This window comes from Delphinapterus leucas, chromosome 3 (assembly GCF_059928025.1).
Source record: "Delphinapterus leucas isolate spDelLeu-1000000601 "Yukka" chromosome 3, BTC_Dleu_Yukka2, whole genome shotgun sequence".
Lineage (NCBI taxonomy): Eukaryota > Metazoa > Chordata > Mammalia > Artiodactyla > Monodontidae > Delphinapterus > Delphinapterus leucas.
The window spans coordinates 84,950,477-85,078,920 of NC_143131.1; the positions used below are offsets into that span (position 1 = coordinate 84,950,477).

Genomic DNA, 128,444 nt, shown 5'->3' on the forward strand with positions numbered 1-128,444 from the left:
CTTTTCTTATGGAACTTAGCACATAACTTGTAACTACTGTTGTACATGGCTTATATGATCTATATTCCCTACTGGACTGTATGTCTCTGTTGGGGACAAGGCACACACAGCATTTATTTTTCCCACAGTATTCTTCAAAGTGCTTTATAACAAATATTTGTTGAGCAAAGTTATAACTATCATAGAAATTATAGTTTAAAATCTTTGATATCAGTTATTTTATAATTATTATTTACTTCTTTAAGGCTGCAGAAAAAAATCTTATTAATGGATGCTTCTGACTTTAATATATACTATGGAAATGCACAAATGTTTTCAAACCAATATATAGTTTCAGACCCTAATCCTGAGCCTGTCTAACAAGGTGAACTTACCAATACACTGTAGGAGCCCATTAAACAACTCTAAATTTTTTCCTACAATATTGTTTTTAGAAGTTCCAATAACACAGAAATAGGATTCATTTATCACATTTAATAAATATTTATTAATGCAATTCTAGGTAGTTCAAACATTTTTTAAAAGGGGGGAATATTAAAAAAAAAATTAAAACTGAAAACATGGTACCAATATCAAACAAAGTTTTGAGAGTTTTGAGCTAGAATTTAGTTTACTTCCTAAGAAGCAAGCATGCTTTGCCTGTTCTCTTTTTAGAAGAAAAAATGACATATATGTAATATACCTCCTTTGCCTTTATATATATACATATATATGTGTGTATATATATATATATATATATGCACTGACATTCAAATGAGGCACAACTTTAGATAAATAAATAGTTATAAAATAAATCTTCAGGACTTAGTCATTAAGAGTTGTCAAGATACTTTTTCTAAGTAACCTTTTTGAGTGGAAAAGATAAGATTCAAGGAGATATACTTTCTAAACAAGCACTTTAAATGAATTTTGGTGTTCACTAACTTAAGTACTCAAGGACTTGGTTTGAAGAGTCCAAGAGACTAAAAGTCTGCTTTTCAAGAGTACTATGATCTTCTATCAAGGGAGACATTTTGGCATTTCTATATTCTAACAGTTCACGATCCTTGCTTGATGTCAGTAATTCATTGTCGACTACTCCAATAGTTGCATCTTCTACCAGAATATTTGCTTGGTATGCTCCAACTGAAATTTCAGGCATTCCAATGTAGTCATGATCTGCCACTACTGAACCTTGTAAGAGATAAAGACTGTCTGAAAGAAGAAACATGTTTGCCTTTTAGAATTATAATTAAATCACTTTAAAATTAAATAATGTTAAATGAGGAACAAAATTCCAAGTAATACAAATTAACTATCAAGATTAATTTCTGGTGGGTTCTCGTATCTCCTAAATAAATATGTCAAAGAATGAATAAAATGACATATGAATTTGACAGTGCATACATACAGAATTCAGGAAAGATCAAGGATTTTAAAAGAGCCAAACTTTTTTTTTCCAATTAAAAAAAAAAGGAATAATAAAGGGATTTTTTTTTACAGGATTTAAAAAAAATTTCATTGGGGTATAGTTGATTTACAATGTTGTGTTAGTTTCAGGTGTACAGCAAAGTGAATCTGTTATACATACACATATATCCACTCTTTTTTGGATTCTTTTCCCATTTGGCCATTACAGAGTATTCTCTTGACCTGTGTTTGGCAGGTGTGGGTGGAGGGGGTGGTAGGTGTGGGTGAGGGGCTGAGAATCATGGTATAGATTAAAAACAAAAGTTATAAAACTATATTTTTGATGTTGATGATATTCTTAATATACTTCTGCAAAGCATTTCTGGGTGAACTAACGGGGTCTCGAAAGATGTTTTAACAAATGGAACTGTTAAATCCTTACATTTACAAATTTAGATAATTCTCTGGTCTTTACAGAATCCATATTAGGGCAATAATATTAAATTGTCACAATATGAAATGATAAACTAAAATGAAGATTAAGTTCCTAGAATCAGGCTTATATAATAGGAATGTGAAAGTAGGCAGGCTACAACGAATTAGATTAAAAAGCTTAGCTTACTTAAGCCTAATTTAATATTAAAATGCTCATGACCTTTTAAGGTGTAGCTAAATCCATACTAAAATGTGACGAGGAATCTTCCCTGTCAGCATTTCATTCTATTTTGAGCAAATTTATCATCACTATCAGGAAAAAAATGCTTAAAATGAAAAACACATGGCAAAGTAGCATCATCTTTATAAATAAAGGTTAATTATATAAAAGAATTTCTCCCTACATAATATTTTAATTCATTACAACAAAGAACTATTCCACCGCCGCTGATTAACTTCCTGGACCCCTGCCTTCTCTTTCTGGATTTTCTCCCAAAACATTAACAGATTCTCTTAAAGATTTTAATACCTTAAAGAATCCTCAAATTTTAAGTTCAACAAATAGCAAAAGGAACATTAATTATCCATTTAGATTAGAGATCAATGAAAGTTTCTCAGAGCAGATAAATTTGCTAATATATCCCAGAACATGATTCCAGCCTACCCATCCTCATACTAATATGTGAAAAGCTAACTCAATCTATTCCAACCCTATAAGTTACACATTTATGAACTTTAAATTTACAAACATCAAAAGGTCAAACAGGACTTCCCTCGTGGCGCAGTGGTTAAGAATCCGCCTGCCAATGCAGGGGACATGGGTTCAAGCCCTGGTCCGGGAACATCCCACATGCCGCAGAGCAACTAAGCCCATGTGCCAAAACTACTGAGCCTGCACTCTAGAGCCTGTGAGCCACAACTACGCGCGCCTAGAGCCCATGCTCCACAACAAAAAAAGCCACCGCAATGAGAAGCCCGTGCACTGCAACAGCATAGCCCCCGCTCGCTGCAACTAAAAGAAAGCCCTCACACAGCAACAAAGGCCCAATGCAGCCAAAATAAATAAATAAACAAATAAATAAACTTAAAGAAAAGAATATTTAAAAAAAAAATCAAAGCTATGCTCTCTCCCAACAGATGGCATAAGTAGACTTGGGCTTGTATGGACATTTAGTTTTGTCCATTTACTTCTTCATTAGGCAAAGTGTAGTTGGTATTTTAGTTTTGAGAGGCTTTCTAAGTTTACCCCCACCAATTCTTATTAATGCAAAAGTAGTAATTAGATTGAAAATGCTGTTAAGAAGATATACATACTTATGATGGAAATAAAAGTATGGGTCATTGAAGGTGATAAGAAAATGATTTTTGTATGTTAGTAGGGGATGTATTGCTGAACAAGAGAACAAGTCTGAAAGATACAAAAATCATGCAACCCATGAGAAGTGCTATGCCCAAGAGTAGCAGGAAAGAAGAAAAAATGATCAGTGAAATTGAAACACTTTTAGAATGTGTTGCCAGAGCGTCAACATCAAAGTCTGCTATTAGCTTGTTAATACTAGAGAAAGATAGGTTGTAATTTAAAAGAGAACTTAAAAAGGTTAGATATGGTAAAAATGTTGCTGATGAAATTTTTCTAATAAGCCATGAAGAATTTCATAAGTTCAGGGTACACTGATGCAATGTATTAGTGACAGCAGCTACAATATAGCATTTAAAGTATTTCCAAATTGGATCTTTGCAGAGATCTTTGATGAAGGAAGTTTTCTGTCTCAAAAATTTTTTTGCATACAGAAAGCTGGTCTATTGTAGTAAAATATGTCCAGTAAACATGTATCAACAGGGAAACTATGGATAGATGTAAAGCTCTTAGAAGTTATCACTTTGATTTCCTGCAAATGCATTCAAAGACCTTGAGCGTAAGCACCTCCTAATTACAGTAGACTTAGAAACAAATGGACTTTACCAACCTCACCTGTTTGTAAGAGGACAGCTTCTATATGAAAGTAACCAATATATATCTGAATATAAATACACACACACACACACTTTCTTTTAAATAAACTTTAAAGTAACTTAGTGTGATAAAACTGTAGAGAATAAAGATTATACTCAGCAAATTCTACACAAATCACTCTATATGCAATTGAAAACTACTCTGGAGATTTCAAGCCTTTGTGTAGGAAAAAACAAAATTCTCATTCATTCATAAAGGTCAAATATGTTTCAATTCCTACTGTGTTCTAAATCTAGTGGACCCAAGAGAAATGCTCTTTAACTTTGAAAAAGATTACCAAAGACTTACCAGAAAGAGATTTTTGAGGCCTTACATACATGTTGAAATAATCTATCTTAGATAGATAATAAATAATGCTATCTTAGATATATTGGGTAACTATAAAATATATTATTAAAATTTTTTTCACCTACTTTTTAAACATGGCTACTAGAAAATTTTAAATTATATATTACATAGTTTTTGCATTACATATCCATTGGACAGTACTGATCTAGAACAGTCCTGAGTTAGGGATATAGAAAAGAACAAGATAAGTTTTTGCACCCAAGATAAAAAGACAGAGAAATAAACAAACAAAACCATATTAAAGGACTTTTCTACTCAGTCACATTACACGATAGAATTTAATTATTTTAATTTTCTCATTCTATTTATTTAGTTACTATTATGACATGTTTGATGAAAGCATTATTTCAGTTTTGACTGGACTGAATACTTAAGTCTTTAGTTTCTTAGAAGCAGAGGTATTTTCAAGACATTTCAGGAAGGTGTTATCAGCAGTTTTGACACACTTTTTCTTATTTAGTTTTAAGGAGAAAAAAAATGAGATTAAGAGTATTAAAATTTCCCTAGGGAGAAAAATAAGTTAAAACCAAAGCCTCAGAAAAGTCTGAGTGATTGGATTAATCTATTTTTTCAAATAGAAAGAAAAGTACAAGGTTTCAGAATAATTAATTTTCTTATTGTGAAGTGAGGTGTCTTGACTAATCCTATACATGGCCTGATATCCTAAAACTATTACAAATGTATTGCCATACTAGTACATCTTTTCTTATGATAAAATAACAAATAACTACAATTTGATACATACCACATAATTGTCATAACAGATAACCAATACTAACACAGAGAACTGAATGACTTTTAATTTTGAGATTACATAATTAGAGGCCAAAGGGAGGTGCTTTGCTAAAACTACAGTTGGCTCTCCATATCCCAGGGTTCGTATCCATGGATGTGCGGGTGGGGTAGGGGATAAAGGTTGGGGGTACTGTACTATGCCATTTTATGTAAGGGACCTGAGCATGAGTGGATTTTGGTATCCACAGGGCTCCTGGAACTGATCCCCTGTGGATACCAACTGATGACTGTGTATTAATAATAAAGTCAAGCTCATGGGCTTGATACTAATATAGGGACTAAGCTTTATTTTGTTTTGCGAATGTAGACCATAACTGTGGTAGGCAGAATAATGGACCCCTAAAGATAGCCATGTACTAATTCATGAAACTTGTGATTATGTTACCTTACATGGCAAAGGAGAATTAGGGTAGTGATAGAATTATGGTTGCTACCCAACCAACCTTGAAACAGGGAGATTACCCTGGATTATCAGAATGGGCCCAAGGATAAGAGTCCTTAAATGTGGAAGGGGAAGGAAGAATAGGAGGATGGAGTGATGTAATATGAGAAGAACTCTACCCCCACTGCTGGCTTTTAAGATAGAGGAAGAGGACCACAGCCAAGCAATGGCAACAGCCTCTAGAAGGTGGAAAATGCACAGAAACACCATCTTCTTGAGCCTCCAGAAAGGAACACAGCCCTGCCAATGCCTCAATTTTAGCCCAATGAGACCTACATTGGATTTCTAAGTATAGAACTGTAAGATAATAAACTTGTGTTGTTCTAAGCCACTAAATTTGTGGTAAATTGTCATGGCAGCAATAGGAAACTTATAAAAGAATAAAAACCATTTCACAAATTGTGAAGGGCAATCATACCAAAGCCTTTAGGGGAGGCAGACACAAACTGATCACAATAATTCCCACTCAAAACAAAACTACTCAAAATCTATGTCAGATAGAATAATGGGTCAATAACATTTTTCCTTTCAAAGGGAAACATTACAATTATGAAGAGACACTATGGTATGTCAAAAAATTTCTTGTTAAAATACTTAGTCTTGAAAAGGTGCCTGGCACTGAACTAGACAAAAAGGCAAATAGGCCTACTTAAAATAGCAATGTCAACCTAGTACTGAATGTGCTCCCTCAACATTATGTTCTAGATAAGAATGGATAAGTTCACAACGGAAGCATATCTGCTTTGTACAGTGAACTTAAATACAGCTATGAAATCTCAATGCTGGTAAGAGAAACAATGCAGACAAATTCATAGTTCTTTTGGCTCTACCTTGTTCAAATTTATGTCAAAAGAATGGGATGACTATTCAAAGACATTTTGTTTGGTTTAAATTCAGTTCAAAGACTCTTTAAAATCAGCTTTTGAGGTGAAGATTTTCAGGAAAATATGTGATAGAAATCACATTTATTTTGAATTTTCTACAAATAAGAGAAACAGACAAAAACGGACCAAAGAGTAAACAAGAACCAGACTCTAGGATAGCTGGATTAGTACTTCCTTTGATTAATAAGAAAAAACAACTTTACCCATTAATCTCAGGTTCCTTATATGTATACACTAGTTAATACTGCAATTTCCTTTGTATTACTGGAAGAATAATCTGCAGAGAATTCAAGCATGAGGCAATAATTGTACTGCCTCTGTTTAGAAATTGTTCTATTCAATTGGATTCTGAAATATTCAGCAGTAGCAAAATGTTAGGTCTCCTTAAGAAATTCTTCGGCAAGAGCAAACTGCAAAATGTTGAAACAGATCCTGATACAGCAACATGTTAAGCAGAAATTTTGTATTAATTAAGGAAGGTTAACACATTAGAAGGAAGCAAGTCCTGAACAACAAAGATTAAGGGGAAAATCAAAAGAAGAAGAAAGGACAACATGCACCTGTATAATCTTTTGTTCCTACTTAACTTGCGGAAGGGAGAAATCATAAAGGGCAGCTTAGAACTAAGAGGAGGCACAAGGAATAAAAGTGCTTATCTTCTAACAACGAGAATGAAGGTACTGTGAGCTTTCTGAATTGGAACAGTCCAAGCTAAGTTTACTACTAGAGCAACTGGTTCTGCCATAAGCAGAAAGGAAGGTACTCAGAGCTTTCAACATGAGAGTTGTGACCCAGATCAGAAACAGAGTTGAGCTATTACAAAGCAGCCCCAAGGGCTTCATATCCTAAGAAAGAGGGTTATCTATTATCATCATTTTTGTAATTATTATTTACTTAAGCCTGTTAAATACCTCAGTTGTTTATATTGTTTAAAATTGTACTAAATTGTATCTTCCTTAACTGCTACTCAGATTCAAATAATATTGATGCTTTATCTTTCTTTATAGAATAAACAAAATTAACTAGCTAAGGTACCAATTCACTCCCTCTAAGTTATCCACTCCAAAGAAACTCTAAGGAGCACATAAAATAGGACATAAAGTGGGACTTAATCTGAAAGCCATGTCATTTAGCTCCAGTCTATGAAAGAAAGGGTTAGAGAAGATCAGGATATCTTGACTATTCATAATCACATTTTGAGGCAAGTATTACCTTGTCCAGTGTGCTACTTACCTCTTCTTATAATGGCACTTTATAGCATTCTGAGTATCTCCCACTCTCACCCTCCCCTACATCCACCATGACTGTGACTAAGATGCAACATTAAAAATTAATCACATTTTTAAATGTCCCCTAATATATTTATCTCACAACAGAATTCTAGACAGTATGTTTGTTTTTGGCATTATTTACCTTAGTTACTATCATTTCATGCTAAAAGTGACAAAATATTCTGAAAGTGAAAATAATGAAGATATAATTCTTCCTTCTGTGAAACATGTTCAGTGTCTCCCACATGAACTGTGGGAAAGTGTGTGAAAAGTACACTAGAAATCAAGATAAAATCTCTTACAAACCTGACAGTTCCAGAAGACACATGCTTATAAAAAAGACTACCTGGGCTCCAATACTGTACAAAATTTTATAAAAATGAGAAGGGAAAAGAAAAACTAACCAAAGGAGGGTGTGGGGCGGGGGAGATTTCTTATATTTTTAACTTCTCTCTTCATTCAAAGAAAGTAAAAATGTAGAGAAGTGACAGATATTTACCTTGTTCACTGGATTCTCTTACATAGGGCTTAAGGTGGGACATTTTGATGGGTCTTTTAAGTCTTGTCCCAGTGTTGTCTCTCAGAACAGCACATCCATTTTCTGTAATATAGTCTATGACACAAGGACCAACCCATTCAGATTGGAAACGACCATCCTTCCACCAGTTTTTCCTTTGTCTTAAAACTTCATGACCCACTTTTAGTTGAAATGGATTTAATTGCTTTGGTTTCTTTTTAACAATGATTTTGCTTTTATTTAGTTCATCAAAACTGTTGTTCTCCATCTGCAAGTGTAAAAACAAAAAAAAGAACAAAGGGATGAAAGAGCTAGAGTTTCTTGAAGGTATATACAGATAATATTATAATAAAAAGATTACTTATTGAGATGCTACTGAAAGCTAGGCAAGAATCCCACTTAATTTTTTAAAACAATATTTCAAAGTCAGTATTATTACCTCAACTTTATAAAGAAAATAAAGTAATATGAGATAAAGTAATATGCCCAAGTTAAACAACTAGAAAGCAAAACCAGGGATTTGAATTCAGCTCTACCTTGATTCCAAAACACATAGTTTTCCTAGTAATGTCTCTCAGAATTTCATAGCTAATAAACATACTGTTTAATCAAAACATGCAGAATTCAATGGAAAAAATTTGGTTTTAGGGTATATCATAGGTATGTGAGTGTATGCTGAAATTAAAAAAAATCACTTTATAGATTTTTAGATTATAGAGTTTCTTCTATTAGATAGAATCACCTGGCCCGCTGAAGTTGTCTTATTCTCCATTATTTTATCAGCTTCTTTAATTGCACCTAGAATTCTGGCAAACATACTTGTATTATTACCATCCACTTCACGAAGAATATCTGAAGTCTCAGGCATGTAAAGATTTCTATTAAACATCTGAAAATACGGTGTATTTTTAGTAGGTTCCTATTAAGAAAAATAAATAATTTGTAATAAAACATTTATGTAGCCAAGAAATAGTCATAATTCACAAGTATAGATTATAAAAAGGTACCTACCGAGTGAGTAACATTGAAGGCAAACGAAACAGCTGCTAGGTGATCATCCCAGTTGTTTGGGTAGTCAGCACAGTGTTTGGAAAGAAATGTTTTGATTGTGTTAGGTGTTCTTACAGTTGGATTAATAGTTTGGGAGGCATGAGAAATTACAATTTGCTTTGTACCAAACAATTCACACAGTTCTACATTGATCTGAAAAACATATAAAAAACAAAGCTGATTTTAAAATCTGTATTTTATTTTTCCCTGGATTGAAAGGTTGCAAAAGAATTTGAATCTTGCCTTTTCCTTGACCATAGCCAGTCTTTATGAAAACATACATATTTTGTTTAAAAGAGTAACTACCATTTATTGAGTCCTTACTATGTGCTGATGCTTTACATTACAGTCATTATACGTGACAAAAACCTTATGAGATATTAACCCCATTTTAAAGATAAGAAGCTGAAGCTCTGGGAGGTTAAGTGCCTTGCCAGACACACACATACAGCAAGGAAATGGAAGAACAAAATTTAACACTAACTCTGAGTTCAGATAACATTTTAATTCAGTAGACAGTTTCTCAAACACAGTTAACATAATCCACTTGACAGCTACATGACCTTGGCCAAATCACCAAACCTCTGTGTACTCAGTTTCTTCATCTGTAAAATGAGGAAAATCCTACCCACGACTCTCCTGAGGATTAAACGAATAAATGTTTATAAGGCACTTAAAACAGTGCTTGGCAATTAGTAAGCACTTTATAACCCTTAATGTTACTATTATTTTTGTTGTTATATTTATTATAGGCAGGGCCTAATAAGTCAAAATGAGTTTAGAAAACTTCTAAGAATAAGCCTGTTAACTTATTTTTCCTACCTTATTTACACCTCAAACTATTTTTTCTTATTATTTTTAGTTGGGGTAGTCAGATAGTATTGATATAGTAGTGGGGTAGTGATATAGTTCTGGCCAAAAAGATTTAAGTGAAAGTTGTTGGGCAGACTCAGCTAGTTCTAGCTTTTTTTGCCCATTAACCTCCCCCTTCTTTCTGCCAGAAATGTAGGTTTGTGGCATGCCATATTGTAAGCATAAGATTGAGAGTCACATCTCAAAGATGGTGGAACAGAATGCTAGAAGCATGGGTTCCCAATGACATTCAGAGTTACCCTTCCAACACTGGAGAGCCTGGCTTTCTTTTCCCTAAGTATAAAATAAACTCCTATTGGAGTTTATATATTGGAGGGAAGAGAAGGGTTCTCTGTTACTTGCAGTGGAATACAATTCCTACCTAACATATATACTAATTCCTACCTAACATATATACTAATTAAGGCCGTCTTTTTTTTTTTAACATCTTTATTGGAGTATAATTGCTTTACAATGGTGTGTTAGTTTCTGCTTTATAACAAAGTGAATCAGCTATACATATACATATATCCCCATATCTCCTCCCTCTTGCGTCTCCCTCTCACCCTCCCTATCCCACCCCTCTAGGTGGTCACAAAGCCCCAAGATGTTCTCCCTGTGCTATGTGGCTGCTTCCCACTAGCTATCTATTTCACATTTGGTAGTATATATTAGTCTGTGCCACTCTCTCACTTCGTCCCAGCTTACCCTTCCCCCTCCCCGTGACCTCAAGTCCATTCTCTACATCTGTGTCATTATTCCTGTCCTTTCCCTAGGTTCTTCATAACCATTTTATTTTTTTTTAGATTCCATATATATGTGTTAGCATATGGTATGTTTTTCTTTCTGATTTCACTCTGTATGAGAGACTCTAGGTCCATCCACCTCACTACAAATAACTCAATTTTGTTTCTTTTTATGGCTGAGTAATATTCCATTGTATATATGTTAGGCCACCTCCTTTTAAATCAAAAGTAATCTAAAAGAAATCCCAGAAAATAGGTATTATTTGGGTCAGCCTCAAGCTGAGGTCATAATTAATGGTTTTAAAAATGACTGACTTTTGGAAAAGGCTTCAACTTGAAGAGGTTGCCTAGAACTGATCCAGTGAATCCATTTGTGAGATGCTACCTAGATATCCTTACCCCAAGAGCCTTTTTTTCTCCCCGTCAAACCAGACATTCCATTAGTGGTCACAATTTTAGTTTTCCATAAGACACATTTTTAAAATTAAAGAAATAATTTTTCCTTTACAAATGTTAATTCTCTTTTCTTCACAGGTTTATAAAAAGGTCTTTGTGTATTTTATTGAAACAATTTAGCAAATACTCAAATGCTCTAAGCTATGTTACAAACATCTGTACTTTCATCAACTTTATAATAAACCTCCCACATTGTGTATAATGTTCTAAATCTTATTTCAATACGTTAGCAGTGTTTCCTATGTCAGTATATGCTGACAAAAAAACCCATTTTATTTTGTCACGATTATGCCTGCTGTATAATATTTAAGCCATTTAAATCACAGCAAAAAGAACAAATTTTCTTAATCACATGGGATTTTTAGTTTTTTTGTTAAACCTCATAAAAGAGGCTTATAAACATTTATTGTTACTTTTGGTAAAATTTTCAAAGTCTTGGATTATCATATGACTATTTTTTAATTTTTAAAATTAATTTTTATTGGAGTATGGTTGCTTTACAATGTTGTGTTAGCCTCCACTGCACAACAAAATGAATCAGCCATACACATACAGATATCCCCTCTCTAGGACTTCCCTCCCATATAGGTTATCCCAGTGCATTAGGTAGAGTTCCCTGTGCTACACAGTATGTTCCCATCAGTTGTCTATTTTATACATAGTACCAATAATGTATATATCATATGACTTTAAACATGACTGGAAAGACTGCTGGTGATTCATAATGGTTTCATATTGTCATTACCTAGTATCTTGAAGTACTATGTGCATTTAGGATGAGGCTTTTCATTAATAAAGGTGAAAGTAAGACAATATTTCAAATAGATTTCTTGATAATTTTGAATTTTGGTGGCCAATTTCCTATCAGATCCGATTAGTCCACATTTATTTTTATATCATTAATGTATCTGTGAAAGAGCTAGTACTAGAAGTTACTTGTGTCAGCTCTATCATTTTCCTGTGGTTGAAAGGTGATTGCATTATTATTCGTATGATCTTGTTTCACTGCAAGAAAATTAAGCCAACTAGTTATTCTATGAAGGGTAGTTTGGCAAAAACTGGACAATATCCATAAATTTAATTACTGCTGCTAAAGCAAAAGAATGAGTGAGGGAACCACTATGGACTCCCACATGTTGCAGATTCTCACTTTTCTCCCAAGATACCTTCCTGAACCAGGTGCGACACACGATCATCTGCTTTGTTGATTCAGGATGCTATTATGAATCTCTATATATTATTAGTAAAAGCTTCATTTCTTTCTTATTTATTAGATAAAAATTATAAACAAAAGTTCTAATATTGTCATCCTACAAACTAGATTGTCTTGCACACCCCATTTTGCAGACCACTGCTATGTCAGTCAAGGTAGGCAATATTATACTGCAGTTACAAAACACATTCAAGGCTCAGTGGTTTAACTCAAAAATTTTACTACTTGCTCAGACAAGGTCAGCTGTAGGTCAGGGTGTCTCTCCGAAGCACCTAGGTGCCTCAGAAATCCTGGATGAGAGAAAATCCACTACCCTTTAGGGTAATATCTGAAATATGCAATTAATTCTCCAGAGACAGAATAAGACTGGGAGAAGGAAGAATTGAGGATGAAGTTTTCAATACCTCAGGCTGAAAGGGGCACACATTCATCCATTCAACTTCTTTGCCCAGATGTGTTACTTGGGTTTGCCCACCTGAAAGAGGCTAGGACAGTCGTCTATGTTTGGAAGGCTAGGAGAACTAGTTATTGCCAAGCACTAGTAATTTATATCACAAAACAACAGATGATTATGTATATTTTAATCACTAATAGTTATAAAAACAACATAATGATAACATAAACTGAAAAGTTAAGGGAAAAAACCTATAATCTCATTACTCTTAAAAACTCCATGGTTAACCATATAAATTTTTATTTTAGTTTCTTTACATCTATTTTTTACATAGTTATGTGTAAAATATGTATACATAATATATGTAATAAAATCTTTTACCCAGAGTTTTAACTGAACATGTTTTAATCAGTGTCCATGTTATTTCCTTTTCTTTGTAAACATTTTTAATGACTACAAAATATTTCATCATGTGGCTTGACGTTTTTCTGAAACTATTTATTTGGATGTTTAGGTCATTTCCTGTTTCTCGTTAATATACATAGCATTGTGGTAAATAATATCATAAAAGAGCTATTTTTCTATACTTTGGATAATCGCCTTAGAATTCTTAGAAATAGGATCGTTCACCAAGATATATATATATATATATATATATATATATATATATATATACACACACACACACACACACACATGGCTCTTACTGGACCTTTGGCAGACTGCTTTACAAGAGTTAGTTTCAAGTTGCTATACTACCTGTAATGTAAGGCTATATTATTTTATCTGTAGTCTATTTGGTATTTTTGGTATTACTACTATTTTTCTTGATTTAGATAAACAAAAAATGGTCTTAATTTACATTACTCATTACTATTGGGTTTGAACATTTTTCCATATTTATTATTTTTATTCCCTCTTGTGAATTACATTTCTGCCATTGACTAAATTTTTTAATTTGTTTGAATCTTTTATAATAAAGGCATTAGCCCTTTCCTGCATGAATGTGCTTTATTTTTGTTGGTCTATTTCTTGGCCTGTATGTTTTGGTGATTTTACCACATATAAATTTCTAATTTTTAAACAGCCAAAGTTGGTGATTTTTCCATTTAAATTTATGCCACTATTCCCTAAGCTTGGAAAGTTAACTCAGTCTCTAGAGATTGAAAAAAAAAAAGTCAACTGTATTTTTTTGTTTCAATTAAAAAAACCAAAATTTTTAATTTACCTGAAAACAATTTTGGTATGCAGTAATTCTAAAATCATATTATAGAAATAACTAGAAATAATTAGAAAATTGTTATCTATGCTGTTAAATTAAATTTATTAAATAATCCTTCCCTAACTCCACTCATTTATGATACCAGCTCTATCATTTTAAACATGGTTACTAAACTCTGTGCCAAAGGGCCTCCTTAACATCTGTTGGACACCTTGAAAACTACTAGCTTAATGTAGTTTATGGTTTCAACATTAGATCAGACTACATTCCTTTTGATGATGTTGTATCTTTACAGAACTGTTTTTTGACAGATGCTATGATAAAAAGCAATGACTGTTAAAAATCAATGCAAAACAGGAAATGAGGATGGCAGTGTCCAAACTGATTCCAAAGTTTGAAAAGCTTAGCAGTGGTAAACAGGTATACACATCCCATTAGTAACTAACTGTGGTTATTTAAGAATGAAATGAAAATGAAATGAAAATGAAATGAAATGAAATGAAAAGAATGAAATGAAAATATTATTTCTTTCAATTTATGACTACTATTTTTTTAAATGGCTAAGTGGTTAGGATATAAATACTAAGTTGTTTGGACCTGTGCAGAAAAAGTTAACATAGCAGAACTAAGGCTGCTATCCTGTGAAAGTCCTGCTTACAAAGTTGGCCCTTGGCTGGTGTCTAGGACCTTGGATTTTGTGTGGGTTTCCACCATTCCCTAACTGATTAAGGGTGGCTCACAGTGCCTAAACTGTTTATACATCAAGGTGGCTAATGCTGAACACCTTCTTTCTTTTGAGAATCTATAATTTTTGGTGCTTATGTGATCAGCTCCCAGTAAAAATCCTAGGCACTGAGTCTCTAGTGAGCCTCCCTGGTAGACAACAATTTACATGGGTTGCTATAACTCTGCAGGGAGAACTGAGCATGTCCTGTGTGATTACACTGGGAGAGGATGTCTTAGAAGCTTGTTCCTAGTTTCCCCTGGACTTATACCCATGAGCCTTTTGTCTGCTGATTTTGCTTTGCATCCTTTAGTTATAATAAATCTTAGCCGTAGTATGACCATCTGCTGAGTCCTCCTAGTGAATTATAAAACTTGGAGATAACCTTAGGGACCCCGTGGCACAAGCTCTAACTATTTGATAAGTATCATTTTAGGTATTTCTTTTGGACTGAGATATCAAAGGTGCCGTGAACCTAGACAGTCTGGTTATTTTCTTACACCAGTACCCTGTCAATTATAAAAATTTAATAATATGCCTTAAGTATAGTAGTTATATTCCGTTTTTAGAATTTTTGTATGTATTCCTGTCCGCTTATTCTTTCAGGTTAACTTTAATCCGGATAAAGGCCAGGGCAAGGGAAAATGCTCCCTCCTTTTTAATGCTGATTAGAAATACATTAACATATAAATTAATTTTGATTTGGGAAAAATTGGTATCTTTCAATATTGAATATTCTCATTCACGAGCATGACTGTATTTCTCCATTTAGTCAATTCTCCCTCTACGTATCAACCACAGAATTTTTAAGCTAGAAGCAAAAAAAGACTCTTTGGTCCAACCTCCTCATTTTAGTTTGAAGAAAACGAAAGACAGGTTTACAATTACTTAGTGGCACAGTAACTATTAAAATCCTTAATTTCCAGTCCAACTACCTTTGTACTATACAATATTAAACCTCTATATCTGTAGGAATTTATCTAAACTTATTAAGTACCATATAAGTTGCGCTGCTCACTGAAAGGTGAGTAAAATATGCTCCTAGATCTAAGTAGTTTGTCTTACCTGATGAATGAACTCATCTCTTTGGTCCATTATTATTTTCTGAGGAGGTCCATATAAGAAAAATATATTGATAATAGCTTTAGAAATTTCTGATGCTGAAACATCACAAAGAGGCAAAATCACAACCCATTTTGTGAACAAATCTGTCATGATTATAGCATATACATGACTTCTGCTGCTTGTATGAAAAGGGCCCATCAGATCAACAGTAACTATACTCCATGGATTCTCCACTTTGAGAAGGTGCTGTTTAGGTGCTAGAATAACCGTATTTTTTGCCACTTGGCAATGCTGACAAGCATATACCTATAAAACAGGCATACAATAAAGAAAAGGTATACAAATGTTAATATATTCAATATAATAAAAGCAGTCTTATAAATCTGAACTTTGAAATGGTTGACAGGTACTTTGTGTTTTGAAGGAGAAACTTTTGGACTATTCTCATAATAAAATAAAACCTATTCAGAATATAAGCAAATATTACTTGCTACTACTATTCAATGACTGCCTTAAGGGTTTTTATTCACATGGAACATAATTCTGGTTTACAATCAATAAATATTTATTAAATGAATAGATCTTAAAACATGTTTTGCTATAATTTTAAATCAATATGTGAGTATATAATTTCTATAAGCAAAAAAATTTTTTCTTTTAAAGTTATCACTCTACTAAGTTCATTCATTCATGTATGCAATAATATTCATTAAAATATAACTTTATTCAAACAATATTTATAGATGCCAGAAATTCCGCTAGGTCCTGGAAAAAGAGAATGAACAAAAACAAAGCCCATGCTGTCATGGAGCTTTCATTTGTGTGAGATGAGATCAATTGATCAACATATGGATGGTGCCGTTGTTCAACATATTTCTGGAATTACACTTTGGAAACTACTTTCAAACCAAGTCCTGAACAAAGTTTTTAAACCAATCTTTTTGCATTATAGTTACTTTTGATCAAAATTTTTATTTTCTAGCTTTTCTAACTTAAACTAATTCTCATCACAAATAACCTTATTTCCCAAAATCATTTTTCAAATGATAAAGATGTGACAAAGATTTCATTGAATGTCTGTAAAGGAATGTGTGGCAGGTTCTAAAGGCAAATACAAAAACTGAGGTCTTTGGAATACCTGCACAGACTCACAAATGATACTTAGTTAAATTAAATGTTGGGTTAATTCTTCATGCCTGAAATGAGTCTTTTTAATGCACTATTACGATTATTAAAGGGTTCTCACATACATACTAAGGAATTTCTATCATTTGCTATATGGAGCACCCTAGAAAGAGTAGGGATCAACTGACCTAGCAGCAAGAATCCCAGAACTCCTAGGTGAATTTTCTATTAGAAGAAGTTGAGGTCCTAATGGGTTATAAAGTTACAAAACTCAGACTAATTTCATTATCTTCACAACTTGATTTTGCAATTAGTTGGTTTGGTGTTTCTGCCATATTTGACACTTTCTATGTCAAGACAATATAGGGACAAAAGAGGAGACACACATGGGGCCTGACTTATAATGAACATATTCTCCTCTCAAGAAAAGATTGTATGACTGCCATCAAAGAGGTAATGATTAATTTTTGGTCAAAGAAATTTCAGCCCCATTTAAATTCTGCCTACACAAGATAGTTCAATGATGAAAATCTGGTTCTAGATAATCTATCTAAACAGAGTATTTTCAAATATTTAAATAATGCTTTGTTCTAGTTCAAATTATATTTTAGTGATTCTAAAGAAGATTTTTGAAGGGAAATAAAACTCCCTTTAAATGTTTTGCAGAAAAACTACCCAGACAAAAAGTACTTAATGAGAAGTGATATCTAGAGTTAATCTGGAGCAAACATGAATTTTGGATATATACTACAAAGACATTATTCAAAATATTCTAAATACATAAGCCATACCCACTGTTTGACATCATTGGTCACAGAAGTCCAATAGTAGCTGGATTCCACTAGAGTAAGGGTTCTGGATATGCCATGATGGGCTCCAGTGTCATTTTCATGGCATTCTCTTAGAACTTTCTTTTTTTCTTCTTCTGAAACAATTACCAAACGATTTTGTTTTCTGTCTTTTCCGACATAAAACAGCTTTTTTTCTGAAATAAAAAAATACCAAAAAGATATAATTGAAATTTTTAGATATCTATACAGTTTTAAGATAATCATAGCCTTATCTTCAAACCATGAGGTTGTTTTTGTTAAATCCTTTTCCCTCTAATATAGAATATTTGTGATGATGCTACCATACAATCTGAAAGGTCCTCAGCTGTTACACTTACTAATAGATATGTAGAACTAGCTGCTATAGTTTTGTAGCTATCAACACAAGTAGGGCTAGCTTGTTCACCAAAGCACATGATAAATATGGGAGTATAAAATTATCTTTCTATGGGAGTAATCAAACTAGAAAAATACTTGCAGCAGGCACCTCCTAAAAAAGGCAGGAATTAGCAAATAAATTATGTACAGATAAGCAACTTCTGGAATAGAATTTTCCAAAATAGCATTTCATCATAGCTGTATTTTTGTAAGCCACCACCTCTCTTAAGTTTTTCAGGATTTGGGTAGGAAATAGGGTTCATAAAGCCAAGAAAGTTGGCAAACCTTAATCCTCAGGGCAGTTGTTTTCCTTTGGAGACACCTGGAAAGAGTCTACGGCTGGGAAGTAATCAGGGCAGGAAGAGAATAGCCAATTCTCCAGTGTGGATGAGTAGCTATTCAAACTCCAAAATACACCAGTAAGCTATTAGTGTGCTTAATTAAGCACATGCTGAGTGGAACATTCCTTACTTGAATTAGAAAGTAAGCAACTTAAGGGCAGGAGTTATCTATCTTATTCATCAACATGTTCCCAAGGCCTAAAATGTGACTGGCACACAGTAGGAACTCAGTAAACATTTGTTGCATAAATGATTAAATAAATGAATGAATGAATCCTCTTTAGTCTAAGATGTAATAGGTATGCCTGTTCTTAAGCTTAAGGGAGTTACTGGAAGGGGTGTACACAGGGAAAAATAAGCAGGTATTTATTTATTATCTTAGAATTTTCTTGACCTGCTTTGAGAAAAGCCTGATTCTGTACCTACAGGCAAAATTCCCACTAATAGTACCAACATTCATTTAGTCATCTGGTGATTGTATGTCTTTGCTTATCTCATCCCAAACTTCTCTTCCCCTTTGGAGGAGGAGGAGAAAGAGGGGAAAATTATCATAATCTTTCAAGATAAATATTCTACTGTCTTTCAAATATTTAATTCATTCAGGGGGATTAGGAGTTCAAAAATAAATATGATCCTGAGACTATTTAATGGCACTGAGGGAGGAACCACAGAAATAAGTAGAGTAAATAAGTTAACTTTGTCAATATTTTCATATTAGGCATCAAATAAGTTCTTCATTGAGAGTGACACGAGTGCTTACAAGTGTACCACTAGAGTAGGAATCACCTGAGGACAAAAGCAGGTGACATTAATTTAGGTAAGTGTTTTGTTTTGTTCATGGTATCATTTTCTGTCTGTGATTTAAAATGCCCTTTTCACGCTTACTGGCCTTCAGTTAGCTTCAATGTGATTTTTATTTTGCTTTTGACTGAATGGCATTATCAATTTAAATGGTAATTGTTAAGCAACGACCAATTACTACAGAAATTCTCAGGATTCCACAAGGAATTACATATGGAGAAACATCTATATAAACTCTATACTAAAAATTGGGGGCATTAATTTTACCTTTGAAGGCAAATTTTTTTGCTGCTCTTCTTATGCCACTTCTCTCACTAGGCAGTGTAGTTGGATGATATTCACCAATTCGTTTATAATATGCAATCTGTTTCAGATGAAGGTCACCATTTTTTCCACTACGAACCATCATGAACCTAGGTAAAAGGTATTTAAAGATATAATTTAAATGATAAACTAATTCAGTTGCTATTTCAGCTTAGCCTTCTGTCATATTTCTGCTTACATGTGAACTGAACATTCCCGGAATATTATCTGTGTCAGAGATAATTGTAGTACAGAAAAGTGTGTGATGTAGATGAACTAAAATATTCAAATGCTATTTTTGAGACACAACATGACACATTATCTCGTCTCTTTCCATGTGAAAAGAAATACTGAAAAATTTCCACATACTGGGAAAAAAGGAAATGACAAGCACACTTCAAAAAGTTTTGCTTAAAGTCTCTATTACCATCAACTGAAATGTTACTTACATAGGATAGTTCTGTTATGTGACATTTAAACAAATGACAGCTTATAAGAGGGAAAATGTAATTTTATATTACTTCTAAATATATTCATGGTCATTGAAAAATGCAAAAAATTCTCAAATCATTTATGAGAAAGATACATTTTAGAAATGTTCAAATGATAAATGGCAAAGAAGATATTTAGCTATGCTAGATCTCATACATTCTTCTGAACTACATGTAAGCTAATTTTTCTTGAACAGAAATGACTTTTGTTCTGTGTGTACTTTCCCTATGTTATAAAGAAAAATCTGGCTGGATTGGCCAAAACAAAACTTCTCTATTTTAGACCTAAGCCATATGGAAAACCATTACTACATTCAAAAAAAAAAAACCTTTCCCTCATATTTTCAGTCAAAACGAACTATTCTGTGCTGGTTATTCTGTTTGCCACCATCCCCGCTGATCCAGATACATGTTTGGCCTTTCTCTCCCTGCTGCTGTACCCTGAAAGACTGACCCTTGCAGACTGCATTTATAGTTTTCTGCTTGGACTTGTCCAATGGGAGGTACGAGCAGGCAAATCAGATGGCAGAAGAAAGAGGTCAGGATATTTATTTCCCGGCTCCTTCCTTGGTTTAAGCTGCAACCCTCTAACAATCATAGCTCCTGTCAGGAAGCCCATCTTCTGTGTCTCTAGTTCTCACTGGAAATCTGTAACAACATTTCTTCTTGCTGCTTCAGCCCTAGAGGTGGTTGCTATTTTCTGCTGTTGCTAGTCTCCAGGTGCCATGTTGGTTTCTTTGACCCTTTCCATCATATGTTTATAAACAGGAACTTCATTAAATTTTCTTTAAAATCCTAGCAGAGTATATCTTCTGTTTCCTGCTAGAACGATAATTGATACAAATGCTTAAAATTCTGAATTTCCAAAAACAATATAGATGTTTACTGACCACTAGAAGATGCAGGGATAAGGCTACAAGAAAATATTACTGCAGAGAGAATGTTAGAACAAAGCAGAATAGACCATGCTTATAAACTATGGCTTAAAAAGCTTATTAAGTCTCTTTCCCAATGATACAGCACTTTGCACATTTAATAACCATCTTTCCGATCTTTTCATAACTTTGGGATATCAGTACATTTCTAACATCCCTTAACCTTAGGTTAACATAAAGTGTAAGCCATTTTAAAAGCAAAGGTTCTGCAAAGCTAATTCTCTCCTATCATAACCTAAAAAACAGGTCAATTATCTCTATAAAACAATTAGCTTATGCTAAGTTTAATTCACTTTCCATTAATACATAAATTTTTTTTCATTTTATAATAAATGGTTGTACCCCCAAATCAAACAAATGTACCTTATCACAGTTTCTAAAACATCTCAAAAATGAATGGATCAGATTTTAAGACCATCCATGAAACTACAGTAAATAAGACAGTGAAGTATTGGCATAAGCCAATACTTATGGATAGACAAACAGGTCACTGAAATTGAATAGGGAGTCCAGAATTAAATCCACATGTATGCAGTCAATTAACTTACAACAAAGGCATCAGTACAATGTGGGAAGAGATGGTCTTTTCGATAAATGATGCTGAAGCAATTGGATATCTGTATCAGAAAAAAAAATTAATATTGACCACCTACCTACATCATGAACAAAAGTAATTCCAGACAAATCATAAACCTAAAAGTGAAAAGTAAACTATAAAACTTCTGGAAGAAAACACAGAAGAAGATCTTCAAAACCTTGGGATAAGCAAAGATTTCTTAAACAGGACACAAAAAGCACTATTCATAAAAGAAAAATATTATAACACGTTGGATTTCATTAAAATCAAAACCTGTTCATCAAAAGACCATTAAGAAGGGAAAGGGGAATCCACAGATTGGGAGAAGATATCTTTAATGTATATCTATCTCACGAAAGACTCATACCCAGCATATATAATTAACTACTACAAAATCAAGAAGAAAAGGATAAAACTCAATACAAAAAAATGGGGAGGGGCTTCCCTGGTGGCGCAGTGGTTGAGAGTCCGCCTGCCGATGCAGGGGACACGGGTTCGTGTCCCATCTGGGAAGATCCCACGTGCCATGGGCTTGGCCCATGAGCCATGGCCGCTAAGCCTGTGCATCTGGAGCCTGTGCTCCGCAAGGGAGAGGCCACAACAGTGAGAGGCCCGCGTACCGGAAAAAAAAAAAAAAGGGGGGGGAATCTTACATGACATTTCAAAGAAGTGAATAGCCAAATGGTTAATAAGCAAGTGAAAATGTGCTAAACATCATTACCCCTAGGGCAATGCAAATTAAAGCCAAAATGATTTACAACTACACACTATTAAAAAGGCTAAATTTAAAAACAGAGACAACACCAGGGGTTGTGAGGACAGGTAACCGAAACTCTCATACACTGTTTGTGGAAGTGTAAAATGGTACAGCCACCTTGGAAAACGGACAGTTTCTTCTAAAGCTAAACATGTTTACCCTAAGGACTTGGCAATTCTATTTTTAAGTTTATATCCTAGTGAAATGAGTATATGAGTATCAGAAGACATGTATAAAAATTTTCATAGATGTTTTATAGTCATAATACCCCTAACCGGAAACAGTAAAGGCATCAAGAGGTTTTACCCTGTGTATACTCAGTCCTTGCCCTATAGACACTTCTGTTGTTTTCCAGTTCCGTGTTGCTCTAAATCTCAGTGCTTTTCAAACTAACTGTGAAATCTGTGACAAAAGACCCCTTGATGCCTTTATTTTCATGTCATCCTATCTACAGCCTTTCCTCTGCCAAAAGATTCTGTGGCAAACTTACACCCTTCATCAATTTTCAATTTAGGAAGACTTGTGTGGTTTTAAGTATGGAATATAGACTGTCAGTCTACCTATCCATTTGCCTGCCTGTCATTCTAGCTCTGTATTATTAATAATTCTCCTTAACTCTTAAAAAATCAACCAAAAACAGGCAAAAATCATTTTTCTCTGTCTTATTTTCATCTCTAGGATACACTGACGCAAGCTCTTCCAAGTCCAAGAGATAGAAAGACCCGTCCTTTCTTAGTTTACATTAAATCATTATGGTCTATATTCTGTAAAATTTATAATATATTATAAATGACCCCAAATTCTTGTTTTCCCTTAATGGCTTTTGGGACCACCAATGTTCTAAATCACCTAAAAGAAAACGTTAAGACATCCCAGCCTAGCCACTGGGAGCATGGTACCTGTAGGAGGATGAAATTTATTTTAAAAAGGTAAAATCCTTTGTTACCTCCATTTCAGAGACCAGTAAAGGCTGCAAAATTTCCTGAAGGACATTAAAAAGAAAAGGGGAGAAGCCTTTTCAGGCCTCTAAAAAGCCCACAGGAGCAAAAGACCACACTCTCACACCTCAAAGGAAGTACAGGTCCTAAAACACAGAGGTTTATCCCAGGGGATACAAGGATTCTTCAATGTATGCAAATCAATCAATGTGATACACCATACTAAAACACAGAGGGATGTGGGTAATTGCAACTGGTAGAAAAAAATTGGCCATTGGAAAACATGAATGTCTGCATAAAGCACAGTGATGTCTATATCTTGCCCTTATACTTAAAAACCTCTCTCTTCTAAGTTACCACCATACCCCTCCCATTTCCCTTCTCCTGGGTATCTTAGTCCATATGGGCTGCTATGGTAATTTATTATAGACTAGGTGGCTTAATAATAACAAACATTTGTTTCTGATAATTCTAGAGGCTGGGAAGTTCAAGAACAATCTGGTGGATTCGGTGTCTGGTAACAGCTTGCTTCCTGGTTCATAAATGGCATCTTTCCTATGTCCTCACATGGTAGAAGGGGTTCAGGAGCTCTCTGAGCTCTCTCTTATAAAGACACTTAACCCATTCTTGAGAGTTCTACCCTCAGGATCTAATCATCTACCAAAGATGCCACCTACTAATACCATCACATTAGGGGTTAGAATTTCAACACATGAATTTTGGGGGACACAAACATTGTCTATAGCATTGAGGTAACTATAGTTACTTACTAATGGCATGCCTGCACCTCTGGTCAGTGTACAATTTCTCAAACCTTGGGATTAGATTAGACACTGCCACCCTCATTTCTTCTTCCGTACTGATTTTCGTACAGTATCTGCATTATTACCACAGCAAACATCCAAAAACCAGTCTTGCAAAGATATAAAAAAAAGGAATGTAGTGTGACCTAATGTTGAAACTGTGAACTAGTGGTCCACAAGGGATATGATATATGTTGAATACGTCTGTGTTTCCTTTGAAAGTTTACAGTGTTTCATGGCACCCTGTGAATTCACGATGATGCCCTAGGAAGCCTTGGCACACAGCTTGACAATTCAGAGTTAAGGCATTTAACAAGTGAATACAAATTGGATTTATTAAGTTAAATTTTTGGATGTTAAAAGGTTGTAGACTGATAACACTGATATTTATAAATTATAGGTCGCTCAGAGGTACAGACTAAAAGTTTTCGACATTCCTTTAACTGGAATCAAAAAAACCTGGCAGATGACAATGCTAATACTAAGTCCTCTAAGTGTATAACAAAAAGCACCTATCAGGTCAATTCCATATATCTCTTTTCTAAGCACTTCCTAAATAAAGAAAAAAGGCAAGAGGTAATTTCACAGAATAAAAAGGTTTCTTATTTCATTTTCTCTTTGTAAAATTAATTTTTACACTTCTTAAAACATACACATCATTCTTGATGATGTGTACTTCTAACTTCCAAAAAGTTCAGGAAATAAGGCTTTCTAATTTGAAAGACCAATCATTATTAACAGGAGAGTTAATTTCATTATTTCTATTCTTTTGCATCTTTCACACAATTATAATATAGCAAAGGATATTAAAATACATTTAATCTTCAAGAAGTAGGGAAAGATGAACAGATTTTTGAAAACTTAAATATACCACATCACACACTGAAAAATTAGATCTTGACTAAAGAACACATTAATATAGCACCAAAAGGAAGCCCAGTGACTGTGATTCAATATCCCATTTTCCAGATAAGAAAAAAGACTTCAAGTGGTTAATTCAGATTGAAATTGACTGGTAAATTATAATACTCAACAATGGAAGTAAATTATTCTTTTCTGAAACAGCATTTAAAAATTCCCATATAGGCTTCTGCCTAGAATGCAGAAAGCTGGAAAAAAAAAGTCACTCCTACCCTAACAATGAGAGAAGAACTGGATAAGTTCACGATGTCAATTCTCCACAAACTGATCTATAGAATCAATGCAAAGCAATCAGAAACCCAACAAGCTCTTTTGTAGGAACTGACAAGCTGATTCTAAAATTGATATGGAAAACCAAAGGACTCAGAATAGCTAAAACAAGTTTGAAAAACAAGAATATAGTTGAAAAATTTTACACCTGGTTTCAAGACTTACTTTAATGTTATAGTAATCAAAACTGTGTGGTACTGGCAAAATGACAGCCATCGATCTACAGAACATAATAGAGTGTCCAGAAATATAGCCACACAGAAATGGTGTTTACTGATTTTTGACATAGGTGCCAAGGTAATTCAATAGAGAAAGAACAATATTTATAACAAATGATGCTGGAGCAACTAACTAAACATCCATATGAAAAAACATGAATCTCAACTCATACCTTGCACCATATGAAGAAATTAAAATTATTCACGATGGTCACAGACCTAAATGTAACACCTAAAGTTATAGAACTTCTAGAAGACAACAAAAAAGAAAATTTTTGTGAGCTTAGGTTAGGCAATGACTCTCAGATAACAAACAGAAAGAACCCCATAAAAGAAAAAATTAAAACTTGTGTTTTAAGAAAATAGAGAAATCACAGGCCGGAGAAAGTATTTGCAGTACACGTATATAATGAAAAACCTGGGTCCAGAATTTATAAAGAATTCTCAAAGCTCAATAATAAGAAAACAATCCAATTTTTAAAATGGGCAAAAGGTGTGAACAAACACTTCATCAAAGAAGATATGGTTAGCAAACAAAAACATGGAAAGATGTTCAACACCATTAGACAATAAAACGCAAATTAAAACCACAATGAGATACCACTACAAATCCACCAAAATGGCAAAAAACAACAAAAACAAACAAAACCTGGCAATACTAAGTACTACCAAGCGTGAAAAGCACTGCTGGTAAGAATAAAAAATGGTGTAAACATGTTGGAAAACAGTTTTAACCCAAGAGAAATGAATGTATATGTTCACACAAAAATCTGTATGTGAATGTTTCTAGAAGCTTTATTCATAACAGCCAAAACCTGAATACAATCCAGAAGTTCATCAACAGGTGAATGGATAAACAAACTGTGGTAGATCCACACAGTGGAATACCACTCAGCAAAAAGGAACTACAAATACATTTAACAACAGAGAGGAATCTCAAAATCATTGTGTTAAGTGAAAGCAGACACAAAAGGCTACATACATACTATACGCCAGTCTTTTTATGACATCTGGAAAAGCCAAAACTATAAAGAGAGGAAACAATTTTTTGAACTGATTTTTGAAAAATAACTACAAAAGCAGATTTTAAAAATAATAGCAAACATTTATACAGCACTTTACTGTGATGATCCTCACAACATGCTATGGAGCAGATACTAGTTTTACATCTGTTTTAGAGATAAGAAAATGGAGGTTCAGAGAGATCATCCACTTTACCCAAGGCAACACAGTTAGTGAATGCATCCATTGACTTAAATTTAAACCTTGGTCTCTGTTGCTTCAAATTTCGTGGTCCGTCCTCTGACACACACTAATTTAATTATTTGTCATCCTCAGCTTTCATAATACTTGGTTCAGGCCTCTGCTAGAAAAGTTATAAAGTGATTTTTGTAATAAATAATTTAGGTTATAAATGAGGAATGAGAAGGTCTTGTTAGTTTTTAATGTTTCACATAGTATTCAGGACACAGTTGACATTCAACTATTTGTAAATGAGTAAGAATTACTTGCATTTCCTGACAGGAGAGGTAGCATTGAATTTAAAAAGGGCACACGTTCCAAAGGTGACTATTATTTCACTTCAGAAAACATTACTTCACTTGCATGTATTGATATATGGTACTACAAGTAGGGCTTGTCTAAGAAGGTACGGCTTTTAGGAGTCAGAATTTCTAGCATGTGACAGTTACCTGTCTCGGTATCCATGTTTGACAAAAAGGAAATAATACTTACCTTTCCTTTTTCACAATTATGAAGATCAATGAGATAATTATGAATTTGAAAAGTCCTTTGCAAATGGTAAAGCAATATATAATTATTGTTAAAATGTTTTAAGTATTATTATCATCCATATAAAACTGTTCAAAGTAGCAGAGAACTTTCTTGTCTCAAAATCTTTATCTTCAAGGAAAAAAAGATTTTAAAATCTCGTTCCTTTCATTAATGGAACAAGATTAATGTTTCATAGCAATGTTTATTTATGTTTTACTGCTAAACACGAAACCCAGAAGAATCAAGAGTTGTATACTTTATAATGAGTTTATAGTCTAATTGGGTTCACAAGTTTGTGGTTCTGGCACTAAAGACAGATGACAAGGAGAAATAGAAAACGAATAAGAAAGAAAAATCAGTTCACAAAAAGTATAGTCCTCTAAGTGGAAGGTTAAACGTTTCCTGCTAATGTTTGCTATTTATATATAGGTATAACTTAAAGAACTAATAGTTTTTTCCTTTTCAAAAGAACTATTTGGTCCCTAGAAACCATCCAATGGAATAGTTAATGAGTAAATGGCTTTAGGCTATAATACTCAGAACAAAGATAAATATCTTCCTATTCCCAAATATTATTAAACAAAGGTATCATTTACAAGGGTGAATTAAGTGGTTTGAGTTATAAACACGAAGATTACATTACACCTTTTTTGGATATGCTCATATTTTCAAGAATTCTTAAAAAAATAATTACTCATGTATTAAAATATGTAGGGATGAGAAAAGGCAGTACAGGTGTCTTATTACAAATCCTAATTGAGGAACTGTCAGGATCAAATTTGGTTGAGCTTTTTACACTATGTCCCTGGTACAACATTAGATGAAATCAATGAATACTTATTGTAGGTGTAAATACTTATTACTTGATTCCTTTAATAATTTTATCTTGTGTGTGCAATAAAGGCAGTTGGGTACCACTTTAAATAAAATTAGGATTTAACTGTGTTTCACCAAGGGCAAAACCCAATTTAAGCTTCTAAAGGTTATAACACGCATATGTCCCAACTTTAAAACTTAAAATCTGTAATATTTCGATAAACAATTTACTTGGGATCATTAATTTTACTTCTGAATTATTCTATTATAATCTCTGAAAAATTGGAAGTGCACAATTTTATTTAACGAAAACGACTGGGAAATCTAATTACACAATACACTTCCCTATAATCTGCTTCACTTCAACGTGCAAATTCATTTAACAAAAACGCCTTCATCTCCATATGCATAAACATGAAGCCACGTGTGATAAATGAATTTAAATTTTAAAAATTATTTCTCTACTTTGGTTCAGAAACGCTCATTTAAAGAACATCCACAGAGATAGTAATTTTCCTTTAAAACAACAGGGCAAGATTCTCCCTTAAACTCGCATTTCTCCCCGCCACAGGAGATTTTAATCTGGGGCAAAAGATTAAATGACAACTATGATAGAGTAAGGAGGCGAATTCTTTACTGTCAGCCAAAGGCAACACTCAACTTCTGAATTTGCTACTCTGAGGGAGCATTTCCAGAGTCTGGGTTACTCGTTAACTAATTCTTAAGGGCAAGGTCCAGCTAAATTTAGCGTAGGCAAGAAAACGACCAATAAGTAAAACTCGGTCACACGCAGAAGGCACCTCCCTAGGCCCGACAACGGAACACGTCCCTTTTCTGCTCAGCTGTCGCAGGCATCGCAACGCCCAAGCAAGGCCCTCCCGCTCCAAGGGCGCCTGCGCAATCTCCACAAAGTCAATTAAACCCTTCTTTAAACTAGTTGACGCGAATGGCTTTGAAATTACTGTCAGCTCACGCCTCATTTTAAAAAATCATCAAGTGTGAACACACCAAAACGACCACTCACCGAAGTGGTCCTAAACGCAAGCGTCAAGATTTAAGCTTCCTCTCGCGATTTATGTGGTGCTGCCGGAAGCGGAACTACCCGTGTGGTTAAGAGAGGAGTGTTTACGGGGCCCTCGGAGCTTCGGCCAGAAAAGGTTAGGGCGGACCGTTTGGTTCTTGCCGGAAATCGTTCCGCCCGGTGAGGTTTCGGTGTGAGACCCGAGGCGGGAGGGGAAGAGGCGTGACCAGGGTTCGGCGAGGTGTAGTGTTGCCTACAGTATCTCTCTGTGGCCTTCCAGCTGCTATTGAAGAGAGAAGACCCAGGTTCAAGCTAACAGCTGGAGTCTCTTTGATGAACACCTCAGTTCTGTCCCGGGGATTAAAGGGGAAACCGAGGCCTGAATGGGCGTGGTCATTTCCTGCAGTTCGCGTGACGACCGCAGCCGTGGCAGGTGCGGGCCCAGTGACCGAAGGAATCAAGATGCGGAACCTGTCCCCCGAGGTTTGCGGCAGCTGCTGGGCAGTTGTTTCGTCTCCTGCTGCGCTCTGGGGGAGCCTAGACACGCGCTCCTCCTAGGGGCATGTGCCAGAGAGGCAGCGTGCGTGTGGAGGAGTGACAGTACAGCGTTGAGGGTCTTTCCGTGTCTTATTTTCTCTTTCTCCTCCATTACTTCCCTTTTCCATTTCTTGGGTTTGAGATACCGGAGGTTTCATCTTAGCTCGAAGGGAACTGCCGAGGTTCTGGCTGGTACGCCAGGCTGCGGTCTCGTTCCACCGAAGTAGGCAGTCTCGAGTTTGGGGACTGCTGTGGGTAGAGATGGCTGTTTTCATTTTCATTCCTCAGTCTTTGTCCTTCTGCTCCTCGGCTTCTCCACTCCGCTACAAGAGACCAAAAGCCCCTTCCGTTGCAGCTTTCCAGAGTAGGGAAGGAGGCTACAGGTCACTGCCGCCCCTAATCGGTTGGAGTGTTGCATCCTCGCGCGCTTCGAGGGGGAAGGGGCGAGGGTGGTGACCACTGGATCTCATCTACTAGGACTTTCTGGGAGTTTGCGACCTTTGGAGTCCCGTGGATGATACTTACCTTGGCTTTAGCGTATTGAAAAGCTTAGTTGTGGAAGTAGGAAGCCTCCTTGCTGACTTAGGCACCTAGCATCCTTGCTCTGCAGTGAGATAGGGTTTTGCTTTGCTACTGAAAATTCTTCATGAAAAATAAAGGTTTTGTTTCAAGCAAATAAAAAAAATAATGATAGCTGCCATTCACTGAGTTCTTATGTGTGCCAAGTGCTTTACATAGTTTCTCATATACTTCTGTCAACAATTCCATGAGGTGTATTGTATTAGATTATTATTCTCATTTTACAGAGGTAGGAACTGAGCCTTATCTCTAAGCCTCACTTAACTTGCTCTAGTAAATTTTTGCTACTGGTAAACGTTTGAACAAACCTGTACTAGAAAGCAGGTTTTTCATACTTCAAAATCTGTATACTTAACTATTACATTACCATTGTCCTACCGTTGTGCTTCATTGCTTCCAACTTCTTCACTAACATTTTCAGTAGCTGAAAGTATTCATTAGAAAAATATTTGGTATGCCTATTTAGGTGTCTGAAGGCAGACAGATGTGACGTCTGTCTTCATGGAGCTTCAGTATTGATGCAGAATTTAATAGTTCAGAAACCAAAATACTTAAACTTGCATGGGTTTGTTTAAAGCAGGTGATTAAACTGGTGGGCAGAAGGTGCAGGTTGTGCAATCAAAGCTTGCTGTTTAAGTTTTAAACTCACGACTTGCAGGGTAGTTGTGAGGGTATTAAACTTAATTGGTGGAACACTTATTCATCACCCAAATAAGTGCTATGCACCAATTAAGTACTGGGAATATATAGATGACATCCTCGTTCTCTAAAAGCTCCCATGCAACTACATATGAATAGTATTGTGGAACTATTAATGTTCTTATGTGGAAATGATACTGTGGTTTTGTAAGAGCATGTCCTTATTTTTAGGAGATGCATAGTAAAGTATTTAGAGATGACACATATTGATGTCTACAACTTACTTTCAAATGGTAGAGCAATTGTTGAGTCCAGTGGTGGGTATATGCGTGTTTACAGTGTACTGTTCTTTCAATTTCTGTGAATATTTGAAATTTTTCACAATAAAAAGTTGGGGAGGAAAACCGTAACTGTAGTGGAAACATATTTGTAAAGATAGATCCAAAATGCTGTGGAACATAGAGGATGGAAGAGGGTGCTGATGTGTATTTGGGGGTTAGCAAAGGCGTGACTTCCAGACATTTTAGTTTAGTAGTTTAACAAGCCCTCCAGGTGATTTGAGTGCATTCTAGAGTTTGAGAACCAGTGCTTTGAGTGTGGGTACTTTAGTAGCATGATACTAATTTCAAATTTAGAAATCAGCCTTAATAGGTATTTGTCTTTTGCACAAATTTAAACAGATTACCAAACCTGGCTACACTTTGATTTGTTAAAATATAGATTATCTGGTTAAGAAATGCTGCTGTAGAAAATTTGTGGGAGGTCTGTTAACTTGAGTTTTTACAGATGTCCCAGATAATTCTGATGTAGCCAGTTTATTATGGGACTACTGCTATACAAAGAATCTTAAAAATAAGAAAGGCTCAACTTTGATACTTGAATAATGTAATATCTTTAAGGCCAGTTATATGTTTTGGAATTCATGATGGAGGATGTAGGTTGGTCGAAATGCTAAATAATGTGGAAATGCATAAGGTATATTTGGTTTGTCAGGGGTTCAGGTGAAATAGCAATTCATTAGAATATCCTGGATTTCCTATCATGCCCATAAAATTTCATCTTGTACTACAGTATACATATCACTTGGGTAGGGGAAACAAAAAATACATTTATTTCATACTTTTAGTTTTATAAGTATTTATTTAATATGTGTAATACTGTGCTAAGGACTGTGGAGTCCTGATTTTGCCCTTAAGTGATCATGATGGCCTTTGGTTTAAACAGACCTGGATTTGATTTCTTTTTACAGGTCTTATTGGGTGTGTGGTTACAGTCAAATTTCTTGAACTTTCTGAGCTTCAAGTCCTCATTTATAATCAAATGATGGACATTTATCTATGTACTGGAAGCATTTGTAAAACGAGGAAAATATCTCTAATCCCAGGATTGCTAAGAATAATTGTTAAATCACAAAGTCATAACTGCTTCCCAACTTTTTTCATATTAGAGTATTCATAGAAAGTGATAGTATTTGTACGTGTTTCCAGGAGAAACTGAAGAGAGTGGTGTTGGAGGCAACTGGCCAGGGGATTCCAGCTGCCACACTTGGCATACTTAAAGTATTCATTCATGGTGAGGCAATGTGTTGGGAGGCTCTGGGTTAACAAATTAAGTACATACCAGGTAGCAATGGTGAATAAATGTTCATTCTCTTGAAGCTTATCGTGTTTTGAAGGGATGTACACAACCAAAACAGCTAAATAATGCCAAGGTTAGAGGTGACCAAAGGGCAAAATGAATGATTCAGAGAAGAAATCTTGGAAATTGTTAAGGAAAGGTTTGTGAGGGAATATTTTTTGGGTACTTGAGATGTGCCAAGCGTCAAAAAGACAAAGACTCTGCTTCATCAGCTTTGTCTCCTTTTTTATCAGGTCATCAGATCTCCTGTAATAATAGCATGCTCCCCTAACAATGGCAAACACAGGTTTTGCTTGCCATGTACTTCCATTGTTCTACACTCCCCCTCCTTTTTTTGAGTTGTACAGGGGTTCTCAAACTTGGGTGCACATTAGAATCTGAGAAGCCTTAAAAATACCTGGGCCTTTCTCCCAAATATTTTGATAAAATTGGTATGGAGTATTGCCTGAGCGGTGGGATATAAGAACTTTCTAAATATAATTTAATCTGTAAAACAACTTGAAAGATAGGTACCATTTACTGAGGCTCTTTGAGGTTAATTAACTTGCTCAATGTCACACAGCTACTGGAGTTAAGATTTAACACCAAGTGTTTTTGGCTCCAGAATCCATACTATTAACCACTAGCCTGTTCTATTTCTGGTATTTGTAAGTATCATTCATATATCAGAAGAGAAAACAAAAAATAAAGCCTTTGCCTACCCTTATAACAAAGCCCTTCAAAAGAATTGTCAATATAGCTTGTCTCTACTTCTTCTTCTCCCGTTCTCTTAAAAGCAATCCAATCACATTTAATAAAATTGAAAATTCTTACCGTGGCTTCTCAGTCCTCTGTATGTATCTTAGCTACTTCTCCGACTTTATTTTCTACCATTTTTCCTTTACTTGCTTGCCCTGCTCCAGCTGCAATGTTATCCTTACTTTTCCTTGATCATGTGAAATCTGCCAAATATTTATGTTTTAGGGCCTTTAGAGTTTGTTTCTTGTCTGGAATGCTCTTGTCATATAACCCCATGGCTGGTTTCCTCATTAATTCAGATTTCTACTCAAATGTCACCATATTAGGGAGGTCTTCCTAACATATATTTATTTGTTGATTTGTCTATCGTCTCTCTCCAAATGAGTGAATGAGACATGGTTTCAGACCTAAACCCATAATCAGATGGGGGACATACTTATATGTATTTGAAGACATATATGTATTTGAAGCAGCATTGAAGACTGAAACAGAATTTGACTAAGTGAAGAGAAGGGGACAGATCAGTCATTCATTTATACTCTTGGAAAAAAATGTGCAGGATACACATTTTTTCCCAAAAGCTGATTTCTACTTACACATAATACACAGATAAAGTAGCTCAAAAATTTGGGAAAATATAGAGTAAAGGGACTAGTAGGAAATACAACCCAATAATTCCACAACTAAGAACTACAACCAGTAGTTCTGCCACTGGGTCATGGTATTATTAACTGACTTATAAATTTTCATTTTTATGCATTCTAGACTTTTCACGATGAACACTCTAAAATTACAGTTTTTGAAAATTAATTTTCAGCTGTGTAGAACAGGATTATTATCACTCATTAAAGCACCTAAATTAGAAGAAAGTACAATTTTAAAATCATGCCATAAAGTGTACACATACACATACTTACATGCATATATATATATAAGTAAACATATATCTTTATATGCACTGAAATACATCTCCCACTGTTGCCGTTCTGAAAAGTGAGACATTATTGCATATTTCTATTGTAGTTTTGTTGGTGTGCTTATCACACTAAAACAGAAAATGTTAATTTACTTGGCTGTCTTCTTTCTAGACCTTAAGCTGCTTAAGGAAAAGGTTCATGTTTACTTTGACTTTATATTGCTAGCACCTAATACTGTGCCTTCTGTAATAGGTTAAAAGTTATTTGTGATTTAGGTCAACAAATAATGAGCAATATTCATTTTGTTAGATTTTATGTTATGTTAGTAGGGAGCTTGGTTTATAGAGTGCCTATAGAAACTAAGGTTTATTGAATGTTTAGTATATGCCAAACATTTACTTACTCTTCACAGAGTTACAGGGTACTATGATACCCCCTTTTTTATAGATGAAGAAATTTAGAGAAACTAGCATAAGTTGCTTGTTATGTAATGACAGATTTAAATAGGTATATCTGACTCTAAAACACATGCCCTTTCTGGTGCTAAATATTCAATATTAGGGCTGGTTTTAGGTGGATGGGAGGGGTTAAAAACTAAAAAGAAGCCAAAGAAGTTTGCTTTTTGATACAAAACAGAAGAACTGAGATCAGCTTATTCACTACCATCAAGTTTTACAACAATTGGAAACTTTCTTTTTTTTTTTTTCAGCAAACATCTTTTATGTATGAAACAGTGCAAGGGAAATAGGAATAAAAAGCACTGATACATAAAATGAATTATTTCTGCTTTTATTCTTTAATGACAAAGTTTTAAATTTCATAACAATGTAGTTGCCTGGCTAGGTAAACTAGTTTTTTTTTTTTTTAAATATAAATTTATTTATTTATTTACTTTTGGCTGTGTTGGGGCTTCGTTGCTGTGTACAAGCTTTGTTTAGTTGTGGTGAGTGGGGGCTACTCTTCGTTGTGGTGCGCGGGCTTCTCATTGTCGTGGCTTCTTGTTGTGGAGCACGGGCTCTAGGCGCGCAGGCTTCAGTAGTTGTGGCACGTGGGCTCAGTAGCTGTGGCTTGCGGGCTCTAGATCTCAGGCTCAGTAGTTGTAGCGCACAGGCTTAGTTGCTCCGCGGCATGTGGGATCTTCCCAGGCCAGGGCTCGAACCCATGTCCCTTGCATTGGCAGGCAGATTCTTAACCACTGCGCCACCAGGGAAGCCCAAGATAAACTAGTTTTAATGTTTCATAGGGAGCCACCAATTAAACTGGAATTAGATCTTTAGGGATAGGACTTTTGGCATTATGCTTTGCAGTTCTAGCTAGCTTATCATTCAGCTCCTAAGAATATTTAATCAAGTAATTTCTTGTATTACCAGTAATCTAATAAAGTATTTGATATGTAGTTTCATCTTGGTAGGTGATTAGTTTTAATATGACCAAGGAACCAAGTACATGTAAACAGCTTTGCTAAGGAATATTCTGAGGTTATATCACTGTTGTATGATAGTTCTTAAACTGATGTTCATGGGCATCTGTTTTTGTGGAAAAGTTTGGATGTCTGTCAATCACATAAAATTGCTTGCAGAATTTAGTGTACATGTGTATTTTTTCTGAGAAGATCCATAGATTTTAATAGATTTGCCACAGGTTTTTTTGTTTGTAGGCTTTATTTTTAATTTTTTTTAATTGAGGTATACTTGACATATAATATGTAAGTTACAGGTGCACAGTACAGTGATTCACAATTTTTAAAGGTTATACTCCATTTATGGTTATTATAAAATATTGCAAAAGCATTTGTGACTCTAAAACTTTGAGCTGCTGTTATAATGAAATCCTGTTTTCATTCTAATCTTGTTCTGTTGATTTATATGTGAGACCAAAATGAAGAATGGTTATGTACCCCAAAAAACCTGTTTGCAAATTGAACTTTTACAAATTGAAGCCTTTTTAAAAATTGATTTAATGTAATTTCAGATTGGTGTATAGTTGTTAATTATTTTTAAATCCACATTATATTTTATCCTTTTCCATTCTATTCAGATATTACTGAGCTATGTGCAGAGGGATTTAGCTTTTTTTTTTTTTTTTGCTTGTGGTACGCGGGCCTCTCACTGTTGTGGCCTCTCCCGTTGCAGAGCACAGGCTCCGGACGCGCAGGCTCAGCGGCCATGGCTCACGGGCCCAGCCGCTCCGCGGCATGTGGGATCTTCCCGGACCAGGGCACGAACCCGTGTCCCCTGCATCAGCAGGCGGACTCTCAACCACTGCGCCACCAGGGAAGCCCGAGGGATTTAGCTTTTAGTGTAATTTTGTTATAATTTGAATAATTTTCTCCTAATTCCTTATTTTTAGACTTGAATTTAGTGTACTCTTTTTTGTTATTTTGTATCAGTTTGTCAAATTGCCAAGATATGTATTATTGAAGATGAGAGTCTAAATTTCTTAAGTTTATGGAAAAATGTCTTTTCATTTGAAGGTATACATCAAGTTATTGATAATGATTTTACAAGTGTCATTTAAAGTTATTTTTACATGAGTGATTTTGAAGTACGGTCTCCAAAATTAATTTTTTAATTGCATTTTAGGTAAAAAGATTGCCATATCAACTCACTGAAGCAATAGGTCACTGTCTTGTCTTTTAAACTGCATCAACAATGAAGCAATAATATCTGAGAACAAATGAACATTTGCCAACTAACTGTCATCACAATTTCAAGTGATTGTATAAGCAGAAACAAGCTGCAACAGACCCATGTGTCAACTCTTACAGAGAGAATGCTTTTTTCAGATGCTGTTTATTTAGAAACAGTTTTAGTATATCACATTTAAGTTATATTTATATCAAATGAAATAAAAATGAGTGAAGGCCCCAGATTCTTTGTTGGACCTGAGGATACAGAAATAAACCCTGGAAATTATCGACACTTCTTCCACCATGCAGATGAAGATGATGAGGAGGAGGATGAATCTGTAAGTTGTTTGTTTAGTGAAGACCAATACAGTCTGGGCTTTTTACTGATCACTGTGAAGAGGAATTGATACCATTGTCTTAAATTATTAAGACATTTTTTTCATATAGAAATTTGTTGGAAAGTTTTAAACTGAAAAAGCATACTGTGTTTCATTAGTAACATTACTGAATCTATAGTGCTTCAAGAAAGACAATTAGAGGTCAGATTTCTAAGTTGTTTAATAATGACTAATTTAGTGTCTTTCATTGCTATGTCTAATATAACACAGGGTTAGGTAGAAAAAGTGACAAGGAGAAAGAGTAATCAGGGCCATAAATCAAAAGGGTTCCTTGTATGTAGAAGTGCTACAGCAAATACATCAAGATAAAGAATTTTAAAGGTATTAAAGAAGAACTGCTTAACCAGCTTCATTAAGTTTGTCATGTTGTCAACACAAGTAGTGGCTGACCTGAAGATACCCCTTTTATTAACTATTCAGAAGTCTAAACTGTGTGGCTAGGAGAAACTACCTCAAGTATCTACGGGTGTGTGTGTGTATGTGTGTAAACCATACTGGATCTTTAGGAGTAACACACATTTATTATGTTTATTTTGCTATGGTTATGTTAACTCAACATTTTTATTACTCATCATTTTTGTCCCTTTACAATTAGAGATTGCTTTACTTTGAGAACCTATTTAAAATACAAACTTAAAATATGTGTTTCTTATATTTCCAATTGAAAAAAGAATTTTGTTTTAAAACAAAAACCTGTTATACTTGATGTAAGTAGTAAAAATGAACCAAAAATAGCTATTAGATGACTCTTCAAATTCTTTTTCACTGTTATTTAACAACACCTTTCACAGTGCAGTTATACATCAGAAATGCAAAATCAGACTGTCACCCATTTAAAATCTATCCCACCCCCCCACCTCACCCCTAGAAAAAAATGATGGTTTTCAAACTTCTCATACCATCCAAAACTTTTCTTCATCTAAAGTCTTATGTAGAAGTCCAGTAACTAAAACATAAAAGCAGAGCTTCTCTAACTGACTTAGACTAGAAAGTACTTTTGATTCTGCCTCTGCTACGCTTACCCCTTTTCTTTAGAGTTCTTCTGAGCACATGAGAACACCGCTGATAAATCAAGTCCAGTCTTCTTCCATATAAGGATTTTTATCTCTCTCCTATGTCTAGAACTGTACTTGTCTCTCTTCTCTTTTACCTTTTATGTTTTAGCAATATCAGATTTTTATTTCCCACATATTCCATCTTGTACCATGCCTCTTTGCTGTTGTATGTACTTCTTTATCTCTGTGAAATACCCCTCCTTTTTGGATAATTTGTGAATCAGTTTTCATTCTTCAAAACCTCAGATTTCATGTTGTTCAGTCTTCCCCCTCTCCTTACTCTTTTCCCCATGAGAAACTTGAACATTTTTTCCTCAATACCATTTCTGTACCTTGACTATATACTTCTGTTCTGTGTATCACTATGTACTGTATGATTACTGTGTTTCCTGTTAGATTCAAAGTGCTTGATGACAGGTAGTTTCTGTATATGTAACTCTTCAGTGCTTAGCATAATTCTTGGAATATTGGTACTAATTAAATTGAGTTCACATTTTGAGGAGCTTGATTTGGTTCATTTGACCTGTAGATTGATAAAATGATTTGTTCCAGATTGTTCTGTTAAGGTATCAAAGACGTTAGGTTGAGTACTCTTGTTGTCTAGGGAAATCTACTTAAGGAACATCATAATGAGCTATGCCGAGGCTTTTGATCAGGAAAGAATTGAATAAGGGAACATAAAAGTAGATGATCAGAGGGTGAAAGACAGCAGATCCCAGGGAGGTTAGAATTTACAATCTTTGATGGTAACATCAAATCCAATACCAATTTGAACTCTAAATTTCATATGAGTGAGAGGAATAATGCTAAGCATAAAGAAGAAAAATTATTCAGATGTTCCCCTGTTTTATTTTTAGATTTATAATAAGAGAAGGTCTAGTAAAACACTTTTGGGCCCAGATTATAATGTCATATGAAATGAATAAATATAGAAGAGAGAAGAACTGAAATGGAAAACTGGACACAGCTTTATATTTGATAAAACTCTCAAAGTACCTGAAAGCAAAGACCTCAGAATGAATCTTGAGTAATTTTATAAACCCATGAGCTACTCATAAGTTTTCTATATTCTGCGTTTTAAATTTCAGGCTGAATCATGGCCTTTGAGCTGTAGCAAGGGTGCCAGAGATGAGCAACACTATAAACTAGGAATGTTGAGTACGAAGATTGGGGTGTCAAAGAGCATAGAAACCTCTGTTTAGCAGTGTGGCTTTCTCCATAATTTCCTTCTAAGTTGTCATTGGTGACCAACTCATATTTAAGCTCAATCTACAAAAATATTTTAACACTGCATAGCTTTGTAGTGAAAATATCTTATTTTAGGCAAGAGAATTCTTTATCTCACTCCTATTGGCCCTTTAGGCCTTATTTGCTCCTTTAGCAATTTAATAATTTGCTAAATTGTTATTTAGCAAATAAACGCTAGAGACAGTTAAGGAAGTATTTAAGTTTGAAATCTGAATGAAAATAGTAAAGTGTTCTGAAACTTTAAAAAAATTTTTCCAGACCTTTGTAGAAAACTATTATTATTAAGTATTTATTATAACAATATAATCTTGAAAAATGCCTGTTCGGGTAATGTGTCACTTTTATTGATTCATCACATACTTTATGTACTTCTGACAGAGATTTAAGATAGCTGTACTTTGGAGTTGTTATCAAGTCAACCTGATTTTTTGTTTTCTTTCTGTTTTAGCCACCAGAAAGGCAGATTGTGGTTGGAATATGTTCCATGGCAAAGAAATCCAAATCCAAACCAATGAAGGAAATTCTTGAACGGATCTCCTTATTTAAATATATCACAGTAGTAGTATTTGAAGAAGATGTTATTTTGAATGAACCAGTGGAAAACTGGCCTTTGTGTGATTGTCTTATTTCTTTTCATTCTAAAGGTAGTAAAACAGGGAGGGAAACCTCTTTATCCTTTCTAACTATAAAACTAATAGATAAAATAGAAAAATAAAATTAAACTCACCTAGTCTCACAGATAAGTGATATTAACATTTTGATATATTTCTTTCCAGTCTTTTTTTCTGTGTGTATTTTTTAAAAACACATTTAGTGTTATAGTGTATATGTAATTTTAAATTTAATTTTTAACCTAATTACATCAAGAGGTTTTTCCCCTTCTATATCATTAAGTACTATATCATACTTAACCAATATCCTAAAAGTGAGATGGTTTCCAATTTTTACTATTAAAAATAAGGTTGTGATGAACTTTTTGAATGTATGTCTTTGTTTACAACTGTAAGTTTCTTAGGACAAATTCTTGATTTTTTAAATATTATAAGCCCATATGTTTTGCCATATAGAAGATGATCTATCATTCCTCAATACATATTCATGCTTTATTTCTTAAGAACTTAATATTTGAATTTTATATTTTCCTTGCTGTCTTTTATAAATCAAACTGAAATATCAATTAAGCTTAAGTATTTCTTCAAAGTAAAGTCCACTAATCAAAAGTTATTAAGTGTATGTCTGAAAATTTATAACCTAAGAATCTGTGAACTGAGTTTTCATTAAGAGCTCTAATTTAAAAGATATGCACTCAGTTATAAATGTATTCATATTAAATCGTTTTTGTTACCAAACTAATGTAGCCTCCAGGTGTGTTAAAGTCTCACTTTAGTTAGGTGTTTAAAAAGCATCCCCTTCAGCAAGAAGGTGATGGAGCAGGTTAAGATTTTTTGTGCTCCCATACACTATATTGATTTTCATTATTTCATAGAGAAGTCAAGTCCCTGGTCTTCTTTATAGACTGAAGTCATTCATTTTAGAGGATCTTAAAACTTGCTTATCCTTGATGGTAAGGTGTTCTTCCCTTACTATCACGTGGTTCTTCCTATTTATTAAGTTAAAGCTAGTTATTTGCTTGTAAAAACTAGATACTACCTAAGGTCATATCCCACATGCTGCCTCTTTAACAGCAACAAAAGCAGGGTAATGACTGTATAGGCATTTCTTATTTCCTGAATTCTGTTACAAGGCTTCAAACCATAGACATTGAGACATCTTTACAGTAAGTGATGAATTCTTAAGAGTCTATAACACTAGATGGGTTTGTGATTTGTGGCCCATTGATTCTTGGTATAGAGTACTTCTAATTAAATGTTAAAAGCTAAGAGGAATTTAGGATTAAATCTTTTTTTTAACTGACCATAGCTCTTTGTTTTGTTTTTGTTTTTTTAACTTCAGTAGGTTTTAACACTTCCTTCCTCTACTAACTATTCTGATAATGCTACAAAATACAGTGTCTTCACAGTTACACTGTAGCATACTATAGTTAAATGCTAAAGCTATGTATGCCTGATGATTGTTACCCTTTTGCTTATTTATTAAAATATTGTTGTTTAGGGAATAATAATAGTTAACATTTATTGAGCACTTATTATGCCAGGTATTGTAATGTGTTTTATATACAGTATTATATTTAATTTCCCCAAAACCCTTTTAGTTAAAATACCCCTTTACAGCTGGGAATCAGAGACTTGGAGATATTAAATAAATTTGCCCATGGTCACATAGCTAATGAAAGATGGAGTTAGGATTTGAACCTTGGTTTATGCTCTTAACATCTATGGTATACTGCCATTCTTAATCATAAACTATACGTTGATGGATAAAATTGGAGCCTTTTAGTGTTAATACAGAGAGTGAAGTATAATCATTAAAATTATTTAGATTTTTTTTTTAGATCTCTTAATATATCTGCCATTTGATTTGTTTTCATTGTAATTAGTAATTTTACCGAAGTCTAGAAATGGTAAGGACTTAATTTCTGCTGTGTTATTGACCTAGTTAACAGCAAGCATGATTCTGCTCATATTTTTTGAGCATATCTGTTGAATATAAATTAATTTTTCTTTTGCTGTTTTTGAAGATGCTTAAGTTCTTTGAATTATCAGCTAATTTATATGTATATGCATCAAAATATCGTTAGAAGAAGAGGAGTTATATAAATTTTTAAAAAATCACCAGGTGATTGTGATACACTTATTTATATATAGATTTCTATTTGTGTATGAGGTAGTCTTACCTTCTGTCAGGTGACTTTGAATAATCAGGCATCAACTAACATGTCAGTGCTCTAAATTGGGTTATGGAACCACTGGCTTGCTGTGCCTTATCTGTCAAATTCACTAAGAAAAAATAAGATTTATTTACTAGTACAAGATAAATCAAGTTTTGTGTATTTATTATTCTATCTTCTAAAGAAAGCAGTTACATGCATAATGAAATTAGTCTTTTATAGGAAATGGCATAAATTCAAGTTGATTAAGTTATAGATGTCAACTTATCTTGAGATTCTACAGAATATGTTAATATGTGTTCTTAGGATTTCCACTGGACAAGGCAGTTGCCTATGCAAAACTCAGGAATCCATTTGTAATCAATGACTTGAATATGCAGTATCTCATACAAGATAGGTGAGTGGTTAAGTTGGCTAAATTAAGGAAGGAAAATTAACATTTATTTAGTATCTACTTAAGCTGACATGGTATCAGGTGTTTTTATACATATATAAATTTGTGGTATCCTTGAAATAATACTTAGAAATAGGTATTTATACCCAGTTTTACAGATGACAAAACTTGAGAATCAGGCAGATCATTTAGTTTGCCAAAAGTCACAAGTAGTTTCTCAGGTAGTGGGACAAGGACTTAAACCAGGTCTGTTTAATTTCCAGACCCTACTAAACCATTGAAAATTATGAGCAGTTTTTCTATCATGTGACTGATGATGAAGCTACGGCTTTACCCATTATAACTAGGTTTTTAATGGTAAAGTGGAACCATTTTGAGAAATATTTTACTGTATATCTTAGCAATTCATTTAACAGGTCAAAAGCATAGATATTTAAAAGAAATTGTAAAATACAAATGCATTTATATATTTCATTTAATTGGTGTTTCACTCTACTGGCTACCCTTATAATTTCACCGGTATTCTATTTTATTCTGTCTTAGCATTACAATATGAGGTTATACATATGAAAATGCTATATGAAGTGTAAGGCCCTATAGTTTTTTGTTTTCCTATTTTTGTTTTTCCTTTTCCAGATAGTAATGTTATTAATATCTCAATTTTTATAACATTTTTCCTAGGTTTACATGTTTATATAGTATAAATATATATATGTATATATAAAAATGCATATTCATTTTAAGAAATTTAAAAAATAAAATTATGAAGAAAGGCATTTAACCCTGCCACTACATTTACCATATTTTTTTAATATAGAAAGCAATACATATATGCACTTATATTTTACAAAATTAGCATCACATTTCTATTAAAAGACTATAAACATTTTCCCACATTGTTAAATATTCTTTGAGTACTGTATAAGGTTTTTAATACTTAGGTAATATTCTGTCATTGTGATATAGTAACTTTAACCATTTCTTTTTATACACTTACATTCCCAATTTTAAAAATTAGTATTTTAATATGCCATGAAAAGTATTGTACATACACTTTTGTTCTAATATTGCTGAATATTTACTTAGAATACAGCTTTTCAGTGTTTTAAATGACATATTTGTTTACTTAAAAAAAGACTTTATATGCATGACTTTTTTAATGATAGAACAGTAATAATGTACTTTATGAACAGTACAGTAATATACTCACTGTGAAACAGAACAATAAAACAATAAGGATATTTTCTCTTTTCTTCAGGAGAGAAGTATATAGTATTCTTCAAGCTGAAGGTATTTTACTTCCTCGTTATGCAATTTTGAATCGTGACCCAAATAATCCCAAAGGTAAGAGTAAGAGATTTTAAACAAGCTATCTTTTGTCACTTAACATACTTTTGAGCCACTGTCTTCTATAATTAAATGGAAAGAATTTAAATTATGGTATTCTATTCAATTTTTTAAAAAATGATCCAAATAGGCAATTAAATTTCAATTAAAATGTGACACTATGAACTACAAGGCTAACTAATAATCAGGAGTTGTATGTCCTACATTTCTTTGGTCTACATTTGACATATCAGAATCATAAAGAAGAATTTTTAAATTACATGTTTAATAAATTTGTATTGATTGGGGTAAATGAGTGATTCATCTATGACTATTGATTTAAGTATTAGAAACTTCATGTTAGTATTGCCACAACTAAACTTCTGATGAGTAGGAATTTTGAAATACTACTATTTATTAATATTTTAAAGTACCCTTTGCTTCATTTTCCTGGTTATCTAAAACATGGCATGTAAGTTACACTTAGTCTAAAAAGGCAAGATAAATGTTTATATGTTTTAATATTTAATATTCTGATAACTATTTTGGGGAATTTTGATGACTTTATTGTACATTAGAGGAACTTTTATTAAAAACCGGATATAGTACCATCTGTAACAGGGGACTTTTCTCATTTGTCTAGAGGTACAACTTGCTTATTGGATTGCTTGCTTACTCTGTATATTGGTTAATTTTCTAACTTAAATAATTTCATGTTTTATGGTATCTGTGGTATAATGATTCCATACATTTTTCAGAAGATGATAGCATTATGGAGTTATTTCTCAATCTTTCTTGTGTATCATTTCATATCTAACTTTGAATTCTATGGGGTGGCAGGGTAAAATGGCCGGTCCATTAGATTTTTGAAGAATATAGTTCCTAATGTCACAGATCATATGTTTGCATAAATATTTTTAATTAAAATCAAATCAGTACATTATCCAAGGTTACTTTTCTTTGTAATCTCTATTATAGTAAAAACAAAAAAAGTCCTCAATAATAATAATATATCTAGGTAATATACAATATATAATTTTTCTTGCTATTGTGTTTGATTTATAGAATGTAATCTGATTGAAGGGGAAGATCATGTAGAAGTAAATGGGGAAGTTTTCCAAAAGCCATTTGTAGAAAAGCCAGTCAGTGCAGAAGACCACAATGTTTACATTTATTATCCAACATCTGCTGGTGGTGGAAGTCAAAGACTTTTTCGAAAGGTAAACCTTTGTTACCCTAGTGAATACTATTCTAAATACATTGTTGTATAAATTTTACTAAAAGTAATGAAGTATTTAGTAAAACTAAGATTAACAATGTATCATTTAGAGATAAATTAATAAAACTGATATCATATCAATACTTTGTTAGAAAAGCAAAGCTTACCTACAGAATACCAAGAAAGTTATTTGATCTTCTTTCTACCTTCCATTTATGTATCTGTCATGTGAGAAATTCGGTAAAGATCAGCATTTTTTTAAAGAAAAATGGCCTTCCAAATGGATAGTTCATAGAAAAAGTAATGCCAATGAACTCTTAAATACATGAAAGTATGCTCAAAATTTTACACCCATAATAAAATAAATGTAAAGTCTAAAAGATAATGACATTGAATTACTTTTTGAATTAGCAAGATCAAAAAGATTGAGGTAGTTGGAAAACAAGTACAAGTCCAAACGTTGTTAGCAAAATTTCTACTTAGCAATATAACTTAGCAATATATCAGGATTAAAAGTGCACGTTCAGGGCTTCCCTGGTGGCGCAGTGTTTGAGAGTCCGCCTGCTGATGCAGGGGACGCGGGTTCGTGCCCCGGTCCGGGAAGATCCCACATGCCGCAGAGCGGCTGGGCCCCGTGAGCCATGGCCGCTGAGCCTGCGCGTCCGGAGCCTGTGCTCCGCAACGGGAGAGGCCACATCAGTGAGAGACCCGCGTACCGCAAAAAAAAAAAAAAAAAAAAAAAAGTGCACGTTCAGGGCTTCCCTGGTGGGGCAGTGGTTGAGAGTCCGCCTGCCGATGCAGGGGACATGGGTTCATGCCCCGGTCCGGGAAGATCCCACATGCTGCGGAGCGGCTAGGCCCGTGAGCCATGGCCGCTAAGCCTGCGCGTCCAGAGCCTGTGCTCCGCAACGGGAGAGGCCACGGCAGTGAGAGGCCCGCGTATCGCAACAAAAAAAAAAAAAAAAAAAATGTGCACGTTCACTCATAAACAGTCATGGAAATGCAAAGTAAGAACACAGTGAGGTACTTGTTTTATATTCATTAGAGTGGCAAATATTAGGAAGTCTGACAATACCAAATATAGATAATTGTAGATCAGTAGAAACTCTTATACATTGCTGGAGAGACTGGAAATTATTAAAACAGTTTTTAAAAGATTTTGGCATTATTTTGTAAGTTGAATGTGAGCATATTCTATCACCTAGCGATTCCACTTCTAGAATATGCCTTAGAAACACTCCTGCACACGTGTGCCACGGGGATATTTAAAAGAAAGTTCGAAGCAAGATTGCTCTACTAGCTAAAGCTTAGAAAACAACCTAAATATATATTGATAGGCAAATGAATGAATTATGGGCTATTTATACAGAGGAAAATTCTATAGTATTAAGAAAGTAGTTACATGCAGCAATATGGTTGAATCTTAGAAACACTGTTCTTAGTGTTCATTGTATTTTTACGCTATTCAAGTTACCATTAGAGCAAAAAATAATATAGTGTCAACTGTGTAATGTGTTGTTAAATATTTGTAGATTAAAAAAATTTTTGGAAATATCAGTGATGGAAGTAGATGGATGGTAAAAAGGGTTATTTTATAAAAATGAGGAGAATAATTTAGTTTTTACATTGATAGACTTCTTTTATTTTCAGATTGGCAGTAGAAGTAGTGTTTATTCCCCAGAAAGCAATGTACGAAAAACAGGCTCATATATATATGAAGAGTTTATGCCCACAGATGGTACTGATGTTAAGGTAGGATTGATTAAAGTTTATTTTGTATTTTGAGTTTACCAGTGATCTCAGAAAAAGAGATTACCTTTTAGTTAGCTATATCTAACCTCTATTCTGAATCTTTCTTTTTAACTAGGGATTCTTAATCTGTTTTGTATTATGAATGCCATTGGCAGTCTGAAGCCTATGGACCCTTTATACAGGATAATGTTCTTAAATGCTTAAAATAAACCACACAGGATTACCAAGGAGACAGATTTTATTGAATATTTAAAAACCAACCCAAAATATAGTGGGTAAGGGTCTAATAGCCACCATGATGTTTCCAGGCATTGATCAGTGTAAATGATATTTTGAGAACTTTGACAACTATAATGTGATTTAAAAAAAAATAGGTGTGATTTCTGTTGGTGACAAATAAGGTCTTAACTGCTTTACCTTCAGCCAGTCTGTGTCTAGAGAGTTCTTTCTTAGGTGTAAACCTGATCATGAACTTCTTTTTAAAAATTCTCTTGTGGATCCTCATTGACCACAGGGTAATAATCAGATTTATAAGGCTGGCATAGATACTTCACAGTCTGCCCTCTGTCCTACAAACCTTATTTCTTACATTATAAACCATATCAAATACGTACTGTTACCTGAATACATCATGCTGTTTGGTTTCTCTGCCCTTTGTCTGTGTTTATTACCTTTGCTTAGAGTGCGTTTACCTCTCTTGTCTGCTTTTGAATTCATGCTGTCCCTCATCCCCCACCCCCTTTTAAATCTTTATTTTGGCAGTTACTTCCTTCTGTAATTTTTAAATTTATTTGTACCTCTACTTTGTTAAACTAAAACAATTTGAGAAGGGTCACATCATATGCATTCTAGTATTCCCTCATAATGTTCAGTATAATTATTTTTTATAGAGAACAGGACCTCACTTTACCAATTTTTGCTGTATAATTAATTATTTATAACCTCTTCCAGTGTATTGAAAATTTTCACATGTAAAATAGAAAGATGTGTGAAAAAATAGTCTGGACACTGAGGTTTTTTTTATTTATTATTTTTATTTGAATTTGTTGTCTGCTGTTTTTATTTATTTATATATATATATATTTAAGTAAAATATGTATTTTAATATTTCTGAAAGGTTTATACAGTAGGTCCAGATTATGCCCATGCTGAAGCTCGAAAATCTCCTGCACTTGATGGCAAGGTGGAACGAGATAGTGAAGGAAAAGAAGTAAGATACCCTGTTATTCTCAATGCACGAGAGAAATTAATTGCTTGGAGAGTTTGCCTTGCATTTAAGGTAAGATGTTATGCAGGCCATATAGACTCTTGTAAAAATTCTAATTTTTTTTTTTGAGTAAATGAGATGTTATTTGGGCTTATAACAGGAGAGATAAGCAGAGAAAATAAAGTGGTATATCTGAATGGTTTATGTACTTTTCAAGGGATTCTTGTAGTGCCATTAATATTAAAAATATATAATAAATGAAGACCTTTGTTTCTCTTTATTCTTTCTGTATTATATACAAGGAAACCATGTCAATTTATTCAGAAACTACAATTACAGAGGAAAACTTAACTGAAACAGTAGAATTACAGGAGTATTATTTAACATACCCCTATAACCAAAACTGATTACAAGTATCTATTCAGAGTTGATAAATGATTTTTTTAAATAAAAAATGTCATCAGTCTTCTAGCCTTTGCAGTTGATCCTTTAGCCTATTATGTATAGTAAAATATGTTCATGAAAGCTATACTAATACACTTCCTAAAAAAAACTTTTTACTTATGACATTTGACTAGTTCTCTCAATCTGTATTATTAGGCTTTGCCTGTACTGTACAGTAAAGATTTAAATAGAGTAGTTCAACTTGAATCTAATAAAGGATAAACTTTACCTTGTTGAAGCCTTGCCTTGGATATGTAATTTAAAGACTAGTGTATATTACTGGTTATTAAATAATAAATAAGTTCTTTGTGTTTTAATAATTTGAAGCCTCTCATGGAAGGAATCTTAGCCTGAAATATGTTTTAATAGCTTTATGTGAATTGTTTTAATTTTGTAATACCAGGATTCCAAAAGCCTTGACTTAAAATAACATTATACTAATATGTGATATGTGAATATAAAATGTAGAAGATCAGAAAATTCCTGGAGCCCGAGCAGGAAATTCATACCCTTCAACTGTTTTCTCCCAAATAAAGTAAATTTATTTCATGTGCTCACAAGTATGTGGTTATCAGGGTTTAAAAGATTCATAGGGATAATGGGACATTTCCTCTGGGATATGTCTTCAAAACTTTCTCCTGTTTAGTTTTTTGTGTGTTTTTTTGGATTAAAATGATATAATTTCTACTAGCACAGAATTTATCGAAGGCTTTAAACATTTTTACTTTTGTTTTTTAATAAAATGTTAATTGAAGAACTTCTTGGCCTCTCTAGTCCCGTAAGCATTATTGTTCTACATCTACTTCATAGGAAGAACTTAAATAATCATATGACATGCATATTTCAGAGTATTCAAGTTACAGATAAGTAGTTTCTTTGTTTTTACTTGCTATGAAGTAAACTGATAAGCAGTAATATACTTTTAGGCAGTTATAAAATTTGATGTTTTCTAATAAAACTGGAAAACTGTAAGTCATAATTCAAATGGAACTTTAAAGTTTATACTTTATTTTAAATAGCAAACAGTTTGTGGCTTTGATTTGTTACGGGCCAATGGACAGTCCTATGTCTGTGATGTCAATGGCTTCAGTTTTGTGAAAAATTCCATGAAGTATTATGATGATTGTGCAAAAATACTTGGGTAAGATTTTCTTCTTTATACTTCTTCCTCTTTACTTTTGTTACAGCTAATGCATACTGGTTATTCAGAAACCAAATAATGGTAAACATCAAGTGATCAGGGTTTTGTAAACACTGCAGAGTAAAAATCAATGTTCATAAAATGACATGCCCAAAGACCATGCCAAATCCTGAATTACACTTTGGGTTATGAAAGACAAATCAATATATGACCAGTATAGATAAAGGCTTAAAGGTATTTAACTTCATAGATTTAGAAATGCTGTAACAGTGATGTTTAGTGATTATTACAGTGGTTATTCATCAAAATGGCTAATTTATTTGATTATTTTGTTTCTCAAGTTTTTGATATGTAATTATAGTACTTAATGGTTCAAAATTAACCAGAATAAGTAACCAGAATAAAATAGAAATATCTGGAATTTAGAATTCTTTTGAATGATTCTGCTTTCTACACGCATATGTTACTTTAAAATAACCTCATGAGATTATGAAGTGAATATAAAAGAAATTATTGCATATAGAAATGCCATTTTTATATTCTTTGACTTATTTTCTTATATCCTGATTTAGACGACTTGAAAGACAAGAACTATTTTTAAACCATTTCAAAGTATATTTGACAAAGCCGTAAAAAACTTACACTTTAAAATGTATTTTAATAATTGCGGTCAGCTGTTATAGTATATTTCAAAGGTTTGTGAACTTACCCTTAAAGTGAAATTTGGGGGAGCTTACTAAATTTTAGCATGGATAAATGCTAAATTTAAACAAAACAAAAAATGTCTTATAATTACTTAAACATGTTTTCATTATTAACCTTATTAGCAAAGAGTAATAAGAAATTTGTTAAACATGAGCAATAGTTTAAAATAGCTTTGCAGGTGATAAATAAAAACTGAAAGAAATGATCAATGGCCACACAGAAGAGATAATCTTGGATTTCAGAATCTTTGTAAGTAGATACGCAGTTACAGTGATTTACTTGAATCCTGTGTAATTTATATTTTTAAAATGAGAGTAAATAAGTAAAGCCAAATTCACGACATCCTGTTAGAGTGTTCTATACAACAGTTTAGCACTGCTGATCTAATTTTTCTTGACCAGGATTGATTTTTTAGGTTACTTTTTATGTGCTGTATTCACATAATCACTAGATAGTTTGACTTTACCTCCTATAATACTCAGTTATTTGTCATTAAATACCCAGGTTTGTCTTGAAATGAACTAGTTTAATTTTTCTTTTCTTTTTGTCTTGAAGGAATATTGTAATGCGAGAGCTTGCTCCACAGTTTCATATCCCCTGGTCGATACCCTTAGAAGCTGAAGATATCCCGATTGTACCAACTACATCTGGAACTATGTAAGTTTAAATATTTTCATTTAGAAACTCCTTGGGTTTTCCCCATTGGTTAGTGCTATTACAGTGAAGATTATATTTCTGAATAATTATTAGACACTCTACTGTGTATGTTTTCATATGATTGACTTTGCAGATGGAGAAATAGATTATATGCTTTACATGGGGCTATTTAGACTAAAGATCTTTTCTGTTGTTCCAAATAAAATCCTGAAAAATGCTTATATAGTTATAGAACTATTGAATTAAGCCATAAGAATAAAGGAGGTGCCAACAGATGTGTTCCCTAAAGGTTCGTGGTCAGTGGTCATACAACTTTTGTGCTCTCAGCATGTAAAGGAAAAATATACAGTTATATCTTGAAGTAAATTAGACCAACATTGCCAAAGTGTTTCATAAATTCTAGTGAAAGTTACTGCTTGAAATTCACCTGTCACTCAGGTGAGTTGACCAAATGCTTCATATTCACAGCTTAGAGCTTTATCTTAGCATATTAAATATTCTTAGGAGTCCTGATTGGGGCGGAGAGGAGGGCAAAAATACTTAATTTTGTTTTTAAACCAATATTTCCAAACTTATTTAACACAAAACATATTTTTGGGTAACTTATTCTATAGAGTTATGCTCTATGTCTCACAGTCTGGCAAATGTTAAATTGTACCCTACCATTTCTGCTAAGACAGTTTTATCTTCCAGTAACTTGAGTTTGAAATATTTTTCTTCTTACGTGGGCAAAATAAATATAGCAGCTTTATTTTGTTTGATTTAATGAAATCTCAGCCTATAGTGATCTGTGCTACAGGGCAGATAATTAAAGAAGTTAGGGGATTACAGTCCATTTACTTTTTTTTTTAATATTTATTTTAACATCCTTATTGGTGTATAATTGCTTTATAATGGTTTGTCAGTTTCTGCTTTATAACAAAGTGAATCAGCTATACATATACATATATCCCCCTATCTCTTCCCTCTTGGGTCTCCCTCCCTATCCCACCCCTCTAGGTGGCCACAAAGCACTGAGCTGATCTCCCTGTGCTATGTGGCTGCTTCCCACTAGCTATCGATTTTACATTTGGTAGTGTATATATGTCAATGCCACTCTCTCACTTTGTCCCAGCTTACCCTTCCCCCTCCCCGTGTCCTCAAGTCCGTTCTCTAGTAGGTCTGCGTTTTTATTCCCATCCTGCCCCTAGGTTCTTCATAACCATTTTTTTCCCTTAGATTCCATGTATATGTGTTAGCATATGGTATTTGTTTTTCTGTGTCTGACTTACTTCACTCTGTATGACAGACTGAAGGTCCATCCACCTCACTACAAATAACTCAATTTCGTTTCCTTTTATGCCTGAGTAATATTCCATTGTACATATGTGCCACATCTTCTTTATCCATGCATCTGTCCATGGACACATAAGTTGTTTCCATGTCCTGGCTATTGTAAATAGAGCTGCAATGAACATTGTGGTACATGACCCTTTTTGAATTATGGTTTTCTCAGGGTATATGCACAGTAGTGGGATTCCTGGGTTGTATGGTAGTTCTATTTTTTATATTTTAAGGAACGTCCATACTGTTCTCTTATAGTGGGTGTATCAATTTACATTCCAACAAACAGTGAAGAGAGTTCCCTTTTCTCCACACCGTCTGCAGCATTTATTGTTTGTAGACTTTTTGATGATGGCCATTCTGACCCGTGTGAGGTGATACCTCATTGTAGGATTTTTTTTTTTTTTTTTTTTTTTTGCGGTACGCGGGCCTCTCACTGTTGTAGCCTCTCCCGTTGTGGAGCACAGGCTCCGGACGCGCAGGCTCAGCAGCCGTGGCTCACGGGCCTAGCTGCTCCGCGGCATGTGGGATCTTCCCAGACCGGGGCACGAACCCGTGTCCCCTGCATTGGCAGGCTGACTCTCAACCACTGCACCACCAGAGAAGCCCTCTCATTGTAGTTTTGATTTGCATTTCTCTAATGATTACTGATGTTGAGCGTCCATTCATATGTTTGTTGGCAATCTGTAAATCTTCTTTGGAGAAATGTCTGTTTAGGTCTTCTGCCCATTTTTGGATTAGGTTGTTTGTTTTTTGGTATTGAGCTGCATGAGCTGCTTATAAATTTTGGAGATTAATTCTTTGTCAGTCGCTCCCTTTGCAAATATTTTCTCCCATTCTGAAGGTTGTCTTTTCATCTTGTTTATGGTTTCCTTTGCTGTGCAAAAGCTTTTCAGTTTCATTAGGTCCCATTTGTTTATTTTTGTTTTTACTTCCATTTCTGTAGAAGGTGGGTCAGTAAGGATCTTGCTGTGATTTATCTCATAGAGTGTCCTGCCTATGTTTTCCTCTAAGAGTTTTATAGTGTCTGGCCTTACATTTAGGTCGTTAATCCATTTTGAGTTTATTTTTGTGTGTGGTGTTAGGGAGTGTTCTAATTTCATTCTTTTACATGTAGCTGTCCACTTTTCCCATCACCACTTATTGAAGAGGTTGTCTTTTCTCCGTTGTATATTCTTGCCTCCTTTATCAAAAATAAGGTGACCATATGTGCATGGGTTTATCTCTGGGCTTTCTGTCCTGTTCCATTGATCTATATTTCTGTTTTTGTGCAAGTACCATACTGTGTTGATTACTGTAGCTTTGTAGTATAGTCTGAAGTCAGGGAGCCTGATTCCGCCAGCTCCATTTTTCTTTCGCAGGGTTGCTTTGGCTATTTGGGGTCTTTTGTGTTTCCATACAAATTGTGAAATTTTTTGTTCTAGTTCTGTGAAAAATGCCACTGGTAATTTGATAGGGATTGCATTGAATCTGTAGCTTGCTTTGAGTAGTATAGTCATTTTCACAATATTGATTCTTCCAATCCAGGAACATGATATATCTCTCCGTCTGTTTGTATCATCTTTAATTTCTTTCATCAGTGTCTTATAATTTTCTGCATACAGGTCTTTTGTCTCCTTAGGTAGGTTTATTTCTAGGTATTTTATTCTTTTTGTTACAGTGGTAAATGGGAGTGTTTCCTTAATTTCTCTTTCAGATTTTTCATCATTAGTGTATAGGAATGCAAGAGATTTCTGTGCGTTAATTTTGTGTCCTCCTACTCTACCAAATTCATTGATTAGCTCTAGTGGTTTTCTGGTAGCATCTTTAGGATTCTCTGTGTATAGTATGTCATCTGCAAACAGTGACAGCTTTACTTCTTCTTTTCCGATTTGGATTCCTTTCACTTCTTTTTCTTCTCTGGTTGCTGTGGCTAAAACTTCCAGAACAATATTGAATAATAGTGGTGAGAGTGGGCAACCTTGGGTTGTTCCTGGGCTTAGTGGAAATGGTTTCAGTTTTTCACCATTGAGGATGATGTTGGCTGCAGGTTTGTCGAATATGGCCTTTATTATGTTGAAGTAAGTTCCCTCCACGCCTACTTTTTGGAGGTTTTTTATCATAAATGGGTGTTGAATTTTGTCAAAAGCTTTTTCTGCATCTATTGAGATGATCATATGGTTTTTATTCCTCTTTTTTTTAATATGGTGTATCACATTGATTGATTTGCATATATTGAAGATTCCTTGCATTCCTGGGATAAACCCCACTTGGTCATAGTGTACAATACTTTTAATGCGCTGTTGGATTCTGTTTGCTAGTATTTTGTTGAGGATTTCTGCGTGTATAATCATCAGTGATATTGGCCTGTGGTTTTCTTTCTTTGTGACATCTTTGGTTTTGGTATCACGGTGATGGTGGCCTCGTAGAATGAATTTGGGAGTGTACCTCCCTCTGCTATGTTTTGCAAGAGTTTGAGAAGGATAGGTGTTAGCTCTCCTGTAAATGTTTGATAAAATTCGCCTGTGAAGCCATCTGGTCCTGGGCTTTTGTTTTTTGGAAGATTTTTAATCACAGTCTCAATTTCAGTGGTTGTGATTGGTCTGTTTATATATTCTGTTTCTTTCTGGTTCAGTCTCAGAAGGCTGTGCTTTTCTAAGAATTTATCTGTTTCTTTGTGGTTGTCCATTTTATTGGCATAGAGTTGCTTGTAGTAATCTCTCATGATCCTTTGTATTTCTGCAGTGTCAGTTGTTACTTCTCCTTTTTCATTTCTAATTCTGTTGATTTGAGTCTTCTCCCTTTTTTCTTGATGAGTCTGGCTAATGGTTTATCAATTTTGTTTATCTTCTCAAAGAACGAGCTTTTAGTTTTATTGGTCTTCGCTATCGTTTCCTTCATTTCTTTTTCATTTATTTCTGATCTGAGCTTTATGATTTCTTTCCTTCTGCTAACTTTGGGGATTTTTGTCCTTCCTTCTCTAATTGCTTTAGGTGTAACGTTTGGTTGTTTATTTGAGATGTTTCTTGTTTCTTGAGGTAGGATTGTATTGCTATAAACTTCCCTCTTAGAACTGATTTTGCTGCATTCCGTAGGTTTTGGGTTGCCTTGTTTTCATTGTCATTTCTTTCTAGGTATTTTTTGATTTCCTCTTTGATTTCTTCAGTGATCTCTTGGTTATTAAGTAGTGTATTGTTTAGCCTCCATGTGTATGTATTTTTATAGATTTTTTTTCCTGTAATTGATATCTAGTCTCATAGTGTTGTGGTTGGAAAAGATACTTGATACAATTTCAATATTCTTAAATTTACCAAGGCTTGATTTGTGACCCAAGATATGATCTATCCTGGAGAATGTTCCGTGAGCCCTTGAGAAGAAAGTTGTTCTGTTGTTTTTGGATGGAATGTCCTATAAATATCAATTAAGTCCATCTTTTTTAATGTATCATTTCAAGCTTGTGTTTCCTTATTTATTTTCATTTTGGATGATCTGTCCATTGGTGAAAGTGGGGTGTTAAAGTCCCCTGTTATGATTGTGTTACTGGCGATTTCCCCTTTTATGGCTGTTATCATTTGCCTGATGTATTGTGGTGCTCCTATGTTGGGTGCATAAATGTTTACAATTGTTATATCTTCTTTTTGGATTGATCCCTTGATCATTATTTGTGTCCTTCTTTGTATCTTGTAATAGTCTTTATTTTAAAGTCTATTTTGTCTGATATGAGCATTGGTACTCCAGCTTTCTTTTGATTTCCATTTTCATGTAATACCTTTTTCCGTCGCCTCACTTTCAGTCTCTATGTGTCCCTAGGTCTGAAGTGGGTCTCTTGTAGACAGCATATGTACGGGTCTTATTTTTGTATCCATTCGCCCAGTCTGTGTCTTTTGGTTGGAGCATTTAATTCATTTACATTTAAGGTAATTATCAATATGCATGTTCCTATTACCATTTTCTTAATTGTTTTGGGTGTGTTTTTGTAGGTCTTTTCCTTCTCTTGTGTTTCCTGCATAAAGACGTTCCTTTAGCATTTGTTGTAGAGCTGGTTTCATGGTGCTGAATTCTCTTAGCTTTTGCTTGTCTGTAAAGGTTTTAATTTCTCCATCAAATCTGAATGAGATCCTTGCTGGGTAGAGTAATCTTGGTTGTAGGTTTTCTCCTTTCACCACTTTAAATATGTCCTGCCACCTCCTTCTGGCTTGCAAGGTTTTTGCTGAAAGATCAGCTGTTAACCTTATGGGGATTCCCTTTTATGTTATTTGTTGTTTTTCCCTTGCTGCTTTTAATATTATTTCTTTGTATTTAATTTTTGATAGTGTGATTAATATGTGTCTTGGCGTGGATTTATCCTGTATGGGACTCTCTGTGCTTCCTGGACTTGATTAACTATTTCCTTTCCCATATTGGGGAAGTTTTCAACAATAATCTCTTCACATATTTTCTCAGTCCCTTTCGTTTTTTCTTCTTCTTCTGGGACCCCTATAATTCGAATGTTGGTGCATTTAATGTTGTCCCAGAGGTTTCTGAGACTCTCCTTAATTCTTTTCATTCTTTTTTCTTTATTCTGCTCTGCCTTAGTTATTTCCACTATTTTATCTTCCAGGTCACTTATCCGTTCTTCTGCCACAGTTATTCTGCTATTGATTCCTTCTAGAGACTTTTTTATTTCATTTATTGTGTTTTTCATCATTGTTTGTTTGATTTTTAGGTCTCCTAGGTCCTTGTTAAACATTTCTTGTATTTTCTCCATTCAGTATCCAAGATTTTGGACCATCTTTACTATGCTTACTCTGAATTCTTTTTCAGGTAGACTGCCTATTTACTCTTCATTTGTTTGTTCTGGTGGGTTTTTACCTTGCTCCTTCATCTGCTGTGTGTTTCTCTGTTTTCTCATTTTGCTTCATTTACTGTGTTTGGGGTCTCCTTTTTGCAGGCTGCAGGTTCATAGTTCCTGTTTTTTTTGGTGTCTGCCCCCAGTGGCTAAGGTTTGTTCAGTGGGTTGTGTAGGCTTCCTGGTGGAGGGGACTAGTGCCTGTGTTCTGGTGGATGAGGCTGGATCTTGTCTTTCTGGTGGGCGAGTCCGCCTCCGGTGGTGTGTTTTTGGGTGTCTATGATCTATTATGAGTTTAGGCAGCCTTTCTGCTAGTGGGTGGGGTTGTGTTCCTGTTTTGCTAGTTGTTTGGCATAGGGTGTCCAGCACTGTAGTTTGCTGGTTATTGAGTGGAACTGGGTCTTGGTGTTGAGATGGAGATCTCTGGGAGATTTTTGCCATTTGACATTACATGGAGCTGGGAGGTTTCTGGTGGACCAATATCCTGAACTCCACTCTCCCACCTCAGAGGCACAGGCCTGACACGCAGCTGGAGCACCAAGATTCTGTCATCCACACAGCTTAGAATAAAAGGGAGAAAAAAAAAAAAAAATAAATAAATAAAATAAAGTTGTTAAAGTAAAAAATAATTATTAAAAATAAAAAATATTTTAAGTAATAAAAAAAAGAAAGAAAGAAGAGAGCAAGGAAACTAAAAAACAAATCCACCAATGATAAGAAGTGCTAAAAACTATACTAAAAAAAAATGGGCAGACAGAATCCTAGGACAAATGGTAAAAACAAAGGTATACAGACAAAATTACACACAGAAGCATACACATACACACTCACAAAAGAGAAAAAGGAAGTGTGTATATATATATATATATATATATATATATATATATATATATATATATATATATATATATATATCATTGCTCCCAAAGTCCACTGCCTCAATTTGGGATGATTTGTTGTCTGTTCAGGTATTGAGAGATGCAGCATACATCAAGTTGATTGTGGAGATTTAATCCGCTGCTCCTGAGGCTGCTGGGAGAGATTTCCCTTTCTCTTCTTTGTTCGCTGAGCGCCTGGGGTTCAGCTTTGCATTTGGCCCCTCCTCTGCATCACCTGAGGGCGTCTGTTTTTCGCTCAGACAGGACGGGGTTAAAGGAGCAGCTGGTTGGGGGCTCTGGCTCACTCAGGCTGTGGGGAGTGAAGCGTATGGAATGCGGGGTGAGCCTGCAGCAGCAGAGGCCAGCGTGATGTTGCAGCGGCCTGAGAAATGCCTTGTGTTCTCCCGGGGAAGTTGTCCCTGGATCACGGGGCCCTGGCAGTGGCGGGCTGCACAGGCTCCAGGAGGGGAGGTGTGGATATTGACCTGTGCTTGCACACAGACTTTTTGGTGGCTTCAGCAGCAGCCTTAGCATTTCATGCCTGTCTCTCGTGTCCGCGCTGATAGCTGTGGCTCGTGCTCATCTCTAGAGCTCGTTTAGGCGGTGCTCTGAATCCCCTCCTCACACACCGTGAAACAAAGAGGCAAGAAAAAGTTTGCCTCTTAGGGAGGTCCAGACTTTTTCCCTGACTCCCTCCCAGCTAGCTGTGACACACTAGCCCCCTTCAGGCTGTGTTCATGCAGCCAGCCCCAGTCCTCTCCCTGGGATCTGACCTTCTGAAGCCCGGGCCTCAGCTCCCAGCCCCTCCCGCCCCGGCGGGTGAGCACACAAGCCTCTCGGGCTGGTGAGTGCAGGTCAGCCCCCATCCTCTGTGCCGGAATCTCTCTGCTTTGCCCTGTGCACCCCTGTTGCTGCGCTCTCCTCCGTGACTCCAAAGCTTCACCCCTTCGCCACCCGCAGTCTCCACCTGCAAAGGGGCTTCCTAGTGTGTGGAAACCTTTTCTCCTTCACAGCTCCCTCCCACTGGTGCAGATCCCATCCCTATTCTTTTGTCTCTGTTTTTTCTTTTTTTCTTTTGCCCTACCCAGGTACGTGGGGAGTTTCTTGCCTTTTGGGAGGGCTGAGGTCTTCTGCCAGCATTCAGTAGGTGTTCTGTAGGAGTTGTTCCACGTGTAGATGTATTTCTGATGTATTTGTAGGGAGGAAGGTGATCTCCACGTCTTACTCTTTCACCATCTTTAAGGTCTCCCCTCCATTTACTATTATCCTAGAGTTAGCATAGTCATCTCAAGAGAAGAAGCAGGTATTGTGTAGCTTAATATTACTCCCCCTCCAGCCTCTTAAATTCTTTTTAGGATTTAATTTGATAAAATTAAGACTGTTTGTTATAAGCACTATGCTTCATGGAGAATATCTTAGAGTGGTAAAAGATGGTTCTATAATATAATTAGATATATTAATCTGAATTATATAACACGAATCTTTGTCAGAAAATTGAACGTTATTTTTTAAATTTTAGGATGGAACTTAGATGTGTCATAGCTGTCATACGTCATGGGGACCGAACACCAAAACAAAAAATGAAAATGGAAGTGAGGCATCAAAAGTATGTTTAAAGGGGAATAATTTAACTCTTAGGAGATAATTTAAGATTTCTGATAGGTGCTTAGTTATTTTGATTAATACTTCATATAGAAAAACTGTTTACCACTACTTCTTGGCCATTAATATTTAAACCACTGGAAAGCAATAAAATCCAACAAAATCCATTTTAAATTGTATATTTTAGCATCTGAAAATTACTGTAGCAATATCCATATATGGTCATCATCCTGACCTAGCTTTTATTTATTATTGTAAATATTTAGTCTTCTGTTATTATTCTCTTACATTGCTTTCTGAGAATCATTAACTTCTCAACCTTCTAGATGAAAATTAGTAGAATGAAACTTTGTTACTTCTGTTCAGTGAATCCAGTGATTATTAGTTTGATATGGTTTAGGAAAATACTAAGTTTTATCAATCAAAGTAGAGGAGCAACATCGTATAGTGAAAGAGGGCACACAGTGTTTGAAGTCCATAGACCCCAAGTCCCATATCTATTATTAATTATTGTTTTAGTCCCATATCTATCATTTATTGTAATTATTTGTTTTAGTTTATAGAGGTAATATTGTTGCAAATGCCTAACAGTGCTCTGTCTTTCTTATAAGATTCTTTGATCTTTTTGAAAAGTGTGATGGATATAAATCTGGGAAATTAAAGCTCAAAAAACCAAAACAATTACAGGCAAGTGCATCTGATTTCTTGTTGGGTTTTAAATTGCTAATCGCAAAGTTACATAAAAATTCAATTCTTTATTTATTTTACAGGAAGTGCTGGATATTGCACGACAACTTCTTATAGAGTTGGGACAAAATAATGATTCTGAAATTGAAGAAAACAAGTCAAAACTTGAACAACTTAAGACTGTGTTAGAGATGTAAGTATCTTTTTGAAACCCATTATTTTGGTAACTACTTATAGTGCTTTTTTTTAATATGTGTGACTTTTCATGTTAATTTCCTTCACAGTTTTATCTTCTTTCTCTTTATCACTGTAGCTGAGGAGAAATTAGTGGAAATCTAACAAGAACTTTATTTTCACCAGTGAGAAAAGAGATTGTTGTATTGAAGGTTCTGTTTTAGTTTTAATTTTGATGAGAAGATCAAAAGAGGGTATCACATTTAGATCTTGTATGAAGTACTACTTAGGATGAAGGCCACATTGCTAAGTTAACCACAGATTCAGTGCTGTTTAAGTGAAAAATAATTTTGAACTATGTTTTAATCAAGTGAAATTGGTACCACCAATATTCCTCTTATAAACTTTATTTCTTTGACCACTTAAAATCGTTTTTTCTTTTATTTTTTTAAAGACACATACATTTATGTTTTTGTATGTTTATATACTTTGGCATCTATTCAAAATTCTCCAACTTTTATAGAGAAACTTTATTGTATTTTTATTTTTAACGTGGTTAGAATAATTACCTAGGATACAGATTTTGTGCTAGGATATTTTGAAGAATTCAGCAAGGTAATTACAAATAGGAAGCATTAATATGTAAGATTTAGTTTTTGTCCAGGTGGATTTTAGTTTTTCTTTAGGAGGTTGCATCGCATGCTTATTGAATGTTGTCTGTTCTGTTTGCCATTTTATTTTTCAGGTATGGCCATTTTTCTGGAATAAATCGTAAGGTCCAATTAACCTATCTCCCTCATGGTTGTCCTAAGACATCTAGTGAAGAAGAAGGTATGTCACTATTAATGCCCATTGTGTTTTATTTATATGTAGGGACTTACTACTCGTTGTTGATTACCTTTGTAATCTTCTGTCTAATAGTTTAGGGGTTAGCATGCTGAATAGAGGAAAAAACATGGAGTTGTGTTAACTATGCCTTCTATCCTTTAAATAAAAGATGTTTTACGTTTTATCCTTTAGGTAAAGGATACCTTTTATTATTTTGAAAACTGTCTAGGACTTCTCTTTTACTCTTCTGAAAGCTTATTTATTTATAACTAAATGTTACTTAATGGGTCCCTATCCCATACAGGGTATACAGGAAGAAAACTTAAGAAATATGAAAAGACTGTTTAAAAAAATACGTAATCACCATGTTTCTAAAATAGATATTTTTCTCCACCAATAAATCAGAATAAGCATTTAAAATTAGTCTCCTAAGAGCAGTGAGCACAAAAGTTCATTTACTTTTCAAAAGAAAAATGGGCAGGGATTGGGAAGCCATTTTACGGAGAAGTGGAGATGCCCAATACAATAATGATAATAGTAATAATCAGTCTTGCCTATCACACTGGCAAAGTGTTTTCTTATTTTCTTCTTTTTCAAATGATAATAAAGAATGCTGATGAGAGTACAATGTGACAAGATTTCAGTTTACTGGTAGGATTGTAAATTGACATAACTCTTTTTTTTTTTTTTACTTTGTTTTATTTATTTTATTTTTGGCTGCATTGGGTCTTTGTTGCTGTGCGTGGGCTTTCTCTAAATGTAGCAAGTACGGGCTACTCTTCGTTGTGGTGCACCAGCTTCTTATTGCGGTGGCTTCTTTTGTTGTGGAGCACGGGCTCTAGGTGTGCGGGCTTCAGTAATTGTGGCTCGTGGGCTCAGTAGTTGTGGCTCGTGGGCTCTAGAGCTCAGGCTCTGTAGTTGTGGCACACGGGCTTGGTTGCCCTGTGGCATGTGGGATCTTCCTGGACCAGGGCTCCAACCTGTGTCCTCTGCATTGGCAGGCAGATTCTTAACCACCGTGCCACCAGGGAAGCTTTGACATAATTTTTTGAAAAGTAATTTGGCAATATATTTCAACATTTCAGGGGACTTCCCTGGCAGTCCAGTGGTTAAGCCTCCACTCTTCCACTGCAGGGGACACGGTTTCGAGCCCTGGTCGGGGAACTAAGATCCAGCATGTTACACAGTGCAGCTGGGGGGAAAAAAAAAAACCACTTCAGAAATTTTTCATATGCTTTGACCTTAATTCTACTTATAAGAATCTATCCCAAGGGGGTAATCAGCTATTGAGGGAAAGATTGTTCTATAGGGATATTCACAGTGGCATTATTTATAGTAGCAAAAATTGAAGTAATGATTATTTTAAATGCAAACAAATTTGATTATGTTGATCTTTATATATTCTAAAATTTGATATATTGCTCTTGTCACACCTTGTGATTAATAGCAACACAGATTAATTTTCTATATTTTGATGTTTATATCAAAAAAATCCATAAACAACTATAATTAACAAGTCAATTAATTACCTTTCTATAAATGTTGGCTTGCATGATAAAGCACATACAGCTACTAACTAGCCCCAGGGGAAAGGGTGATTTTCTATCACTTTTAATGAATCATCAAATTCTTTAGTGCTTATAGTGCTAACTTTTAAATGACCTTTGTTTCTGTAATCCAGCACAGATCTTAGGATGTGATAAAGAGCAAGTCAAAATTAAATATAGAAACTCAGACCTCCCCTATATCTGAGAATATACTTTGGTCTGGAACATACAGATTCTACAACTCCAAATTTAAAAAGCTGTTCTTGGCTATATTTTATTGTATATCTCACCCATAAGTTTAAATTATAATAAATATTAAGCTCTGTCATCTCACATCTTGAAAGTTATGCAAATCACTGATTACTAATCATAAAAATGTGTATATCTTCTTCACTTCAGATAACATTAACTTTTATGTGACAGCACTGCAGGAGGCTCTTAATATAAAGCCAAGATCTGAATCCTGTCATCAAGGAGCTCTTAATCTAGTATATGTAGTACAACTAAATACATTGGGCAAATACCATTGCTCTCATACCACTGAGAGCAGGGAAGGGAGAAATTTCCTTTTAGAGAACTGGGAAAGAGCCTTCTTTCTAGAGTGTGGGAGAGATTTTGAAATTTTAGTAAGATTTTAACAGGTGGAGCAAGGGGTATTCCTAGCAGAAGCAACAGCCTACAAGAAAGGTATATTTAGGGAAGAAAATAATTTCCATAAGGGCCATATTCCACTGCAGAAGAGACACAAAGAAAAAAATTAATCTTGAAATATGTCTGTTTAGAAGAAAAAACCTTGACATTTGCTTTATTCATTCACATGTATCTTAGACAGCCGAAGAGAAGAGCCATCCTTACTTCTGGTTCTAAAATGGGGAGGAGAACTAACCCCTGCAGGCAGGGTCCAGGCTGAAGAACTTGGAAGAGCTTTCAGGTGTATGTACCCTGGAGGTCAAGGTAAATCTTAGAGTTTCTTTAATTCAGTTAAATTCATACAGGCTGGGTCCAGGCTGAAGAACTTGGAAGAGCTTTGAGGTGTATGTATCCTGGAGGTCAAGGTAAATATTGGAGTTTCTTTAATTCAGTTAAATTCATACATCATATTTTCAAATCCTAATTTTGAGATGTTATTAAATATTTATAGAAATACAGTGAGGTAAAAATATAGCTTAAGTGATTTGAGGATTTATTTTCAGGAGATTATGCAGGATTTCCTGGTTGTGGTTTACTTAGATTACATAGTACCTACCGACATGACCTTAAAATATACGCCTCTGATGAAGGACGAGTCCAGATGACTGCAGCTGCTTTTGCAAAGGTATAAATAAATGTTTTTTAGAATTATTAGAATTTTCATCTAATATAGCATTTTAAAAGATTTTTACTAAGGTATTATTTTAATATTCTAAATTTGAAACTTCTAACTAAAGCCCTGAAATGGCAATGACAAGTTGCATTATTAATAAAGTTTATTGTAAATAGTAAGCTTACACCTTGTGAAATTCAGCATGTAACAAGATAATTATTAAGATACCTTCTATTTTGCATACTAATTCTTAATCTGTTTTGGCTTTATTTTATGTATTTAGGGGCTATTAGCTCTAGAAGGAGAACTTACACCCATTCTTGTTCAGATGGTGAAAAGTGCAAACATGAATGGCCTTTTGGATAGTGATAGTGACTCTTTGAGCAGTTGTCAGCAACGTGTGAAAGCAAGACTTCATGAAATACTTCAGAAAGACAGAGATTTTACTGCTGAAGATTATGAAAAGGTGGGTCTTACCAAACTCTTGCATTGTCAAATATTACATGCACATACACATAGAAAAGTGCATAAAATGTAAATTTAGAGCTTATCATATTATAAAGCAAAGAGTTATATAATCAGTACAGAGATACAGAACGTTGGAACAACTCTAGCCTCTGTGTGTCCCTTCCCAGTTGCAGCCCCTTCCCTATCTGCTAGAAATAATCACTATCCTAACTTTTTATAGTCTTATACCCAGCGTGCTTATTTGGCTAAGTATGTATCTGTAGCTACCATAGTCTCAGTTTGGGGTATTTTTTAAGCTTCATGTAATAGAATGTTTTCTTTTATGTCTGGCTTCTTTTTCTCAGTGTTATGTTTGTGAAATTCATCCATAGTTTTGAGAATTTTAAGAATTTTCATTTCTATGTAGTATTGTTTTCAGAGGTTGGCAAACTTTTTCTGTAAAAGACCAGATAGTAAATATTTCAGGCTTTGGAGATCACATATAGTTGCTTGTTGCATATGCTTTTCTTTTTTAAACCACCTTTTAAAAATGTAAAAACCATTTATTAGCTCACAGGCTATCACAGGTCATGTTTGGCCTAGTTTGTTGATCCATATTCTATTTTTATGAGTATATGCCAATTTATATATGCTTTCTAATATTGTTATAGTTTGGGGCTGTTATGCTAATACTGCCGTGAATATCCATATATGCCTCCTACTGCATATGAGCATATGTTTCTCTTTGGTGTATTCTAGGAGTGGAAGTGTTGTGCCCCACAGTGTGCTAATATTTCGATATTAGTAGATGTCAAACTGTTTTCCAAAGTCATTGAAGCAATTTATACTCCCACCAGAAGTCCATGGAAATTGTTATTGCTCTACATAGTCTCTATTCTTGGTATTTTCAGACCATTCAATTTTGCCTATTCTGAAGGTGGATGTATAGTAGTACCTCACTGTGGTTTTAATATTCGTTGACCATTTAGGTATCTTCTTTCATAAGGCCTGCTCTTCAAGTCTTGTCCTTTTTTTCTACTAGTTGCCTGTGTTTTTCTTATTGAATAGTAGAATTTCTTTGTATATTTTGGATATGAGCTCTTTGTTATGTGTTCTAAATACTACCATCTACTCTGAGCCTTAATGATTTCCTTTGATAAGCAGAAATTCTTATTTTCCATGAATTTCTTTTTTTTTTTCCCATGTGTTTCAAGGTCAATTTTTTCCTTTATGTTCAGTGCATTTTAATGCATTCTTTATAATACCTTTTTCTTTTTTTTTAATTTATCATAGGTTTAACAATTAAACCTGTATTTTATTTTTATATATATATATATTTTTTACATCTTTATTGGAGTATAATTGCTTTACAATGGTGTGTTAGTTTCTGCTTTATAACAAAGTGAATCAGTTCTACATATACATATGTTGCCATATCTCTTCCCTCTTGCGTCTCCCTCCCTCCCACCCTCCCTATCCCACCCCTCCAGGCGGTCACAAAGCACGGAGCTGATCTCCCTGTGCTATGCGGCTGCTTCCCACTAGCTATCTACCTTATGTTTGGTAGTGTATATATGTCCATGCCTCTCTCTCGCTTTGTCACAGCTTACCCTTCCCCCTCCCCATATCCTCAAGTCCATTCTCTAGTAGGTCTGTGTCTTTATTCCTGTCTTACCCCTAGGTTCTTCATGACATTTTTATTTTTCTTAAATTCCATATATGTGTGTTAGCATATGGTATAATACCTTTTTCTAATGTGGGGTCATAAGATATTCCCTTATATGATCTTCTAAAACTTTACTGTTTTTCCCTGCACATTTATCTACAATCTAGCTAAAATTGACTTTTGTGTGTGCTATTAGATAAGGATGTCAAAATTGATGTTTTCCCCCCAACCATATGTACATCCAGGTGTCTCAACACCACATACTGAAAAGACCATCCTTTCCCCACTACTCTGTAGTGCCAGCTTTATCATATGTGTGTTCTCTGTTTCTAGAACGTATTCTTTTGTTGACTCTTGGGCCATTGAATAAGATCTCCCAAATCCTACATGGGTCCTTCTTCAAGTTCTTCTTGGCTTTTCTTGTATTTCCATATAAATTTTAAAATAACCTGGCCTAAAATCCTGTTGGAATATTGATTTAGATTGCATTAGATCTATAGTTTGTGAAAACTTACATCTTTAAAAAAAAATTTTGTGTACTTGTAAACGCCCCCTCTAAAAAGGTTACTATCTGTTGCTGCTATGTACAAATAGTTTTTTTAATATTGACTTTATATGTGTCAACTTTATTGAACTTATTTATTAACTTAGTAATTTATCTGTAGATTAAAAAAAATCTTTTCAAAGCATATCCCCAGGTTTTTGTCTTCCTTTCCAGTTTTTATGTTTTTAATTCTTTTTATTGCTTTACATTAATAGCTAGTACCATCAAAGTGATAGTAAATAGAAGTGGCTTTTCTGTTTTTGTTTATATTCTCAAAGGGAAATCTTTTTAACACTGTCCATTACGTATGGTCTCTGTAGATTTTTTTTAAAGCTACTCTTCTTCAAAATAAGGAAAATCCATTCTACTCCTGTTTTCTTAAGAGGTTTTATCATGACAAGTTTTTAAATTGTATATTTTCTTATCTGTTAAACATTGTATGATTTGGGGGAGAGGCTACCGTGGTTCCTAGAATAAGCTCATTTAAAAAATATATATATATATATATATCACTGGTTTGGGTTTACTAATATTTTTGGTTAGGAGTTTTACATCTGTGTTCATGAGTCATACTGACCTTTACTTTTTTATTCTTGTTGTCTTTGTCTGCTTTCAATATCAAGATTATGCTGTTCTCATAAAATTAATTAGAGAGTCCTGTTTGGGAGGAATAATTCGTGTATATATGTTTCAGTAAATGTTTGGTAAAATTTACTGGTAAATCCCATGGGCATTTTCTTTATGGGAAAGCTTGTAATTGTGGTTTCCAGAGTAATTTAGTAGTTTCCATTTATTATGTCTTGTGTCTGTATTAAGTTACATTCTTCTAGAAATTTGTGTATACACTCCTCTTAAGTTGTTTATAATGTCTGCAAGATCAGTAGAGATATTCCTTTTTGTTTCGTAACATTGTACAGTGTTCCCCCCCTTTTTTTTTCCTTGATCAGTTTTGCCATAGTTGATCAGCTTTATTAGTCCTTTAAAAGAACTGTCTTTCAGATTTGTTGGTTCACTAAATTATGCACTTGTTTTCTATTTTATTAATTTTTATTGTTTAATATTTTATTCCTTCTTCTGTAGTTTTATTTTGCTCTTTTTCTAATTGTTAAAAACTAATGTCACTAGATGGATGCTTATTAACTCATGAATGTTCAATCTTTTGTAAAATACACACTCTAGGCCATAAATTTCCCTTTATGCACTGTTTTGACTGTATTCATAAATTGAGGTTTATGCCATCTGGGACATTTTCTAATTTCCTTAGTGATTTCTTTGATCATATGTTATTTAGAAGTGTACTTTTAAAATTTTCAAACCTATGCATTTTTAAGTTATATTTTTGTTATTTCTAACTTTATATCATTTTGGTAAAAACAAAAATTCTTGCTGATTTTTTTTTGGTCTGTTTTTTCTTTCTTTACTGTTGTGTGTTAAAATTTCCCACTATAATTGTGGATTTTTCTTGTCTTTGTAATCTCTTAAGCCTTGCTTTACATGTTTTGATGTCATGCTATTAAATGCATACAAATTAAGAATTGGTATATTTCAATCAGTATTTTTGCCTCAAAATTTACTTTGAGATTAATATAGCTAAAACAGTTGTTTTTTCTTTTACTTGGTGTTTGTACAGTATCTTTTTTATCTTTTAACTTTCAGTCTTTCTGAAACTATACTTTTAGATGTATCTCTTAAAATCTGCATATAGATTTTTAAAAAATTTGTCATGAAAATCTTTGTTTAGGACAATTATTTCATTTATATTATAAATTACTGAAATTTGTATATGAATCTATTATCCTTTTAAGTGCTTTATATTTATACTGCCTATTTTTATTTTTCTCTCCTTTCTTGCTTCATTGGAATTGGTACTTTTTATTTATTTATTTCCCTGGTAGTTTGAAAATTATATTTGATTTTACTATTTGTTTTGTCACTACCCAAGAGATAACAATAGGCTTCTATGACATCTGCAAATTGAATGTTTACATCATGCTTTTATCCTCTTCCTGGACAGAGCAAGGACTCTAGAACTAAAGTGTTTTTCAAACTTACTTGACTAAGAATCATCTGGGGTCTTGTTAAAAATGCAGACTCCAGTTTATCCCTTTTTTGAACCCTAAATGTAGAGTTTACCAGAGTTTCACCTTTGAAAATCCTGGGCTTCACTTTTTTTGTCCTGTTAACCTAAAATGATATTAAAGCTCTATTCTTCTTCTCTGCTGTCTATTCAGAATCAACAGATGTCTCCAATGCAAAAACAGCCTTAAAAGCCAGCATCACTCTCTGGATCTCTGACCAGAGAGTTTGGTTTCCATAATTCTTAATAATTCTTAATATCTTATCTCTCAGATACCTTAAAGCAGAAGTATAGAAGTTCTTTGCCCAGGATTTTTACTAATCTTCAGTGGTTAGATTGGCCTAAACTACCTAGTTCACCATAACAAGAAGTGGAATTCCACTTTACATTTTTTATATTTATACAAACTTATTTGATGGGGTTAAATTACTTGCCAAGCAAAGTTTCAACAGTGAAAATTGAAACTATTTGTCATTAATGGCTTTTGTTGACTTGCAGAAAATCTCATCACAAAGGCATTTACATGGTGGTTAAGAGCACAGCTCTTTAGCCAGATTACCTGCTTTTTTAATCTCACTCTTTGCATACTAGTGGTTTGATCTTAGGGAAGGTGCTTTAACCTCTGTTAAGTACCTCATCTGGAAAAAGTGATGAAAATAATAGTCTCGAGGTTATTCCATGTCAATATATGTCAAATGGTTAAACCATAGTTGCAAATACCAAGTGAATCAGCAAAATGTCTGCAAAATATTAGAATAAAATCTCCTTGTAAATTAGAGTACTTCTATTAGATTTTCCCTGTGGATAATCTAATGTTAGCTAAGGTTTAGGATTTTTTTAACATGAAATTTTGAGGTTTTTATTTCCTCCTTGATCTTATTTCTGTATTTTGGGGGTATCTTCATTTGTAGTTTGAGTTATTCTGCAGCTACTGGAAAATTTTGTATATTGTTCTCTTGGCCAATTGAGCATAACCAGATGTAAAAATATATACTCTATTCATTTGTAGCTTACTCCATCTGGAAGCATTTCTCTTATCAAATCAATGCATTTAATTAAAAATCCTGTGAAGACCTGTGACAAAGTGTATTTCTTGATACAAAGTTTGACTTCTCAAATCAGACATCGAATGGAAGATCCCAAATCATCAGGTAAATATTTTGTTTTCCTTAGATTAGAAAACAAATAAAAGGCACTATTCAGTTGCTATAAACATTTTTAAATAAGATGTGCCAATCATAAAAAATTCAAGCCTTTAATGCTATATTTAGCATTAGATAGGTATGTCTAGGTGTAATTTGAGTTAGTATATATCCAGCAAAAGAATAATAGTGAAGCTATAATTGCTTTTATCTGTGGTAGCATGAAAGGGATAATAAAACATTTTTATTTGGTTAATTATGTAGCATTACTGTACAGTTCAGCAGCAAATAGGCAGCATAATAAGAAGGAGCAAGCAACAGGAAGGTGATCAGTGCTCTGGCTCTGAGACTAGCTTAGTTAATAACTTGGGCAACTAACGTATGTAACATATGGAAGGTCTTCTATAAAACCAGTTCCTAACCCATGTATTTATACCTTTATTCAAGTCTACAAAATATATGGTTGCTAATAGTATATGCCTATGATAACATTTCCTAGCTTGTTAACAATTTTACCTTTAATATTTAAGAAGTTTCTAACTACCAATTTTTAATATATATTCTTTATCTGATTTTGAAGTTTAGTATACTAAAACTGTTATGTTGTTTTAGATATTCAGCTTTATCATAGTGAGACCTTAGAGCTCATGCTACGTAGATGGTCCAAGTTGGAGAAAGACTTTAAAACAAAGAATGGAAGATATGATATTAGTAAAATCCCTGACATATATGACTGTATAAAATATGATGTCCAGCATAATGGTTCCTTGAAATTAGAAAACACAATGGAATTATATAGGCTTTCAAAGGCATTAGCAGATATTGTTATCCCTCAGGTAAGTAATTCCTACATATCAATTTTCTTGTACTGTTATATAGATACTTTTAAAATGTCTATCAGTGGATAAAAGATAGTTGGTTTTTGTGTCCCAGTAAGCCTATAATTTTAAAAAGGAAAGTAATTATGAATTTATATTTTAAACTTTTTGTTACATTAAATCATTGTTTGATTTTTTAATAGTTTATAGTGACTTTTTAAAATTTAAGAATTGATACTCTTAATAATAATATGCTAACAACAAACAAGACAACTGAAAATAGGATGGGATAAATCACTTAAGTATTTATTGGGCATTTATTGTGCACCTACCAGCTCTGTGCTATGGGAATGTGTGCAAAGTGGGAGAAAAAGGTAGTTGTGTCCCTATATAAATTTTGGAAGTTTTTTTACTTTCTGTGGAAGTATTTTGAAAATAATATTTAGAGGCCAGGATGTAAGTAGTTATTTGTGGGGTGTGGTAGAGGTGGAACGGGGGGCCTTATCATTATAGGAGAGTAAAAATAGAGGTGTAACCAAAATTCAGTTAACTGAAATATAATTAAACAGAGAATCAGATGATAATAAAGAGACAGGTGACAAGACAAGTTGAGATAAGAAATGTGTTAGAAGAAAACAGTTGCAGATGCCCTTTGGAGAACTTTTTTCAACTCAATTACCAAAAGATCATTTGGACATTGTAAAAGGGAGATTGGAGTAAATCACACATTCCAACTGTGAACCAAAGTTAAAAAGCAGGAAAAATGAAATACAGTTGATTTTTGACCAATGTGCGTTTGAACTGTAGTGCGTCCACTTATACGCAGATTTTTTACAATAGTAAATACTACAGTACTGCATGATCCACATATCCACAGTTGAATCTGCCAGGGATGCAGAACCACAAATAAGTTATTCTCGAATTTTCAGTGGTGTGCAGGGTTGGTGCTCCTAACCTCCACGTTTTTCAAGGGTCACTGTACATGAAAAGTGTAAAGATTGTATATAAAAGTAGCCTCACTTAAAGATACTCATATATAGAAAACAGTGGGCAGGTTCCTTAATAACTAAAAATAGAGCTATTTTATGATCCAGCAATTCCACTCCCATATATCCAGAAAAGATAAAAAGTCTTAATTCAGAAAGATACATGCATCCCGGTGTTCATAGCAGCACCATTTACAATAGCCAAGACATGGAAACAACTGAAGTGCCCATCAGTGGATGATTGGTTTAAGAAGATGTGGTGTGTGTATGTATATATACATATATATATCTCTCTACACACATATATATATACATACACACACCACATATACATACACACACACCATGGAATATTACTCAGCCATAAAAACAAAATATTGCCATTTGCAGCAGCATGGATGGACCTAGAGAGCACCATACTAAGTGAATTAAGTCAGAGGAAGACAAATATTATATGATATCACTTGTATGTGGAATCTAAAAAATAATACAAATGAATCTATATTAAAAAGTGGAAACAGACTCATAGACATAGAAAACAAACTTATGGTAAGGGAGGGGGGAATGATAAAGAGTATGGGATACACACCGCTATACATAAAATAGGTAAGCAACAAGGATTTACTATATTCTCTCAAGAATTTACTATATACTAGTTCTCAAGGAGAACTATATTCAATATCTTGTAATAACCTATAATGGAAAATTATCTGAAAAAATATTGGGTTGGCCAAAAAGTTCATTTGGGTTTTTATGTTATAGAAAAACCCGAACGAACCTTTTGGCCAACCCAATATATAACTGAATCACTTTACTGTACAATTGAAGCCAACACAATACTGTAAATCTACTACAATTAAAACTATACTTCAGGACTTAACTGGTGGCACAGTGGTTAAGAATCCACCTGCCAACGCAGGGGACATGAGTTTGATCCCTGGTCCGGGAAGATCCTACATGCTGAGGAGCAACTAAGCTCATGTGCCACAACTACTGAGCCTGTGCTCTAGAGCCCGCAAGCTGCAACTAGTGAGCCTGTGCACTACAACTACTGAAGCCCACGTGCTCTAGAGCCCATGCGCTGCAACTACTGAAGCCCACGTGCTCTGGGGCCCACAAGCCACAACTACTGAGCCTGCGTTCTGAAACTACTGAAGCCTGCACGCCTAGAGCCCGTGCTCTGCAACAAGGGAAGCCACCATAATGAGAAATGCATGCACTGCAATGAAGACCCAGCGCAGCAAAAAAAAACCAAAAAAAACTCCAGTGTCCTTTTCCTAATATTCACAGAATATCCAGGAAAAACTAGAGACTTAAAAACTGGGAATTCAGGCTGCACATCTTACCTATAAGTATTTGTGTACATGTTAAAGTTTAGCTTATTCTTTCAGCATGAAAGAACAACTATTTATTTGTTTGGTCAGTGTATATGATGTAGACAGGTTTAAGTATATGGTATAAATCAGTGATTTGCAAATAAATTCTCTTTAAAAGAGGATAAAAATATCTCATACTGCAAGAATATGTCTTTGGGCCTCACTATAAGAAACATAGACTTAGAAAACAAGGACTTAGTCTCTGACAACATCTTTCATTTGCTAAATAGAAGTTTTATTCTGCAAAAGAGGTTTTATTTTACACAATAAAAAGTTGTATTTTTATAACAGATAAGAAAAGCAGACATGTAGATGAATGGAACAGAATTGAGAGCCCAGAAACAAACCCGCACATATATGGACAATTAGTTTATGATAAAGGAGCCAAGAACATACAATGGAAAAAGCATAGTCTCTTCAATATAGTATTGGGAAAACTGGACAGCCACATGCCAAAGAATGAAACTAGACCACTATATCACACCATACACAAAACTCAAAATGGACTAAAGACTAGAATGTAAGACCTGAAACCATAAAACTAAAAGTAAACATAGTATGCTCCTTGAAGTTGGTCTTAGCAATATCTTTTTGGATATGTTTCCTTGGGCAGGGAAACAGAAGCAAAAATAAACAAACAGGACTACATCAGACTAAAAAGCTCTGTACAGTACAGTAAATCATCAACTAAACGAAAAGACAACCTACGGAATGGGAGAAGATATTTACAAATCATATATTCAATTTGGGGGTAATATCCAAAATATATGAAGAACTCATACAACTCAACAACAACAACAAAACAGCCTGATTAAACAATGGGTAGAGGAGCTAAATATTTTTCCAGAGAAGACATACAGATTGCCAGGAGGCTCATGCAAAGATATTCAACATTACTAATTATTGGAGAAATGCAAATCGAAACCACAGTGAGAGATCACCTCAGGCTTGTTAGAATGGCTGTTATCAAAAAGGCAAGAAATAACTAGTACTGGAGAGGATGTGGAAAAATGTGTGGTACACTGTTGGTGGGAATGTAAATTGGTGCAGCCACTATGGAAAACAGTATGGAGATTCTTCAAAAAATTAAGACTAGAACTACCCTATGATCCAGGTATTCCACTTCTGGGTATTTATCTGAAGAATATGAAGACTCTAATTCGAATAGATACATGCACCCTGTGTTCATTGTGGCGTTATTTACAATAGCCAAGATATGGAAAGTGCCCATTGATGAATGGATGGATGAAGTAGTATATATAATACAATGGAATACATAAAAAAGATACAGTCTTGCCATTTATGGCAACATGGATGTACCTTGAGGGTGTTATGATAAATAAGTCATTCAAAGAAAAACTAATACTATATGATTTCACTCAAATGTGAATATTAAAATTTTTTAAAATAAATGAACAAACCAAGCAAAATAAACATGTATTTATAGAGAAAAGAGTAATAATTACCAGAAGGGAAAGGGGGTGAATTGAGTAAAGGAGGTAAACTGTATGGCGATGGGTAGAAACAACTTCTGGTGTTGAGCATACTGTAGTTTATACAGAAGTCAAAATATAATGTTCGCATGAGACATGTTATAAACCAATGTTACCTCAGTAAATTAAGTAAATAGTAAAAGAGCCTCGATGGTATGATGGAAGATAAGAACATCTAAAGATTATATTTGTTATTAAGAGTCTTAATTGAGATGGCACACATTTATTGAAGTTTGAAGATCATTTCTTTGGTGATTGTGTTATGAAATGCAGAGGATTCTTTATAATAGCATTTGCAATATAAAGTCCAATGATACTCTCATTAAATATCACCATATAATAAGCTTTCAAATATCTTCATCTGTTATTTTAATCAGTTCTTTTTGTGGAAGAAATACGAGAACTTGGGTATCCAACAATTAATTATTTGGTCCTAGTTGGTTATGGCAGCTTGCTTTTTCAGCTCTACAAAATATGTCACTGTTTTGAAGGGAAAGGTTTTTTTATTATGAAAGTAATATATCTTTGTTATAAAATATAGATATAGCCAAAAAAAAAATCAGTATGCCATTACCAACTAGAGAAAAACATTTCACTGTTTTGGAAAATTCTAAAAGGCCTTTTCCCTTAAATTCATGGATAAAATTTTTTTCATAAATTCGTATATATGACAAATGTATTCTTTGCAAAAATGGAACCAGGAAATGCATACTATTTTATAACCTGATTTTTTTTTCTTGGCATCAAGAAATTTTTTCCAAATCAGTAAAGCTAAATATACTTCATTTTTCCTAATGGCTGAATGATGTGATGTAATAATAACTATTTAACCAATTTCTCACATTTGGAAATGTGGATTCTTTTACTTTCTTTCACTCTCCTTATACATATGTCTTCTACATACAATCAAGAAGATTTCCAGAACTCTTTTACCAGTTTTGTTACAGACCAGCAGTGTATGAGAGTGCCTGTTTCATTACACCTTGCTAATAACAACAGAAAAATTTCCTTTGATGATGTTAATTTCAACATTTTCCTTTTGTTTACACATACATACACAATTGCATACATATTTCTTTTCTTCATACCAATTTCACAGTCATCTATGTTGGTGAGATAATTAACCAACCAAGCTTTTGTGTTTAAGGTAAATGACCCAAGAGTTTCCATTTTCATACGTCTTCCATCTAATTAATCAGCCTTTTCTTTATTAGACAGTTTTGAGATTTATTATCCATACTAAAGTTTTGCCATCTGGGAAGTACCTGATAACAGCAAGTAGCCTTTAAATACAGGTATCCCAGAAGGAACTGGGAGAGAAAGAGTGTGCTTATTTCTTCCCTCTTCTCTACTCTTCCTTCTTTCCCGCTCTGTCCCTGCCTTCCTCCGCCTCCACCCCACTTTCTGCCCTCTTCCTTTTATACCCTCTCTTCCCATCTACACACACATCACAGATTTTTTTCTTATATCAGGTCATTTTCTCATCTACCCCTTTGAACTGTAATTTTTATTATAATTCTTACAATTACTATGTTTTCTTAACACTTTGGATTGTAATTCCTCATTTAATTAACTTATAATGGTTATACAGCTCATTAAGTTTGATAATTTCACGGCATTTTCGGCTAACCACTAGTTAAAACCTTTACAGTATTGGCCAAAGGCTTTTAAATAATTTGTTAACCTTTTTAATCTTTGACATTCAAATAGACAAAAATTTCATGGTTTCAATTTATATTTCTTTCTGTATGTTTATTGACTATTTGTTCTGTGCTTTAGTGTTTGTGCCCTTAATCCATCTTTCTTTTAGGGTTGTTTTCTACATTTAAAACCTGGTTGAGTTGAATACTTTTCATAAAGATTACATTCATCCATTCATCCTATCCTCTTTAGAAATTACTTTCTTTTTCATTTACACCAAAATAAAATTCTTTAAATTACACTCAATACTTTGGGGAATAGTGTACTTGAAGTTGCAGAAATGTAAACTAGGAACATTGTATAATGTTCAAAAGATGCTGAATAAAAATACTTGTCGCTCACTAAAATTCTTAAATTTAGTAGTACCTTTATTGGAGTTCTTTATTATTATACCCTTTTTCTAATGTTGTGTATGTTCTGCTCAGGAATATGGTATAACTAAAGCTGAAAAACTGGACATTGCCAAAGGCTACTGTACTCCTCTAGTTAGAAAAATTCGCTCAGATCTTCAAAGGACACAAGATGATGACACTGTAAATAAACTCCATCCTGTGTAAGAGACTGTACTGGTATTTAAGTCTATAGGCATCTGTTTTTGCATTCTTCAAATCTAATTACTTTTTAATGTTCCTATGGCTAAATCAGGAGTGTATCACTTGGCACACTGTGGAAATAAATATTACCTAGGTATTTCTAATAGTTAAATTCCAACCAAGGTTCTTTTTGGCTCCAAATTGGAGAAAAAACTGAGGCAAACAGGGAAAGAGGATGTGTGTTATCATTCACATGTGATCATCAGTGATCATCCTCATTCAGCAGCATTAACATCTGTGAGCTTCTTTAGTGCTATGACCTCTTTCACTGTTAATAAAGGTGCTTAAATAACCTATTTACAGTGAACTTGACTAATATTAATGCTTCTTTGACTAATCTCAGTGGTCCCAGTTAGTTCCAGTTATCTTCATGTTAGAGGAATACCTGCTAAGATAACGCCTCAATTGTTATTGGAAGAGTGATAGATTTGCTTACTATGTTCTTTTACTTCTAGCAAGATTAAATGCCATTTTACAAAATAATTTCATTAAGTTTTAACTGCATGGTTACGTTTTAACACTGTCTGCTCCTTACTCTAGGTATTCCAGGGGTGTTCTGTCACCTGAACGTCATGTCCGTACCAGATTATATTTCACCAGTGAAAGTCATGTACATTCTTTACTGTCTATTCTTCGCTATGGTGCCTTATGTGATGTAAGTAGGATAAGTTATATAAATCTATTTAACAAATATGTGTTATTGAATTTATAATCGAATCACTAACACCATTTTTTACTGTGCAGTTTTTAATAATTCATTATTTACCATCATTTGTCAAGGGTCTACTTTATACCAAGCACTCTGCTAGATGTTGGAGATAATGAAATGTTCTCTTCCCTTTGGAGAAGATCCATTTAAGCAAACAATAATACAAAATATTTTAGGTAATGTTACAGGCCAGTGGCAGTGAGATAAAGAGAAACTGATGAATTTGCATTATTTAGAGGTTAGAATCAATAGGACTTGGTGTTTGGTTGGACATTGTGACTCTTATTTACTGTTATGTAATGAATCATACCAAAGGTTACTGCCTTAAAACAACCACAGTCATTTTATTTTTCTCTCTCATGGTTTAAAGGGTGACTGTGATCAGGCAATTTTGCATTGGGCCTCTCGTGATGTTGCAGTCAGACAGTGGCTCGGGCTCAAGTCATCTCACAACTTTCTTCTCATGTCTGGTGCTTGATGCACAGAACATAGCAGCTGAGTTCCAAAAGTGAACTTCCTAAAAGAGCAAGGAGCAAGCACAAAGCATTTTTATGACCTAACTTATGAAGTTACGTAGTATCACTTCTGCTGAGCATTTTTGGAGGCAATCACAGAGGCCCATCCAGGTTCAAGGGGTGAGGAATAGACCCATATTACTAGATGAGTGGAGTATCACTGTCACTTACTTATTGTAAGATGAATACTTGGGATTGGATGTATTTTGGTGGCCATATTTGGAAAACAGAGTCTATCACAGTATGTCCATTACCCACACAATCCATATTTCTCCCTCATGCAAAATTCACGTAATCTCTCCTCCAGTATTCCCTCAGGCTTATCTATTACAGCATAAACTTGACATCCAGGATCTCATTATCTAAATCAGGTCCAGGTGTGGATGGGACTCCTTGGGGAGAGCTCCTTGAGTGCTCAGGAGAACTCAATCTCATTTCAAAGACCTATGAACTGAAGATACCAATTGTCTGTCCTTCATACATTTGACATACAGTGGTGGGATAAGCATAGAATAACTGCTGTAGATAACCTTTTCAAAAGAGGGGAAAACAGAAGGTACACCATGGTCACTGGTCCATAGCAATTTTGAAATCTGCCTAGGTACTTACTGCCCATTCCTTAATTAGGGCTCTGTCATACTGCCAGGGAGTTGTTTATAATGGTTCATGGCTTCATACTTTGGGTTCTTAATTGCTTCATCTAGGTCATCCTTCCTTTTCCATAAAAAGTAGCTCACATTTGCAGCTAAGTAGTTTTCTTTAACCTGCTTCCTGTCCAAGGAAGTTTGGGGATCCAAAGGTCTGTTTATTTTTAGTTCAAGATGGTATAATTTAAAAAACAAAACAAAAAGGAGTAATTTATAATCTACTTTATTAAACAGTTCACACCCACAAATCTTAAGAATAAGCCCATTTTTACATTGGGCTCCCTCTGTGTCTACTGAGGGATAGTACTCAGCAGTCCTTATTGCTTAATAGTGAGTATCTGAGAGACATGCTAGTATAATCCTGAGAAAGTCTTTGCGTCTTTGAAAGGTCTGTGAGCCTTAAATCTTTCTGAAGTCTTAGCAAGTGTTTTTACAATCACACCCATGTTTTCATGACAGATTCCTGCGTTTCTGTTCTTCCTGGAAGCCACTTTTTAACTATAGCATTTTTTGCTGTCTGGAGAGGCTAGGAATGAGAAACAGTTTTATTTCTGAACTCTGCAAGTCTTGGCTCCTTTAATTAACCATTTTCCTGTAGTTTATCTCCCTCTTCTCAGTTCATCACAGGTAGTGAGAAGAATCTTGGTGACCTTTTGAGAATTTTTCCTAGAATTTTTGGTAGCTAGCACATTGAGTTCCACTGTCTGCAGGCTACAGTGTTTCTACACTTTATGCCACTACATAACAAGGGTTCTTTTTCCTATAGTTTCCAGTAAGATTTTTTTTTAACCTTCCTATAGTCCCTCACCAAAAACCTCCTCAGTGCCCTTTCAGGCTTTCACTAACACTCTCTTTTTGAGGCATTTTAACTTTCACCAACACTCTCCTTGAGGCCCTTTCTTTGCTTACAGGTGTGGAAGGTAAGAAAGAAAAGAGAGTCAAGAAAGGTTCCCATATTTCTAACAGGATCATCTACAAAATTACTCATCATTCACTGATAAGTAACACTTGGGGGAGCATCAGGCATTAGAAGGAAAGTAATGAGGTTAGATGGCTTGAATTTGAGGCACTAGTAGGCTAGTCAAGTGAACATGACCAGTAGTATGTTTATATGTAAGGCTAGAGGTTTGGGTTAAAGGTACAGAGTTGGTAAGCCAACATATTAATGATGGCTGAAGCAGTGGCTATTAATAAGATTCCCAGGAAGTTTGTATGTGAAAAAATAAAGAAAATGATGTTTTAGAGATTGGCAGTGGAAGTGATAACCACACAGACTTAGAAATTTTAATATCCCCTTTCTTTCTCAGTACACTCAAACCACAAATTATCTAGAATACAATGTCACTTCTATCATATATCAAAAATATCTTTTCAGCCATCTCCAAACTAGCAAAAAATAAGAATTAAAAAACTTTTTATATGTATATATATATTAGCATATACATTTATGCACATCTATAAAAAAATAATCTTTAAAAGAAAATGAATTCAACTTTGTTTTCTTTTGTACTTTTTAAAATAAAGGGCAGTCAGTGAAATGTATGAAGATTTGGTATATGTCTCCTGATTCTTAATTTCTCTTATCATTGGGCCTTGATGAATAGTTATTATCAGAGTTACCCTAAGACTATGTAAGTGTTCTTTTCCCATCAAATTTTCCAATTCATATGTTCTTTTCTCTTGTTTTTTATTTCTTTTTTATTCCTTAATAGGATAGCAAAGTGGCATCCCTTGCATACATATGAGGATTAGTGGAGCTTTAATAAAAGAAATAGAGAAAAAAATGACCCTTAATTAGCAAGGCAAGAGCTTATATATCCATTAGTAATGATGGAATTGTTTTAGGGGAGGAGAGATACATCTCTTATGTGGTCACCTTTTAACTTTCTTGCACTTATTTATAAGGTAGAAAGAACATAGAAGATGTAAGAATGGAGAGAAAGCCTATAATTGGAGCGTAATAGTGAGTGATGCATAAAATTGTAACAGATAAGTTTGGAGAGCCATGCCTTGAGGATTCTAAGAGGATTGGGAAGCCATTAAAAGGTTTTAAGCAGGGAAGTGAATGGCTTTGGTTTCTGTGTAGACAATAGATAGGTAGAAGTAGATATGAGGAAACCATTTAGGGAGCTATCACAGTGATCTAAAGAAAGATGATGTAGTTTACACTTAGGGTGGTGGCAGTAGAAGAAAGCTTGTTGAGTATATATAAGCTTGTTGAGTATTAAGTATTCACCTCATTTGTGTGGTATCAATCAGGATTAAACAAATTACCATAATGAAAATAAAGTGGTTTTAAAGTAACATAATATGAGAAAATGCTTACCATTTATTCAGGAATCAAAGGATGAACAGTGGAAACGAGCTATGGATTATTTAAATGTTGTCAATGAACTCAACTACATGACTCAGATTGTTATCATGCTTTATGAGGATCCTAACAAGGTAACAGAGTGTTGATTTGCATGTGTTACCAGAGGTAAATAAATAACTTGAAGTTTCTCATTTTGAAAGTGTTCTGTAATATTTTTTAGGATCTTTCCTCTGAGGAACGCTTTCATGTTGAATTACATTTTAGTCCAGGAGCCAAAGGATGTGAAGAAGACAAAAATTTACCATCTGGCTATGGATATAGACCAGCTTCAAGGGAGGTAATGAAGATGAAATTTTCATTGCTTAGTTACTACAGTTCTAAATATAAATGAGGTTTCTTTAAGAATTTTCTATTATGTACTATAATTCTTATCTCAACTAAGTAGCAAGATGGTTTAAATTTCTTGAAGTATGATTTGGGTAGACAACATTTTTACGAATATTATATTTTATCTTTTCTCTAGATTTTTTGGATTTTTAATATCAGTAGTTAGAATGGATAACTATAATTTTTGTTTTTGTCCTCAAGTCCTACTTGAGGACTAGTCCATTCTTTACTATGCTAAGCACTTGTTACGAATTACTGCAGTTTAATTCTTAACCTTACAAAAGTTAAATATGTACTCAGCTTTAAACCTTTTTTACTAAACTATAATACATATTCGTAAACATACCTAAATCATAAGTGTGTAGTTTAATGATATATCACAAAATGAACACAACTGTAAAACAACTAGCCAGGTTATAGATAGAAGATCATTCTAGAAGAACCAGTTGTGCCCCCTCTTTCTCACAACCTCCCTGCCTTCTCCCCAAAGTTACCTACTATCATGACTTCTGGCACCATAGATTAATTTTGTCTATTTTTGGACTTTATGATCACAAATGAAATCACAAAATATGTGCTTTTTGGGGGTGGAGAGTGGGTTTGGTTTCTTTCATTATGTGTTTGAGATTCATCGGTTCTTCATTTTTGTTGCCATGTAGGATTACATTAAATAAATATGGTGCAGTTTATTAATCCATTTCACTATGATGATCATTTGATTTGTTTCCAGTTCAAGGTTTGAAGATGGATGCTTTTATGAAGATTCTTGTTCAGGTCTTTTTCTGAACATATGTACACATTTCTTTTGGATATATATGTAGGTGTAAAATTGCTGGGTTATAGGGTATGCGTATGTTCAACTTTTTAAAATACAGTCAAATAACTTTCCAAAGATACTACCATATCTTTATCAGCACTTGGTATGATTAGTGTTTTTAGTATAACTATTTTGGGGACTATCTAGTGATATCTTGTTGTGGCTTAAATTTACATTACCCTCATGACCAATAAGGATTAGTACCTTTTCTTATATTCATTGGTTATTTGAATATGCTTTTTGTGAAGTGCTACTGGCTAGGACTAGTATGGTGTTGAGTAGAAGTGTTGATACTAAGCATCCTTAGTATCATCCTTGTTCATTCCCAAACTAAAGCAAAAGGTCATGTTTCAAAGTGAACTTTTTGGAATTTTGATTGAAATTACATAAACTCTGCAGATCAGTGTTGAGAGAAATAACACTTTTACAGAATTGAATCTTCTAGTCCAAGGACTTGATATACAGCTCTGAATTTAGTGAGCTATTCTTTATATGTTCTTGATAAAATTAAGACTTTTTTTAATGTCTTGTATTTTCTTTGTCAGAGTAATTCCTAAATTCTTTATGTTATCATAAATGGCTTATTTAAATTTCATTTTCTGTTTGCTATTTTCATATTGAATTTTAACTCATTTTTATAGAGAGATTTTATAACTAACAGCCTTACTGCGTGCTGTTTATTCATTCTAATAATTTATACATAGAGTCATTTGAATTTTCTATGTATATGATCATATCTGTGAATGATGACAAATGTCCAGCAAAATGTTGAATAGATTTAGTGATGGTGGGCACTCTTGTCTTCCAGTGATTTATTAATTGTGATGATTGTTTCAAGTTTTTAGATATCCCTTACCTGGTTGAAGAAGTTTATCTTTATTTTCTATACCCCTTAGTTTGATGAAGGTTTTTATGTACTTCTGCTTGGCTTCTTTTAGCTAACGTACATTCATAAGATTCATTGATGTAATTAGTTTTAGTTTGCCCATTCTTAGTGCTTTAAAATATGTGTTTTAGTGTAATTTACCCAATTTATCCGTCCTGTTTATTTATTTTTAAATTTATTTATTTTTTTATTTTTGGCTGCATTGGGTCTTCGTTGCTGTGCGTGGGTTTTCCCTAGTTGTGGCGAGTGGGGGTGACTCTTCGTTGCGGTGTGTGGGCTTCTCATTGCGGTGGCTTCTCTTGTTGTGGAGCACGGGCTCTAGACGTGTGGGCTTCAGTAGTTGTGGCACACGGGCTTAGTTGATCTGCGGCATGTGGTATCTTCCCAGACCAGGGCTCGAACCCGTGTCCCCTGCATTGGCAGGCAGATTCTTTTTTTTCTTTTTTTTTTTTTTTTTTTTTTTTGCGGTACGCGGGCCTATCACTGTTGTGGCCTCTCCCGTTGCGGAGCACAGGCTCCAGACACGCAGGCTCAGCGGCCATGGCTCACGGGCCTAGCTGCTCTGCGGCATGTGAGAATCTTCCCGGACCGGGGCACAAACCCATGTCCCCTGCATCGGCAGGCGGACTCTCAACCACAGCGCCACCAGGGAAGCCCGGCAGAAAGATTCTTAACCACTGCGCCACCAGGGAAGCCCTACCCATTCTATTTAGATGGATAGTTAGTGGAACTTTTTTAAACGTATCTGTTTTCTGTACTATACTGTGAGATTCTTATAATTTGGGACAGTATCTTATTCATCTGTGTCTTGGCACATGGTACATACTCACTAAATGTTCAGTGAGTCATCAAATGGTTGTTATTTAAGTATGCAGTCTTTACATTTGTTGGAAATATTTGGCATAGAGTTTGAATTTTCTAAAATTTATAACTTAGATACTGTTTCAGTTTGTGGTTGAGTTGATGGCATTACTGGTAACAAAACTGATCTCTTTTTTCTTACTGTCATTTATTATTATTATTATTTTTTAAACATCTTCATTGGGGCATAACTGCCTTACTGTCATTTATTATTATTGCTTATTTATTTGGGCATTGGATGAAATTTAATTAAGTACTTTGTTTTATATGGCTCTTTATTGTCGTTTTATGATTTAATGTATCCAAAGAGTATGTATTTCTTGAAGTCAGGAACTCTATCATCTGTCTTACAATATCCAGAATAATACTAGGCTTTCATAAGAATTCAATTATTAATTTACTTGAATAAACAAACTTGTATATGTACTGCAAGTGACTACACCAGTTGGTGGTTGAATTTGTTCATATGAAGAGATTGATTTGTTTTATCTGAATTTTATTATGTTATGTTCTTTCTGCACAGAATGAAGGCAGGAGATCTTTTAAAATTGATAGTGATGATGAGCCACATACTTCTAAAAAAGATGAGGTTGATCGAGCTGTGATATTGTTTAAACCTATGGTATCAGAGCCAATTCATATACACAGGAAGTCTCCACTTCCAAGATCTAGGAAGATGGCTGCAAATGAAGTAAGTATATATCAGAGCATGTTTTTTATGAAGTAAACTAACTATATTTTAATAAAACAGAAAAGAAAATACAGCTTTAATTATCAAGCTTGGGAACCTAACAGATTTTTAATTGTCAACTTTATTTTTCAAATAAATTTTTTAAAATATAGAGGCAGTTAGAAAATACAAAGATTAATTTTAGAATTTGGAGCTTTATAGTTTTCATAGCAAAGTTGAATAGAAGTAGTAAAATAAGGCCTTTTGAAGACTTGATCCATTATTTTCTTGTCACTTTAGGTTATTCTAATAAAGAACTTTTTTAAAAGTCTGATATAATGGATCAGGAATAATTTTTGGTTAAAAGTAGTGAGAAATTGCCAGAGATGCTTCAGCAACAACTGATTCCAATGACACTGTATATTAAGATGTGAGATTCTGAATTGTTAACCTGATTGCAAAAGTCAGTATAGGAATTTGAAATTTTGATGCTATGGTTGAAAAATTTACCTTTGTATTATATTAAGGTCTATAATTAAATAACTTAGGCTAATTCTTATGCTCACTAACAAAATAACATTTAAATAGCTACTAAAATAACACTTAAAAGGAAAGTTGAAAAAAAAGAAAGGAAAGTTGAGTAGTTGGAATAAAGTTTAAGTAAATCTTTAACATCTGTATACATCTTTATACTCTGAATACCTTCTTTTTGGGTTATTTATATTCTCTATAGGATGATTCCCCCAGCACTGATTTGAGATCAGTGCTTAAAAATGTTTTCTAAATGCTCAAGTAAAAGTATTAGATAGGAAGAACCATCAACTTTTAGGTTAGAAAAATATTTTTTGTTGATGATTAAATATGCCAAATCTTAAGAGTTAGGTATAGCATCTAGCAGTTGGTGAGTAGGAACGTAAACACCAACAAATGAGAATTATGCTCATTTCTATAGCCCCAAATTATACAAACATATGTGCTTTTGATTCTCCAATTTCAAATGTATGTGTCCCAATTTGACAATGATGTATAGGAAAAACATCTCGATAAAATAGATTGTTGTAATTTTACAGTTGAAAATGTATACTAGTTAGGATTCCCGTGAATGGGATATTTTAAGTTAATTGTGGGTTGGCCAAAAAGTTCGTTCGGGTTTTTCCTGCGCTCTTTTGGCCAACCCAATAAAAAAGAGGATGATTAACAATTGTAGAATTTGGGATTATTCTATTATAGCTTAATTTAAGAATGAGAAACCTGGGGTTATGTTCAGTTATCTTTAACTTCAGAAAATTGGGAAATGACATTTATTAATGTAACCTAAAATACCATTTGTGTGAGGGCAGTGATTTTGGTGTTGTTGAACAAAGCAATCTGCAATTCATCAGACTGTTCAGAGTTTCACCATTAAACCTTTTTTCTGAACTCCAGAAGAAGTCTGTAACACTGATACAGTCAAACGTATTCTGAGTCTCATCTGTATTTGTGAAATCTTCAACAAAATCACTGCCCTTTGTTAACTCTTAAAACGCAGAACACATTTATAAACCTTTTTCTCGTAAATACTTAAATAGTTGCTTTCAAGAGATTATTTCTATGCCATGCTAAACTTTTACTTCCATAAGGTAAATTATTCAAGTAAAACCTTGAAGACTTTTTCCAGCGTCCATCATCTCCATGGATATCAGAAGTTTGTACTTCCAAAAGACATACAGAGAAAAAGACTATTCTCTTCATTTTGTGCAAGTAGATTTTACTCTGTCCTCACTGTCTGAAACCTGAACATGCAAACATGTAAAATGAGAATGTTTGCTGCATGTTTTGCCTACTGAACTCTATAAATAATCTTTGGAGGGGGTAAATAAATAGATAGCTTGAAAGTGTAAACAAGTGCAATTTGAATCCTCCATCTTATGATCTCTAATTTTTTTTGTCTGGCAGACAGATTTCCTTTCATACATATATACAATGAAGTCTCTTTAACCCTTTGCAGGATTCTTTAGTGCTTTGGGTTGAAAAGTTTGCCCAGTATAGCATAAAACCTCCTGAATATCATATTTTTAACATTGCTAAGATAAAAAATTGTTAAAATCTTTCAAGTTCTAAGAGGGAAGTGACAACTATTAAGCAGTATAAATATTTTGTATATTTAAGATAGTAATGTAATTCTCATAATCATTATTACTTACAGTTAGATTTATAACTCATTCCGATCAATTTCTCAAATATTAAAATATTTGGCTCCCAAGTTACTGTTTAATAGTTTTTAAAAAATTGATAAACAAATGCAAACAAACTGTATTTTTTTTTCTTTCTGATCATTTGGCTCTGTTGTATCTAACTTTGCATGCTCTGCTTTTTTTTTTTTTTTTTTTTTTGCCCCTTTCTCACTTCCAGGAAGAGAGCCCCCTGAGTGTGTCTAGCCCAGAGGGTACTGGTACCTGGCTGCATTACACCAGTGGTGTGGGTACTGGGCGTCGAAGACGCAGATCAGGGGAACAAATCACTTCTTCCCCTGTCTCCCCCAAATCATTGGCTTTCACATCCAGTATTTTTGGCTCATGGCAACAGGTTTTTAAACTTTACTTCATTAAACATTTTTCCTCCCTGCATTCAGAGCAACAAACAGCTGTCTTTGAGGACATCTAATCCCTTATATTTTACATCAGAGTAAATACTTCTGTTTTTAAATTTTGAATTCACTTAAAAATGCTTGTAATGTCTCACAATATTTGAGGGAAAGAAACCACTTACATTGCATGTGTTCAGCATTTTTACTGGGGGGGTTTTAAATATCCAGGATTTTAAAATTAGTCAATAAATTTTATACTCCTGGAACTTTAGCTTGTTAATTAAAATTTTTTAAATGTAAAGAAATCATTTTTTGACTTTTTTCTTCTTTAAAACATTCAGAAATGAAATTACATAATTTGATGATAAGAAAATTTAATAACCTTTTCCCCCATAATTGAAAAATAGATTCCATTTGGAATTTGCTGAGAATGTGAACATTTTTTTAAATATCAAAATTTACGTGGCCCTGTGTTAATTAGCAGGATACATCTAATACTGATGGTTCTCTCCCTCGCTTTCTATTATCTGGAAGTATCTAATAATTACATACAGTATGGGTTTTTTTAGTTGTATAATATCTTAATGCTCTCTTTAAGATAAAAGGGGACAATGTATATGTGCCCATCAACAATATGCCCCAACAAAAGGGGTCAAAATAAAATTACTTCAGAAGGACTTTTTGTGATGACATTTGGAAACTTAAAATACTGTGGGATTTTTTAGTTTTTTGTTTTTTCACAATGGAAGGTCTGCTCATACACATGACTTTTCCAAGAATTTCAGCAATTTCCTTTTGGAAATATAATGCATTGATTATAGGAAAAGGGATTATGGTATCCATTAAGGCTGTGAATATTTAAAGGTTACTCTGATAAAGCCTGTGCATGGATCAGTAATTGTATGGTGATCTCAACAGTCTGTCTGTCCTTTCTTTTGTTTGTGATTGTTTTTTCCCCCTTCAAATACAGGAGCCGTTTAAGAGTGGGCATTTGGCTTCTTTTAAGAGAGAGTGAAATTATTAATTGTCTATTAATTGTTTCTTTTCATCTGTCTTGTTTCATACATGATATTTAATTCTGAATGCCTGCTTCGCACCACTTCATTGCAAGGACCTCATATGAAATGGACTCCCTTCAGAAGGGGATCTTGCATGATCTTTCATAATTTGTGTATTTCTACTAATATTTATCATACAGCTTATTAACCTTTGTCTGTCTGGAACAGGCTTCAAATGAAGTATGGACTTTTAAATTTATTTTACTGTTTTAGTTCATTTATTTTGCTTTCCTTGTGCAGGTTGTATCTGAAAATGCTAATTACTTGCGAACACCACGAACTCTTGTAGAACAGAAGCAGAACCCTACTGTAGGTATGTGGTCTAAAGGAAGTTGTATTCCAAACCTTAAACTCACTATTTTGCACACATGTAAAACTCTTCAGAGGTGAAAGCATGACCAAATGCTATGCTTTAGTTTTTATTTAACATACACTAATTCAGAAATGTTGTCATAAAGCTCAAAATATAAAGTTTTGATGAAATAAATACGAAATAGCATTAATTTTGTTTCATAACCCTTTTGAATGCCCATAATGTAAACTACTTAGTCTAATTGCCAGTGCTCATTTTTAATCTTGTATTCTATAAGTTAAAATCCCAACATGTTTTAATTTAGGAAGGAAACATCATTTTTCCCAGCTGATAAAGATGAAAATATGTTATTGCATACAAAAAGAATCTACTATTCTGATTAAAAAAATTTTTAAGTGGGGAGTGTTTCAAACCCTGTCTGGGTATATTAATTATCCTTTTGGTTTTGGTCATCTCTTAAGGAAAGCCAAAGCAAAACTAATGTACAGTGACAATGTTAATTCTTCATTGACCTATAGAACATAATTGTTTCTTTGCTAACACTCAAGCAAAGCAACATTGAAAAAGACCTTTCTAAACTTATTTTAGTTTTAAGGTCATTATAGATAAACTACATGAGATAATGACATATTATTTTCTGTAAATAGTTGTCTAAATCAGTTTAATAACAGCATAAATAAATTTCATTATGTTTCGACTATGTATGTACTATGATCTCTATACTAAGTTTATGAACTATCCATTGATGACTACATACTTGAAAAATCTCTCTTTAATTACATATATGTTAATTGATACCTTTTGATATTCCCACAGTGTCTTGCCAGATACACATACACACACACGTGTGTGTGTGTGTATATATATGTGTGTGTGTGTATATATATATATACATATTATATATATATATATATATATATATTACTCCTTTCTTTATATATCATAATGTATCTGATAAAAATTTACTTAATCCTTACCCAGTGGTAAAAGTTTTACTTGGGTATAAAGACTTTTACTACAAGTTAAGCATTAGATTGGGGTCTTATTAATTAAGATCTTAAATCATTTAAGTATTAGGAATTTAGAGTGATTTAGGCCTGAATGACCACTTAAAAGGAATTGTTTCACCTGGTCTTCTCACAAATTTCATAATAGATATTGATAACTCAAATTCAAGGGCATCAGGAAAGCTTCTTCATTTACAGATATACATTCAAAAATATTGATTTAGTATGATTTAATTTATGCTAGGAGAAGTTTTTTTATATGGCCTGCTCACGCAAATTGATTGACAGAATTCCTTATCATCCTAAATTAATTTTTATGATAGTTTTTTTTAATATGTATATGTCTAATTATTGTGTGGGCATATTATTTTCCTCAAAGAACATTTTCTCCAGTGTAAAATGCCTCCATTTGTACATATGATAAATGGTGGTGGTGATTGTATTAAGTTGACATTAAAAGTGAATTGTGAGCCTGTTCAGGGCACTGCCAAGTATGTGTGGTAAGAGCCATGTTATTGCATGCTGCATGAATTCCCAATGTGAATAGAAGAACACCCGTTGTTGTATGTATTTTCTCTAACTCCCATCAGGGTCTCACTGTGCGGGCCTGTTTAGCACCTCAGTGCTCGGGGGTTCTTCAAGCGCACCTAACCTACAGGATTATGCTCGTACTCATCGTAAAAAGCTGACCTCTTCTGGCTGCATAGATGGTATGTGCACACATGCACACACAGATTCATACCTACACCCATGCACACACCCATGAGCATACGATATTTCTCAAAGGCAAGCCTAAGGCCACTGACTGATGCAAGTGGAATCCTAGCACCCTTTGCCTAAGTGACTATCAGTGCTCTGTTATTCACTACTTGGGTCCATGTTTCATCAAACAGTTAATTGTAGTTAGACTTACAGTACTTGTTCAGTGAGTATTTCACTGAAATATGAAATTTAGAACTATATCATGTGTATTCTTCTTTTAAATAGTTGATAAGCCATATTATAAAGAGTAAATCTTTCTTTGATCTGTTAAACGTTTGTTCATTATTAAACCTTATTTTATTTACTAGTATTGATCTAAATAAATAAAGTGAATGGAATGTTTATAAGTAGAAGAAAATATCATATTGGCAATATTTTTATTAGAATAAACATAAGATGAGAATATTTTAGGACCCCTAGTAGAAGGAAATCCTCTCATTACTGTTAATACACCTTAAATTATAGTATTCAGAACATCTCTTGAGGCTCACAGAAGCTTGCCCCTTTTGTTAATAGGAGTGTTTATTAGCCCTTTCTGAATTAGCTTTATTTGAAACTTTTTCTCATGTATCCACAAATTTATTTTGCTCAGTAAAACATGGCTTTCCCAGAATTGCCAGCTCATCCTGCTTTTCTTTCTTTTGTATATTTCGTTAAACACTTTGCCTCTATCATCAAGCCATTTACTTCTTTTAACCAGTTTTTGGCTTATTTCCCTCTCTCACCATCCCTTCTGCATGTCACCTAATTCTAACCTCCTTATATATTTGTTTTTCCTCCTCTTTTTTTAAGTGTCCTTCTTTTGGTAGCTGTTACGAATTTCAGGTACCTGTTTTTCTCTTTCTCAGACGCCACACGTGGTTCTGCTGTTAAAAGGTTTTCTATCTCATTTGCTCGACACCCAACCAATGGTACGTTTTGCTTTTATTTTAAAAGATAATCCCCTGCTTCATCCTTTTTTATTTTTCTTCTGTTTCAAAATATGTGGGGTATACAGTATCATTCATTTCTCAGTCCTTAATTTCAATTGGCATACAATTCTAACTTATTATTCACCCAAAATATTGATACTGTCTAGCTCCCTGTTTCATCTGTAATTTAGACAATAATTTAGCACTACTCATCAAACTGTTAAATGACCACAATGATGATGAGTTTTAATACTTAATTAGCACCTAAAAATTCCTTCTGATTTCTCAAGTGATCAATCTACGTAATTTTAAAAATACAATTAGTATTATTTATTTTCTTTTTAATTCTTAATAATTTTAATGTGTTTTTCTTTCTAATTTATTTTCTTTTTTTTTGAATTTTTGAATTTTATTTTTTTATACAGCAGGTTCTTATTAGTTATCTATCTTATACATATTAGTGTATATAGGTCAATCCCAATCTTCCAATTCTCCCAACCATGATTACATGGTTGTTTCATTGAGCTATTTAACAAAAATACAGAACCACGCTTGTCAAATAGCCAAATGAGATGTGTCTTTGAAAACTTCTTGGGAACCAGGGGATGCAGGTTTCACTGTGTAACATTATTTATCCCTGGCTGTCTAAAGCAAAACCAAACTTGGTCTGGAGCACTCTGAAAACTTCATTCAGCGTTCACTTTGTCCTCATGTGGCAATATGGTTTGCTGCTGTCGAGCAACCAATTTTGGGGGGGTATCATTGCTTTTTGTTAGGATTTGGAGGGCTCCTGATAGGAAGAAGACTAGGCTAAAAAATCTAGACAACCAGTTCAATTAAATTCAGTTTTTGAGGCTGAACAGGAAGGTTTTGTGGCCATTATTTATAAGCTGAATTTTGCACTATTACCGCTTTCTTACATAGAGCTTTTTTCATGTGGGACAAGAGGGAATATTTACTAATCATTTTTAAATAACTCAGAATCAAAGAATTTAAAAGAAAACGTACATGTTTTTGCTTTTATTCGGAATGAAGTTGTTTTTATCCATGCAATTTTTTTTTTCTTTTTCTTTTTAATTGTAAGTAAGTCTTTCAAAAACTCAAGTCAGGTCTTTCAGAAGCTATTATGAAGCTCAGGGATTGAACACAAGTTTATAGTCATTCTTCTCCTTCTGGATCCTTTAACAGCACACCTAAGTTAACAGTGCACTAATACTTCTTGAAGGTGGAGTAAGAAGATCTAATCCTCAACAAGTGAAAATTTAGCCTTAAAGCTAAATGTGCTTTCCCTCCATTGTAGCTGTTTAAATGCTACTTTTTGAAGAAAAAGATCCTTATTTGATACAGCTGCAGCTTCTAAAGAACCCACATGCATAAGAACTTCTTAGAAGAAAAACCAAAGTCACAAGAAAAACCGAAGTCACGAGGAAAACTGAAGTCACAAAATTCTAAAGAAGAGACATTGAAGATTTAAGACTGACTATAGTTTTTATACAAAATGCTTATGTGTTTATAGCCAGTATTGCAAGTTTTATATAGGAGAAATCTTTGTTTACTGAAGCTTAAAAATAAAAAAGCTTTTGTTAAGTTTAACAGAAAATAGAGTAATTTTATATTCTTTTGGTTTAGACTTTTTAAAAAATGTGGATTTTCCACACTTTGTGTGACTTGATGCATATAAAATGCATCCCTTTCAATTCTATAAATATTTCTTTTGGGTTTCAAATTTTCTTTTTTATGCTGTGTTGTCTTATCTGTCCTCTGAGTTGTCATTTGACTCTTTTTCTTTTCCTTAACTTTCATGTTTTTTCCATCTTAACATATATTATGGACTTACCCCTCCCCTTCATCTTTAGTTCAAAGAACATGGTGAAACAAGTATCTTCTGACAGTGCTTTACCTTATTTTCTGGGCCTCTGTGCAGAACACCTACACCTCTATAGGTGCTGGTCCGTTTCCTCTGTGGAATTTCTAGGCTCCAGTGGTATGTTTTTATAGCTTCTAAACGTGACAGCAGGGTGGCTTTTTAAACTGCTGCGCTAACCCTTTCACTGTGCATTAAAGAAAAAGTTTACTAAGGATAGATGGAAAAAGATGTAGTCCAAAGGGGCTTGATTATATTGTCATTTGCCTGTTATAAAATCTAACAGGCAAGTGCAAGAAAATAGTTGTTACAAAAGACTTATGAACATTCTGAGGAAAGGATGAAAAAGCCACAGTATTAAGTTTAGCATAATGCAAGGAAAGGGTTTGCGCTTATTTGCATGAATCTTGTACTTTTAAAGAAATGTAGTACTTGTGGAAGCCTAATTTCTTTAGTGCTTAACTTAGGTGCTTTAGCTGCTGCTATGGTATTATAGTTTTGTTTTGTTTTAAGTATATGTAATGTCCTGTCATGCTTTGGTTTGCACCTGAAAATCAAACATACCAGTTTTGTTAATCAAAGGATTTGTTGTTTTCATTGAAAGATAGATTCTCTTTTAACCAGAGTTTCCTTATTGCAGCTAAGAATTAGACAGTTCTTGGGTCAGTATTTTCTCCCAAAATTAAATAAATATCAGTCAGTGTTAAAATGAGCACATGCCTATTGAAGCAGAGAGTTTTCCAGTCTATTTGAGTTTAATTAATTTTTACTTTTAACTTAAGAATATTAGACTTTATGTAGAAACTAAACATTAAAAGTATTTCTTTTGGAGGAAAACTAGTTTAAATTTTTGAAAAAGTACATGCAGAAAGACTTGTTATTTTAGTTGTATATAAAAGCAATTTTAAAAGCCATTCAGTTGAATAAAGTAGGCAATATTTATAAAAAGTGAATAACCTATGTCCTATTTGTTTAAAAAAAACTGTATATTTAAGTGCTTTTGTTTCACTGATGGTATTAATACATATCTGCATGGTTTGTTTCATGAAATTTTTGTATTCCTGTGCCATTGTTGAATGCAAACATATTTGTATTTTGTATTGCTTTTTACTTGGCCTGACTTCACTCAGCTAGCAATTTCCAACAATAGAATTATTGTGTTAATTCAATAAAGGTAGGTGAAATATGTTTTGGAATTTTAATTTCAGCGTAAATGAATGGATGTTATTTTGGGGTCACACTAGAGAGTATTATTGGCCTTGTTATGACTAGAAAAGTATTTAAAGTCACTCTTCACAAGTAATCGCTTAATTGTTTTTCAACAAGAAGTTACCTTTAGCATTCTGGCATCAGGGACACATTATGGCATCAGCTTCTTCACCTATCAAATAGATCTGATTCTAAAAAGTAAAAACTAAAAAACCTGTATTTTTCTGTTTATTATTCCCCCAGGTTTTTTTCTTTAAGTGTTATTCTTAGATTTTACCAAAATAGAGAATGAAATTGTGTGCATGCTGTACTATGTGGTTACATTTAAAATGAAATCTTTGTCACATCCTGATCCAACCCCATACTGCATAGCATCTGGTGTCATGACTTCAGAGATCTCGTGTGTTTGCATGTGATAGATTGAAAAGACCTAAACTGTCTAGTTCTAAGCAATGGTCTTCTTCCTTTTTAATTAATGATTTTTAAGATATCCAACTCTTGTTTTTGTTTTTGTTTTTTTCCCCTCAGGCTTTGAATTGTATTCGATGGTGCCATCTATTTGTCCTCTAGAAACTCTTCACAATGCCCTGTCTTTAAAGCAGGTGGATGAATTTCTTGCTTCCATTGCTTCTCCATCAAGTGAAGTTCCACAGAAGACCCCTGAAATTTGTAGGAAAATTATTATTATTATTTGATTTTTAGGCAATAGAGATTATCTGAATATAAAAATAATTATAAAAACATAAATTCAATAGTGATACTAAATAGAATTTTAGGAGAGAAAGAGAAGAACATTATTTAGAATTCTTTGGTATAATATGCAATGTACCAGGCTGTTGTCTTGACTCTTCGCATTTTTTTTTACAGAAAGGGGGGAAAAAAATCTAAGAACCAGCAATAAAATCAGCAACATGTAATATAGAGTCATGGTCTTATTTCCACATTCCTATTGTATGTCATTTTATAATAAGCTTTTTAAAAATGACAAAACATCAGTCTATATTAACCTACACATGCCACATGCCCATCCCTTCACCACTTTTGATAAGCAGTCATATAGACTCAGAAAGAGCCCTTAACTAAAGAGAGCAAATTAGGACAACAGTTTTTTAAATTGTGTTCTGCAGAAAATATTCTGAAGAGGTTAATTCCTCTGTGTAAAAAAAAAAAAAAAAAAAAAGATGTTTGTGGCTAAGTAAGTTTTGGAAACTTTATTATATCCCACCTCCCTTTCAAGAGGTGTAGTTTCATCAGCATATAAACAGCTAAGGTTCTTCTTTCTATAAAGAAAACTATATACCCACATTTTCCAGAACTTCCTTGCTGAGAAAACACTTTGTTTGGTAATGCATTTAAACATCATGTAGAACTATCCTGAGGGACTTCAGTTTGGGAAATGTTCAGGGCTACCTTTTTAGATGTGAGAAGTCAGCTGGCTGTTGTCATTTTCAGCTCTGTAGGATCATTTGACACATTGGAATTTCCAGTTTAGGAAGCATTCATTCTGAAAGAGAATGCTCTGCTTAGAGTTAAAAGTCTTGCTAGTCCTAGTCATATCTTAGGAAAGGTACGAACTTTCTATGTATACCAACTCCTTTTTGTAAGGAGAATGTTGTAAATATGTTTTTCCCAAGAATGAAATTGGACGTCTTGGGATGAAAGCCACTTTTGTGTGTTGCTGTTACTCTCCTCCCTTTCCTGGGGAACCACAATATATTATTCTACAGAATTCTATTCAGTGTATTCTGTCCAAACAGCGCCCCCTGCATTTTTGCCTTTCTCTTTCACATCTGGTGGTAGAGGTCAGCTTTTAACCATTAAGGGTAATGGAGAGGTATCTTGGTGTGAATGTTCTAAAATATTTCACTTTAGGAATGGTTTGGGGAAGTAGGTTTCAGTTTTAAATGTACATATGAATGTGTCTGATTCTGGGAATTGATAATACTCCAAATGAAATAACCTGCAAGCTATAAAGTCAAAGTCAGGAAACTGAAGGATGTTCTTCCTTTTATATTCTCTGTTAGCTGATAGAATGGACAATGCTGCTCCTCAGAACGCAGTAGAGAACCTGAATAAATAAATTCTCATTTTCTCTTTTACCCTTCTTTATACTTGACATTTCAATGCTTCCCTGGATCAGGGATTTATAATCTTAAAATAGAGATTAAAGAAAGACTGTAAATAGTAAATAAGAATTTAAGGTAGGCATTAATGCTGCTTTGAATTTAGAAGATCTTCAGTAAATGACTTAAAGGTAAAGTAGCAGTAATGACATCTGTTTTGGAAAGAGAACTTTGGTGGAATATTTACAAAAAGATAATCTTTGAATGTTTATGCTGTGGCATTGCTACCTTATGATGGCTTCATTTCTGTGGTTAGTGAATTCAGTTCCTCAGAGTGTATTATTGAGGTATATTAATGAAATGAAATATTAAATTCCTTTTCTAGTTCTCATTAACTCTTCTCTATATTATAGACACAAGTTGTACCCCAACCCCTCTAGTTCTCTTAAAATTTCATTCCATTACTTACTAAGGGAACTAGATGAGAAAGTAAATATAGTTAATGCAGTTCATAGAGTTGGATAAACCTTAGAGTTAATCTAATTCATTGGTCTTCAAACTATATTCCCAAGAGCTTTAGGAAGTTCCATGAGGAAGAGAAGGATGCTGAGTGATTAGGCCTGTGTCTTCTGTGGTTGCTTCAATCAGAGTCTCTGCTTTGATCTGTTTTATTTAAGATTTCATTTGAGAAAAGCTTACTGTTTTAAGAGAAAAACTTAGAGACACCATTGAGGAAATTAACCAGTTAGTGCTCAAGCAAGACTAAAACCCAGGTCTCCTAAAGTGTATGGTTTTTCCATTCTCTTTGATTAAAGAAAATAGGGTTCCAATTATGATGGAAGTATCTGAATCCTGTATTGTATAGTGTAACTGCAGAATAAATATTTAGTAGTCACAATATATTTATGTAATTTATACTTAATTCCCTGGATTGTCAAGGAAGTAACATCATAATATAGAACTATACTGAATTTGTGGCATTCATAACAAAGGAGAAGACATTGTTAATATCTGCCATTCACAGATTTTTTTCTCACCTAGGACAAAATTAATTTTGCGGTAGCTAGTAGATAGCTTACAATGAGGCACTGACAATATCAGGTTGGTGGAAAAGGTGTGAGAATACTAATTGGATAAGTTAGAGGTGGAAGTTATAATAGGATAAAAAATGCAAGCAGAAAAGAGCTAAGTAATGATGTGGTGCTTTATAGGATGTTTTAGGCACTTTTTAATCACTTGTGTATTATTTTATTAATGGCTACTTTGATCTTCTGCCAGTGAAATTTGTATTCATTCAGTGTGGGTATCAACCACCAAAGGCACATTTGCCATAATTGGCCCACATATTGATTTTTCAGAGACACTGTGTTGATTGCTATCAGGTCCTCTTCCAAAATTGCAGTAGTAGGCAAATCGGTCTTTTGTTATCTCCTTAACTCCCTTTGTTTAGGAACCCAAAAGGTCATGCCAGTAGCTGCCCCACTCCAGCCTATCCTTTCCCAGAGGACTTCATACTTAAGAATTGTACCTACTTGTCCTTTTCACACCTCTCAATCTCCCCACCTTAATTAGAAAGAAAAAAAAATATTTAAATTTCTTTTGCTTGAAGATAAATCTCATCTGGGTGATATAGGAAGACAATCTGATTTAATTATTTGTAATCTGGTTAGTTTAGATTTGATAGAATTGTCAGAAAATTATTGAATTACCATGTTGGGTTTGTTTGTTTGTTTTTTCCAGCCTCTTCAGCTTCATGTTCCAGTCCAATAATAAGAAGAAAAGTATCTTTAAATACATATACACCTGCAAAGATCCTCCCAATGCCAGCAGCTACCATAAAGAGTACTAAAGCAAGCAGCAAACCAGGTTAGGAGTGTGTGTGAATTTGTGGATTCAATATAGCAATTTAAAAAAATATATATATATATATACATATAGCAACTAGAGGGGCTTCCCTGGTGGCGCAGTGGTTGAGAGTCCACCTGCCGATGCAGGGGACCCGGGTTCGTACCTCGGTCTGGGAAGATCCCACATGCCGCGGAGCGGCTGGGCCTGTGAGCAGTTGCCGCTGAGCCTGTGCGTCTGGAGCTTGTGCTCTGCAACACGAGAGGCCACAGCAGTGAGAGGCCCGCATATCACAAATATATATATATATATGTGTGTGTATATATATATATATATACACACACATATATATATATATATAGCAATTAGAGGAGTAATAATAGCTTGCTTTGTAGATGTAAAGATCTGTTTTTAAGTAGGATCCTTAGACTCTAGGAACTCTGTTATTGTAGCCTATTTACATATTTGGGGTTTTTTTTCTCCATTAATTATCCCCCCTTTCCCTCACATATGTTAATAAAATATACTTCATACTCATACTTTTCCAAACTGATTTATGGACTGTCTTGTCTTCTTTTGCTTTTCTCTTGAGCCGAGGCATCACTTTAGTCATTTTGTTTGAAAGATTTTTTTTTTTCTCTTTCCCTAGAGTATTTTAATCTCTCCATTCTCAGTCTGGTGCTGTAACTACCAAATTCAACTATGTTTTATCAGCTTTTTTCTGTTTTTACTTGGCATATTTGATTGTGTTGTTGCCCATTACAGATGAAGAAAGTTGCAGAGAGGTTATGACTTGTCCCTGTTCATGTAGCTAGTAGTCAGTAGACCTAAGACCTGAATACTCTTTGAATCATGGTGCATTGTTCTCTATGTTTTAGATGCATAATAAATGTACCAAGTGCACTAAAAAAGAATTATTCCATAGTTTATTGATGTAGCGTTCTGTAAGTATCCATTAGGTCAAGATTGTTGATAATGTTACTCAGATCTTCTGCGTATTTACCATTTTGGGGGATGGCAACACGTACAAGGGAGGGGAGGTTCTGATTGTTCTAGCAGTTGCTTAGAGAGCAGTTTCTACTCACAATTGTGGAATTGTCTGCTTCCCTCTTTAATTTGGTCAGTTTTTACTTTGTGAATTTTGAAACCCTGTTATTAGGTGCATACACATTTGATTGTTATGACTTCCTAATGTATTGCCCCAATATCATCATGAAATTTCCCTCTTTGATTTCTAGTAATGCTTTGTCTTAAAGTTTATTTTATCTAATGTGAATTTAGCTACTTCAGCTTTCTTATGACTACTGTATGCATGGTATATATATATATATATATATATATGTATATTTAATTTATTTTATTGAAGTATAGTTGATTTACAATGTTGTGTTAATATCTGATGTACAGCAAAGTGTTTCAGTTTTATATATATATATACTTTTTCATATTCTTTTCCATTCTGGTTTATTACAGGATATTGAATATACTTCCCTGTGCTTTAATTTAAAGTAGGACCTTGTTGTTTATCCATTCTATATATAATAGTTTACATCTGCTAATCCCAAACCCCCAATCCATCCCATCCCCACCCACCCTCCCCCTTGGCAATCGCAGGTCTGTTCTCTATATCTGTGAGTCTGTTTCTGTTTCGTAGATAAGTTCATTTATGTCATATTTTAGATTCCACATATAAGTGATATCATATGGTATTTGTCTTTCTGACTTACTTCACTTAGTGTGATGAGTGAAGTCCATCTAGGTCCATGAAGTCCATCTAGGTCCATCCATGTTGCTGCAAATGGCATTATTTCATTCTTTTTGTGGCTGAGTAGTATTCCATTGTATATATATACCATATCTTCTTTATCCATTCATCTGTCGATGGACATTTAGGTTGTTTCCATGTCTTGGCTATTGTAATTAGTGCTGCTGTGAACATAGGTGTGCGTGTATCTTTTTGAATTATAGTTTTTTCTGGATATATGCCCAGGAATGGGATTGCTGGATCATATGCTAACTCTATTTTTAGTTTTTTGAGGAACCTCCAAACTGTTTTCCATAGTGGCTGAGCCAGTTTACATTCCCAACATCAGTATAGGAGGGTTCCCTTTTCTCCACACCCTCGCTAGCACTTGTAATTTGTAGACTTTTTAATGATGGCCATTCTGACCAGTGTGAGGTGGTACTTCATTGTAGTTTTGATTTGCATTTCTCTAATAATGAGCAATGATGAGCATCTTTTCATTTGCCTATTGATCATCTGTATGTCTTCTTTGAAGAAATGACTATTTAGGTCTTCATGCATGTGTATATTTTTTTTTAACCAAACTGTCTTCATATTTAAGGGGATCTTTTTTAGACAGTATATATTTGGCTTTTTTAAAAGGCCATTCTAACAATATGTGCCTTATAGTTAGTGTTTATAGTCCATTAACATTTAATGTAATTATTGATATGGTTGAGTTAGGTCTACTCTTTTATTATATTTTCTGTTTATTCCTTCTGATTATTATTCCTTTATTCTTTCCTTCTTGTTTTTTTAATTAATTCAGTATTTTTTAGAATTTCATTTTAACTTATCTATTGGCTTTTTAGCTATACCTTTTTGCATTATTCTTTTATTGGTAGCAGTAAATACATATTTCTGGCTTTTCATGGTCTACTTCGAGTCAATTTTGTGCCACTTAACATAAAATGTAGAAACCTTCCAACTGTATAGGTGTGTTTACCTTCCCTTCTTTCCATCTTTTACACATAGTGTCCCATATGTGTTACTTCCACATGTATTATAAAGGCTACAGTACAATGTTATGATATTTGCTTTAAAGAGTCATATGTATTTTAAAGAAATTAAAAAGAGAAAGAAGTCGTTAATTATCCACATATTTGCTATTTTTAATGTTCTTTATTTCTTCTTTTAAGTGTTTGTTTCCATCTGGTTTCATTTCCCTTCAACTTGAATTTATTTACCATTTCTTATACTTCAGATCTGTTACTATATCTGAAAAAAAAATCTTTATTTTGGGCTTCCCTGGTGGCGCAGTGGTTGAGAGTCCACCTGCCGATGCATGGGACACGGGTTCGTGCCCTGGTCCGGGAAGATCCCACATGCCGTGGAGTGGCTGGGCCCGTGAGCCATGGCCACTGAGCCTGCGCGTCCGGAGCCTGTGCTCCACTATGCGAGAGGCCACAACAGTGAGAGGCCCGCATACCGCAAAAAAAAAAAAAAAAAAAAATCTTTATTTTACCTTCATTCTTGAAAGGTAGTTTTGCTGGACAGAGAATTTGGGAAGAAAGTTTTTTCTTTCAGCATTTTAAGGATGTTGTTCCACTATCTTGTCATTCCTCTTGTTTCTGATGAGAAGTCTTTGTTAATTTGAATTGGTTGTTCCTATGTATGCAATGGGTTAATGGATTATTTTTCTCTGCCTGCTTTCAGTGTTTTCCCTTTATCTTTGATTCTCAGAAGTCTGACTGCGGCATGCTTAGGACTTTTTTTTTTGGTAATAAAATCCTGGTTGATAGTCACTTTTACCTGTCATCTCTATTCTGCTGTTAAACCCATCCAGTGAAATTTTATTTCATATATTTATTCTTTAGTTTTAGACATTTGTTTTGATTCTTCTTTGTAGTTTTTTTTCCTTCAGAGATTTCCTATATTTTTATTCATTATAAGCATATTTTCCTTTGTTCTTGAGCATAGTTAAAATAGTTGCTTTAAAATTCTTGTCTATTAATCTGGCTGATCTCATAAATTTTCTCATTCCCAAGAAGGAAGGTTTATTTCCTGTTTTTCATATACTAAGTAATTTTGGATTGTATCCTAGACAAACACTGGACTCTGTTGTTTCTCTTATGTTCCTCCAAAGAGTATTGGATTGTTTTTAAAGCAAAGAGTTAACCTTGGCTGAACTCAGATTGCAAACCTATGTCTTCTGAAGTGACTGACAGCTCAAATTTCACTTCACTTCTTTTAGCCTGAGCCGGACTTCTTAGGAGCTTACTCTGCTCAAGTCACACACTTGATCCGGGTTTACACAAAGATTTGGGATTCCCCACTGGACTTCCAAGCAGCTATTTTTGCCCCAATACTTTTCTTCTGGTTCTTCATGCTAGTAGGACTGAGTTTTATGTTGTAGTTTTAGCCATTCCACATGGGGCAGACTGGATCCTGTCCTTAAGCCTAAAGCTTTTTTAAAAAGGGCACGGGGGACTAACTCCATGTTGTTCCCTTCTTCCAAATATTGATTCTTTTCTAGTATATGCCTGCTTTTGTTCATTCTTCAGTGTCTTCAGGTAGTTGTTTTTTTCATATTTTATCCTGCACTTATACTTGTTACCTGCAGGAGGAGGATTGGTCTGGCAGGAACTTACCCATCCATACAAAAGTGTAACCTGGCTTAGAATAACTTTTTGATAACTCATTGGGGCTTGATGTTGGTTTGGATATGAAAGGATGATTCCCAAGTCAAGAATGTTTCTAGTTCTTTAATCGTTCAGCTTTTTAGATAGTGGTAAGATAGGAGATACTGAAGAAAATAGACGTTTATAGGGAAAATGATGAGTTCCATTTTAAACATGGTAAGTTTATATTTCCTATCAAATATCTATATAGAGGTTTGTAGTAGGATGTACAGGGTATACAGATCTTGAGGTAAGGGAAAAAGGTCTGGACCAGAAGTATAAATTTGAAGGTCGTTAGGACATTAGATGTTAATTAAAGATGATGGAATAAATGAGTTTCCCAGGAAGAATGCAGGGAAAAAGAGAAGTTTGTTTTATGTTATTTGAACTTCTGTTGATTATTTTGTATTATCTGAACTTGGATTGCTTGTGAAAATCTAAACAGTAGTTTTTCTTTTTATGTATAGCTCCCAGCGGACCTTCTAGTATGGTTGTTCCCAATACCTCATCTCGGAAAAAGGGTGTGAGTAGCAAAACAGAAATGCATGAGCACAAAAAAAACACTGCGAAAAAAAAATGAAATCTTCTTAGCAGAAGCTGGAACTCATTATACTTATAAAAAATCACGTGTTCAGTAGAAAGAGACACATAATAAACCTTGACTGAAAAGTATCAAAGCAAGTAATTTGTGTCTCCTTATACATCTCTGTATTAATTTAAAGATATATGACATCTAGAGAATTCTTTGTATATATTCAGTTAAGGCCTTTGTCATGATCTGGAAATGTTTAAAACAATGTTTATTAGCATTTTATGAGTAGCAAAACTTATGGTGATAAAGATCTGTTGTTCTGAATGTGATGTTTACTGTGTGCCTGTGGTAAAGAAGAGGAATGGGAAAACCCAGACAGCCTGTGCCAATGTCACACAGTAATGCTGTTTGCTGAAGAACCTGTGAGGTGGCCTCTGTACACATTTTCACTTTCACAGGATCACATCTGGGCTGCAAAAACCTATAGCTTGAAATTTGATGACCATACTGGGGACTTTTAAAAAGCATATTTCCAAAGAGATTTCATTGACCATATAGATTAGAAACCTTTTTTTCCCCAATTGTTATGATTACATATATGCTGCAATATTTAATAACTGGAGTATTGGCATATGGGTTATTTTTTCAATCTATGCTTTGAATTTTTATTGTGTATTATTTAAAATATTACATAGGCAGCTGGGATAACTATACCTTTATGCACATACATTTGTAGAAAATATTTTCTTTATATATTTCCTTACCATAAGGTGCTTTTGTTCATCAGGACAATTTTTCTTTGTATATTGGCAAGAAAGACATCTTTAGAGTTTCTTTTTAAGATATAGTTGACAAGTTTATAAATGTTAGTTATCTTCAGAGTTCTTTTTAGATCTAAAAAACTGAGTTCAAGAATGGAGGTAATCAATGTAAGAAGAGTATCTGAATTCCATTGTTAGTAGATATTATGTATAGCACCTATTTTTACCATTTCCATTCTTATCTCTAGAATATCAGTTGATCTCACAAAGATAACTTAAAGATTGAGCATTTGAAATACATGCTCATTTCAAATGATTAGATTTTGAAGGGAAATTGAGATTATTGCATTGTGATTTCATCTATAATGTGAAAAAATATTTATTATCCTTGGTGCTCACTTTCCCCTGATGCACAAATAATTATTGTATAAACCACTTGAAATGACTTAAACTGTAAACCAAACAGTACATCCTGATAAGAATTGCATCCATTGCCAGTTAGGTAACTTAAATTGCTAAAGCTTTACTTTGAGGCTTATGTTTAGAAAAATTATTGAATTCTCGCATGAATGCAGCTATTAAAATCCTTCAGTAGAGACTCTCCTAACCTTAAATCATCATATATGAATTGACTTTAGAAAATAAGCATAATACGTGTTCATTTTAAAAGGTACCAGATGCAAAAGTCACAAATATATACAATTCTGTAAGTTCATATATTTCACATGAATGTAAATGTATTACATGGAGACATGTCTTGTAAACAGTTGAATGTACCTAAGCTTTCTGTATGTGAAAATGTGGTTAATGTGCTCATTGTCAGAGTAAAGAAACTACTTTTATTTTTTAAGTGGAACTGAATTAAAATATTTTATTTCTAGAATCAGAGGATGGCTTAAATGGCAAGTTATTTTTTATTCTTTTCTTTGACCCTTTACTTTTAACTTTCAAAGTAGAATGGGGAAAAGTATTTTAATATTAAACAATGCTCATCTTAGATATTAGATAAAATTTCTTAGTATTGGCCATAGCTATCACAATAGAAACTAACTAGAAAGTTCAGTGCAAGTCACATTTTTCCATTGATATACAAGAACTATGATTTCACTGTAGTCGCCAAACTTGGTAATAACTGCTGTGTAGACAGGACAGTTTTATTTGCAAGAACCTTAGATTCATTTTCCAAAACAAACAAAAAGAAATTATAGTTATCACCATTCAATGGAAGTTTGACTGAAGCATCTGTTTCTCACTTGATTCTATCCCTGTAAAGTGTGTTTTTTGTTTGTTTTAAATACTAGAAGATATTTCTTCTCATAGCTAATCCTCCATCCAGCAAAGAGATGAGAAAGCCCAGCTTGAGGTACTGTTCAGTTATCCTGGCCTGTTAGTCTTCATAGTGCATTATTCAATCTTTTCCCCTTAAAAACCCTGCATATGAACTCAAACCTATTTTTTGCCCTTGAAGTCCAGTGCCAGCAGGTTCTGCTGCTCTGGTTCTAATGAGTTCTTGTAGTCCATTCTTAACTATTAGAAAATGTTTTGGGGGTGTTGTACAGTCTTGGGTTATGGAGAAAAGTATGCTGAACACTTTATATCATGTTTCCTTTGAGTAGGAAATAGAGGCAGAAGGTAGACAGTAAATGAACAGAGAACATGTGGCAGTATGCTTAATATATACATACCTAGAGCAAGAGGGTGATAGATGGCAATTATGAGAGAAAAGTTAAATGATAGTTCTTCAATAACTCTCTTGTTAAAACTCTTTAGACAAAGGAAGAGTTTTTTGATCAAGGTCACCTAGATTTTTCTCCAGGTTCTGCTGACTCTGATCTACCCTGCACGTCCACTATTATTTATTTCCATGCCAGTTTGAACTAAGATTTTACTTTTTTGTTTTGTGTTCATACTTTGGTAAAAAGTTCTCAATCTTTACTTGTGTGCTTATCAAAGTTTGCGTTACATAAAGCATTCATTAGTTTTCTGTCAGTTTACCCTTGCCTTATTTTCTGGACAGTATAGGCAGCCATACTATTCTTGGTCAGGTTGGGATCACTTCTGTGATGGCCCAGCAGTTCCCTCTCTAGCCTCTCTCTAATTCTCTTTCTCTGTACCTGCTGCTACCACAAATAGCAGCATTCTTGCCCATGGGAACAATTTTTACACTCCTTCTGAAGGATTCCCTTGTGATAAGGAGTCCAAGTAGAAACAGCTGTCCCTTTGTATGGAATCCTGGGTACCAAACTATTGGCATGTAAAGTTTTCTTTAAATGGGTCAATTTTTGTGGAAGATCTAGTCTCTATTTTCAGAGAATGGAGTACTATACAAAATCTCTTTATTGTTTTATACTTTATATATATTATATCCTGATTAAAGATATTATTTAGATTTTCTATAGCCTTTTCCTTTGATCCACATGCTTAGTCATGACTTGAGAGAGAGGTAAGTTAAACTCTCCACTTACAGATTACTGTTAAGTTCTCCTCTTATCTGTGGTTTTTACTTTACTTTTTTCTGTACAGTACGTGGCTGTTTTCTGTTGCAAATGAATTCACAACTGTTAAATTTCCATTGTGGGTTTTACCTTTGCCATTATAACAATATTTTTTTTCCTCATTGGATGCTTTTGAAATGTCAGATATTAAGATTATGACCTGTTTTATTGTGGCTTGCATTTGCCTGATATACCCTTATTCATCCTTTTATTTTTTTATAGTGTCGATTTATTTAGGTATTTTATTTTAACTTACTATATAGTGGGTTTTGCTTTGTGATTCTATTTTAGTATCTTATTTCATTTATTAGTATAGTCTAATTGTATTTACTTGTATGTAATATATCTTTGCTTTTAGTTATGTTTTGTTTTTATTGCTTATTTAGTTTATCTTTTTGTAAAAGAATACTTTTCATTGCAAGTAGGAAAAACTCCAATTGAAATTAACTTAAAATCATAAGGAAATTCACTGTTAAACATTTCTGAAGGTCCAAAGATGGTGAGCTTCAGCCACAGTTCTATCAGTCATGTCATCAAGGGCCTAGGTTCTCTCCCTCTTTCCTCTAGCATAGAATAAACTTTTTCCCAAAGTTGTTTTCCGTCATGTTCACAAGATGGTTGCCAGTGGCTTCATGCCTTGTTCATGTCCAGCACAACAGAAATTGAGGAAAATTCTCCTTCAACCATGGAATAGTAAGTCATCTTCTTCAGTGTGATTGGGCTAACTTATTTGGTTATTTGTCCACTTTCTGGATGAATAACATTCACCAGGAGAATTCTATGAACTTATTGGCCCTAGAGCTGGTGATGGGGTCAGATTTCCCCAAAAGCCTCAGCAGTGTTGGTATTTTGGACCAGTTAATTCATTGTGGGAGGCTGTTATGTGTGTTGTAGGATGTTTAGCAGTATCCCTGCACCAAGCTGGAAGGGTTTTAAGACAGTGAGCCAAAATGAAAGTAACAATCAAGTCTTTATTTACTTACTGTGATAAGTGAGAGGCCAAAAAGGAAAGTAGGAAAACAGTGCCCACTCCTCACTGTTCCAAACCCCCACTCCCCGTAGAATGGCACTGAGCAAGGGTCAATCAAATGACAGGTAGTACAGGTGGAGGAAATTGTCTTACTGCTGAGGAGCCTGGAATAAAAGGTTCCTGCCATTTTATGAACCAAGGGGACTAGAGGAAAGGCTATGAGTGAAAAAACTGAGTCATAGTGGAGAAAAGTGTCTTGGTCAAGGCCCGCCCCATAAGGAGGTCTCAGTGGGGAGATCTAAAATGTGTCTCAGCCAAGGTCTCCTGATAAGGAGGCCTGTGAATGGAGGTGCCTGGGCTAGGAATGCAGATATGCATACGAGCATGCAGGCCCAGAGGTTATTGATTATAACTCTCTTGGAAGACTATATGTGGGAAGGGCAGCTTTTCCCCATGAATCCTGTCAGGCAAAGCCTTTGTAATTGCCTGTGATAAGGTCTGAAAGATCACATACAGGATTTTGGCCTGGAGCCAGTCACATCATCCTGGCCTCTACCCTAAATGCCAGTAGCATCCTCCCCGAAATTGTGAGAGTCAACATCTCCAGACAGGATCAGATGTCCCCTGGAGGGGCAGAATCAACTTCAGTTAAGAAACAGTGCCCTAGAGTCCATGACAGTATGAAGGATGGATATATGACACAAATTAGGGTTCTGATAGGAGGGAGAGGTAGGGGGATGGATAATGAATAAGTAATCAATATAAACTGTACACTATCAATTATATTATCCATGTTTGCTATAGTTTCTTTGGTTCCACTAATAGTTTTCTTTTTAACTATAATTTTGTATTATACATTTAATTTTTTAGGTGCTACTGACTCCCTGCTATGAGCAATGTCCAATTAGTACACTTCCTTCTACCTTTTCTCTACTTCACAGGTTTGGTTGATTTCCTTGGTTCTTCCTGTGTTTAACTTTTATAAATATTTTTATGCCTTATTACATGCTTATCAATTTAAATGTTATATTTTGAACCCCTGGTTAATCAAGATGAAGAAATCATTTCACCTTATCTCTTCTTTGCCTTCTCTTAGTTTCGCTTATTTCCACTGTATTCTTTCTGGTGTGACCTTTTTTCTGGGATGTCTTTATTTTTTCTCTTTCTTTCCTGAACTCTGTTAGCTCATATTGCATTGCCTTTGGTTGTTTTGCCAGGTGGTTTCTGATCACCTGTATATCTGGATGAACTTTTCACTTCCTTAAATTTTTTGAATTTTGATGGTATGTTTGGTCACATATTTTGTATGCTCAGCAAATTCATTTTCTCTGTTGAATGGTTTTATCTGCTGTTGTTTCTCCTGTTCCTTTCCTCCTTTTCTTGGAGCGTGTTTATGTTAGCACTGTGTGAGGTCATTCTCATTTATTACTTTTCTTTAGATGAGGTAAGTGTCTTTCTGGCTCACCTATTTGGTATAAATTCATATGGTGGATAGGGCAGCATTTTGTTTTATTTATTTATTTATTTATTTGGCTGTGTTGGGTCTTCGTTGCTGCACGCGGGCCCTCTCTAGTTGTGGTGAGCGGGGGCTACTCTTCGTTGTGGTGCGCGGGCCTCTCATTGCGGTGGCCTCTCCTGCTGTGGAGCACGGGCTCTAGGCGTGCGAGCTTCAGTAGTTGTGGTATGTGGGCTCAGTAGTTGTGGCTCACAGGCTCTAGAGCGCAGGCTCAGTAGCTGTGGCGCACGGGCTTCGTTGCTCCGCGGCATGTGGGATCTTCCCAGACCAGGGCTCAAACCCATGTCTCCTACATTGGCAGGCAATTCCCAACCACTGTGCCACCAGGGAAGTCCCTAGGGCACCATTTTGGATTAATAGTAGCTTCCAGTGAAGCTACGTATGACAGGACTGTGGGTCTGAGAGAGCTTTTTGAGCCTTTTGTTCTCTCCTGCTAACAAGGGTTGGCAATTGCAGAGCTACTCACCTTTGGAATCTCTTTCCTCCCTTCTGACTCATCCACAGATTGCTTCTTGTATGTGACATGTCTATATTTCCTTCTTTGGCTTTGCCTCTCCTGCTACTCTGTGGTACCAGGTAGTGTTCAGAAAATTCCCTCCTGCTGGCACTCAGCCCATTTCCATTTTTTCAGACAAGGAATTGGCTTTGCCCCTCCAATTATGCCATCTATTTTGGAGTCTTTTGGTCTAGTGACTTTGAGATCTGCCCTGTGAGCATCCTCTCCAGGCATCATCCTGTTTGACCTTGACTACATATGTCATCCCTTTCTCATATACTGTGGCTGAGGTTACAGGTGTCTTCTAGTTGTGTTGAAGACAGTTTATATTTCTGTTTTATATTTGGGGATAATTTTTTTATTGAGAAATAATTCCTCCTTTATTTTCAAACTGGGAATCGCTTCTTTTTTTGTTACTGTCCTTTAACAAGAAGGAAGTGGAGGAGGAGGAAGGAGAAAAGGAGAAGCCCATGTCTTCTCATCCCAGTTATATTTTATTAATGAAGTTAATAATGCCAGTCCTGCCTACAGTACAATGTTGGTAGGATCAAATGAAATGTTAATTTGGTAAACCATAAAGGGAAGAACAAAATCGAAGCATTGTTTGCATTCTTTTGTTGTAATAGAGTTGTATATAGTCCAAATGTCGACCAGGCCTGTTTTCAATGGTGTTGCAGCATTTTTCAGTCAAGGATGTTCTGGACAGCTCCTAATACTCCTTTATGGTTGCTCTTGTTGCCATGGGAACAGCCTGCCTAGTAACAATCTAATGAAACCTACCCCCCACCCCCAAATCAAGGTTATTCTGCCACCTTTCCCTTTTTAAAAATAAAGTATTTAAAATAAGGCAATACAGTCCTTCTTAAAGCGGGTTAAAAAAAAAAAAGCAACACAGTATTTAATCAGGCCTGCCCTCCCACCCATCCATCTCATATTGTATGTGATGTGAATGACAACAGTTATATGACCCTGGTGGGATAATGGTTGTACAGTTTAAATACCTATTTTCAAGCACTTACAAGCATGTATCTTGATGGGGAAAGTGAGCTACTTCTTTATCATTCTATGTAAGGTGCTTCAGGAGTGCTTGACATATGGAAGGATGATTTTTAAAAGAAAAAAGAAACCCAATGTGCCTTCTGAAAGGGTTTTGCTGCTTTTAAAACCCATAGATTTTTCTCAAACTAGTCATTGCTGAATAGAAAGCTCAGTGATAAAGGTAGATGGATGGATGGAAAAATGGGGAGAAAAGAGAGAAAGTGAGGGAGAGGTGAGGCAGAGAATAAAAGAACACAGGCTCTACTGTTATCAAAAAGCATCACTGCTGATGTGAAGAAACTGGAAACCAAATAATTAAGGACTCTCTTTCATTACACATAGAAATGCTAATTTGTCCTATAATGTCTGGCACAAGATTCATGACAATAAAATGAGACCCGCGACTCTCAAACGTAATAACTCATCACAATTTTTTATTACTGATTCTTCATTGGTCAGGTAGAAACCTTTTTGAAAGTCCCATATACCATACCTACATCCCAGTGGAATAGATGGAAAAGCCACAAAGAATAAGCCACACAATAGTACCCATATTGAAAGAGAACTGTGTCTGCTCCACCTGTGGGAAATGCAATCACTTTAAAAATGTGAAAATTGAAAGAATCAATAGATCAAAGAAAGCACGGAGTCATTTCAGAAATCCTGTATGAAATATTAAATGTCCAGATTGGAATTATGTGACTGAAATGCCCTCATGTGATCATTCCACAGTCTGGGCAAGAGGATAGAGCACTGAATAGATAGATGCTTTAATTCCATTTTTAGCAATGAATTTTGTGTATGTAAAAACATGCATGTTGAACTGCCTGGCTATAATGCTTTTTTCCACACTTTTTCAAAGCCTCTTCAGGAAGAAAGAGCAAAGTCATTGCTATGAAAGGTAGAATACGGGACTGGGAGAAAGGAGACCTGGTTTTGCCTCCCGGGTCTGCTACTGGCTGTCTGGGAGGCTGTGATGCTCCATACTTCTTTCGTCCCCAGATCCCTTATCTCTGCATCCAGAGGGTTTGCCTGAGGCCCTTTCTTCTAAAACTTTATATGAACTTGCTTTATTTTCCCTTCCACAGAATTCTAGAACCTTAACCCTTCTCTCTAATATCACTAGCTCCCTCTTCTTCTATCATAGTCAACAAGTGTTTTTTTGAACACTTATTTAGGTAGATAGCATAGCTCAAAAAACAGTTAGTGGTACTAATTCACATTACTACTCCCTCTTGTTCCCCAGATGTTCTTTTGAGGAATTTACTTTTAATAGAGTTAATGCTACAATATTTATAATAATAACTTTGAGAATTATCAACATGAGAATATTTACTTAATAGCTTCCCTTTATTACCCAGAATGCATTTAATTCTGGATATTGGTTGGTATTGTAAATGCAAACTCTTCTTCATATTAGCCTTAATAAAATGAAATACAGTTATGGAAATGTTTTTGTAGCAAGAAAAAAATATTTATACACACTATCCTTATGGGTGGTGTAGTCCTATGGGCTGTGTAAAAGCAAATGACTGTAAGGGGAAATCTTTCAGTGTATAGAATATGTTCCATATTCCTACTACACATGCATTATTACCCTTGTCCAACTGGTTGTTTAAACCAACATCTGTAAAATTAATCTGTAAAATGATCATGTGGGTTCTGACCTCTCACAGTCTATGATGCTGTGATTCTAAGGAAGTTCTTTCCCTTGTTATCTTCTGTCTTCTATATTCTGACCAATTCTGCAATCACAAATAAGTACATGGTATCATTTCATCATAGCACTTGGTTATAAATGGCTATAACTCATTTTCATACACACACACACATTATCCCTAAAAAACTAGAGTGACTCCGTAGGAATCAGGTGACCTCGTATTACTGGGTTGGGCCAAGAGGCTACTACATAAGCAGAAAATTTGGTTGCTGAGTAAGGTGTGAGAATTTGGAAGGAATTTATCTCCTCAAAATATCTCACCTACTTGCTAGATTTAGTGTCTGAAGTGTAAACACTGGAGATGTTTGAGGGAAAAAATCATTAAGAAAGCTCAGTCAACTCCCCTGTGAACACGTAGATAGCCCCTTTTAAAATGCAAATACCCTTGGAAGGTTTACCTCATTAAGCTAGCCATTAACCCCATAATTAATCAAATGGTTTTCTCAGTCATCTGAGAATAGTCATTTCTTCACCAAGTGTGTGTTGAATGCCTATTATAAACCAGTTACTGTGCTAAGCCCTGGTGATAACAAAGGTGAAAAGTTCTGTTTTCATTCTTTAAGGAATTTACTGTCCACTGAGGACTAAGTGCTCTAAAGTAATCAGAATCCATGGCAAAATGACTGAGTAATTAGCTCTTCCATTCCAAACACTTAAAACTTCTGGATAAAATATTTTGAAAATAAATGCAACAGTTCAAAAACAAATTAAAACCAGAGGGTATCCAAAATGTAAAAACACTCAACAGCTAAATCAAGCTTGAAGCCTTTTTATCCAAGGGATTCAAAGGGTACCTCGATCTCCGATTTTTCAGGGATAATTTATTTAGTCAACATGAGCTATAGCTAAGGGTACTCTTGAGAAGATATAATAGGGATTGTGGTTGCAAACTATATGCATGGCAAGTTACTGGAGCTGGGCTCCATTCATAAAGGAGAGAGCAGGAAACACTCTTTACTGTTGGTAATCAGAACTGTTAGAATCTCATGCCTGCTCATTATCTTGGTAAGTCCTGTGGGACCATAAAAAGAAGCAAATACCAAAACATACAGTGGAGACACTTTCACAATCCAGAGCACACACAGGGCACTCCCACAATAGAAAATCACACTCAAGGGAATCTCGCAGTTAAACAACAACTCAAAAATCCCCTGAGCAAACAGCTAGAGACAGTTGGCAACCTAGGAGAGGAGACTTCTTATCTGAGGAACTAGCTGGTGGTGTGTGATTGTGGCATATAAGGAACAAAATAAGGTTGGAGTAGGAAGAGGCATTTAGAGGGGAAGCTAGGAGAGGCAGACAATGATGACTTCATAAATATTCCTGGGCTGGTCTTGGTTGGGAGGCTTTAATTTAGGAGGCTTCAAGAATTTCAAAACACGAGTATAAACTACTGGAGACAGGGATGGTTGTCATCCTAATAGGATCCCAAATAAAGTGTATTCTCTAAAATGTTATTCTGCAAGTTGTAAAAGCTTTTCAAAATAAAGTGATGTTAAGCTAATATAACATGAAGTTTAAATATTTTTAAGTCATTTATTATCCCATTACCCTAATAAAACTTCATTTTTCCATTGTCTCTTCCAGTTATTGCATCTTTACATAGTTTTAATCATTGTGCCATAAACATAGAATTTTGGTTTCCCCAGATTCTTTATTCCTAGGAAATAAACTCTGGTATTTTATTTAAAATTTTTAAAAATATATTTATTAAATAATATAGCACATTAGGTCAAATGTTACTAAAATGTAACAAAAGAGCTTCAGTTCCCTGCCTCTTCTTTTCCTTGACCTTTATCCACCCTTATCCCTACTCTCATTTCTTAAAGTCTCATTTTCTCCCTACAAGTTTTCTAGCTTTTTCTTCATATATTTGCCTCCGTATTTCTATATAATAATCTTATACATCTGTGTTTTGATTTACCAATTTTAGATATTATCTGTTGACTTCTTGTTACGGTAAGAATTTAACTTTCTAAACTCTACTTTTCCTTCCTACCCTCGAAAATTAAAATATTTTTAAATCATTAATCAGTGTTTACAGTGTTCGTGGCTATGTAAATATTGCTTATTGCTGAGCCAAATAATATACTATGATTGTTTCCTGTCCTGTACAATTTTGGTTTCTTCTTGGAATTAATTGTTTCATCGGTTTTCATTCAGTTACTATATTGCTAGTTCTTCAGTTTCTCCAGTGGATATGTAGAGCAGATTTTAATGTTATTTTCAACATAATAGAAAACCAATTAGCTCCATTTTCTTCCCCTGAATATATCCTTCCTGTATCTTGTCAGTAGAATAACTTTAGCAGTTGGGCCCACCAAGTTAGAAAAAAGCAATGGCAGATATGCAGAAATCAATCCAATGTTATCATACTTTTCCTAAGAGTTGTGTGGTCCTACCAGTCAGGAAAAATTTGAAATGAACGAATGATTTATAAAGTTCAGGTTTTAAAGCTAGGCAGGGAGATATTTATACTTTAAGAAGAGCCAGAGAAATACAAAATCCAGTCAAGTCACATGGTCAGTTAGATGGAGGTGACAGACTTAAAGATGTCTATGAGTAGACAGAAAGGTATGTACATTGCCAGTCTAAGAGATGGCAGACTACTTAAAAACCTACTTCTTCTTTAGGTACAGAGTGCTTAATACAACAACTATAAAATGGTACTCAGTAAATCCCATCAGTGTTGAAGGCAAGAATCCAGTCCTGGCCCAGGCCAAAGTCTTCTCTGAACCTAAAGAAACTGTGGGGTGGTTTTGTTTTGTTTTAACATAAACTTTGAACAAGCTGAAAGGGTGGCCACAAAAATGACGTGGGATGGTAATGTTAAGACTTTGGTGGTGGGTAACGATTTTTTTTGTAGTGGCAAAGAGTTATTTATCTTTTAACTTTGGGAAGATTTAGAATTAAGTAGAGGAATATTTAAGGGACTCAAACTTAACAATTTTTTTTGTTGTTAGAGAATCTCTGCATTTTTGTATTTTATGTAAGTATAATATTTAAGAAAACTTGGTCAATTGGAGTTAGATCAGCTTGTGATTCCAATTTTAAGATGTGTAATTGATTTAATTTGATTTTAAGCTGAAATCAAACTTATTAGATTTATAAGAATTCTGTGAGCACCTTGGAACATTTGTCAGACATTTAAATATTTTAAATACTTAAACAGGTATTATGGACCAAGCTAGTAAATGGGACTGAATATTAATAAAAGGATCCTTCAAAAGTAATTAAAATTTGCTAGATTTACAAATAGAATAATATGTTAAAGTCAACTTAAGTGCTTAGGAATTTTGAATTTGTAACTTTACTAAATGGGACATTTTAAAAATCAAAGTGCTCTCTGAATAATATTTTGTGCCCCCAGGCTGCCCTTGAGGGCATTACAGAACTCTCACATTAACAAAGTCTGCTGTCTTTCTGTTCCAGTCTGGGCTGATTACTCTCTAAGCCTGCTTCCACTACTTTCCTGTGTTAGCTCCATGTTTTTCAGATTCTATGTCCATGTCTTCCTCTGAGTCCCATGGCCACACCATCACACTAAGAGAAGGACTTAGCATTCTTCCAGGAAGGAGGAAGGGTAAGCATGTCAGGGGCTGGGTGAGAAATAGATGTTGAGTAGAAAACCATTGGTGTCTGCTGCCTTTCCCCCAAGCCCCATCCCATCCTTGCCTCCCATATACCGTATGCCCCAAGCCCTCGGGGTTTCTTGGTTTCTTGGAGCAGCTGGTTTGCTTTTCTTTGGTGTTTCCATCTGCGGTGCCTTCGGTTGCAGTTGCCTCTGCTCTCTAAATCCAGTAACGTGAATTGTGTGCTTTCTACTTTCCAAAAATCTGTTGACACCTCTCATCTGATGTTCTTTTCATTCATACTCTCTTTATGATCTATTGTTTTTTATTCTTCCTTTCTTGTCATTTTAGAGTGGTTTGGGAAGCAGTTGTAGTTAAATTGCATGAGTTCAACTTTCATTATTGGGAACTCCCATCATTTTTACAGTATGTATTAACAGTCTACTAGCTGAACTACCATAATTTGTTTAAAGTCCCTATTGTAGAGCACTTAAATTTCTTCTTTTTCTTTCCTCTCAGCTTGTTTTCTGGTGAATTATTTCCTTGCAGTAGATTACAAGAGGTGGAATTATGGGGACAAAAGTTATAAAAGGATACAATGTGGGATAGTAGAAAGGGTGTGGGCTTTGGTACAATTCAACTGTTAATTCTGTTTATTGCCATCAGTGTGATAAGCAGTTTATTTTTTACTCTACCTGAGTCCCAGTACCCAAATTCAGATTAAGGAATAATATTTATTCCAAAAATCAAAATACTCTACAAAGTAAATAAAGTAAAATAAAAGTAAATAAGTAAAATTTTAAGTATAAATATGGCTTAAAAAAAAAAGTAGACCCCTTGGTGTTAATATCCTGTTCCATAACCTCCTTAATAAATTTAATTCCATTATTTACCATTTTCCATCCTTAAAATGTCTCTCATTTTGAAACTTTCAATGTATCGAATCAATTCTAAGTTTTATTAAAGTGTCCATGCCCTCAAGGCTTTCTAGGGTAGGCATCTGAAGGTTGAACAGTGCTTTTTGTACCTAATTAAAGCTTAGCAAGTGGTATTATAATAAAAACAAGTTCTCTCACTGTCTTTTGTAACATGCGTGCAAAGTTATTGTACCTTTCCAGAGTCTTGCCAGCTTTTAGGTAATGACATTAAACTAGTATGAATGGGAAAATGGTTTTCTTGCCTCATCGTCCTACTTATATTAGCAAAAAGTTGATTGCCAAAACTGCACAGAACAGATTCCGAGCTTTTCTGCTTTCATTTTAAAGAGACTAGTTTACTACAAAATCTGTTTGAATTGAAACCTGCCCAATTTTTTATTTTTGCTTCACTCTCCTCAAACTACAGATGAACCATTAAATATTTCCTTGAGTATACATCTCACCTTCAATGGCACTTTTTTAAAAAAGAAAAGTACAAGCAAAAACAGAGTAAATGGGAGTAGGCATTAGAACATCAGAAAGAAACATAAAATTAATTACATTTTTCTGACCGTGCATTTTACCATAAATAAAAATGCTAAGCCTCTGTATTATTCCCATGGCTTAAAGAGCTGAAGTTCTAGTCGGGCAATTCAACCACAGGACTTTCATTTGTAGAGAGACATTCTTTTCAACTTCATCATAAATTAGTTTGCCGAGTTCTTCAGAGAGCCCTAGGAGGTTAGCAGAGCATGTATTCTTACTTGACAGATAAGGAAGCTGACGTCCAGAGAGTTTGCCAGAGGAAACAGTGAGTCAGAAAATGAATTGCAGTGCCACAACTCCTGTGCATTTTTGTCTCACAGAATCAGCTCTCAGTAATTATCTCTCTCAGTGCTTATTACTTTAACTTTCCAACCTTGCTCAGTGGCCATAGTTCTCGGGGAATATCATTTGGTTTTTGTAATTCATGATGCAACGATTAAAAATGAATTTTCTAAATTAAAAGAAGTATTTTAGTTAGTGCATAGAAATTCTGGTAGCTAGACTTGGTTCTAGAAGTCCTCATTTCAAGAAACATAGCTCAGTTTTGTCTTTTGTTTAGCCTCCATTTCAACTCTTTGTAGCGTGGTTATGGGAAGAGAACTGGATGACTGTCTGGGCAGTATGTCTATCTTAGCCCTGTCCTCTGCTGGTACGTGACTCTGGGCAAATTGGTTACCCTCCTCTAGCCTTGGTGGCATCATAGGTAAAACTGAGAATAACGTCTACTTTTCCTGCTTTACTAGGCTTTTTGTGATGAACAACAATAAGATGATACTTGGGAACATGCTTGGTAAATTGTAAAGCACACCACCTAGGTAAGATAGTATTATTTCCTCAGTACCACAGAACAGGTGAAGAGATACCTCTTCGGCTAATATAAGAAAGAAAGTGAAAGGCCATTTAAGAAATTTCAGCCTGAACTGTTGTTAGGATTCATTTGCTTGAATGATACAAGTTGACCTTTAGTAAAAATCTCCACTATGAAAGCAATTTAAGGGTGCTTAACATCAGAGCAAGGTGAAATTCCTAGTCTTTATATATGAGAGTAATAGGGAGCAAGCTCAAGGATTAAATCCAAGTTCACTATAATTTGGTAGTCCACCAGTTGTTCTCAGGTTTTTCTCTCTGGCTGCTGGGTTTTCAAATTCTCTTACCAATGAAAACACCATTTTTTGAAAGAAATAATTTAATAAATTTTGTGTCTCTGTGTGTGTGTGTGTGTGTGTGTGTGTGTGTGTACATGTAGGCACTCATGCAGGCAAGAACTAAATGTTTAGAGAAAAACTGAATTGTTCAAAATTGTTTTTGACCTTTTATCACAAGCAGAGTTATCATTCATGGAAGATTAATGGAGCTAAGAATAGAGTCTAGTGCCCAGCATGGAATACTCATCTGAGAGAACTGACTGAAAAGTTTTAGGTTTAAGCTTTCTGTTCCACTCTGGTAGCGGGAGAGGTGAGCAGAACCTGCCAATTAATATGTATCTGTGCGGTGGATTGTATTTGTGATTGTTCAGAGGTCCCAGCACTTTTGATGTACTGAAGAGGATATATATATAACCCTATCAATTTCTACCCACTCTGCCTGACTTTTTAAATTCCTTTACTGTAGAGTTCTGAAATAAGGAATTTGGATCGATTAAGGTAGGTGAACGAGAGTGAATAGAAAAGGGGGTCAAAAAGGAAAGAGATTGATTTTTTAAGTCAAAAAAGTACCATAGAAAATAATTGTTCCTCTCTCCAATTGCAAGATAATTTATTTTCTAATATATTTGAAGACCCTCTAGTATATCATTGGCAACAATGTGGCGCTTTAAGAAAATTTTGTATGGGGCATTGATCACATCATTGAGTGGTGATGATGACAAGACCCTTAAAGCCCCTTAAACATATAGCAGTTTTTCAAATGATCTTTCTCCATCAGAATACCTCAGTGCTATGCCACTTAATAAGTAGAAAAATAAGCTAAATTTGTTCTATTTTCTGATAAACAATTGTTTATGGTTAGTAAAACTGACTTGAGAAATTAATGCAATTTTTCTCCTTTAAACACATGTTTTTGATAGTGGATTGCACTATATGTCTCACAAAAAAAGTTTAGAAATGGATCTTCGTTTCATGGCATTTATAGTGTAGCAAATTCTTTTGACTAAGAACCAAATAACAAAAGCAAACACTTCTTTTTGTTCTTTCTGGCCACTTTCTTCCTCTAGTTTTACTAAACTCTCATCCAAAATACGGCCTGTTCACATATAATAGTATTGGTAGCACCCAGGCCTTTTTGAGTGGTTGATGAAAAGCAGTTCATTTAGAACAGTTATTAATGCAGGTCCTCTGGATGTTAGTAGCAATTACTTGGGGAAAAAAGTTCAACGATTAATTAAATCTGGGAATAAGCTTAGATTAAACAAACTTAAATGGGCTTCATTATTACAGGAGCCCTCACAGCCTTTAAAAATAACAAGTCTGTGATTCTTCCAATGGGGAATTTAATAGACAGTGTTCCCCAAATGTATTTGACCATGAAATCCTTTTCTCATGAAGGCATCTTTTGGGAAAGAGAGATCATTTAGAAATTGACATTAGTATAAATATTAGGAAAGCCTTTAAAACAGGCTAACTCTGGACTAGAATCAGAGTTATAGTCTGAGCTCAGCTATTTATTAACTATGTCCCTGGACGTGTCACAAAAACTTTCCTGAACCTCAGTTTCCTCATCTGTAAATGAAAATGAGAATACTTCAAATCATAATTATGAGGATTAAAAAAAAAGCTGTGCAAAAATGTTCTGTAAATTTCAAGGCATTTTAAAGATATAAGCATTATGAAAATTATGGTTACAGCATTAAAAGTTGATCTCACTAAGAATTATTGACCTCATTTTTAAAGAATGTGCTTTGACATTAGATTAATGATGTGTAATAATCAGATTCCCTGATTCAGCAAAGGAGAGTTGTTCTCTTCCAAGCCATTCAGATAGTGAAGTATTAACTTTAGTGGAAATAACCATAAAGTAATGAGGCAAAGGTTTCCATGTGGTTCATTATTCTATCACACTATCACATGTGAATTCTTGCACAGTGCTTATTGAACTAGAGATAATAAATGTTAAAGAGTAGGCTTCATATAGTTGGTGAAACACCAGACTAAAATTTTTCTCACTTGGATTAGCATCAAAATACTTAGAAATGAGGAAGAAAACTTATGTGAGTAAACAATAAAATAATTTGGAGTTTCATCCTCCTAGCGTTTATCACCTAGAAGGCTGGTGGAGATATTGATAACCTCATAAAATGACAATAAGCAGGTTGTAGAAAAGCAAGGAAACAGAGGTCCTAAGACATTTAGCATTACTGAAATAGAGTGAGTTGGTTGATAATATTCCCTTAAAATGGAATATAATTGTTATGGGCTGAATTGTGTCCCCCTCAAATTCATATGTTGAAGTCCTAACCCTCAGTGCCTAAGAATGTGAGTATATTTGGAGACAGGGTCTTCAAAGAGGTAAGGTAAAATGAGGTCATAAGGGTGGGCCCTAATCCAATATGACAGAGGTCCTTATAAGGAGAGGAGATTAAGACATAAACCTAGGGGAAACCCTCTCTGGATACAGTGAGAATATGGCCATCTATAAGCCAAGGACAGAGGAATTGGAGGAAGCCAAACCTGCCAATACCGTGATCTTGGAAGGACAAAAGAAAATAGATATTGATAACTCTTTATGTAGGCTTGTACGTGATTCATGTTTTAATCAAATCTGCCCTCTTACATACCACTGTTATCTAATAAAAGTTTATGTGGCTTACTCAGTGGTGGGTTCCTAAATCAAAGTCTTGAATATTCCTGTATTAGAGAAACAGTAGACTATACGGAGTAATGTTTGGAGCTAATTAGCCTGGGATCAAGTCCTGGTCCTGCCACTATAAGTCATCCATAAAATAGGTATGCAAATAGTACCTATTTTGTAGGGTTGTTGTGAAAATTAAATGAGTTAATGGATGTAAAGATGTACAGTACAGACATTGAACTTGCAATTCATATATCCAACACCAGATGGTAGTGTGGCCATCCAAGGTTAGGTTGCCATGTAATCAGGTTGATGAGCCAACACGAGTATCTGAAACACAAGGTAACAAAATTCTAGAAGATTTCTATGAAACTAAGACAAATTTAAAACCTCTGTGCAAATAATGCTATATAAGGTCACAGAAATATACACAAAAGCTTTTTTTTTTTTTAAAGGAGAAGCTTAAGTAAAATGCATCTGATTATCATTAGTTGCTTTCCATCACTAGTTATTCAAATCGTAGCTCCATGGTTTTCTAGCTGAATAAGCTTGGGCAAGTTACTTACCTTTTCTAAGACTCAGTTTTCTTATCTGTAAAATAATATATGCATTTAAGAAAATGTTGTTGAGCTTCTAATGTCAGGCATTGTTCCATGCTCTGGGGATATAACATTTTAAAAAAGAACAGATTATCCTTGCCTTCATGAGGCCTATATTCTAGTCACTAGACTCTAGTGAATAACCAAAGAACTGTTAACATTTAAAATCAGACTGATTGTGTACCAGGATGTTAAAGTGACGTTCTACCTCAGTGTTCACTGAATTCCCAAAGGTGCAGAACAAAACAATGGGTTTAAAGTAGCTCTACATTTTATGGCAAGGTATTCAATAGACCATTGATGAAGAACCTGGAAAGGTGATGTCAACAACTGCAAAGCTCAGCTTAGCACCTACCTCAAGCATATAAGAAAGCTTGGATAGGTTGAAAGAAAGGATTGTTTTTAAAGATAATTTATTTGGAGAAAGTTGTTCGAGGACTGCACATATCCATCACATCACCATAGTGAAGAGTGGGAAACATTCTTTCTCACCTAAATGAGAAAGGGATCTTCAAGAGAATCACTGGCAGGGCTGACATGAGTCCCCTGGAGTTGAGGCACATAAAAACTGGCTGAGAGGCTGTGGCTGCTCAAGCCTGAGGTGACAAAGCTGAGAGAAGAGAGCTGCACTAGAAGCAAGGTACACTGCTGTAGCCGACTGGCATAAAAGCACAGGCGTGTCTCATGGACCAGATGTGCACTCTGAGGAATCCCTATCTGGAAGGACAATGTGATATCCTCTGTTATAAAGTGAGGCACATTAAAATTTTCAAGGGTTTAGATGAGCAAACAGTTGGAATCAGGCAGTGCCAAACTGGAAGTTGTAAAAAGTTAATAAACAGAAACCTCAATTAAATAGAGCTGGGAGACCAGAAAGGGGAGCTCTCATGCCCTGTGATAGTAACAGAGCCCAACAGGAAGAAGAAAGCTCCTCTTCTTTCCTGACAAGGACACAGCCAATGAAAAGCCATGGACTCTATGTTTACTCTAGCCCTCTCATCTTCCCTTTCCTCTCTATAGAAGAGTTCTCCTTCCCTTGCCAGGTGGGGACTTGCATGTGGCTTGTCATGGTTGTAGACCCCAATTGCAGTTCTCTGCTGATCCCCAGTGAACTCATCTTTGCTGGAGAAATATTTGGCAGTAAATTTGTTTCAGGTCAACAAAGTGGTGAGGAGCCTCTTCTAACAGGAGCCAGGGGAAAGGCTTTTATAGAGCAGACATGGAAGGAAGCAAAGCAAGGAAATTATTTTATTGGCTATAGCTTAAGTGGTTGCCTTATTTGGGAGAACCTAGTTGGTTGTTTGTGATTGGTTATTCTTAAATTTTGTTTTCTCCACACAAGTGCATTTACAGAATTGACTCTGGCTTAGGTTTCGGTTTGTAGACTACCAAGGCATTAGAGCCACCTGGTGTAATGGTGTCCTTATTTAATTAACACCACAAAGGAGCTGGACTGCCAGGTAGCTGCCCAGGGCATGAGGCAGGAATCATGTTGACCAGCTGGGGCCAGACATTGTCAGCATCACAGTGTGAAGGCCCCAGTAGCAGTGCCTTTGAGGAGCTCCACTAGGGAAAGAATCAGCCCTGGGGATCCACAAACACAGAAGAGCCCCAGAGGTTATGTCTGTGACAGCTAAGTAGAGCTTTTCCATCCCTTACTTCTTCCACCCTCATTCCAACTCTGAAGTGAGGGCGTGAGGAGTTGCCCCCACTAGGACAGGGAAGAAACACTACCTCGGAAGAAAGTTTAGTTGCACTGAACATTTTAATGATTAAAATGAGAACATTCTTGTGCCTAGAAGGGATTAGAGGATTCATGTTATTGTTAAAATTCTAAAAGTTATTATGGCACCTGCCTGAGATTTCAACCAGGCACAAGAAAATACTTAACCCTCCAAGTAGAGTAAAAATAGATTTAACATATATGAAGGGCTTAATATGGTAAATATTTTCTATTTTCAACATTGTTCTTATGATCATCCCTTGTAGCTTGTTGGACTCCCAGTTGTACAGCTCTTATACTAAAGATTAAAAGAAGGTTGCCAAGGATGCCAAAATAGCACAGTGAAGAGTGGAGCAAGCAGAACTCACACTACTCCTTAGTTCCCTCAACATCCATCCACACCCAGAGGCTGGCTCTGCTCTTTAGGGTCCCAAAGGAGGGGGCAAGTCTGATTTATATTTTCCAATCTTCAGCACATAGTCCTTGTGAGCTGTTGGGTAAGATGTGTAGTCATGAGCAAGGAAACAAAGGCAGGAGTGCTCATCCAGAACAGCTCCTGGTGTGAGTGGGCCCTCCCCAAGCATTTGTAGATTGAGTACTTGCATGACGGCCTGGGGCAGGATGAGGGGGATTGAATTACTTCTGGGATTTTGGGGATGAAGCAATTCTGGCCACCAAAGTAAAATGGTGTCATTTGAATGGTGCCTTCAGAAACATTTCTCTCCCACAAGACGGGTGTTTTCACACAGAGCATCCCTCCTTTCAGCAAAGGCAGCATTTTTCCGTGGTGTTCTGCCAACTCTGCCAGGGATACAGAGAGAAAGTAAAAGTTTCTATCAGGACAAATGTTTGGGAAATTCTGCACACATTGTCCTCACTGCTAGGACATACATATTAGCAGATTATAGAGTCTTCAAAATTGCATAGGTTAATTTTGCTAAACTCGGTGTGTTTACTGACCTTATAAGAAGCTCAGAACACTTTATCTCTCAGCACACTTGCTAACATCCCTCTGACCGGTGTTCTGTGTCACACCATTCTGGTTACATAGGACTAAGGCATCGTCTCCAGAAAGGCCCTGAGCAAAGGAACAACATGTAAATAAGTTAGCGTGGAGATTCTCCCCAGCCTAGATTCTGGAAAGTAGAGGGCTGCCAGGAAGCAGGATCCATCAGGAGAGGTAGTTTTTGATGAGATGATGGAGGATCAAGAAAGGATTGGAGATTACTGTATCTGGAAGATTAAGAGGTCAAAGGGAGCAGCCGCCCAATGGTGAAATGCAGTGTATTTCACAATTCTATATGTGACAAGGTTCAGAAATATTATTTCATGTTGCTGTAGGGAACAAAAGGCTGGAAGAAGATCAAGGTGCCACAGCCTATAATTTAGTTACAGTAAATGTTATCTATTTAATTAAGACTTCTATAGCACTCACTATGTACCAGGCACTGTTCAGAGCAGATTACAAATATTACTTCATTAAATTCTCAACATAACTGTAAGGTAGGTACTATTACTTTCATCCCCATTTCAAAGATGAGGGAACTAGGGCACAAAGATATTTAACTTGTTCAAGGGACAGGACTGAAGTCCAGATCATGTCTCCATGATCCATGCTCTTAATCTGAGCTTTTGCGGCCTTTGTGAATACATGAAGTAGAACGGGATGCTGCTGGAGGTGATCCTAAGCCATTTAATAGTACAAACAACAATTGCAAATACTAAGGAAAAACTCCCTCTCTTCTAGGTTCTCTGAAATGGGAGAAAGTTCTCCACTTTAATCAAAACTGACTGACATTAATGTTTATTCCTATAACGTCTTGATATGACCTTTTATATACCCAAGATGAAACTAAAATTGATGTGAGGGATAGCGTTCCAGGTAAAACAACTTAAGTGATAAAACTTGTTACCTCAGCAATGTTGCCCGAGGGGCAGTCTTACATTTTTCATGAAAAATGTTAGGCAGAAGGTCTTGATGTCATTTCATGCACCATTTAATCAGATTTAGCTCAAGAGATGGGGGGATTTGCAAAGCTATATTTTTCTTTTTAGAAAATACAACACATATTTTGGTATAAAAGTAATTCATGCTCACTACAGACAATTTTGGAAAAACATAAATTATAATTAAGAAAATAAAAATTATGCATAATTCTACCACCCAAAAACAATTACTTTGATGTGTTTCCTTCTATTCCTTTTTTTTCCTCTATTGAATATATGTGTGTGTGTTTAACACGAAGCCTGAATACATTTTACATCTTACACATTTTACTTAACATTATATTGTGGATATTTTCCCATGTCTCAAGAAAATCTTTGTATAACTGTAGTGTTGTTCTGTCTGTTATCTTGTTTTGTTTATTTTTGTTTTGGTGCCATGTTCTGTGTTCTTCGTCTTTTAATATAAGTAATATGGTTCTTTGGCTTCTGTCTTCTACAGTGATTTCTATGGTTTTCACTTCTTGTTTGTACTTGCATTGAACAAATAGGACTCTAATTATGCAAGTCAAGATTGAAATTGCACTTTTTTGACTCAGCCCACTTATATGGATGAGAAGTTTTCTGTGTTTCTATTTCTTCATACATCATTTTGGGGTTTAAAGTATTATTTAATATTTTACATATATACATATATATAAAGATGATTTGTTAACATTTGTAATAATTATTGTGACCATATTTATAATTTTTTTCTTTTTTACCTTTTTATTCAGACATAATTTCAGACTTTTAAAATATTGCAAAACAAAAAGTAGTATAAAGAACACTCCTTTAATCTCCACCAAGATTTGCAAAATATTTCAATATATTTAATATATACTTCACCAAAGAGATATATAGACATTAAATAAGCATGTAAAAATATATAACATCATTAATCATTAGGGAGTTGTAAATTAAACCCACAATGAGATACCACTACACCTTTGTTAGAATGAGTAAAATTAAAAGTACTGATTATACTAAGTGTTGTCAAGGAAGCAAAACAACTGGAACCCTCATACACTGCTGGTGGAAATGTAAAATGGTATGACCACTTTGGGAAAAGAGTTTGACAACTTCCTTAAAAATTAAACATATGTCTATCATATGACCTGGTCATTTCACTCCTAGATATCCACTCAAGATAAATGAAAGCATATGCAACAAACACTTGAACATGAGTGTTCATAGCAGCTTTATTTGTAAAGTCTATAAATAGGTGAATAGATAAACAAATTATGATATATCCATACCACAGAATACAATTCAGCATTAAAGTACAACCAACTGTGGATACATGCAGCTGTATGAATGAATCTCCACATGATTATGATAATTACGAGGGTAAGAAAGCAAGCCCCCCCCAAAAAGCATACTTTCATTTCATGTACATAGCATTATAGGATATAAAAACAACTCTAATGACAAGAAGCAGATCACTGGTTGCCTGGATGGGGGATCGGATGGTAGTGCAGAGAGGTGTGGGAGAAAAGGATGACAGAGGCACAAGGCAACTTTTGGAGTTGATGGATATCTTCATTATCCTGATTCTTGGGATGGCTTCACAAGTGTGTACATGTAGTAATACTTATCAAATTGTACTTTTTAAATAAGTGCAGTTTGTATTTTAATTATACTTGAGTAAATCTGTAAAAATGTATAATAGCAGACAAAGTATTTGTGGTATATCAGGTACTGTTTTCTGGCTCTTTATAAAACATAAAAGATATAAAAGCATTTAGCACTATAGTAGGCACTTACAGTAAGCACTCAATATATGTTACTTGAAAATAAATCTGAGTTATGTAAATTTTTTCTATGAAACTGTTTGGCATAGAGTAAAAATGTTATCTCTAATTTCATATAGAATCAGTTTCCCTTTGATACATATTTAGACTAAACAAAAAACAAACATAAAGGCAAGAGTAAAAATTTTCTGGCCGGTGAAACCCAATGACAAAACAGCAAGAAGAGAGCCACAATCATCTGCCTTAGTCTCTAAAAATATATATAGACACATATGCACATATGTATACATACATGTATGTATATATATATTCACACAGACATATAACATACAGAGATGTAAAAATTTACATCCATCTAGGGATTAAATAGATTCTTTGGAAACTATTCATTGGTATCTGGATGTCAGAGATCACAAAGTCAATTTATTAATAAGATATCTAATGCACAGTTGGTGTTCAATAAAGATTTTTAAAAAATAAATCAATGAAAACAAATAAATCAATGAGCAATCTTGTTTCTCAAATTACTTTCGTATTCATGTAGAAGACTTTTAGTGAAAATGTCTTCCAATATTTAAAAAGTAACTTTGTTTTGGTCCTATAGCCCTAAGAGTTGCTACTATTTATGAAAAACACCAGTCTTAAATAGCTCCTAGTTCAAGATGCTAAATAAAATAAATGCTATTTCCAAAATTTTTTGGCATTGAAGTTAGCATTATTTGTGCAACACTAATTGGAAACAACTAAAAATGAAAATAGTCATTCAGTGGTTTAATATCAGGAAATAAAAAGTAATACTATATAGAAAGCCCAGAGATAAACCCATGCACATATGGTCACCTTATTTTTGATAAAGGAGGCAAGGATATACAGTGGAGAGAAGACAGCCTCTTCAATAAGTGGTGCTGGGAAAACTGGACAGCTACATGTAAAAGAATGAAATTAGAACACTCCCTAACACCATACACAAAAATAAACTCAAAATGGATTAAAGACCTAACTGTAAGGCCAGACACTCTCAAACTCTTAGAGGAAAACATAGGCAGAACACCCTATGACATAAATCACAGCAAGATCCTTTCTGACCCACCTCCTAGAGAAATGGAAATA

The 128,444-nt window shown here is 34.6% G+C and overlaps 2 protein-coding genes across 10 annotated transcripts; one reads left to right on the plus strand and one right to left on the minus strand.

The window, feature by feature from the left end:
* Positions 1–463: 463 nt before the first annotated feature.
* Positions 464–29,208, minus strand: GIN1 (gypsy retrotransposon integrase 1). Of its 6 annotated transcripts, XM_022591967.3 has the most exons (9): positions 29,119–29,206; positions 21,570–21,638; positions 19,560–19,705; positions 17,734–17,927; positions 15,818–16,123; positions 9,107–9,298; positions 8,838–9,014; positions 8,078–8,363; positions 464–1,194 (listed from the first exon to the last, which is right to left on the minus strand). In XM_022591967.3, the coding sequence occupies exons 2-9, from the start codon at positions 21,578–21,580 to the stop codon at positions 920–922; spliced, it is 1,587 nt and encodes a 528-aa protein (XP_022447675.1). In that variant the 5' UTR covers positions 21,581–21,638; positions 29,119–29,206; the 3' UTR covers positions 464–919. The 6 variants fall into 6 exon arrangements, with proteins under 6 accessions (XP_022447675.1, XP_022447683.1, XP_089764530.1 ...); XM_022591975.3 differs by lacking the exon at positions 21,570–21,638 and having other exon boundaries at positions 29,119–29,208; XM_089908404.1 differs by lacking the exon at positions 29,119–29,206 and having other exon boundaries at positions 21,570–25,439.
* A 90-nt stretch (positions 29,209–29,298) lies between these two features.
* Positions 29,299–105,107, plus strand: PPIP5K2 (diphosphoinositol pentakisphosphate kinase 2). Of its 4 annotated transcripts, XM_030759699.2 has the most exons (31): positions 29,299–29,598; positions 36,746–37,130; positions 39,942–40,137; positions 42,588–42,678; positions 43,934–44,019; positions 45,067–45,221; positions 46,871–46,972; positions 48,090–48,251; positions 49,643–49,764; positions 51,025–51,126; positions 59,654–59,740; positions 60,348–60,423; positions 60,507–60,616; positions 61,343–61,428; positions 63,801–63,926; positions 64,169–64,287; positions 64,559–64,741; positions 70,019–70,160; positions 70,764–70,987; positions 76,951–77,078; positions 77,659–77,773; positions 81,327–81,434; positions 81,524–81,640; positions 84,778–84,945; positions 87,316–87,489; positions 88,789–88,861; positions 90,459–90,578; positions 91,479–91,541; positions 95,143–95,283; positions 98,418–98,543; positions 103,394–105,107. In XM_030759699.2, exons 2-31 carry the CDS (start codon positions 37,017–37,019, stop codon positions 103,504–103,506), a joined length of 3,729 nt encoding a protein of 1,242 aa, XP_030615559.1. In that variant the 5' UTR covers positions 29,299–29,598; positions 36,746–37,016; the 3' UTR covers positions 103,507–105,107. The 4 variants fall into 4 exon arrangements, with proteins under 4 accessions (XP_030615559.1, XP_089764536.1, XP_030615560.1 ...); XM_089908410.1 differs by lacking the exon at positions 29,299–29,598 and having other exon boundaries at positions 36,992–37,130; positions 60,348–60,427; positions 60,511–60,616; positions 64,166–64,287; XM_030759700.2 differs by lacking the exons at positions 29,299–29,598; positions 91,479–91,541 and having other exon boundaries at positions 36,992–37,130; positions 64,166–64,287.
* Positions 105,108–128,444: the final 23,337 nt, after the last annotated feature.

Excerpts from the sequence above, each read along its gene's own strand:
- GIN1 (XM_022591967.3), bottom strand. Across the intron at positions 8,364-8,837 it reads AGACAACTTCAGCGGGCCAG|ATGGAGAACAACAGTTTTGA; the intron begins GTGATTCTATCT and ends TTACACTTGCAG. Across the intron at positions 1,195-8,077 it reads AAGAGAATCCAGTGAACAAG|ACAGTCTTTATCTCTTACAA; the intron begins GTAAATATCTGT and ends TTCTTCTTTCAG.
- PPIP5K2 (XM_089908410.1), top strand. The coding sequence starts at position 37,017 with ATGAGTGAAGGCCCCAGATTCTTTGTTGGACCTGAGGATACAGAAATA. Across the intron at positions 48,252-49,642 it reads GAGTTTGCCTTGCATTTAAG|CAAACAGTTTGTGGCTTTGA; the intron begins GTAAGATGTTAT and ends TATTTTAAATAG. Across the intron at positions 61,429-63,800 it reads GACATCTAGTGAAGAAGAAG|ACAGCCGAAGAGAAGAGCCA; the intron begins GTATGTCACTAT and ends CATGTATCTTAG.